Raw genomic sequence first — 144,179 nt, forward strand, 5'->3', positions numbered from 1 at the left:
ACTAACTCCATCACCAGCCACCTCAGTGTGCTCACTGTGCTCACTCTGCTCTACCTGACACTCATTCGCTGCTCCCTCCTGCTGTGCTGCGACGGGCCCTCCAGCGGATCCGCCGGCCCCTCTCGAATCTGCTGGCTGCGAATCCGCCGGGTCGGAGCGGTTCGGACAAGCTCTAATAATGTGCCCTTCCTCCCCACAGCCAAAACATTTCAATACGGAGGACGTGGCAAAAAGTTGATTATCGAACCCGTCCACCCGCGCAATGAAACGATAGTCGAACTCCTCAGTTCTGTTGTTCAGGATCATAAACACTTGTCTGCGATGGGACACAACGTGCTTCAGTCAAGGCGATTTACACCCAGACAGAACTTTCTTCATCGGGGAGACCACTTTCCCATGACGAGAGAGCTTGTTGTTTAGAAACTCGTCGCTGATGAATGGCAGCACGTTAGACAACATGATTTTTGTTGCGGGCTGCGTGAGTGGCAGCACCGGCTCAAACAGCCCGTTAACAGTGATCCCCGTCTCCAACAGCCTGTTCACCTGCTCCACTTTGTCCACTTTTGTCCAGCACCACTGCCTTATTCATACGGGCGGTGGATTTAATAGCCTTATTGCCAACTATCTCCCCCACAGCCAGCGCTACCTCCTCCATGCTGCAAAGGGAGCCAGCGCCCAGTTTGACGCTGTGCTTCCGCGACAGCTTGGCGAGGCTGTCGTCGCCATTACGGCTCCCGCAACAGTGCCCCAGCCGGCTAAGGCCCGGCCGGCAAAACCCACAAAAACCCCCACCAATTAAGCCCAAAAACCACCAAGACAAGCACCAACACCTACAAAAGCCACCACCGAGAAAACGTGATGAGAAAAAGTACAGAAAACTGAAAAAAGAAGCCAAAACCCTCGCTATCTCTCTGCTCTTCCACTCACACTCCTCCCACACGAAGAAGAAGAGAAGGAGGAAGGATAGTGAAGATGTTTGACAGCAACAGTGCCACCTGGAGGAGTTTGGACAAACTCACTTAGCAAGCTCACATCTCCTATAAAGGTCATTCAAAGTCAAAGTGTGTGTGTGTGTGTGTGGCAGGCTGTAAATCTCATTAGGGGTGTGAGGATGATAGTCCACTGCCTCAGGACACACACACACTAATCTTGGCTGCTGCAGTACAACATCCCACAATAACAGTCAGTCTCATTGATGACTGTCAATCAGGGTTTCCATGGTGACCGATAGCCTGCCAGTTGAAATGAAGGCTAAGAGAACAATCTCGAAGCAGCTCTCTCTTATTGATTTGTGTGAGTGTGTGTTTGTGTGTGTTTGTGTGTGAGACCACTTTGTGTCACTTTTGGTGGAGGCTGACAAGTCAACAGCAAAAACACTTCAATACATAAACACACACACAAACAGGGATTGGGGGTTAAGCAGGGTCACACAAAGTGACACAGTACAAAGTCTTTGTCACGTTGATCAATGATTCACACACACACACACACACAAACAGTGCATAGTAATTATAAAGCAAGGCGGCCATGTTGTTGACTGGAAGACAATGAGGACCCCATGGGGCCACACAGGCATGGTTGTCTTTGAAAGCAGCCGGGTGCAGTGAGGACGCAAAGAAAGGATGACTTAGCTGACTCACACACACAGACAAACACACGCACTTCAAGTGGTCTTGAAGGCATCATTGTGTGTTTAAAAAAACCCTCCAATCAGTCTCAAAGTGTACCTGTGAGCATGTGAAACTGACGCATTCCAGCTGGAGCTTTACGAGCCAAATGCTCGCCTTTGGCGCTGCACTGCATCTGCTTGATCGTTTTGATACTTTTTACGCCTTTGATTGTTTCTTGATGGTCTTCATGGCCTCCTCTGGGACCAAGCAATCACATCGCACACTTTCATTCCAGCTGCAATGACTTCTAACCTCTTTATGTCTGCCTGTGTGTGTGTGTCAGCCTGATGCCTGCATGCAGCAACCTCTGACCTTCCTCTGCACGCTGAACGACTGCATGTTGCACGGGCACGCCCTCTAAAGGAGCACCGCAGTGCAGCTCGTTTTTATGTTTCCGATAACATGCACATGCTTTAGGAGGCTGGTCGCCATGGTTACTCATCGATCATGGTATCCTCGATCGATCCAGATCGCATTGAATGACAATGCGCGCAGTCAGTAACTCAAATGAGCAGCTACTTCCTGTTTGTTGTTGTCACGGCAACTCAAACATCCCGCACACCCGGCTGTCGACTTGCACAGCTGGTTGCCATGGCAACAGCAGCAGGCTTTGGGGGTTCACAATGAGACGAGTGTTCTGCTGCAAGGGACAGCACAAGCCCAGCCAGCTCCAGATGCACTGTGGGTACCATGGGGGCAATTTGGTTCAAGTGGTTCTGTCTCCACGACACACACACACACACAAAGCTGAGTTACAATGCAATTTGCAGAGCAAGAGCTTCACTGATGACCTGGTGCCCACCGGCCTTTTTATTTATTATCTGGCAACTGGAGTCACATTTACTTCATCTCTTATTTCTACCTTTATGTATTTAGTATTTGGCAAACACTTAGCTTAGCGTGTCTTGTTAGCTTAGAGCTTCTTATTAAAGAGGTGTTGTTACACACTAGCAGAGATGTTAAAGTGTTTTGAAGAAGAACAATTTGCAAAGTGACTCATGTCTGACTGCGTCCCCTGCTGGTCCCTACAAACACTGCAGGTCTGTGCTTCACTTGCTGGAAGCTACAGTGCGTCCACTTCATGCAACTAACTTACACCTGTCTTGATGCCTTTTTTCCAAGCAGGTCCACTTCCTACCAGCAAGAGGCGCCATTCTACCAGCTGCTAATGAATGGACTCCATTGATTTCTCCAACAGACCCACAAGCAGAACCTTATTGTTGATTTCAACAAGGACTCCCATGAGAACAACTGAACACACACACAAACACTACAAGCTCGTTCATCATGTGCAACTTGTCATCAACACTCACACACACATGCACACACAGTGAAATGTTGCTTTGTTAGTGCAGCACTCTGTGTATGCTAATAATTCCAGCAGCAAGTGTAGAAGCAATCAAAAAGCTCTCACTTTTAATCAGCGTCACACTGAGCTAAACACACACGCACACGGAATAGTAATGTAGTAGTTCACACGGCTGTCACAGGATCAACTACATGAACGCACAATCAGACACGGGAATGAAAGAATACGCTTTTAAACGCGCACACAAAAGATAAACGGTCATGTGAGACGTCACATGACCACATCAGCTAGCCATGACAGGAATGAGCTTTCGCTTTCTTTTGTCCTCCGACTCCTCCTCCACCTTATTGCCTACCTGTCAACCCTGTTTCGTCTTTCTTTCCTGTTTTACAGTCGATTTGGCTCACGGTTTGAGCACGACACGCCCTCACACATCACCACACTCTTCATTCATGCTTCAAGGCTAAATCCTTTAAAAATAGTCACAATGCCACCAAAAAGGCTCATTCCCTGAGACTTTCTCAACACTCTTGGTTCTATTAGCAAAAAAAAAACGGAATGGTTCAGCTCAACACCCCCATGGTTCAATGGCAAAAAGCTCATATCCCAAAAACACTTCACTCATCTGTCACTTGCACTGCAAGTGAAAATGTTTGGATGTTTTGGCACTACGGCAAGGGACCATCCAAATATCACCATGACCACCTCTCTTCTGAGCCCAGTCCTTCACTCGCTATGCTTAGTGCAGTGTTTTTCAACCTTTTTTGAGCCACGGCACGTTTTTACGTTTGAAAAATTTTGCGGCACACCACCAACCAACATTATTTGCTTCTTTCAGCTTTTTCCTGATTACGGACTCGCCACAGCAGATCCTTTTGATCCGCATACTGATTTAACTAACAATGTTACAAAATGTCACCACTACCTCTCACGTGCATCACTAAGTCTATTAGAGGAATGAGGCAATCAGCTGTGTGTTGCCACACGGACAAATATTACATATATTACATATATATTGCTCTGCCAGTCTTTACACCACTGACACGCGACAATGACATATTTCAGAAAATTATTATTCATTCATTCATTTTCTACCGCTTTTCCTCACAAGGGTCGCGGTGGGTGCTGGAGTCTATCTCAGCTGTCTTTGGGCGAGAGGCGGGGTACACCCTGAACTGGTCGCCAGCCAATTACAGGGCACATATAGACAAACAACCATTCACACTCACATTCATACCTATGGACAATTTGGAGTCGCCAATTAACCTAGCATGTTTTTGGAATGTGGGAGGAAACTCGAGTACCCCGGAGTGCACGGGGAAAACATGCAAACTCCACACAGAGATGGCCGAGGGTGGAATTGAACCCTGTTCTCCTAGCTGTGAGGTCTGTGCGCTAACCACTCGACCGCCGTGCCGCCAGAAAATTATTAATACTTGTTAATTAAAAAAAGTGATATTGAATAATTCCTCACGGCCCACCTGACGATTTCTCAACAAGTGTGCCGCGGCACGGTTGTTGAAAATCACTGGCTTAGTGTACTCCATTTGAAGAAAATGTCTTCACAGGAAACATACTGTTGTTGCCCTCAGCCTACTGGGCGTACCCACACTGCTATCAAATGAGACATCATCACTATAAAAGCAACATGGTGGAGTTTGACCAAAAGCACTTTTCAAAAAAAATAGACTGTTTCAGCTGATCAAAAGTTTAAGACCATTGCGGCAAAAATGAGAAAAAAACTCTCCAAAGCGGAGGAACACAAATATCTGAGTAGGACTCAGTAATGAGTAGCTCCACCGTTCTTGGTCATCACTCCGAAAATGTCTTTGGGCATGCTTGATGCGAGAGTTTCCAGGAGGCTATTGGGAACAATGGTCCAAGTGGTGAAGATGGCTTCACTGTACATTAACTGTATTGAACTGTTGTATAATCTGTTTTATAATCTTCTCTTGCCATCCATACACAAATGTTCTCTATGGGATGTCAATCAGGGGAAGATGCGGATTAGTCCAAAAGATGGATGTTCTTCTCCCTGAAGAAGTCCTTGGTCAAGCCAGCATTGGGAACTGTAGCGTTGTCCTCTTGAAGAACCCAGTCAGTTACCACACAGACCAGGGTCCTCGCTCATGTCACGATCGCCGTTTGATGACCCTGTACCACCTGTTCCACTGAATGAAAAAGATGGACCCCCTCCATCGTGCTGGGTAGAAAACATCTCAGGTGGATCTCCTTGTCGTGCCAGTAACATCTGAAGCCATCTGAACTGTCAAGATTCCATTTTTCCTCATCAGAGAATAAAACTTGTTTCCACCTTCCAATGTCCCATGTTTCTACACAGGCAGTTTTGTGGCGTTGAAGGAGACCAGGTCTTTGGATTCCTTTTCCCACAGATGGCGTCTGACGGTTATTGTGCTGCAGTGGGCACCAGTAAGGGCCTTCATGTGGGTCCAGGACCGCCCCGTGTCTTGACGGACAGCCCATTGGATCCTCCGGCTCAACGCAGGTGTCATTTTTGGGGGTCTAACGCTTGACTCTTTAGTTCCGTAATGCTGAGAATCTTCCCTAAAAATGTAGGATGACCATCTTACTGTGTCCAACCTCAGCATCAATGGCACGCTGCCAGAGGCCTGGCTTATGGAGCTCCACCATCCCACCACCTTGAAGAAGAAAAAGCTTCTTAGCTTTAGCCATCAGGAGGGCATGACCGTGTCAATGCCTGACAGAAAATAAGAATTTGGAACAGATTTTGGCTTTTATAGCCTGTGGTCTTAAACTTTTGATCAGGTGAAAAACATCCTATTTCACTTTATTATTTTTGTTTGAAGTTCCAAATGTTTCAGTAAGTCCCAGTCCCGGGGTACATATAGGCAAACAGCCATTCACACTTGCATTCATAGAGAGGCTGATGAACGAAAACATGTTTTAGCTACCTGTACTTAGCTAGCTGTACATCATTTACAGAGATGGACCTACACATTGAGACATTCATGTCATGTCATTTGATGAATTGAATGAGAAATGAGGTTTGTACATTTTATTCTAAGAATGTCATTCTTGTTTCAAGAAACGAGCCAAACCAATGTTTTTCCCCGCTCCACGTATTTTTAATGCAAATGCTGACAGGCATGCTTCGTTGTTCACACGCACACAAATATATCATAATGGCAATGTGAGTGAGTCTTCCACCTTAATCCACTTGGCTCAAACACACCGCTAATTGGCAGTTGTATGTGTATGCGTACGTGCGTTGTGCCGTGAGGCCCTCTAGAGGCCGCATTGGGCACTACAGCCTTCTTGCTCGTTAGCAGTTAGCCAAGACGACCACTTTGTGACAGCTGGGAATCAAACAACAACCCCGTGACCAAAACATGACCTTCATTCTAGCACCATATGTGTACGTGTGCATGTGGATGTGTATGTGCGTGTACGTGTGTCATCAGTCAATAGATGTTTCCGGCGGGCGTCACGTGTCTGTGTCTCTGATTGGACGTTGCACCTCTCCAACACCAGGTGGCCACGCCTATATAAGTATAAGTGACTGATCGGTGAGCACCACGTGACTTGTTTTATTTTTTAAAAGTCTAATCGCGTGATTAGTGTGGTTCAATTCAGCCGTAGCACGTTGAAACCTTTTTTTTCTTTCGAGCACGAGCTCAATCAGTGGGCTGTGTGTGCACGAGACCTCCTCCTCCTCTCTTCATCATCTTGTCCTCCTCCTCCCTCCGCGTGCACGGAGGCTGAAAGCAGCGAGGAGCAGCACTCAGAAAGGTTCCTAAGGTTCCTCTGGTTCTGCAACAGACTTTGTCGTGCGTGGAAACGGACCTGCTGGATCTGCTGGAGCTCGAACGGAGCACCGACAGCTCGGCGGCGCCGAAACCCATAGCCGCTTTATCTCTCCGGGCTCACTTTGGTGTGTTCGGGATGTTCTGGTGGTGTCGGCTCGGTGGATCCGTATTACCGCGTTGGTTCGGCCTTTTCTGCGGAAATGAGAGTGGACTTTAGCGTGACGAAGGTTCTGTTGGACTTGTGGACGGAAGCCATCAGCGGCCGATCATGGATGGACAACTCCACGTGAGGGAAACGCTCACTTAAGTTAATGTTAATGTTAGTGTTAATTGCCTCCTATCAATTAAAATGTAGTACAATTTATTACAGCTTCATCAATTAATCAATTTAATGTGTATCATAAATCTTACTGACATATATTAATATATTTTTATATTTATATTCAAAGCAGACAAAAGCAGCTTTGATCCTTTGAGCTAAGACCGCCTCCTGGCGTCTGATTGGTCCTTTGAGTGCCCTCCAATGCGAGAGGGCCCTCCCCCAGTGAGAGCAGGTCAGAGGTCAAGTTGCCCATCTCCATGGGACTGAACGACAGCAGCCCGGGCGCCATGCGCAACGGCCGTGGCCTCTCAGAGCAGTGGGCGGAGTCGGTAGCGGTGCGGCCTCGGACCAGCGAGCGTCACATGACCGTGCACAAGCGCCTGGTGCTCGCCTTCGCCCTGTCCATCCTCACCCTCATTGTGGTCACTGTGGTCGCTGTGGTGCTTGGCGTGCGCTTCGAGGAGTGCGTGGGCCCAGATGAGGCGCCGGTGGGAGCGGGGGATTCGGGTTCCCGGGGCCCGGGGGTGTCGCCCAAGTCGAACGGCAGCAGAGGGGAGAGGGTGTGGGACAGGGGGGAGGAGGAGGCGGGGCAACCATGGCGGAGGTCGCGTCTGCCGGGCTCACTGAGGCCACGTCACTACGACATTGTCCTCGCCATTTGCATGGACAACTTCACCTTCTCTGGCGAGGTCAGCATCGACATCGAGTGCCTCAATACCACCAGAGTCATCGTGCTGCATGCGGACCGTCTCCAGGTACCCACCATAAGCCATGTTTGCTCATCACTTTCGGTTTGGTCACATGGACAAAAATATTTATGGGGGTGTGGTCTCTGCACAGGCCTACCCCCTTCCACTGTTATCCTGTGTTATAGCATGTTGCTGCTATGGTTATTTTTGAGCTTCCTGGGGGGCGAATGATGCTGAAACATCCTAATTAGACCCCCAGGAGCGTCTGGCTAATGTGACAGCAGCTTCGGTGAGGTCAAAGGTCAATTTCAGTAAGAGTAACACGCCCTCTGGCTGTGAAGGTCTTGTTTTGTTGGTTAGCATTAGCGTTAGCAGTCACCGGTCACTTCCTGTTTCACCCAGGTGGAGCGTGTGTCTGTGACGACGGAGGGCGTGGCCGGCGGCCGTGCCGCCAGCAGGCCTGGGGGTGGAGCCATCCGCATCCACCGCCACTTCCCCTTCCCGGCCAATCAAATGTACGTGGTGGTCCTGCACCGAGAGCTAAAAGCTAACAGGAGCTACCGACTCAACATCACCTTCGACGCCGCTATCGAGGACGAGCTTCTGGGATTCTTCAGGAGCTCGTACATGCTGCAGGGCGAGAGGCAGTATGTGCACGTACACACACAGACACACACACACACACAGTGGAGCTGCAGCAGGTGGTTGCTGTGGAAAAGGTCACACTTCACATCCACATCATTGATTACCTCTCACACACACACGCACACCCTATGTATTTATATATAAGTCTGCTGAAGCCTGGCAAAACACACTGATACATTTTTAGACTTGAAGGAAATCTTCTGATTAGTCAGGGCAGTAGCATCACGCCCATAAAAGGGCAACACTTCCTTGGTTGTAGTTTGGAATGAAGGATGTTGTTAGCATTAGCTGCTGCTGAATGCTAAGTGATGTATGTATAATAAATGTGCAGAGGAGAAGATTGAAGGTGCTTTATGTTCTCCTGCTGTGATGTTCCGCATTAGTTCAGATCCTCAGTGGTCCTCGCTTCACTGCTGACTGCTCTCGTTTCGATACTGGATCAATACACACACACACACACACATATATATATATAGTCCACACTGTCATTAGCTACAAACACCATTCTTATCAAGCGTGTTCACACATGTGGTGTGTGTGTGTTTTAGCTTGAGGATTAGCAGCGATGCAGCAGAAGCACAGCTTTTTTCACTACTTTAGGTGACAAAATGAATCCTTGCCCACACAAACACACGCACACACACACACTTGATGACGGAAGTGATCGCATGACACCAGAGCCTCAAATGAAATCAAATCTGATACTTTTAGCTACTTTGTTCTGAATGGAACCTTCTCGGAGTCGTGATCCACCACTATGATGTTATTGATGCCCCTCCTCCGAAACATGAGCCATGAAGCCCCACCCCTTTCTTGGCCGAGTCAGCAGCTTCCTCGTAAAGCTATAGCACGCACACACATTAGGATTCAAAGATTATCTTTTCTGTGTGATTTCCTCTCACCAAAGTCTCGTTCTTTCTTCCCCACTCCTTGTTTGACCTCCACTTCCTGTTTATGCCCACCCCAGCTACCTGGCCGTGACCCAGTTCAGCCCGACGCATGCCAGGAAGGCCTTCCCATGCTTCGACGAGCCCATCTACAAGGCCACCTTCTCGCTGAGCCTGCGTCATGACGCTCAGTACACGTCTTTGTCAAACATGCCTGTGGAGAGCAGCAGGCCGGCGGAGGACGGCCTGCTGACGCGGCGTTTCGCCCGCACGCCGCGCATGTCCACGTACTACCTGGCCTGGGCCCTGTGCAATTTCACCTACAGGGAGACACACAGCGACAGCGGCGTGACGGTGAGTCGCCATCTTAGCGTCGTGTGATGCGAAGCTGATGCGGGGAAGGCGAGTGTGGGTTCTTCACGGGTGAGGCTGAGCTTTGTTGTTGTTGTTGTTTTGGGGCCGTCTTGAGAGATGAGCTCATCAAGTTCCTCCACGCGTGTGACTTCCTCCTCGGTCACAGCTGCGCTGCGTTAGCACTCGCCAAGCCACGCCAGCTGCGGCTCGTTGGTGGCGCTCCAAGGCGCTGATGTTTTTCTGCTGATTGTGTAGCGTCAGCGTCCATTTGCACTCTGACTTGCAACACACAACTTGTATCAATGACCCCCCCCCCCGCCCACAATACACACACACACAGACATATAATTTTATTGTAATACCAGGACAAGGACGTGCTCGACCTTGTTTCTCCTATGATTGTTTCTGTCAGTGTAATGACACCTCATCCATCTTCCCTCACACACACAAACCTGCCCTGGTGGTTGGAGCCTTGCCTTGGTGGAGGTCATGTTGCTACCAGAGCATGAATAGGGTCATGTGACCATTTCACTAAATGTTTGCAGGGAGTGAGTGTGTTTGAGGAGGAAGTCTTCTCAGTAGCAGTATCACTCTCATATGCAATGTCTTGTTAGCGCCTGCAGGCAACCCTGTGTGTGTGTGTGTGTGTGTGTGCAGCATCAACAGAAGCAAAGCTGTGAGAGACAAACGACTTCATTATGTGACAAATGAATTGAATGATAAATCTCTTTTGTTCTCCTTTGTCAAGCTCTCGCTTTCTCTCTCACACACACACACAAACGTGCACTGTAGGAGGCAGGTTGGAGTACACAGGGGTGTCTAAATTTTTTCCAGTGAGGCTGACATGGTTTAAAATGAAAGGCCGCAAGGGCTGCTTTTGATATTATTATTATATATTTGATATTATTTACAAGCTATGCTAAGACGTTTTGTAGTTTAAAAAAATTATATACTCATAAATCATCTCTGTTTCGTGGTGGGCAATGGCCATTTACAAGTCAAGAAATATTGAAAAAGTTATATGTTGTCTTGTGGTCACTGGGCATCATGACATTAGATGACTTTAACGTCCACACTGCATGGAGATATGCCAACATGCCGTGAAAAAAGGCTTCTCCTCTTGTTTCCGTGTGGAAGTGGTAAGTGCTCCTAACTACACACCATAATCCGCACAGAAAACTTTCTAGGAACTTCCAGAATCTGCACATATTCCAGCTGTATTTCCAAAACGGAATTTATTCCACCCACAGCCCGCCTCCGAGCATGCACTGGTCACACTCCCAAGTATGTACTTCTGAACCACCGCAGAACCTCACTTTGTAATATGGTGGGTATAGGAGTGGATAATAAATGAATTAAGCTTTTGGAGAGCTACTTGAGAAGTGTTTAGGAGCTACTGGCAGCTCATGGTCTATTTGTAGGAGACCCCTGACTTATCGTGTATGAATCTAGGTCTGCATTTAATAAGTGTGGGCATCGTGTGTTCGACATGAATGCACCTTTCCCGGCAAGAGGGCGCTGCTTCTGGCTTCAGCAACAGTTTGGCAGATATTTCACGTTCATGTTTACAAAAACAATCCCGTGTGAAATGTTGTTAACAGATGAAAATGTTTTTCTCTTGCCGGGAATCACCAACTTCAACCACTTTTGCTTTAGCTTTCCTCTTAGAAAGATTTCCTGGGAGCCATAGCTAAGAACCGTAAACAGCGAAGTAGAGCAGTGGGGTGGGCAGTCCTAGAGAGTATCTGACCTACATGCCCATATATGGAAGCCCGGCTCCTTGTGATTTCACAGAGAGCCTGTGTCATAAAAAGCCATTCAGAGCCATCCCAAACTTCTTTCAGGGCTCACTTCCAAATGCGCAACCCTCATGATCTGAAACTTTGGCATGGTTTAACACTAGAATACAACATTGTAACTCCATTTATAGGTCAGAAAAATGGTAAAGCATCATAGGTCCCCTTGAAGTTTGGAGTGTAAAAGTAAAAGACTGTTGGGGTGTTATTTCATGTCTGCAGAGCTCTAATAATGTTAAAACCTGTGTTTGGAAAGTCATAAACAGCTTTCCTATGCTCAAACTGCCAAAATATTAAATGTATTAATATTGACTCACTTATCACTGATTGCTCTGGAAGCAACTTGCTCCCCCCCCCACATATTTAAACTTTATTCTTAAATAATCTTCCTAAATGATGCTTTTATTCCATATTTGGACTTTATTGCCAACCCAATTTTCCCCAAACTTTATAGAGATTTGTTTGTTTATCAAACTATTTTTTTCTCTCAATGTTTTGACTTTATTCTCGCAAAATTACTGATAATTATTATTTATAATAATTATTACTTATATAATAATAATAATATAATATATATAATTATTTTTTGGCTGTGATTGTTGTTTTTTTATTATGTTTTTAAATAAAAAATATATATATAAATAAAAAAAACAGTGCGCCACAAATGGTCCCAGGGCTGCACTTTGGATACTCCTGATACATCACAGTATATTATAGCAATACGGTGGATCCCTATATATTTGCTTTTCAGCATTCATATCCTCTCAAATTTGCAAATTTTTGGTCAAAAAATATTTTTTGGGGGGGGTGGGAAAACCCCCATTTGTGTGTTTTCTCTCTGAAATGTTGATCCAAAATGGTTGGATGTCAATGCCGGCGACGCAGGATGGCTTTGAGGGGGAGGAGTGAGCTGGTGTAGTGTCATGCAGGCTTTATTAGAGTGTGAAAAGCAGGTGTTTTTATGGCCGTTTCCACTTCCTGGAATCGACTTCCTAGTGTCAGCGTTTTCCATTGTAATTGTGGGCGTTGTGTGTTTACTGGTTAGTTGTTGACTTCTGACCCCTGTGAGTGGCATGTTGATGCTCTTGTCGGCTCTTTTCCTGGCTGTCGCAACGTAGACGTCCGATGCGGACACGTTGCCGCTATCAGTCACTAAACTGTCCATCAAAGCCAACGGCGCCAGGCGAGCGAGGGGAGATAAGTAAACGGGGTGCTTCGGCTTGACCTCTTGGCTTTAGTTGTGAAAATAAATCTCTAGGAGACACTGGTTGAGGGGCTTCTAAAAGGGCGGGGCTGGACGCAGTTCCATGTGTTTATTGGTGGACAGAGAATGCTCATTTCCTCAATGGCTACTGCTCTCGTCATCCTCACCGGAGCAATTGTCTCGAAGACAATCTCTGCTTAAGTGGAACGTCTCTTCACAACTCAGGAAAGACAGAGACATCTTGTTGCCATGGCGACGATAAGTGACCTTTTAGTTTGCGATGAAGGCTTTCGATGTTGCGTTTCTCTCAATTTGCGCGCTTCCATCCGGACACTTAGCATTTTGCGTGCATACTTGTGCACTTATGCACACAAAATGACAAGTGCTCAGTATAATATGCACGTGTAAGTGTGGAAGTCCATACTTATGCATACTTCTGCACTCCAAGTGCTCAGTGTAAGATAGAAAATGCTAAATGTAAGTATGCACTTATGCACATTTTCTTATGCACTCAAAATGTTATGTGTAAGTTTGGAAGTCAAGTCTGTACTTGACTTGACTTGTAGCACTCAAAGTGCTACAGTATGTGCTAAGTGTAAAATGCTAAATGTAAAATGATAACTAAGTATGCACTACACACCTACCCTTACGTACATATGTACTCAAAATGTTATGTGTAAGTATATACTTAAGTCTATACTTACCGCTCTTATGCATATTGATCCATTCGAAACGCTCAGTGCAAAATGCAAAGTGTAAGTATGTGTGCATGTATGCACTTGTGCACTCAGAATGCTAAGTGGTTGTATGGAAGTCCATACTTGTGCACTTATGCATACTCATGCACTCTAAATGCTAACTATACGTTTGCAAATCCATACTTGTAAACTTATGCACTCAAAATGCTAAGTGTAAGTAGACACTTCCACAAATTATATGTGCACTCAAACTGTTACATGTAAGTATGGAAGTCCATACTAATGCATGTTATGCACACTGATGCATTCACAATGCTGAATATAAGTATGCATCGTACGTGTACTGTATATAGTACTTATACGCTCAAAATGTTAAGTGGATGTATGGAAGTGCATACAATCATGCTAAATGCTCGGTGTAAGTATGCACTGCACTCACTGCAATGTCAAGTCTAAGAATGGATGTCCATACTTAGGCATGTATACTAAATGTAAATATATGCATCCATGTACTTCTGCATACTTGTGCAGTCAAATACTTCAGCACTTCTGCATGATAGTATAAAGTATGGAAGTGCATGAATTGAGGCAGTTCTGTGGTTCATGTTCCATCACGGCAACAATGAGGCCAGTCACGTGACCAGGAAGTATGGATTATTGATCACCATGTGTGTTGCACATGTGGGCCACACATCTGCTCACATGATGCTCGCTGAGCGGAAGGCAGCGATGAGTCACATGGTGCTCGTCGACCTCGTAGCTTCCACATCTGGCTGCATTGTTGACGATCTGTCTTTATTGATGCCAGAGAAAGTTCACTCCTCTTCTCTTCCCTCAGATCCGTTTGTACGCACGTCCGGACGCCATTGCCAGCGGGGCGGGGGACTATGCGCTGCACATCACCAAGAGGCTGCTGGGATTCTACCAGGACTACTTCAAGGTCCAGTACTCACTGCCTAAGCTAGGTAAGCAGCCTGGACACGTCCTCAGCTGGGCGTCACAGCAAAGTGGGCCCGCCTCTGTTGTGTGTGGTGGGTGGAGCCAAAGTGAGGACTGTGAGTCCAGACCGGGACGGTCTGTCCTGTTAGTCTGACGGGGGGGTGACATTTATTTTCTGACCTTTAGGAGCGTCAGCTGTCAATCAGATCAGTCATGAGAGCAGTGGCCTGTTAGCATAGCTACATGCTAACAGCGCGGCTGTCTTCGTTTGCCTCCTCAGACTTGACATCAGCAGATGTTAGCAGGTGTTGATGCTCTCCTCCATCTGTGTGCACGCACTTGCGCCCGCGTCGGCCCACGTCCGCACGAGCGAGCGCACTGATGTTGACATGCGGCCTTGGCCTGGCTCCTTTCTCGCTTGATGTGTGCGAGGTCCCAGAGCCGCCGGGCGCCATCTGTTGTCAGTCCGGCCGGCCTTCTCCCCCGAGGAGCACAGAGGGACCACATGGACTCCACTGTAGCGGCAACACAAACCGTAGGAGTCAGCAAAGTCTCGTTGATGGTAAACACCATGGAAACACGTTAGCATTCATAAACGCTCCAAATCAGACGGATACAATCATCATAACCATCAGGAATGTTGGCTGGGCGTCGGTGTCGTAACGAGCGAGCAGCTCAGCGGAGCGTGGCAGCTCAGGTGATCCGCCTGCCTGCACAATAGGAGTCAGTGTGTGTGAGAGCACGCCAAGTGGACTGATGTGTTCTGTAGAGTTCTGGCTCCATCTGGGATCCGCAGAGAAGCACAGACAGCGGCGCCCGAGGAGTGGCGTGCACGCACGCGCACACACCTACATGCCGCCTTTACTCTTGTTGTCTGTCCGCCTTGGGCTGACACGCAACAACAGATGGACTTAAGCAAAACACACACACACTCAGAGCTGCGGGCCAGTCAGCTGTTTGCCTTTCTTAACCACATCAAAGATGGATCCGAACCAAAGCAAAGATGTTCTACTGCTACAAGTAGTACAACACATTTGGACGTTCTCATGTTGCTACTTTGCATAAAAGCTGGTGAAGACTCCTCCTCCACAGTGACACCTGTAGGTGGACATCGGTAGCACCTCACACACTCAAGAGTTCAGATCTGGTTGACCTGTCTTGGCTCAGCATCTGTTGCCATGGCAACGTCTCTGGTGACTGCCCATCTGCTGTCAAAGGCAATCAAAGTCAGCAAAGTGTGGAAGGTTCTACATAAAGTCTCCAACATGTCTTCAACTTGTCCAAATGAGGTCCCTGTTCAAGTCCACGTCCAAAAGAGTCGTCTTCAACACAGACGTGATGCGGAACAAGACGTGCCTGCGCCAATCGATCCTGCGGCGCTGGTTCGTGTCCTCCTGCACGGCTGAATGGACACATTAGGACACGTGCGCTGATCCAATTAGGATGTGTCAGAAAAACGTCCACTGTGGTCAGCCTGGACAATTAGAACCGCTTCTGCAGTCTTTTGTCATGTGATTCCTCCATGCTGATCCACACACATAAAGCAGGGTGTGTGCGGGGGTAAGCACGTCTCTGCGGGTTGTTCTCTTGGGATCGTCTGTGCGAGTTGAAAAAGGAAAGAAGGCAGCAGTAGAAGGAAACAAAGAAGTAAAAGTGCGTCCATTAGTTACACATCGGAGGAAAACAAAGACAAACCCATCAAACACCACTTTCACGCTAATCTTCCCAAAGTCACCAAACCACGCAGACATTGCACATTCAACGTATATGCTAACCACTACATGCTAATCATGCATGTTAACCACTACACGCTATCTACGCGAGCTAACAATTACACTGTAATCATGCATGCTAACCTTCATGGAAACTACCACATGCTACTCGTGGTGGATAACCACCACATGCTAACAATATTGCCAGCCTTACATTTTAACCACTACATGCTAACCATGGTTGTGAACCACAACATGCAAACCACTACATGCCAACCATGCATGCAAGTGACCACATGCCAGCAACATTGCTAACCACAGAAGCGAACATTCATGCTACATCTTAACTATAGATGCCAACAATATATCTTAACCACACATGCTAACCACTACAAGCTAACCATGCATAACGGTAACTACAACATGCTAGAATGTTACTAACTATACTCTTACTATGCTTGCTAACCACTACATTTCAACCATACATGCTAACCACCACATACTAACATTGATGGAATCCACCATATGCTAACCAGTATATGCTAAAAATACATGGTAATCACTATATCTTAACGATGCATGCTAATCATCACAAGGTAACCATGCATAAGGCTAACTACAACATGCTAGCAGTATCGCTAACCACTGTATTGTACCCATGCATGCTAATCACTGAATACTAACCATGCATGCTAACCACCACAAACTAATCATGCATGCTAACAACCACATCCCAGCAACATTGCTCACCACGTCATTCTAACCACTACATGCTGACAATATTGCTAACTACAACATTCTAACCAAGAATGCTAACCACTGCATGCTAACAATGTGTGCTAACCAGTACATCCTAACTATAGATAACCACAACCTCTTAAGCATAGCTGCTAAGCACCACAAGCTAACCATTTATACGACTAACTACAACATGTCAACTATTATATTCTAACCTTACATGTTAGCCATCGCATGCTAATATTGGTGGAAACCAGCACATGCTAACCATGCATGCTAACCCCAACATGCTACACTCCAGCATTATCCCCCAGGCAGCTGTCAGGTGTGTGCGCTCTTCTCCCGTCCTAAAATAAGAGCTAATTGATGAGAGTGTGGTCTTTGTGTTGTGTCTGCAGGCTGCAGTCACACTTTCAGCTCACTTAAGATTATTAGAGACAGAAGTGGTTCAGCCTGGAGCCCCATGGACGCCACCGGACAGTACTTCAGCACACATCTTGGTAATGAGCCCCCTCGCAGGCCCCCAAGGACAAACCAGCATGAACTCCATCTCCTCTCTTCCACGGTCAAGTCCAATACGACTCTTACACCTTGCACACGGGGGTCAAAGCACACCCGGCTTGCAGACTTCGCAGCAGCGGAGAGGCTGTTGACAAAGCTATCTGCAGTCGTCGCAGCAACTGGGAGGCAAACACTTGAGCGAGACAGAAGGTGCGACGCCAGGAAGCAGATGGAGGGAACAATTTGTGGAAAAAGAATAGACACACAACAGCAACTTGATGACAACTCTCATTATGCATCATCAAACAGCTCCTTGCACCGCCCCCTGGTGGCTCCTCCTGGCAACACGTGTGACTCATGTTGGTCACGGTCCTCTGACTGTCCTTCACACACATGACAAAAATAGACCTTTCAGCTATTTTCAGCAACATGCCATTGTCACCTTGTGTGTGTGTGTGTGTGTGTGTGTGAGTGAGGTAGCTGGCTGTCTTTGTCTCCGTCACAAAGACTCAGAGAATGTGTGCACTTGTCTTCTTGTGCAGACAAGACGCCTCAGGCACCATTCAGGTGAATCACATGAGACCAAGCACGCTCTGAAAGTGTGTGTGTGTGTGTGTGTGTGTGTGCGTGTCACTGCAGTAAGATTGGTTTCACTTCAGTTCAGTCTTCAACGTCTAATTCCTTTAATGTCTCATTTGCATATTCCACCTTAAACCTCATTTGCATGTGCACCGCAAGTGAATGAGTTTCATTAGCATATCCCGCCCGCTAGCCAATCAGCTGTCAGCGCCGGCTCAGTCGTGCGGGAAATTAACCAATCACACGTCTCCTCAGAGGCAAACGCCAGCTTGTGGTTGGCTGCGTGACAGAACTTTGTTTCCGTGGTAACTGAACTCTTGTTTGCTTTTTGTCACGCAGCGTTAGTGGTTAGTTCTACCGCTGGTTAGTCGCCGACGCCGCTGATTGACAGCTGGCGAAAGCGCTGCGGTAAAAAGTCGCTGGTGGAAATGTCATCATGACTTGGCTGAAAGATGGCGGTCGTGAAATCATTTTTACCTTTATTGCTTCATTTTGCATTTTGGTCACGGTGGCTTTTTCATGACGCTTTAGCTGCTACATCCACTTCCTTCTCTGACGGGTGTCCACATCCTGGTTGACGGCCTGTCTTTTTGCCCTCAGACCTGCTGGCGGTGCCCAAGCATCCGTACGCCGCCATGGAGAACTGGGGCCTTAGCGTCTTTGTGGAGCAGAAGATCCTGCTGGACGCCGACGTGTCATCCTCGTCCTACCGCATGGAGCTGACCATGGTGGTCATCCATGAGATCTGCCATCAGGTGAGGCCAAGACCCTTTGGCCCCGTCCAATATCCGGAAGTGAGGGGGGGATGGGAACAGGAAGCAGAGGAGTGAGGGAGAACACCGTCATGGCGGAGGAAGACAGAAGCGGACAAGACAGAAAGAGAGCACAGTGCGCTAAAAAAGGGCAACACGATCTCCAACAAACCGATGGGGGTCATGGAAGTTGAAGGGAGGAGTCTCGTTGCCGCGGGGAGAAGGCGACGCCATCAGCATCAATTCTGAGGCCCCAATCAGTCGGGACGTTGTTTGAGTCCACGCTTGTTCAGCTTGTTAACGAGCGTCTTTGCTGTCAACACATGCTGCCGTCTTTCTTGTCCTCCTGCCTGCCGTCTTTAATAAGACAGACAATCTGTTCCTCTTTCCTCTTCCCGTGTTTGCTTCTTTCCATCCTTTCTTCCCTTTCCTCCCTTTGTTCCCTTTCTTCCACCTGACCACGTTTGCTAGACTTCACAGTCTCCTTTCTTTCTTTCTTTCTTTCTTTCTTTCTTTCTTTTTTTCTTTTTTTCTTTCTTTCTTTTTTTCTTTCTTTCTTTCTTTCTTTCTTTCTTTCGTCTATTCACATTTCCTTCTTCCTAGTCGTATTTCTTCTTTCCTTTTCCTCTTTCTAGTTTTTCATTTTTAATTCTTTTCTTCATGTTCTTTCTTTCTTCTGTTTCTTTTTCCTTTGTTTATTTATTTCCTTAGCTCATTTTTGTTATTTTCCCAATTTAGATTTGTTTTCCATTCTTCTCTTCCATTTTATTCTTCCTCCTTTTTCTTTTATTTTTCATTCCTCATCTTCATCTTTTCTTTCTTCCCCATTGTTCTTTTTTCTTTATTTCCCTTTATTTCTTTTCCTATTCTTTTATTTTTTCTTTTTTTTGTCCTTCTTATTTTGTCTTTAGTGTTTTCTTGTCTTCATGTTTCCTTACTTCTCTCCTTGGTTACCTTCTACCTTCACTTTTCTCTTCCAACTTCCTTCCCAGATGTTATCAGTTTGTGACAAAGTGAAAGTGGACGTTAGCCACCGGGTGTGCTGACCATGCAGCTCGGGAGTGCAAAGCGGAAGCGGCTCGGCTTAGCCACCGCTTCCGTGCGTCAGTGGCATCTTTCATCCACGAGAAATCATCTGGTGTCCCGAAATAGAAACGTTTCCTCCACGTACGGCTGTGATTGGTCGGCCGGCCAAAAGTAACTCAAAGTGTTTAAATGCCAAGTGGCAAGCCGCATCGTTAAAAATAATCATCTTGCTGTTGCTGCAATCAGCTGGAGGTGGGTCTTTAAGTGCATGTGCACACCCACTCTGTTTGCAGGCACCCTCATTATAAGCTGGCAGCACACCGTGCTCATGAATATTAATGAGCTCAGATGAGGAAGTGATGATGATGATGTAGCCCTTTATTCTTGTCACTTATACAGAAGTACGAGCGAAATAGTGCAATCATCCGTCCATACATATACAACATACTATGCAGTGAGACAAGGGGTGACGGGATGGGATGATTGGGCGATGAAGGGGGGGAAGACACTAGGAGAGGGGAGGGGAAAAAAACAACAATTCCAAACTAGACTAGACTTAAATGAAGGAGTACAGTGTGGGACTGTTAAAAAACCCCGGCATACAAATTGGCATACAAGTAAAAACATTGTTCACACACATAGACACAAGACCAGCGCCAGGGAAAATAGCCGATACGAGCAGCGGCCGGCCCGGGCCATGGGGGGGGGGGGGGTGCCTGCAACGCTTCCCCCGCCCAACATGGAGCTCAGTTCGCAGGGTGTTATTGCGATATATAGCAGTTGCCATGGAGAAGTCTGTGGTGGGCCAAGAGAAGAGAAACAACAGGTGTCCGTGAAGAAATAAACGAGGGTCAGAGTGTCCCGCTGCAGTTTTGGGAGAAGTTGTTTTCACAACACAACCTTGGTTAGCCGTGGTGGGGACGCTGAAATCCAGATTAAGAATATTGTTTGGGTTAGTTCGGGCAGCCACATTCCAATAGACCGGACCACCCTATTGTCCATTCTGGCCTCCCAACTTGTGCAAAGCCGAAATCTTCACCAAGATGGCATCCTTGTTGTGATTGGCAGTAACAGTCAGTTTATACTTGTCAGAGACCAACTAGTTGTTTGCGGCATTCTTAGTTAGTTAGGCAACGGTCAAAGACACACTAGTGAGGACCTACGACCTTGTACTGGCTACGCTAAGGTCAACCAAAAATAGAAGGTCACGGAAATATCCGTAGCAGAGGAGCAGGGACTCTGTCATCACTTCCTGGTTGTAACGTGTTCCACATGTGTGTGTACCAGTGGTTTGGTGACCTGGTGACCCCCATGTGGTGGGAGGACGTGTGGCTAAAGGAAGGCTTCGCCCACTTCTTCGAGTACGTCGGCACCGACTTCCTCTACCCCAAGTGGAACATGGTAAGCACGCCTCCTCAAGCCACTTCATTAGGTACACCCACCACTCCAGACTAGTACTATTCTATAGCATATGTATTACTAATATACCAATAGTATGTATTGATAATAAACCTACAGGAGGTATTGATAATATACCTAGAGTAGGTATTGATAATATACCTAGAGTAGGTATTGATAATGTACCTACAGTAGGTATTGATAATATACGTACAGTAGGAATTGATAATATACCTACAGTATGTATTGATAATATACCTACAGTATGGATTAATAATGTACCTACATATGGATTGATAATATACCTACAATATGTATTGATAATATACCTAGAGTATGTATTGATAATGTACCTACAGTATGTAGTGATAATATACCTACAGTAGATATTGATAATATACCCACAGTAGGTATTGATAGTATACCCACAATATGTATTGATAGTATACCTACAGTATGTCTTGATAATACACTACCTACAGTATGTATTGATAATATACTACCTACAGTATGTATTGATAATATACCTACAGTAGGTATTGATCATATGCCTACATTATGTATTGATCATATACCTACTATATGTATTGATAATATACCTACAGTATTTATTGATAATATACCTACAATATGTATCGTTAATATACCCACAATATATAGTATTGATAATATACCTACAGTATGTATGGATAATATACTTACAATATGTATCGATAATATACCCCCAATTTGTAGTATTGATAATATACCTACAGTATGTCTTGATTATCAAGACATACTGTAGGTATATTATGAACATATCATACCTACAGTATGTATTGATAATGTACCTACAGTAGGTATTGATAATGTACCTACAGTATGTATTGATAATATACTTAGAGTAGGTATTGATAATGTACCTACAGTATGTATTTATAATGTACCTACAGTATGTATTTATAATATTCCTACAATATGTAGTATTGACAATATACCAACAGTATGTATTGATAATGTACCTGCAGTAGGTATTGATAATGTACCTACAGTGTGTATTGATAGTATACCCACAGTATGTATTACTAATGTACCTACAGTATGTATTGATAATGTACCTACATTATATTGAAAATGTACCTACAGTATGTATCACAATGCAATAGTTTCCCTCCTTTCTCTTACTGCCCCAAATGCATCACAGACAAAACAAATGACACAAACACTCAGCCAGCAAGTTTCACTCACTGACTCACGGGTGCTTGACAAGGACTCTCGTTTAGACTTTCGACTCATGAGTACTCAACCAAGACTCGAGTTTAACTGGCTCACAAATGCTTGATGAAGACTCAAGTTTCACTGACTCACAGGTGCTGGCGAAGACTCGAGCATCACTGATTCACCGTTCCTTGATGAAGACTGGTTTCACTGACTGACCTGCTTTGCAAAGACTAGAATTTTTCTAATTCACGGATACTTTAGGAAGACTCGAGTTTCACTAACTCACCGATGCTTGACAAAGACTCTACTTTCACTGACTCAACGGACGCTTATCCAAGGCTCAGGCTTCACTGGCACAGTTAATTGATGAAGACTGGAGTTTCACTGATTCACCCTTGCTTGATGAGGACTATAGCTTCACTGACTCATGTACTTTACAAAGACTTTAATTTCTCCAGGAAGACTTGTTTTACTGACTTACTGATATTTGAGGAAGACTGGAGTTCCACTGACTCACGGGCGCTTATCCCAGACTCGGGTTGGATTCTTAATGAAGACTCGAGTGTCTTTGAGTTTAATTGACTCTTGGGTGATTGACAAAGACTCTGGTTTCACTGACTCACGAGTGCTTATGAAAGACTCACAGTGACTCACAGGTACTCAAGGAAGACTCAAGTTTGACTGATTCTGTGGCGCTCTGTGATGGGTGAATTCGAATAACTGATTCACCTCAGTGAGTGAGTCATAGGAAGTGGAGTCGGTAAACGGAGTGTAATTTCCCATCACTACAATAAAAGTTTGATGTGAATAAAGAATATTAAAAAAGGATACTCAAGTGGAGCACTTTGTCACGCACCACAAGCTTCAATTAAAACACAGTTAATGTTTTTTTCCTATGCCGTGAGTGAGAGAAACTATTTCACCTTCACACACATGCACGCACAAGAATAGAGTTTTTGCCCTTTTTAAATTCCACTCAGTGTATATTGTGTTGACACACAAAGACAAGTAGAACAATGATAAAGTGGCCGCCTGCCTGCTGATCATTTCCGTTATTTGCTGCTTTTCAACTTTCACAGTTTCAGCTGTTTCTGCAACCTCCCCACCCCCACCCACATGCTGAGATTGAAATTCTGTTTTACATTAATCAACATTAATCCATTTATTAAAAAAGTGTCTAGGTTGATTAAAATATAAATTAATAATTTAAATAATTTGTAATAATTGAAAAACTACATGGGGCGGCATGGCTGTCTAGTGGTTAGCGCGCAGACCTCACAGCTAGGAGACCGGGGTTCAATTCCACCCTGGGCCATCTCTGTGTGGAGTTTGCATGTTCTCCCCGTGCATGCGTGGGTTTTTTTCCGGGTACTCTGGTTTCCTGCCACATTCCAAAAACATGCTAGGTTAATTGGCGACTCCAAATTGTCCCAAGGTATGAATGTGAGTGTGAATGGTTGTTTGTCTATATGTGCCCTGTGATTGGCTGGCGACCAGTCCAGGGTGTACCCCGCCTCTCGCCTGAAGACAGCTGGGATAGGCTCCAGCATCTCCCCACACCCCTCGTGAGGAAAAGCGGGAGAAAATGAATGAATGAATGAAAAACTACATGGACTAAAGCACTTTAATCCTGGAATTAGACTGATCCCAGCTGTTGCTGCTAATTAAAAGCAGCAACATTGATCAGAGGGACTTTCATTAAAAGTGGAATCTCTACTGTCAACACTGTCACCACCAATTAGCCACGGCCACACGGTCCAGGATGTAGCCCAGTGAGGCAGCGCTGGTTGGAGCTCTTCGGCCATGCAGACAAGAGAGCAGTTTGGAGGGTGGCTAATGCTAACACTCGCTAAAAAGAGGTTTTTGCGTTTGCAGGAGAAGCAACGCTTTCTGACCGACGTTCTCCATGAAGTCATGCTCCTGGATGGCCTCAGTTCCTCCCACCCCATCTCACAGGAGGTCCAGCAGGCCACAGACATCGACCGCGTCTTCGACTGGATCGCGTACAAGAAAGTAGGTATTCAGTGGATTTGTCATCTACGTAAATGGGAAAAACATTTCTACTTGTCTTGGTCTTGTACAGAAAGTAGTCATAGGCAAGCGTCAGCTACCTTGAGGAGGTGTTCTCATGTTTCAACCAAAAATAACACAACAAGTAACACACATAGGACACACAATGTAACTTTACCACACTGGCTACTCGGGTATGAAGCCCATGTGCATACTTCCCTAACAGGAGGTTACCCGGCATACCTTGTGGGTACCTTGTGACCCCTGACTGTCCAAACTGAATCACGGTCTTGATAAAACAAAGGGTTCACTCATTCAGCCGCGAGTTTTACTAACTCACAGGTGGTCGATGAAGACTAACCTGTGGGTATCATCTCCCTCAACAAGATGTAACCATGTAATCAAGGCAACCAATCGTCCTCTACAATGTAGACCCTTTGTTATTTATTATTTATTCTTCTAATTCTTCTATTTATTCTTTATTTATTCTTCTAATTTCTATATTTTGTATAGACTCACTGGGACTTGATGAATACTCGACTTACACTGACTCATGGGTACTCAAATTAGACTCGAGTTTTACTGACTCACTGGTACTCAACATAGACTCGAGTCAATGACTCACAGGTACTCAATGAAGACTGTAGTTTCACTGACTCTCTGGAACTTGATGAATACTTGACTTACACTGACTCATGGGTACTCAAATTAGACTCGAGTTTTACTGACTCACAGGTACTCAACATAGACTCGAGTCAGTGACTCATGGGTACTCAAATTAGACTTGAGTTTTACTGACTCACAGGTACACAACAAAGACTCGAGTCAGTGTCTCACGGGGTGCTTCACAAAGACTGGAGTTTCACTGACATGTGGTGGGGCTGTTACATTGCCCTCTGAGTGACTACCTTCATTTTGTTTGTGTCAAACTTGTCATTTTCATGGCCGTCTCAATTACTTGAACGTGTTGATGTTTGTGCGGCCCACAGGGAGCGGCGCTGATTCGAATGCTGGCCAATGTCATGGGACAGAGACTGTTCCGGAAAGGACTTAACGTAAGGAGACGTGTTTGCATGTCGTGTGAAGTGATGCAGAGAAAGATCTAGAAGCAGCAGTCATGATGTGACGAGAGGGAGTGAAAGCCGTTGTCAATTTGGGGACGACCTCTCAGCAAAGACAATGTTTAGGATTTGGGAAACAGAGCATGACTTTGTCTTGGGAAAGTGACACGAGCAGCGGCGCTAGCACGCTGCATTATTCATGCCAGCATGGCGCTCTGACGATTAGCGGTAAGGTCTCCCAAACGTCAGACAGAAGACAAAAATAATACACGGTTACATTTAGCGTGCCTCATGAGGACACGTCTGCAGTCTTCATGAGAGCCACTAGCGGGCGTGGCATTGCTTTGGTAAGCTGTTGGTAACCATTTTGAAAAGCAACTTATGTACGTATTTATGCCAAGATATTTACAGATTATTTTTCCTCTTAATATTATGCAAATTTGCGACTTTATTCCCCTTAAATACTAATAATATTTCACTTGTAAAATGACAGCTGTTTTTAAATTCCAACTATTTTAACTTGCAATTATGACTTTATTTCCATAATATTATCTCTTTATTCTCGTAACATTACTACATACACCTGTAAATTAAATAAGTCTCACCGAGTGTAAGCCGCATCCTCTAAATTCAGAGGAAAAAAATGATTTGTACGAGTTGGTGAGGACCAGGCAGGTCTTTGACAGGAGTCGATCAACCCATCGGAAATGACTCAATATAACAGTCAATAGAACACTAAACTCGTGACACAGCAACCCAACACTATTTAAGTACCCACGAAGAAATATAATGCATCACGTATGAGCAAGGCATTTCAGTAAACATTCAGCATAAAAAATGAATGGATGGCACTGCAATGCTGCCTTTGTTCACCAGAGAGCGCCAAAGAGGGAGGCCGATGTCATTGCAGTTCCTGAATCAATACATTGCTCAGATGCAATACATTATGGGAAAAAGTTTGTTCTGAGTTTAGTGTTATTTGTAAAATGACACCATAGTAAGTACCGTATTTTCCGGATTAACTTTTTTTCATAGGTTAGCTGTTCCTGCGACTTATACTCCAGAGCGACTTATAAATGAAAAAAGTGTTCATGTTACATAAACACAAGACACCTTTTGTGTTCATGTTTATTTTTTGTGTAGCTGAATAACCATTGTGTTAGCATATCTTACATCTATTTAACCTGTTCTCTATTCTTTTATTGTTAGAACTTGCCTTCCAAGAGGACGTAATGTCTGTTTTGGTCAAGTAGTTTGTAAAATAAATTACCCGCAAAAAATGCGACTTATACTCCAGTGCAACTTATGTATGTTTTTTTCTACCTAATTATGCATTTTTGGCCTTGTGCAACTTATACTCCCGAGCGACTTATAGTCCAGAAAATACGGTAGTTCTAAAAGAGATTTCACAAGATTGCAACTTAGCTATAGACTGGCCGGGGTCAAAGTTAAACAAAAAAGCAGTGACCGAATTTACTTCAAATCCATGGCAGTAGAATGACATATTTTTTTCCTCAACATATCATCATTCTTGACCAAAGACATATTTGTATGTCTTTTCAACCCGAACGCCCGATCCCAAAGACGTATTCATATGTCTTTTATGTTTTTTTGCACGGGAGGCAAAAAGGGGTGATGATGTAACTGCACAATAGAAGATATCATGTTTAGTGCAGTTTTAAGCCATAAAAACAGCACCAAATGAGTGAAATTATCATTTTAGAGTTAACATGTTTGCTGTGTTCAACATGTAGGATGAAGACAGAGACTTGGTGTAATCCGACCCCCATCAATCTCTTTGTTATCCATTTCTATTTCAGCTGTCATTCTGTGGTTGTAAACTCTTATTTGCGCTTTGTGTTCCAGCGCTAGCTTCTTCACGATGCTGTGATATTGCAATTCCCTCACACTCGGCTCCTTGTGAGTCATCCCACACCTCAATTGTATTTTCTCTCGATTTTCCTGGCTAGCAGAATGTTGCTTTTCTTGCGTGGTGTGGCACTGTTGCTCGGCAACCGCGCTGAGCCTTTTCGCTCGTCTTTGATTCAATTCATCCGCACTTCAGGGCGATGATGTCAGTTGAAAAAGGGTTGAGACAGTTTGCCTGGAGCGTCCTTTCCGGTGGACAGGAAGTGGCATCACAGTGGGCGGTCTGATGGAATTTCATTGATAATTGGTTATTAAATACAAAATAAATGGCATAATTATTAAAAAAACAATTACAAATTGTATTTTTAATGAAAATATATAAAAATATTGTGGAAAAAGTGAATATACACAGACAAATCGTATGTATATCTGTGATATACAGTATACTGTACATGATCTGATCTGTATGCAGTGCTTCCATGTCCAGTAGAACAGAAGACAAACAGAATCCAACGTCTTCATTGTGTGATTGCAGGATTATCTTCTCAGTCATATGTACGGCAACGCAGCACGAGATGACCTTTGGAAGAAACTGTCTCAGGTACCACCTCCATGTTCTCGCTGCCACAATCCCCCCCCCCCCCCCCAGGGTTTCTCCCCGGCACGGCAAAGCAGAGCGATTGAATTATTTAAGGAAGTAGTCCTAATGAAGGCCAGGCTTCTTCAGAGGATGGACTGCTTGTTACTGTGGCAACGTGACTGCATTGTCGTCTCTCACTCACTTTGCTTGCTTGTTAGCTGTTAATGTCGTTGATTATCGATTCATGCTGTGTGCAGGCCATGCAGTCAGAGGGGCGGGACATCGACATTGGTGCTGTGATGGACAGGTGGACTCTGCAGATGGGCTACCCTGTCCTGACTATCAGCAAGAACCAATCAGAGCAGCTGTCCACTCATTACATCACCGTCAGCCAGGAGCACTTCCTGTACGGACAGGAAGGGAGGGGCAACCACAGGTATCCTGTCAGATGGCCGCTTGCTGGCAGGCAGGCAGGCGATGACATCATTTATATTTGATTGTCACATGTTTTATTCACGCCTACGCCGCTTTTCTTGGCTCTCTTTTACATCTGCTTTGCTTCCTCGCTCTTTCTTCCAACCTGCCACCAACTTTCTCTTCTTTTTTAAACATTGCACACTTCCTCCTCCTTTTATGCGTCCCTCGGGGCGACGCCGACACTTGTTGTTGACAGCTTCACCGGTGGAATATGCACCGCTTTCCCAAGCAGCGTTCACGCGTGTTACACGCTGTCGACTTGCACTCGGGTAGCGCTAGCCGAGCCACGCTTGCCTTTTCCTCACTCTTGTGTCGGCTCTGCAGAGCACAGCGTGCAGCAGGCAACAAGGAAAGTCCAAACAGGTAAAACAGAGAAGTGTTGCATTTAATGAGCTTAAATGCTAAAGAGGCGCACGGCCTGCTGAATTATTGATGAGGCGGCCGACACGCAGCTGAGAGGAAGTCAAGTAGATTCACATGCAAACGAGGTAAATAAAGACGCACCGTGATGCTAGTGGCCAGCAGGCAACCTGAACCCCCCCACACACACACACACGCACATCCCCTCCCCCCATCTATAGCTTATACTGTACCCGTCCTCCCTCTATATGAGCCAGCATGCCGTGTGTGATCGTTGTAAGACAATCGTGTTTTAGTGGTGATCGATACGACTGCCTGGCAACCACCTATTTCATCCCAAGATATTTATATCAACATGATTGACAGCTGACAGCGCACACTCCAGGATGTCTCCTTTCAGGACGAAAGCACCTTGACATGATGGTCTCATAATCATCATAATGCCAAGTCATAAAAATATGATGAATTGGCACGAATGTCTAATAATTCACGATAATTTATTTAATCATTTAAAATAAGGGTTAGAATGTTAAAAAAATATTGGGATAATTAAGATAACAATAATAATAGTTTTAACCAATAATAAAATTATTGAAAATTATAATAATAACAATAGATACAAAGGGTGTGGAAAATAATCGATACATCGATGTGCATGTTCGCGATGCGAGTGCATTGGCTCATTCACTGGTTATGGATGCAATTGACGAGTGAAATCTAGATTCATTGCGATGCGTTTGTGGGTATCTGTAAAATCCGGTGCAAGCGGTGTTTTATTAATGTTCAACTTCACCCCATATGCTGTTCCCCAGGCGCCATGAATGCACCATCATTATTTGGCGTTTTGTATTGAATACGGATGGAAGCCATGAGGCAAGCAGCAGCAAGGAAGTTTCTATATTTAACCCCCCGCAACGTTTAAATGGTATGTTTGGAAACACTACGGATTCTCAATGAATGGCGAAAAGCTCGACAAAACACGGACAGGTCTACCGCCGTCGGACACTGGGGAAGAACCAAGCAAATCAGGTCAGTGGTTCTTCCGATGCTTTCCAAATTGTCCAGGAGCTATTTGTCCGTCCCTACAACAAGTGTCCCGTGTACTGTATTTTTTACAGCAGTAATTATTGTTGAATTGTTTTACTTCACCACTGAACCGCTACTATTGTAATTGCGTAGCCGATGGGAAAGTGGGAGGAAAGTTGTTTTTGAAAAGTTGTTCTGTTTTAAGTTGGCAAAAAGAATGATCAAGAAGTGGTGCATAGTAAAAAAAAAAGACAAACAGCACTTTAGTTGAATTTACTGCCAAGTGCCTAGAAGGAATAAAGCCAAATCCTTTTTGTAGGACCATACTGAATTCCATTTTTTTCCTTTACTTATGCATCATGTTGAATTGCATCATATCGCAAGAAATTGCACCAGATCTTATTGGATTGCATTGATTTGAACTAAATGATTATCGCATCGTATTGTGAAGAGGGTGAATCGTATCTCATCATATTGCATCGTATCGCATCGCATCGCCAGAAAATTCCATGTATTGTTAAAGTATCGTATCGCTGGCAGTGCATCGAGATGTGTATCGAATCGTCCTCAGTGCTGAGATTCGCACCCCTAATAGATATAATGTATAGATACAAAAAGAATTATGCAAACAATAATAAAGAGATTCACAAAAATAATACTAATAATGATTGTGTAAAATTGTGTAATCATTAAAATTGTGCTAATAATAAATCATAATAATTATTATCAAGAAATATAATTACAAGAAAATAAGACTAAGAATAATGATGAAATTATTTAAAAAATAATGATCACTGGCTGCACGGCAGGCAAGTGGTTAGCACGCAGGCCTCACAGCTCGGACTCCAAATTGTCCGTAGGTATGAATGTGGGTGGGAATGGTTGTTTGTCTATATGTGCCCTGTGGTTGGCTGGTTCGCAGGAAGAATGGTTGTTTGTCTATTAGGGGTGTGTATCTCAGCACTACACATCTCGATGCACTGCCAGCGATACGATACATGGAATTTTCTGGTGATGCGATGCGATATGATTCACCCTCTTCATGATGCGATACCATCTTAAAACAGCAACCACTTTTCAAAAACACTTTCACATCAGCTATGCAATTACAATAGCAGTGGTTCAGCGGTGGAGTAAAACAATTAAACAATAATTCCTACTGTAAAAAGTACAGCAACAACAAAGTTAAAGTGACACTTTCCACAGTGCAATCAATTTTTGTTTATATTCCTGTCTGCAAAACATACTGCTAATATGAATGCACTAGAAGGTAGGCTAATACAGTAGTGGGGAGGTAGACTTGTCCGTGTTGTGGTGTCCCCTTTTTAGGGGGGTCTGCATGTTTGTAGTGCTGCCGTTGTACGGCTTCTTAAGGCTGCATTTTTTGCAAATGACAGACGTTTTGTCGAGCTTTCCGCCGTTCTTTGAGAATCCGTAGTGTTTCCAAACATACCATTTAAACCTTGGGGGGGCTATATATAGAAACTAATGTCCATGCTGTTTTGCTAGTAGTTGTATGTGCCTCATGGCTTCCATCCGTATTCAATACAAAACGCCAAATAATGATGGTGCATTCATTGCGCCTTGGGAACAGCATATGGGGTGAAGTTAATAATAAATATATTAAATAAATATTAATAAAACGGTGGTTGCATCGGATTTTAGCGATACCCACAAACGCATTGCGATGAATCTAGATTTCACCCGTCAATTGCATCCATACCCAGTGAATGAGCCGATGCACTCGCATCGCGCGCATGCGCATCAATGTATCAATGAATATCGATTATTCTCCACACCCTTATTGTTTATATGTGCCCTGTGATTGGCTGGCCACCAGTCCAGGGTGTACCCCGCCTCTCGCCCCAAGACAGCTGGGATAGGCTCTAGCACCCCCGTGACCCTCGTGAGGATAAGCGTTAGAAAATGAATAATGATGATGACGATGACACACAGCTGTCTCATTAGTTTACAGTGGCAGGTCCCGCTGACAGTTGCCGTGGGAAACGAGTCCTGGGTCTGTTCAGAGACGCTCATCTGGATCCACAACAAGACCGGTACATCCACATGGCGTCAGAAGGACGTTTCATTGGTCACTCAGCCTTTCACTGACGGATTGACCAGGCGATGTTGTTCTTCTAGAACGTCATTGGCTGGTGGAGATGGACGACAAGTCCTGGTTGCTAGGCAACATCAACCAAACAGGCTACTTCCGGGTCAACTACGACCTCCAGAACTGGAAGTTGCTGATCCAGCAGCTTCACACCAGACCTCAGGTAGGCTTCCTCGGCCTCCGATTGGCTTCCGATGGGTGACCACGCCTCCTCTTGTCTCTGTCAGCTCATCTCCGTGGGCAACCGGGCGGGACTCATCGACGACGCCTTCAACCTGGCCAGGTGAGCACAACTCTGACCTTTCCGAGAAACCCGTTCTAGGATGGAACACGGCGCCAATTAGCTGCTCCGGGCTGTAAACTTGTTAGCGCTTGGATGCGGTTGCCGTGGCGGCGCTTTATCTCTCCCACCTGGCGAGTGGATTATGCTAATACGTGTCAGACCAGGTGCATGATGGGAATGATGATGAAGGCGAGGGGGGGATCGGATGAGGGAGATTATGGAAATATGATGAGATCCTTTTGATTGACAGGCCGGCTAGCTTTCAAAGTACCATGTCTGGCTCATTCATATTCATGAGGTGTGGGCGGGGCTACTGGCAGGTAACGAAATGTTAATCAATGCAAAGAGGCCAAATCACTCTGCTGGCATTTACACACACGCACGAACACGCGCACACTTGCAGCTTGCAGTGAGGACAAAAAAACACCAAGAACACACACACATAATGTCACCAGAACAAGAAATACATCACAGCATATCATAGCAATCTCATGCAAATATGCCCACTCTGGAGGAGTGATGCCAACTTCCTTAGCTAACTCCTCCTCATACATAGCAGCTGCCAGGAGTCTTCCTCGAGGACTCGTGAGTTCACTGAGCATCTGTGAGTCATTGAATCCTGAGTCTTCATGGAGCACCCGTAAGTAGCTCAAACTCCAGTCATTGTCCATCTTGAGGCAGTGAAACTTGAGTATTGGTCGAGGATCCATGAGTAATCGGAAAATCGAGTCTTTGTCAACTAGTGTCGAGTACCGTAAGTCTGTGAAACTTGAGTCATTGAGATGCGAGTCTTTGTCAAGGACCCTGAGTAATGGGAAACTAGCACCTGTGAGACAGTGAAACTTGAGTCTTTGTCGAGCACTCATGAGTAATTGAACCTCGAGTCCTCTCAATCACTTTTGAGCAACCCGAATACTCAGCGATACCCAAGTCTTTGTCGAGCAGCCGTGAGTTAGTGAAACATGAGTCTTGATGGAGCTCCCATGAGTGAATAAAACTTGAGTCTTCATCCAGCACCTGTGAGTCAGTGAAACTTGAGTCTTGATGGAGCTCCCATGAGTGACTAAAACTCGAGTCTTCATCCAGCGCCTGTGAGTCAGTGACACTCGAGTCTTCATCAAGGACCCATGAGTCATGGGAGACTCAAGTATTTGTCAAGTACCCGTGAGTCAGTAAAACTTGAATCTTCATCAAGAACCCATGAGTAATGGGAAACTTGGGTCTTTGTCGAGCACTTGTGAGTCATTGAACCTCGAGTCCTCTCAATCACCTTTGAGCAACCCGAATACTCAGCTATACTCAAGTCTTTGTCGAGTGCGTGTGAGTCAGTCCAACTCACGTCTTCATTGAGCATCCATGAGTCATTGAAACGTGGGTCTTCATGGAGCTCCCATGAGTGTGTGAAATTCGAGTCTTTGTCGAGTACCGTACCCGTGAATCAGTGAAACTCTGGTCCACAGCGAGCACCTGTGAGACAGTGAAACTTGAGTCTTTGTCGAGCACCTGTGAATTAGTGACGTGAGTTAGCATGTTTGGTGTCTCCCCCACCCCTCCTCCCTCCTGCAGGGCGGGGTACCTCCCCCAGGGAATTCCTCTGCAGCTGATTGGCTACCTGCCCGAGGAGACTTCCTTCCTGCCGTGGCACGCCGCCAGCCGGGCACTCTACCAGCTGGACAAACTGCTGGACCGCACCGACGACTACAGCCTGTTTAGTGTAAACCTGCACTTGCCCCTTGCCCCTCCCTCCTGTAACCTGTCAATCCATCCTTCAATCATCTGATGTGTGTGTGTGTGTGTGTGTGTGTGTGTGAAGGACTATGTGCTGAAGCTGGTGGCGTCTCGCTACCATCACATGGGCTGGCCGAGCAACGTGGCGAACGGCGAGGGCGACGTCCTGCTGCCATCCTACCATACAGAGTAACGCTCACACGCACGTGCACTGCCTCACACACATACACACTGACGGTGTTTGTGTGCACAGGGAGCTACAGCGGGAGCTCATCATGCTAGCTTGTAGCTTTGGAAACAAACAATGCCACCGCCAGGCCGTGGCTTATATCTCTGACTGGATCTCCAGCAACAAGAACAGGTACACACGCCGCCACGCACACACACACACACAGTGTTACTACATTAAAGTGTGTGCACGTGCAGGATCCCCCCCAACATCCGTGACGTGGTGTACTGCACGGGGGTCAGCCTGATGGATGAGGACGTGTGGGAGTTCATCTGGATGAAGTTCCACTCCTCAAAGGCCGTCTCTGAGAAGAAAATCCTGCTGGAGGCGCTCACGTGCTCCGACAACGCCTTCCTCCTCAACAGGTGTGCATGTGCACGTGAGCTGTAAACAGGCAGTGGGACGCCTTGTGCATGTGTGTGTGTGTGGCAGGTTGCTGAACCTGTCTCTGACCTCTGAACTGGTGGCCGAGCAGGACGCCATCGACGTCATCATCCACGTGGGCAGGAACCCTCAAGGACGCCGCCTAGCCTGGAGCTTTTTCAGGGACAAGTGGGACGTCCTCAATGCACGGTGAGCTGTCATCTTGTGTGTGTGCGTGTGTGTGTCACTAACGGCCTCTGGTCACTCAGGTACGGCGAGGCGTTGTTCATGAACTCCAAGCTGATCAGCGGCGTGACCGAGTTCCTGACCACGGAGGAGGAGCTGGACGAGGTAACCACGACCACACGCGTCACACCAAATCACCCTCGTTGATGGCCGTTTTGTCTCCGCAGCTCAACCACTTCATCCAGTCCAGTGGTGTGGGGGCGGGGCCTGCCCTGCCGCGAGCACTGGAGATTGTGGAGGGCAACGTGCGCTGGCACCGCCTCCATCGCCGCCATTTCTACCAGTGGCTGCGCAAAGTTCCGAGCCTCACCTACGCTACCTGGAGCTAGCCTCTGTGCTAACTACAACAAGCTAGCAGTAAATTAAGCTGAAAAAAACAGGATCAGCGCTGCCCTCCAAAATAAAAGCATGCATTTCAGCCCCCCCACCTGTCTGCCTGCCAATGGGAGGCCTCCACACAAACACAACATAACCACGACAACATAGCCCATCATGAAACTGATTCAGGACTGCTTTGAATCCGGTTCAGAATTGTTTAGGAGTGCTTGTGAGGTGGACTGACTGGAGCGCAGCAAAGCATTGTGGGAAGGACATGAGGACAACGTCTCATACATGGAACGTTTACTTTCATCCGGAAGAACAAGGAATGTGATGAAAACTATTGAGCCATAAATGATATCATGACTTTGCCTGCTTCTCAACCCTGCGTGTATGTGTGTGTGTGTGTGTGTGTGTGTGTGTAAAAAAGCTAATTCGCATTGTTTATTATTTTGCTAATAAATCAACATCCTCTCAAGGATTTACAGAATAAAAGCACAGAGTAAAGTATTTGTATAATTAAGTGTACATAGCACACATGGTGATTTTTAACGAAGATGAAATAAAGATAATGGAAGGTGAACAGGAAGTCCAGATCCTCAACTTCCTGCTTCCTCTCTCATTGGACAATAAAATTATGTCAAAAGTTGACTTTCTTTTCATCAACAACTGAGAGCATGACAGCCTCGGACAATTTAGTACCTTCATGTGTGTAACTCCGTATACATACTATATATATGTCATTAATAAGAATATATAGAGCCACTTTAATAGATGGCTAATTAGATACTATGATACTATATAAATACTATAGCAGCTATACTATAGCAGCTAGCTATAGCTATATCTGCTATAGCTGCTATACTATAGCAGATAGCAGCCCCCATGCTAGCAGGATAACAGCTAAGGGGTTACAATGTCAGACATTCTGACATTATAAGGCCACATGCTAAGATGCTAGCAGGCTTACAGGCCTCATGCTAGCAGGCTAACAGCAAAGAGATGACAATCTCATAGGCATTTTGTTATTGTCCACATGCTACATGGCTAGCAGGATAACAGCTAAGAGGTTACAATCTCAGACATTCTGCTATTAGGCCACATGCTAAGAGGCTAGCGGGCTAACAGCTAAGAGGTTACAATCTCATAGGCTTTCTATTATTAGTCCACATGCTAAGAGGCAATCAGGCTAACAGGCCCCATGCTAACAGGCTAACAGCAAAGAGGTTAAAATCTCATAAGCTTTCTGTTATTAAGTTGCATGCTAAGAGGCGAGCAGGCCTCATACTTGTTAGCTAACAGGTCACATGGTATTCATTAGTGATTCATTAGTGGAACCTGATTCCTTTTACTGACACAATTTCGTAGAAGTCAGTCAGTGATGTGAAGATACTGTGAAGATTACTGTAGACTAGCACCCATTAAACCTGAGTTTTTACAGTTGCACTTTTAAGTCTTTTAAGTACCTGTGATTCAGTGAAACTCCAGTCTTGGAGGAAGACCTGGGAGAAAGGGAAACTTGAGTCTTTGTCGGCACATGTGAGTCACTGAAACTCGAGTCTTCGATGATTACCTGTGAGTCAGTGAAACTCAAATCTTTGTTGAGGACTCATGAATAATGGGAAACTCTAATCTTTGTTTAGCACCCATGAGTCAGTTAAAAACTATTCTTCTTTGAGTAACCGTGAGTCGGTGAAATTGAGTCTTTTTGAGCACCCAAGTCAGTGAAACTCGAGTCTTTGTCAAGCAACCGTTAAACTCCAGTCTTTGTTGAGTACCAGTGATTCAGTGACACAAATCCATGACTCAGTGAAACCCAAGTCTTCATGAAGGACCCATGAGCCCATGAAATTCTAGTTTTCATCAAGCACCTGTGAGACAGTGAAACTTGAGTCTGTCAAGCACCCTGAGTCGCTAAAACCCGAGTCCTCTCAAACACCTTTGAGCAACCTTGATACTCTTTGTCGAGCACCTGTGAGTTTTTGTTGACATCCGTGAATCCCGAGTCTTTGTCAAGTACCCGCGAGTCAGTGACACTGAAGTCATCAATGTTTGCCAGTGAGTCAGCAAAACTCAATTCTTTGTTGAGGATTCATGAACCTTGAGCACCCGTGAGTCTTTTTTGAGTCCCGGTGATCAGTGAAACTTGAGGGTTTTTTTTAGCACCTGTGAGTCAGTGACACTAGAGTCTTCACCGAGCACCCATGACTCAGTGAAACTTGAGTTTTTATCAAGTACCCATGTGACAGTGAAACTGGAGTCTTTGCCGAGGACCCATAAGAACCCATGAGTCAGTGATACGTCTTTATTGAGCGTCCGTGAGTTAATGAGATTTGAGTCTCTGTTGTGCGCCCATGAGTCGCTAAAACTCGAGTCCTCTCAAACACCTTTGAGCAACCCTGATACTCTGCGATACTCGAGTCTATGTCGAGCACTCTTGAGCCAATAGAACTCGAATCTTTGACGAGCACTCATGAGTTAGTGAAACTATGGGTGCCCGTGAAAGACGCGCCGCCGGGAATTCTGGGAAATCCTCATTCATTCATTCATTCTTTTTTCTACCGCTTTTTCCTCACAAAGGTGAATTCTGGGAAATCATCTTGAAAATAGGACAGGTTTTGAACGACTCATTCTCCGGTATCTGTTCATTTTCCTGGTCAAGGTGCTGAGACGGCGTATGCTGATCAGGAGGTAAGCTGGCTGGCAGTCATCCTCCCGTCATTCTCCTCCATGATGCACGGCGGATGCTTCCTCGAGGGTGGAGGAAACAGGAAGGTCAACAGGTAAGAGGAGGTGAGACAAGATAGCCAACCTGAGGAAGGTCAGCGAGAAAGAGATGGATGCACATGGTCTGCACATTCTTGATAACACATGCGCAACAGGGAACAAAGTCAAACTGTAAGTGTAATCCTGGTTGTCATGGCAACGCAAGGTCAACATGTGGTATAGGTTGAATAGCAGGTCAGGCTCCTGGTTATGATGGCGCTTTGAGCGTTTGAAATGACTGTGCTAATGCTAGCAAGTTAGCACAGGAGATTGAGAGTGACTTCCAAGTCTGCGAGTGCGTGTTTGTGTGCCGTGAACGGAGAGCTGCAGATTCTTTTCTTGATGTTTTTAGGCCGCCGCCATCCATCAAAGGCATAGGCTAATGGAGGTCAACTTTCTTATTCCTCCTCCTCCTCCTCCTCCACACGCTTTGACCTCACACACTCATGAAGTGGAGCAAGTGTGTGTGTGTGGACACATTCTAACAAAATGAAAATAAATGGAATCATTTGTGATGACCCATGATGAGAAACTCCAGCAGAGCCTCCTTCTCCTTGTGGAGGGATGGGGATGATGACAAGAGGAGGAGGAGGAGGAGGAGAAGGAGGAGAGACATCCATTCATCTTGATGCAAGCCAAGGAAATTAAGGACACAAATGAGGAAGTAGGAGCGAGGTTAATTAGTGAGACGGATGAGCTCTCTGATTGGCCACGACAAGCTGATGGGAGGAGTCACCAGCCTATTGGCTGATTGATGATCATGAGGCCGCCATGTCACGTCGTTAGAGGCTCCTCGTTACTCTCACGCCCCAGATAACAGGGAGGGCGGGGCAAATGGATGTTTAATCACCTGACAAACGCCTAATGGCGCAGAAAATGTCAGCACTAATGCTAACATGTGCTTTGTTCCAACCTTCATCACCAGGAAAATTTGCATCTTGAGTTTCGGCGAGCCTCATTAGCATTCCATGCTAGGCTAGCTGCTAGCTTGGCTGTCCCAACAAGTACAGTGGTGTGACTTCTTTTTTTGCAGCCCTGGTGGTCTAGTGGCTAGGATTCTGTGCTTTCACCGCAGCGGCCCGGGTTCCAAGAAAAAAGTTGTAATATTATAAGAAAGTATTAAAGTTTGTAATATTGCGCGAACAAAGTCGTACATTTCCAAGAATAAAGTCATAAATTTACTGGAAAAAAAGCTGTAATATTGCTAGAACAAAGTTGTACATTTCCAAGAATAAAGTTGTAAAGTAGCACAAAAAAGTTATACATTTACTGGAAAAAAAACTTGTAATATTGCGCGAAAAAAGTTGTAAATTTCCTAGAATAAAGTCATAAATTGACTGGGGAAAAAAATCTGAATATTCCGAGAATAAAGTTGTAAATTTACGGGAATAAAGTCAAAAATTTACTGGGAAAAAATTATTAATATTGCATGAACAAAGTTGTACATTTCCAAGAATAAAGTCATAAATTTACTGGGGGGAAAAAAATCAGAATATTTTGACAATAAAGTCGTAAATTTCCAAGAATAAAGTCATTCATTTACTGGGAAAAAAATCGGAATATTCCAAGAATAAAGTTGTAAATTTCTGAGAATAAAGTCATAAATTTACTGGAAAAAAAAAGTTGTAATATTGCGAGAACAAAGTTGTAAATTTCCAAGAATAAAGTCGTACATTTCCAAGAAAAAAGTTGTAATATTATGAGAATAAAGTCGTAAATTACCACGATAAAAGTCATAAATTTACTGGGGAAAAAACTTGTAATATTGCGTGAACAAAGTTGTACATTTCCAAGAATAAAGTCATAAATTTAATGGGGAAAAAATTCAGAATATTATGAGAATACATTCGTAAATTTCCACGAATAAAGTCATAAATTTACTAGGAAAAAAAGTTGTCGAAGCAACAGGTCGGTTTACTTCTCACTTAAGAAATGTGTCTACTCTGCAGTCGATGACATAACGAGTCTGCCTCTGCTGTGAATTCAATTTGGTTCTGCTCCCGGATTATCTCCCGCCTTGGAGACTGGCGCGTGCGCAGACCGCCGACTCCACTCGCCGCACATATTATGTATATGCAGAACTAGTTTAACATCCAGGTATGATAATCCAACTTTTAAAAAGACCAACACGATTGAATTATGGTGTTTACATGTTCGTTTAAAGTTGGTTTTACGACAATTTAGGTAGTAAATTCTTTTTCAGTGCGCGTTCATGTAAATGAAGTCACGTCTTTTGTGTTTAGTCGCCCCAGTGTTGACTTTGTTGTTGTGTGAGTCGAGGGCGCCCTCTGCTGGCTTTTGTGAGTCTTCATAACAACATGAAATAGACGACGGGCAAAAAAGACGAAGTAGAAAACTAAAAGACAAGTGTAGACAACACAGGTGTCAAACTCAAGGCCAAGGGGCCGGATTCGGCCCCTCAAATGATTTTTTGTGGCCCACAAAATCCTGGAAATAATACATGTCACTTATTTGATTTTATGTCATTGATTCAATGTTATTTGTGTATGTATTTTAATGTTATTTTATTTATTTCATTTTTAAAATAAACTTATGTTATTAAAAAAAACAGATTATTATTTGTAATATTGTTGCTTTATTTGTTTTATTACCATTAATTTATTATTTTTGCAATATTTTTTACTTATTTTAATATTTTAAATGTTTTGTTGATATATTTGAATGTTATTAACTTCTAAAATATAATTATCTTATATTTGTTTTTATTTTTATTCATATTATACAAATACTTGTATACATTTATATCATATTAAGTAAAAAAAACATTTTTTAAAATAAAAAAGAAACTTCTTTTTCCTTGCTAAATGTAGTTGTCAAGTTTGACAGAAAAGTGTTTGTTGCCAAATACAAATTAAAATTATTATTGAGCATTATTATTGAGCATTATATATCAAATAATGATGCACGGCTCGCTGAAAATGGAAAACATCTGCAAATCATATTGGATGCCAGCAATGATACAGGAAAAAAACACGGAATGAATGCAAAAAAGAAAACCATGGACATTAAAAGGAAGAACATGTCCAGTGAATATAAAAATAGAAAATACCGAACAAGTTGAAGACTTTAAACCGAAGGGTTAGAATCTTTCAGCGCGATTGCTGTGATGTTTGTGATGTGTGCTGTTTTGTGGTTGACTATAGCTTATTAGTTCCAAAAATATTTAAGAATATCGAGCATATTTCTTTGGCTTTATCGCAGCTTTAAATAAACTCACAACAGGCACAATAATAATAATATCATAATTAGCCATCATAAGTAATGAACTCGTGCCACCAGAGACTTATTTATATGCCTTTTACATGTGATGATGCAACTCCACACAAGAAAGCACATTTAGTGCAGTTTAAAAGGGGAAGTGCACTTTGTGGGGGAATTTTGCCCATCATTCTCAATCCTCAGACCTGAAAGAAACATTTGAAAGACTCGCTCGGTAGATTACATTTTGGAAAACACGGATTAGGAAAAAAACGCAAAATTTTACTCAAGAGGCAAGGGTTGTTCCGTGGTGTATTTGCCATGTTATTACACATTAGTGCCCCTATAGATGGCACTAATGTGTTATGCGTCCGAGGAGTATACGTATGTTGTGTTGAGGAGCTGTTAGTTGTGCTGTCGCTCTTCATATATATATATATATATATATATATATATATATATATATATAAAAGTTAATATATGAGGATATGAAAAAACAATTGGTATCAAACAGGAAATACATTTATAATAAGTATTTTACGTTGTAATTATTCGTTTTTTTTATTCTGATCATGACAGGTGAGGCTCCTTACTTTCCTCTCAAGACTGCACGTCAATGCCTATTTCTAGATTTTGTACACTATTGTTCTTGTATAAAGTATTAGTGTTGTATTCGGCCCTTCATTGTACTACACGAGCAAGTCTAACATTTATGACGTCAGCTTGAAACTAAATCAAAACAGGAAATAATACATAATAGAGCGTCCCACTGTGAGCAAGGAGGTCGGTCGTTAGGACCCTGCAGGAAAGGAAACATCGCAGCTGAGTGGCGAGTGTGTCAGCCGCTAACTAACCAGCTAGCTCGCTAGCTAGCCTGGCGCTTGTCTAGCTCGGCAGGAGATTTTCCCCACCGTATGCTTAAGTTTTAATTACCAGGCGTTGATATTTTATTCTATTTTCTGTTGACCGCCTGGGCTGCTTAACTATGCCGAGTAAAAAGAAGAAATACAACGCCAGGTTCCCCCCGGTGAGTGCTGAACTTTGCCGAGCCGGCGTCCCGGAGAGCTAACAGCGGCTAATATGTTTTTATGCTAACTGTTGTTGTCAATGTAGGTTGTTGGCGATATTCCTCATTCATCGGGGCTAATTGAGGGTGTTAATTGTATCATTTCACGTTTGATTTTGTTACATTCACACCGTGCAAAAACAAAGGGGAATAACAATGCAAAATAGGTGATTAGCATTGTTTTTAGCACGGCGAGCTAACACGAATGCTGCCGTAACGCCCCGATGTTTCCTCTTCAGGCAAGAATTAAGAAGATTATGCAGACGGACGAAGAAATCGGCAAAGTGGCTGCAGCGGTACCCGTTATCATTTGTATCCTTTTTGTCGAAGGGCTTCGCTTTCTTTTTTGCTAATGTTGACGGTGAATGAAGCTCCGCCTGAGTAATGCCAATAATGCAGTGTTTGGATATCGTTATGCTGAAGTTGCACTTGAAAGCCGTGTTGGATCATATCAAAGTTCCTTTACGGTGCCATTAGCAAGAGCACTGGAGCTTTTCCTGGAGTCGCTGCTGACAAAGGCTTGTCATGTCACCCAGTCCAAGAACGCAAAGACGATGACGACGTCTCACTTGTAAGCCCATTTGCTTCTTGAAGTCACGTTTGCAGGACTGAAGAACACCATGTCTTCTCTGTCGATAGGAAGCAGTGCATCGAACTCGAGCAGCAGTTTGATTTCCTGAAAGACCTGGTGGCAACCGTGCCCGACATGCAGGGCGAAGGGGACGACAATCATGCCGAGGCAGCTGGCGAGAAAGTTCCACGCCGGTAGTGACGACTAAATTGCGTTAATCCATCCGTTTGTGTTTCCAACCTGGCAATTTTTCTTCCTCAGCGGTCGAAAGGCGGCGTCTGGGCACAAAAACGGCGGGCCAGGCTCTAAAGGCAAGGACAAGAAGATGTCCGGCACCGAGTCTGAGCAGGAGGTGTGTTGTGGGAGGTCACCGCGCCATCTCTTCAAATCTCTATAAACATTTTTCATTCTTAAGGAGGACTCTGAGGACAGCGAGACAGACGGAGACGGAGACGAAGAGGACGGCTCTCAATCAAGCACAAACCTGCAGGCTGCATCCAGGTTCCACAGGTATGGTCTCCCCCAACACATAACTAGTACAACTTGTGTCCAAAGTGGGACTAAAAGTAATACTGGTCAGACCCTAATTTGGCCCTGCTTTCTGCCATTTTTTTTTTTACACGTTTGTCACACCTAAATGTCTCCAATCATCAAGCTGATTGAAATAATTGATTGTCTGATCACCGTAGATGGGCATGTCCTGCAACTTCATGTCAAAAAACCTGAACTGGCCCTTTAAGAAGGTGCTTCACATGCTTGTAAACCCTTTCAATGTGACTTAATTGAAACAAGGAAAATCATAATTTCATGATGCTCTTTTTGTATAATTTAAGTCTGTTAAATCTGAAACATTGTGACAAACAAATGGAAGAAATTGGGGAGTGTGCAAATACCTTTTCGCAGCAGCATATATGGACTAGGGGTGTGAATCTCAGCACTGAGGATGATTCGGTACACATCTCGATGCACTGCCAGCAATATGATACTTTAACGATACATGGAATTTTCTGGTGATACGATTCACCCTTTTCACGATGCGATACGATGCAACAATCATTTACTTAAAATGATTGCAATACGATATGATATGGTACAATTTCTTGTGATATGATGCAAATAAGCAAAGGGAAAAAAATGGAATTCAATATGGTCCTACAAAAAGGATTTGGCTTTATTCCTTCTAGGCACTTGGCAGTAAATTCAACTAAAGTGCTGTTTGTCTTTTTTACTATGCACCACTTCTTCATCATTCTTTTTGCCATCTTGGGGGGCACTTGTTGCAGGGATGGACAAATAGCTCCTGGACAGTTTGGAAAGCAGAGTAAGATCCACTTGTTCTGACCTAATTTGCTTGGTTTTTCCCCGATGTCTGACGAGGAACTAGACGGGGAGGCGGCAGTAGACTTGTCCGTGTTGTTGTGGTGTCCACTTTTTAAGGGGGTCTGCATGTTTGTCGTGCTGCCGTTGTACGGCTTCTTAACACGGCATTCTTTGCAAATGACGGACTTTTGTCGAGTTTTCCGCCGTTCTTTGAGAATCCGTAGTGTTTCCAAACATACCATTTAAACGTTGCGGTGGGTTAAAGATAGAAACTTCCTCGCTGCTGCTTGTTTGCGAACGTCCATGCTGTTTTACTAGTAGTTGTATGTGCCTCACAACTTCCGTCCATATTCCGTCCATTGGTGCATTCATTGCGCCTGGGGAACAGCATATGGGGTGAAGTTGAACATTAATGAAATGGCGGTTGCATTGGATTTTACCGATGCCCACAAATGCATCGCGATTCATCTAGATTTCACCCCTCAATTGCATTTGTACCCGGTGAACGAGTTGATGCAATCACTTCGCGCGCATGCGCATTGATGTATTGATTAATATCAATTATTTTCCACACCCTTAATATGGACCTACATTGGGTGTACAAAATGTTCCTCTTTTTTTTTTTCTTGGTCAGGTCATCAAACAAATGTAGACACAACTCAGAACAAAATGCAGTTATGAGACAAAAATGCAAAGCTACATGGCCCTGTGTGAAAAGGTGACCCCCCCCCCCTCCTCTTTAAAACTTAATTGAAATTTATCAGTGTGGAAAAGGTTATAAAAGAATTTCTAAAGCTTTGGGACTCCAGTGAGGGCCACAGTGAACCTTCCCAGGAGTGGCTGGCCAACCAAAATGACCCAAAGAGGGCAGCCACAACTCATCTGAGAGTTGGCGATGGTGTGATGGTCTGGCATGCTGTGGCATGACCTTCAAAAGGCATCATGCTGGAAAAGCCTCCAACAATTCCTCCACAGAGCTGGATGAGACTCATTGCAAGTTAAGTGTTGAGTTGTGTTGTCATTGGTTAATATTTACATTTGTTTGATGATATGAAACATTTAAATGTGACAAACATGCAACGTTAAGAAGTCAGGAAGGGGCAAACACTTTCCATTAACTTTTAGCTATTAAGTATACAACCACTTAGCATATCTACATGGGTACACTACAAAGTGTACAATGTCAAAATGACCCCACCACGAGGTACCACCAGATGGCGCACGTGTACCACAAGCGGTCGTAGCCCCTCAGTTTGAAAAGCACTGAACTACGTTGACTGTGTCTGCCCCCACCCTAACAGCGCCAACACCCAGCACATGCACACGGCCAGCATGGCGGCCGGCCAGCCCCGCAGCCCCGTGGCCTTTGCCCCCCACGCCTCCATGGTGAGCGCTGCTTCGCCCCCGCCGCCCTCTGCACCGCCCAAAAGCGAGGACTATGACGACGAGGACTATGACTCTTAGCCAACTTCTACACCTATATTACTGCCTCCTCCCATTTTAGTTTAGTGGAGAAAAAGACTCTTCATCAGGAGGCAGGAAGGAAACTAACTGGTTGTATATTGGCTTTTTGTTCCTTTTAAATACAGCTTTTATTTCATTCTAGAGGAGAATCTTTTTAAGAAGTTGAGTTGAGATTATCAGACAGGATAGGCGTGGTTTGTGTTGCTCTCTAGCTTTTTTCCTTTGCCATGCCGTATTCCTTTCCGTAGGTGATGGCGATAAATCCACCTCTGTCTTTGTCTCTCCTTTTAAACGGCTTTTAAACCAAAGCAAAGCCGCTCGGCCCTCGCAGAAGCCGCGCCGTTTGCTTTTAAAGTCGTTACGTTCTGCCCTCATTTTTTCTTTCTCCTTTTCTTCTGTTGTGCTTTTGAACCCCACCCCCCATTCCATCCCCGCTCCCCATTTTAAGATTCTTTTTAATGTATGAACTGAAAGCGGACTTGAAATATTTCCAGATAGGAAGTGGAAGCTGCATTGTAAAGTTTTTAACATTCTTTTTATTTTGTATGAGTGAAATAAATAAAAGAAAATCCTGTTTCAATGTCTTTTGTATTTTGTATATTCTGAGTGTGCTGTTGTACTGTTGTACCCACAAGCAAATGCATAATTAGTTATTCCCAGAAATGCCATTCTTGTACATTTATACTCGTAATTTAAGACTTTTCAAGTAATCACGCAACATTTTATCTGGCAAATTTATTTTTGTTATTCTCAAATATACAACTTTATTCTCGTAATATTATTTTTTTTTCTCATAAATTCACATCTTAACTCATGTAAATTCACGACTTCTTGTGATTGTAAGATTTTTTTTCTCAAGACATTCTCATAAATGTAAGACTTTATTGCATTTTTCTAAAATCTTGTAGATTTACGACTTTATTCTCGTTCTGAACATGCATACAAGCGTTTCTGCTATAGACAGGACGTTTTCTGCTTTAAAAAAATATATTAAGAATACAGAGGGACTCACAACACAACTAGACCACGGACGTGAATAGATACTTTATTAATCTCCAAGAGAAATCACATTTCCAGCAGCTTTGCAAAAATTTCATAATCAATTTCAGCACTTAAAAATACAACAAGGCAAGATAGGAGCGATAAGAAAATAGAATCAATAAATGTGGATCAACTGCATAATAAGGTACGTGTGTGGAGCAGGACATTGATAATAATCTGCCAGTTTTTCATTGGAGCAGGACGGTGAGAGTAATCTGCCAGTTTTTGAGTGGAGCATGACAGTGGGAGTGATCTGACAGTTTTACAGTGGAGCAGGTTGGTGATAATAATCTGCCACTTAAACTGTTTTTCTGTCAGGAGATGCAGTGCATTGGATGATGCTGGTAACATATGTGTACGCTAACTGAAGATTGCACGCAAACTGAGGCAAAATTTGCGTGTAAAAATACCCCAAAAAGATGCAAACCGGTTCGGATGCTGACTGAGGTTCCACTGTAAATGTTTTCATCTTTTCCCACATTCCTAAATACTTCCAGATTCCACATTTTCTCAGACAAAATTCCCACCAAGAATGGGTTCTCACATTCCTCGTAATTTGACATTTTTCTATAGGCTTACAGTATTTCAGTTCAGTGTCATCACGCCAGCGTTCACCTACAATTGTCTTGAGTATGGTTTTGCATGACTTGGCGTACTTGTGGAGGTTATGCAACTTTTTCCTTTTTTTTTTAATATCAGGACCGTCAAGGTTCCATTTTTTCTCATGAGAATAAAACCGTTCAATTTCCGCCCACTGACTCCTGACCCCACCAGCAGCCTGCTGCTGGTCTTCTAGATAAGAGCGAGGCAGCACAGGCGCAGGTTTAAAGGTGATTGTTACCGTGGACATACTCCACTCGGGAGTCTTGTGTCCGGTCCCTTACCTCTTCCTCTTTTTTTTTTATTTGTCCAAACAGTCCATTCTGTCGGGTAAATGCCTCTTTATGAAGCTTGGACATGCCCACACAGCTAAAGCAAGCAACACGGTGCTGGGGACGCAAAAACAACTGCATCCTTCCTGCACAAGCGTTGACTCAGCGGACCTTGATGCGGGGTGGGGTTTGGTGAATGTATGTGAATGTCGGGAGGGGGGTTGGCTTTAGCGTCCAAACAAACGTCGTCCATGGAGCGAGGAAGGAGGGAAGGGAAAGGGAGCCGTCAAATTGGAGGAAGCACACTGTTTCCACACAGCAGCTTACCCGGGCCAAAGGTGCTCCTCTTATTTTCCTTTCTGCCTGCTTTTTGCTGCACTCTGAAACCAAACATGTCACTACCTTTTCAAATTGAGACAGAAATATAATATAAATAATACTGTACAGTCCATTGAAAATGTTCGGAAAGTTTTGCCTCAATTTTGTACACAAAATTGTACAAAATTGTACACTGTACTCTGTTTTCATACAGTATTGTTAGCCAATTTGTTTTGTGCTATAATAGAGCGCCCTACACTTAAATGACTCCCTGACTGTGCAATATTTTTATTGAATCTGTCAGCTAAATAACCCGCTGGGGCCAAAGAGAATCATCTCCGGGTCGGGAGATGAGATCCTACCTCAAGTACCTTGCATGGAGAAATTGGTGTGGAGTCGGCAGTGATGTGGACTCTGCATCCGTCCGTTGTGCTGAAGAGGGAGCTGAGCCGGGAGGCAAAGCTCTCAATTTCCTGGTCGATGTAGTCTGATATAGCTTTGGGTAGTGACCGAAAGGACAAGGTCGAGGGTATAAGTGGTCTTGCTAATGTTAAAACGAAAGCCATCAGACCAGAGAATTTTGTTTCTCATGGTCTGAGAGTCATTCAGGTGCTTTTTGGCAAATTCCAGACGGGCTGCCATGTTCCTTTTACTAAGGAGTGGCTTTCGTCTGGCCACTCTACCATACAGGCCTGATTGGTGGATTGCTGCAGAGATGGTTGTCCTTCTGGAAGGCTCTCCTCTCTCCACAGAGGAACGCTGGAGCTCTGACAGAGTGACCATCGGGGCCTTGGTCACCTCCCTGACTAAGGCCCTTCTTCCCCGATCGCTCAGTTTAGAAGGCCGGCCAGCTCTAGGAAGAGTCCTGGTGGTTCCAAACGTCTTCCATTTACGAATAATGGAGGCCACTGTGCTCATTGGGACCTTCAAAGCAGCAGAAATTTTTCTGTATCCTTCCCCAGATTTGTGCCTCAAGACAATCCTGTCTCGCAGGTCTACAGACAGTTCTTTTGACTTCATGCTTGGTGTTTGTGCTCTGACATGCACAGTCAACTGTGGGACCTTATATAGACAGTTATTATATTTCCAAATCATGTCCAATCAACTGAATTTACTGCAGGTGGACTCCAATTAAGCTGTAGAAAGATCTCAAGGATGATCAGTGGAAAAAAGATGCACCTGAGCTAAATTTTGAGCTTCATGGCAAAGGCTGTGAATACTTATGTAAATGTGATTGTTTTGTTTTCTATTTTTAATAAATTCAAAACATGTCAAAAAAAAACCTTTTTTCACATTGTCATAATGGAGTATTTTGTGTAGAATTTTGAGGTAAGAGATTCAGTTTGGAATGAGGCTGTAACATGACAAAATGTAGAAAAAGTGAAGCGCTGTGAATACTTTCCGGATGCACTGTAGTTTGCCAATATTGGTGGTCTCTCCCACCTCCCACCTTTTTTTAGCAGTGTATATATGTGTTTGTGTCATAAAAATATGTGATAAACAACATAATGGAAAAAAAACTTCGTTTAGACAAGGGACAAATTGTGAGTGTTGGCAGCAGAATAAAAGGCACGCCAGCCCATTGCTGGCCAAAATAATCCAATACATTAGGACATTTAATCTTTATCGTACTGTTTTGCAGCTGTAGCGTCACTTTCTGTCACAACGGAACCCTGAAATGCCCTACAAATTAAAGCATAGTCTTAAAGTGTGTGTCAATCTCCCTCGTGTACAGTAGTGTACAGCAGATGATGGAGGCCATATTTAAGCGTCGACACGGACTAACATTCTGAGTCAGCTTCGCCGATTTTTTTCTCGCTGGGACAGTACTGCTCACGTTATTTTGCTTTTATTTTGACGGCACTACCCGGACGTGCGCTTGGAATAGAGCGTCGTGCGTGAAGAGTCCCCTGTCATGTGACTTCCTGTTGGAGAAGCTAAAGTTGTGAAGCCACACCCTCTCGCTGGCTGTTAGCAAACACGTAGAAGCGCTCCGGACTCCTCCGAAGGGAATATTTCACTAAACCCTATATGTGTTTTTTTAATCAGTTTTATCCGTTTCGTGACAAGAAGGGCACGGACGCTTACGACTCCTCACAGGACCCCCCTCCAACTACCACCGTGATGATGATGATGATGCTCCACTAGATGTGCTTTGAAAAGATAAGGACAGACATGTTTGGGCTACAACGTTTATTGTTGTTGTTTACTGTGGAAAAACGGATGGCTGAAGGTGGGATTTCCGTTAAGTTTTGATCACTTTGGGGAAAAAAAGAAAAATGGTCACCTCTAAAAGTTATCGTCAAAGACTGGACTGAATGCTCCCTTTCCTGCCATTCTTCTCTCCACTTCCGGTCTGTGGTGGCCACTGCTCTTAATGGCTAAAAATACTTTTTAAAAAAAGTTTCCAGTGAGCTAGCAAAGGCTAGATGAACTTTTGTCGCTTTGGTTCGTAATTGTGTTCAGCAGGTGCCAATTGGCAGAGCTAATGCCCTCATGATGAGGTTATTCAACAGTCTGCAAAGTACAGGCTGCTGAGATTACATTGTGCTCTAACCATGCGTTGGGAAACCACACGCTGCATGACTGTAAACCACAGCAATCGGAATCTGTCCTAATCCATACTGCCCCAAATCTGCACCAGCGCCCCCCCTCCCCACCCCCATCCCACCATGCTGCATCAATTGAATCCATTAACCCTGCTGCAGATCGTCCCGTCGCCTGCGAACCGGTGAACATTTCATTCATCCCTGATGAGCCAACAAGGCGGGCAGGAAAGGGAGCTCGGCGCAATAAAGTACTCCTTTGTACTTTATTTTCAAACCCGTGGGCCGCAGACTCAGATCCAGTCAAAGCAACCGCCATGGAGCCGCTGAAGAACATATTCAGCCGAGGCCCGTTGTCCAGCTGGAAGAACTTGGATCAGTCGCAGAAAGGCAGCTTTGCCAACCCTGTGTGGACAGCCTTGTTTGATTACGAGGCATCCTGCAAGGATGAGCTCACCCTGCGCAAGGGCGACCTGGTGGAGGTGCTGTCATTAGACTCGGAGATATCCGGGGATGAAGGTTGGTGGGCGGGTAAGGTGAACAACAAGGTGGGCATCTTCCCCTCCAACTACGGCTCCTTCAAACCCAGCGGCTACGGGAAGCTGCCAGGCAGTGGTGTGGTCGGGGAGCTGGGCGAGTTGGAGCCGGAGGTGGTGAACTTTCACGAGCTCAGCCTGGAGGAGGTTATTGGGGTGGGCGGTTTCGGGAAAGTGTACCGTGGCACGTGGCGAGGCGGGCTGGTGGCGGTTAAGGCCGCCCGACAGGACCCGGACGAGGACATCAGCGTGACGGCACAGAACGTCAGACAGGAGGCGCGTCTCTTCGCCATGCTCACCCACCCCAATATCATCACCCTGAAGGGAGTCTGCCTGCAGGAGCCCAACCTGTGCCTCATCATGGAGTACGCCTCCGGCGGGCCGCTGAGCCGGGCGCTGGCCGGCCGACTCATCCCCCCTCACGTCCTCGTCAACTGGGCCGTGCAGATTGCTCGGGGGATGCTGTACTTGCACAGTGAGGCCATCGTCCCCGTCATTCACCGAGACCTCAAGTCCAACAACAGTAAGTCTCAATCCCCACATATTGGGGAACTTGCTGGAACTTTCCCCTTGTCATGTTGTCATCAACTGTCATGCCAGCGGTGTCCACATATTGCTGCATATACATACGTGTGTGTGGAGTCAAAATGATAATTCATATAATAGTACTGGTACTAATAATAATACTATATACAATTTTCACATATGCAACTCAACTATGTGTGTGCACATGTGCGCGTTAAAATGACCCTGCGATATGCAACCTACACGCTACACTCCTCCACTTCTGCCCCCTTGTGTCCATTATTATGGCTTCAAATTGCTCTTGAAGTGAAATCCTTTAGTGGGCAGTTGCATCATCACCTCTTTTAGCTTCTTGCTAAAGGTAAAATACATTGTTGGGATGGGGCGTTTGGGTCTATGAAAACATAGAAATACGTCTTTGGTACTGAATGACATCGTAGTAAAAAACAAACAAACCAAGAGTTGTCAACTTCAGAGCATAAATAATGCCATTTTAGTAGCATAAAGTTGAAATATTACAGAAAGTTGCAAAAATAGAAACAAAATAACAAAGTTGTCATTTTTGAAAAATTAGGTTGCAGAAAAAACCTGAAGAATAAAGTCATAATTATGAGAAGAAAATTCCACGAATAAAGAGAAAAACCGGAGAGTTGGAAAATACATGTAACATAATCAGGAGAAATATTATGTATAATATAATTATATTAATATATATATATAATATAATCATATTAATATAATTGGAATTGTAATTATATATATATATTATAATATGATTTTATATATATATAGTGTATATATAATCAGGAGTTAATATTTTATGAGAACAAACTGGTCATTTCAGTGGCATAAAGTTGGACTATTACGGCATGAAGACGTCCTTTTTTTATAGTCGTAAAATGATGACCAATAAGCAGTACACTGAATCAAGTCATTTGGGGAAAATTAGGTTGTGAAAAAGTGATTTTTGGAAACAAAATTTCTAAAAAAAAACGAACATTGAAATAGTTGGGAAAGTATAAAAATAACCAGTAAAAACGTGTAACAAAATGAGGAAAATGTCATTTTTGTAGCATTATTTTTTTGTAGCATTATTTCATTCATTCATTTTCTACCGCTTTTCCTCATGAGGGTCGCGGGGGTACTGGAGCCTATCCCAGCTGTTTTCGGGCAAGAGGCGGGGTACACCCTGGACTGGTCGCCAGCCAATCACAGGGCACATATAGACAAACAACCATTCACACTCACATTCATACCTATGGACAATTTGGAGTCGCCAATTAACCTACATTTTTGGAATGTGGGAGGAAACCGGAGTACCCGGAGAAAACCCACGCATGCACGGGGAGAACATGCAAACTTCACACAGAGATGGCCGAGGGTGGGAATTGAACCCTGGTCTCCTAGCTGTGAGGTCTGCGCGCTAACCACTATACCGCTGTGCCGCCCTAGCATTATTTTAAAAAATTTATTTTAAAAAAAATTATTAAAAAAAAGAACAAAACAAAAAATGATGTTGTAATTTGTGGAAAATTGGGTTGCAGAAATACTTGCAATGTTGAGAATAAAGTCAAAACATTTTGGCAATAAAGTCGTAATCATAAGAAGACAGTTTCCAAGAAGAAAGTTGAAGTGTTTGGGGGGAAAAAAAAAACAAGAATAAATGGGGGGTAAAAAGGACAAAAGTCACAATTTTATGGCAAATATGTGGTAATATTACGAGGAAAAAAACTGCTGTCATTTCACGAGAATAAAGTCAAAATATTAAGCGAAAAGAGTTGCAATTGTATGAGAATGACGTCCTAGCATTGTGACAATGACATTTTTGTAGCATAATGTTGAATAATTACTGAGATAAAACTACTAAACATTGTCATAATATTATAAGAAACAGCTATGAGTAAAGTTGTCATTTTTTTTCATATTTTGTATTTCATATTTTTTATTTTTCATTCTTTTTTAATAGATGTGTATGCACCTACTATACCAAAACAAATTCCTAGTATGTGTTTGATCATACATGGCAATAAACCTTTTCTGATTCTGATTTGGTTGCAGAAAAGCTTATAATGTTACGAGAACAAAGTGTAATTATTATGGGAATAAAATAGGGATGTCTGGCTTTTTTTAATGAAAAGCGATACCGATACGTGTAACATGACATACTACATATGTCCTGTGGTAGAATGAACATGTATGTGTTGTATGTAGCAACTTTTAAAATATTGGTTTTCATGATTGGGAAAAAATTTATATTGCATTATTATTATTATTATTATTAGACATCCTTAGAATAAAGTCATAATTAGGAGTACAATTCATTCATTCATTTTCTACTGCTTATCCGCACAAGGGTCGTGGGGATGCTGGAGCCTATCCCAGCTGACTTCAGGCCAAAACAGTTGCAAACAGCTTTTACCAGAATAAAAAATATTAAGACCAAAAAATGAGAATATAATATTATGACGAATAAAGGTTATTTGATAAGAGCTCGGCAGGCATCATGAAGAGGGAAGAATCCCGCATGACAGGAAGGAGGAAGTGATAGAGCGTGGAGGAGTGTAGCATGCACAATTGTAGCCGCCTTTTAACACAGGGGTGGGCAAACTACGGCCCGGGGGCCACATCCGGCTCGCCAAGTGTTTGAATATGGCCCACTCGTTCTTTTCTTGGCTATCCTGCCATGAAGTTCAGCATCCTGAAGTCGTCGCTTCACTAATTGATACTGACACTGGTGTTTGACGGCAACTATTTAGTGCAGCTGCCAGGTGACGACCTGTGAGGCGTCTTTGTCTTAAACTACACACTCAGATATTTGTCTTCTTGCACAGTTGTGCATTGTTTTTCTGTCCTTGTTAGACCCAGTTTGTGCTGCTCTCTGAAGGGAGTATTAACAGCATGGTAAGAGATTTTAGTTTTAGTTTAGATTTTTTGATGGGTTTTCTAATAATCTATTAGCCTTATAAAATGATGAACTTGGATTAGCAGCCATACCAGGAGATTGATGCAGAGGACTGACAGTTGTTGATAGTTGGCCTCTATGCAAAAATGTAGAGCATTCTTTGAAAATCATGATTAATTTAAATTGTTTGTGAAATGGATAAAAATGTTTTTGAAATGGACAAAATTGTTGAATTGGTGAAATGCATGAAAATGTGTTTTTCTATGGAAAACAGACATTTGCAAGTGATCCCAAACTTTTGAGCGGTAGTCTCGGCTGGGCCCCTGTCAATTTTGTTAAATCAATGCGGCCCACAAGTCAAAAAGTTTGCCCACCACGTTTTAATACACGCACACAAGTGCACACACATACAATTGGAAGTAGTTCATGGTGTTATATTCGTAAATGAATTTAAATCTTTTTTGTGGAGATGTCACACAAGTACAAAATATTTGTGTCAAAGTCATGTAATATATCTTGTATATATCATATACAAGATGTAATATATCATGTTTTACGAGTTTCTCTTGTTTTTAGTCGGGAACTGATATTTTCCTTAAACTTACCTATGTTCTACTGCTGATTACTAAAGAATGCAAAAAGGTTTTCTGATGAAAGACAGGAGTCTAATCTTTCTTTTGTTAGCTTCCATGTTTATATAAGCAGAAATATCAATATTCTGTGTGACTTGAAAATCGGACAAAATGGTGTAAAATGGTCGCTACTGAAGGGTTGTCCTTTTAAAAAAAATGGCTGGGATTGAAAGAGTTAATTCAATACTGCTTTAAAGGAACCTGCGGTGGTCTCCATGCCGTTCTTCTTGGGAGGTACCCAGACAGTAGAAAATAATCCAACAAGTCAAAAACATGGCGTACTGGCTGACCGGACAGTACATTTATCCACGTAATAAAGACAAGTCAGAAGAAAATTCAGTTGATTAATGAGATGGCGCCTCCCGTAAGATGATGCAAGACAGCTGGGGGGGGCGCAAGGAGGAAGTGTCCGCTGTCACGTGCAGCACGAGTCCTTGAACAAAATAGCGTTTTTTGTTTGTGCAGGTAGTCGGCCATTGGTTTGCAGGTGCCATTTTTGTTTGGGGACAAGGGTAATTTCCATTTTTTAGGCAGATTTTCTTTCATTTTGTGTGTATAACATGTTGTTGTTGGCCATTAAAAAATATAGTCGCAGGCCAGACATGGCCGCTATGAGACCTCCCTGCTATACAGTGCATCCGGAAAGATTGCTTTTATAGTTTTTTGCCCATGTTTCCACACAAAGTTAGACATGGTAGAACCAGACAGCAATAAATAGTGTGGAGTGATTTCTGATTGAGAACAAATATACAGTGCATCCGGAAAGTATTCACAGCGCTTCACTTTTTCTACATTTTGTCATGTTACAGCCTCATTCCAAACTGAATCAAATTAATCTCTTACCTCAAAATTCTACACAAAATACTCCATTATGACAATGTGAAAAAAGGTTTTTTTGACATGTTTTGAATTTATTAAAAATAGAAAACAAAAAAATCACATTTACATAAGTATTCACAGCCATTGCTTAATACTTTGTTGATCCACCTTTGGCAGCAATTACAGCCTCAAGTCTTTTTGAATATGATCCCACAAGTTTAGCACACCTATCTTTAGGCAGTTTTGCCCATTCTTCTTTGCAATAAGTCTCAAGCTCCATCAGGTTGGATGGGAGACGTCTGTGCACAGCCATTTTCAGATCTCTCCAGAGATGTTCGATCGGATTCAAGTCTGGACTCTGGCTGGGCCACTCCAGGACATTCACGGAGTGGTTCTGAAGCCAATCTTTTGAGATCTTGGCTGTGTGCTAATGTCTACTGTGTATATGGTCAAGGTACATGACCAGTCTACTGAGGTCAAGAGCGCTCTGGAGCAGGTTTTCATCTAGGATATCTCTATATATTGCTGCATTCATTTTCTTTCTATCTGACTAGTCTGCCAGTTCCTGCTGCTGAAAAACATCCCCACAGCATGATGCTGCCACCACCATGCTTCACTGTAGGGATGGTATTGGCCTGGTGATGAGCAGTGCCTGGTTTCCTCCAAACATGGCGCCTGGCATTCACACCAAAGAGTTCAATCTTTGTCTTATCAGACCAGAGAATTTTGTTTCTCATGGTCTGAGAGTCACTCAGGTGCTTTTTGGCAAATTCCAGACGGGCTGCCATGTTCCTTTTACTAAGGAGTGGCTTTCGTCTGGCCACTCTACCATACAGGCCTGATTGGTGGATTGCTGCAGAGATGGTTGTCCTTCTGGAAGGCTCTCCTCTCTCCACAGAGGAACGCTGGAGCTCTGACAGAGTGACCATCGGGGCCCTGGTCACCTCCCTGACTAAGGCCCTTCTTCCCCGATCGCTCAGTTTAGAAGGCCGGCCAGCTCTAGGAAGAGTCCTGGTGGTTCCAAACGTCTTCCATTTACAAATAATGGAGGCCACTGTGCTCATTGGGACCTTCAAAGCAGCAGAAATGTTTCTGTATCCTTCCCCAGATTTGTGCCTCAAGACAATCCTGTCTCGCAGGTCTACAGACAGTTCTTTTGACTTCATGCTTGGTGTTTGTGCTCTGACATGCACAGTCAACTGTGGGACCTTGTATAGACAGTTATTATATTTCCAAATCATGTCCAATCAACTGAATTTACTGCAGGTGGAGTCCAATTAAGCTGTAGAAAGATCTCAAGGATGATCAGTGGAAAAAAGATGCACCTGAGCTCAATTTTGAGCTTCATGGCAAAGGCTGTGAATACTTATGTAAATGTGATTTCTTAGTTTTCTATTTTTAATAAATTAAAAAAAAGTAAAAAAAACCTTTTTCACATTGTCATAATGGAGTATTTTGTGTAGAATTTTGAGGTAAGAGATTAATTTAATTCAGTTTGGAATGAGGCTGTAACATGTCAAAATGTAGAAAAAGTGAAGCGCTGTGAATACTTTCCGGATGCACTGTATGTTGTGTAACGTAGCAGCGTTGACTAGGTCATACTTGGCACAACTGGACATCATATATACTTCTGATCGAGGCGGATCAAGGTTTCAGAAGCCCCAGGCGGCACTGTGAGGGTTGTTTGAGAGCAGTTCCTGATTGGACTTTGATGCCATGCAGGGGATTTGGACCTTGTCATTTAAAGCTGCAGGCAGATGTATCGCTGATAAGGCCTTGTATCTAACTAGCGGCTGTCATCCAAGCCAACCTTAATGCAATCACTGGCAGCTCTGTGATTGCATCTGCCTCCTCCGGTAACGCTGCGTTGAACCACAGATCTTACCACACTGGAAAAAAAAAAACAGAACTGTCCCCATCCCGGGCTCGGAACTGACTCTGCAAAACATTGCTGGCTTGCTGTCGAGTTCTGGGAATATGACCTTGGCACCATGTTGTTCTTCAGCGCCTAGCGTGGGCTCTTCTTTCAACTTCACCCTTCGCTGTGTTTGGACACGAGCACAATCCCCGTCCTGTGCTCCCAGGAGATCCTATCACCCACCCACCCCCCCCCCCACCCCTGCCCTGTGTGTTTTCATTCTTTTCCACGGCACGTCTGCGCTGCTACTACCCTGTTATGACACTTGGCCATATCCTGTTGACGTTGCCCTGGTGGTGATGGTGGCTTATTTCATCACACTGACCGTTTGGCAATAAGCGTCTTCAGTACACTAAAAGCAAAACTCGATCAATATGAAAATTGACAAACACCAAACACCATTTGCAGAATTATTAGTTCCCCTAGTAGTGTACTTCTTCTTTTGTGGAGTTGCCATTTTGAAAAACGGGTCATACTTCAGTAAGTGTACTGTGGCTCACTGAGGCTCCAGTGGAATATTTCCATCAGTACGCCTGCTAAATATGTGTACTGGGTACACTGCATACTCACTTCCTGAGGGGGCACATTTTCACAGTGTCACTAATTCACTAATTAATCTTAGGAGCACAAGCAGAAAAGGTTGTGGCGCACTCTGAAACCGACATTTTGACTGTATTACTACTTGAACAATAAAATACCCTGTGTTGTTTCTCTAGCATCTGGAAGGCCTCTTGGCTTACAACAATTATTTCTCTCAATGCTGACCGTTTCATTTCAACCACCGGGCTGTGTGGAGATCCTTGGGTAGTACGCCCTGGTTATCAGGTTTTTTTAGTTAACGTCAAAGGCTTTATGCCACAATTGTGCCTTGTTTTGCATTGATTCTCTGGTTAGTGTACAATATGGCACATGTCTTCTTGTGTTATTAGTACACCGCATCTGTATTCTTTATTAGGGCTGCAATGTTTATTCCGATAATTCCAGCACCTCCTATTACAAAGAATATCGGATGATCTTTCGTGGTTGCTAAACTGGAGGCTAACCAGTAGGCGAACATGTACGATGTAAAATGGATGTTACGTCGTCTGGTTGAAATGCTATTGAATCGATGGACAGAAATATGAATGACTTGGTAATTGTAATAGTTTGATTTCATTTCACATGTATCAGATTACAATTGAGTGCATCACATAATCAGTTCACAGTTCCACATGTCCAAAAGGAGTAGGAAGAAGCAAAGCTTATTAAATCCTACCCCTCCATCTGGTACTTTTACAATCTGTAACTGTTAAATTTGTTCACTTCCTGCTGCCCTTTACTTTATTTTATTAATTTGTATTTTTAAATTTTTTAAAAATGTTTTTTTTTTTTTGTCACGTACCGAAGTACAAGGTGATATGACCATACAATGACATATGGGTACCATAATAACTGTCAAGATAGTGATATGTACAGTGCATCCGGAAAGTATTCACAGCGCTTCACTTTTTCTACATTTTGTCATGTTACAGCCTCATTCCAAACTGTATTAAATGAATCTCTTACCTCAAAATTCTACACAAAATACTCCATTATGACAATGTGAAAAAAGGTTTTTTTTTGACATGTTTTGAATTTATTAAAAATAGAAAACAAAAAAATCACATTTACATAAGTATTCACAGCCTTTGCCATGAAGCTCAAAATTGAGCTCAGGTGCATCTTTTTTCCACTGATCATCCTTGAGATCTTTCTACAGATTAATTGGAGTCCACCTGCAGTAAATTCAGTTGATTGGACATGATTTGGAAATATAATAACTGTCTATATAAGGTCCCACAGTTGACTGTGCATGTCAGAGCACAAACACCAAGCATGAAGTCAAAAGAACTGTCTGTAGACCTGCGAGACAGGATTGTCTTGAGGCACAAATCTGGGGAAGGATACAGAAAAATTTCTGCTGCTTTGAAGGTCCCAATGAGCACAGTGGCCTCCATTATTTGTAAATGGAAGACGTTTGGAACCACCAGGACTCTTCCTAGAGCTGGCCGGCCTTCTAAACTGAGCGATCGGGGAAGAAGGGCCTTAGTCAGGGAGGTGACCAGGGCCCCGATGGTCACTCTGTCAGAGCTCCAGCGTTCCTCTGTGGAGAGAGGAGAGCCTTCCAGAAGGACAACCATCTCTGCAGCAATCCACCAATCAGGCCTGTATGGTAGAGTGGCCAGACGAAAGCCACTCCTTAGTAAAAGGAACATGGCAGCCCATCTGGAATTTGCCAAAAAGCACCTGAATGACTCTCAGACCATGAGAAACAAAATTCTCTGGTCTGATGGCTTTCGTCTGGCCACTCTACCATACAGGCCTGATTGGTGGATTGCTGCAGAGATGGTTGTCCTTCTGGAAGGCTCTCCTCTCTCCACAGAGGAACGCTGGAGCTCTGACAGAGTGACCATCGGGGCCTTGGTCACCTCCCTGACTAAGGCCCTTCTTCCCCGATCGCTCAGTTTAGAAGGCCGGCCAGCTCTAGGAAGAGTCCTGGTGGTTCCAAACGTCTTCCATTTACAAATAATGGAGGCCACTGTGCTCATTGGGACCTTCAAAGCAGCAGAAATTTTTCTGTATCCTTCCCCAGATTTGTGCCTCAAGACAATCCTATCTCGCAGGTCTACAGACAGTTCTTTTGACTTCATGCTTGGTGTTTGTGCTCTGACATGCACAGTCAACTGTGGGACCTTGTATAGACAGTTATTATATTTCCAAATCATGTCCAATCAACTGAATTTACTGCAGGTGGATTCCAATTAAGCTGTAGAAAGATCTCAAGGATGATCAGTGGAAAAAAGATGCACCTGAGCTCAATTTTGAGCTTCATGGCAAAGGCTGTGAATACTTATGTAAATCTGATTTTTTTGTTTTCTATTTTTAATAAATTCAAAACATGTCAAAAAAACCTTTTTTCACATTGTCATAATGGAGTATTTTGTGTAGAATTTTGAGGTAAGAGATTAATTTAATTCAGTTTGGAATGAGGCTGTAACATGACAAAATGTAGAAAAAGTGAAGCGCTGTGAATACTTTCCGGATGCACTGTAGCTTTGTTCAATATTGAAATGTTTCTTGCCACCTTATGGTGAATATTTGTAATATGAGGCTTCCAGCTCATATTTCCATCTATTGTTATCACCAGAAATTTATTTTCCTTGTGGAATGATCTTTATACAGCTGAAGTGTGAATTATTCTAAACTCGTTTACCTGTAAACTTTTTCACAATATGAAATATTGTTGCATATTTTCTGGCTTGGCTTTTTTCACAGCTTCATTTTGCACCCAAAATGAGTATAATTTTGTTTCCTTTTTCCCCCCAAAACCTTATCCCCATCAACTTACGTAACAGTAGTATTGCTCGTCTATGCCGTCATTAGCATGTGACTCTCCAAACACATTTTTATAGTTTTACATGCATATAGCAATGGCATATAATACATATCAATGATGAAAAAAGGGATTAAGTTTACTTGTACCTTCATTGACGACGTGACAGTGTCGCACATTTTAGCCTGGAGCCCTTCCATTAGTGTCCTTACTGAAAACGATGATTGCGATATTTTGCAGCTTTCTCTTCTTCATCTCTTGCTTTTTCATTGCGAGTTGCAGCCGCTTGAGGTATCGAATAAATCGATAAGATTTGATGGGAGAAATATTAGAATTGTAGTTGTAAAAGTCGTTAGGCCAACAGAGAAGGCTTTGCTGGCCCTGACTGCACACCACTGCTGAAGGTGTTAGGAGGTTACCTACAGCCACAGCTGGTCATGTTTTTTGAGCTATGTTAATTTGAGACCTTGCTAATTAATTTGCTGTATATGTTGTTTGATGGCAGAGCATTGTAGCGTTCTTTTCTGATCGGCTTGGTGACATCACACAGTCCATCGGGACTCCACGTGGCATCTCGTCCATTCCATCTTTCGCCGTGTATGGATTGTGTGTCACGAACAAACGAGCGTTGTCCGTCGGAAGAGTGGATGTCAGTGCAATCAAATTTTATTTTAAGCCCGGCTTGAATTAAATTGCATGTTTGTTCCCGCTGCAGGCTCCTCCGCTTTCCAAATGATATGTTATTTTCAAGCTTTGGACCAAAAAAATAGTAGAGAAATCTTTGAAATGCATACATCCTTCCCTACCTTTAGTGTATTATTATTATTATTATTATTATTATTATTATTAACAAATGAAGTAAGAAATACTTGGACTCTGACACCACACACCCCCAGCATGGACTGTTTTCTCGCCTGGCGTCGGGGAGAAGGCTCTGCAGCATCCCTTGTAGAACAACCAGGTTTAGAGACAGCAGTCGGATTTTAACAGTACACTTACAACACGCTGTTCACAGTGCGTGACTATTTACATTTAGTCAGACACTCCCCCCTTTCTCTTCTTCCTTATCCGGCTATAATTCTACCCACAGCTCCTCCTGCAGGCCACAGCGTTCACTGCACCCTGCTACTGCTTGCTCTACTTTTCAGCCTGTTCTTTCACCTACAAACAAGATCCCATCCCACTGGTCATACCGCCCGACTGGACTCCGCTATTACAACAATAAACATGCTAATCTGATAAATCTCCGCCCACTCTCCCGCAGCCAAGATCAAATGATGAACTCTCATAACCTCAAATTATCCCTCCTAAATGTCCGCTCTCTCAACAACAAGGCTCTCATCCTAAATGAATACATCACTGAAAATAACCTGGACTTCCTCTGTTTGACTGAAACCTGGCACAAACCTTTGGACTATTTCTCCCTAAACCAAACAACACCTCCTGGATTTACTTACCTTGAAAACGCCTGTCCTGACGGACGTGGCGGTGGCACAGCAGTTATATATAAAAAGGACATCAAAGTCACTCCAGTCTCCCTCCAAAATGTTCACTCCTTCGAATTCACTGCCTTCAAACTGTCCGGTCCATCCCCCCTTGTCACTGCTGTCATCTATCGCCCCCAAAACCAAATTCTTCTTTCCTATCAGATTTTACGGACCTCATCACCCAATTAAATGCCATCATCCATCCTTCTGCTCGATGATTTCAACCTTCATATTGACAATTCCAACTCCAAACCTGCGACAGAATTCCTTGATCTTCTGAGCTGTTTCTCCATCACTCAACAAGTTAACTTCCCCACCCACACCAGAGGACACATCCTGGATCTTGTCTGCACTACTGGTATCAATATTTACAACTTCACTAGCCATAACCTGCACATATCAGACCATCTGGCCATCACATTTGATTTACACACATCTCTTAGTGTCTCAAAAATCAAACGTGAAATAACCTTCAGGAATCTCAAATCCATCAACCCTCATGCCCTTACCTCACTTCTAACTGCAAAATTTGCTATCTCCCCTCCCCCGCTGTCCGAGGACCCCTCTGAACTTGTCTCCTACTACAACAATACCCTTTCCTCCTGTCTTGATGAACTGGCCCCTAAAAAAACCAAATTGGTCTCCTTCTCCCACACTGCCCCCTGGTACACCCCTCAGCTCCATAATATGAAGACCCGTAAACGCCAGCTTGAGAGACTGTACAAGAAATCTCCAAGCTTACACAGATTTTCTACAGCTCACTCGCTTCCCCCTGACCCTCTGCTATCTGGCTCCACCCAACAACTCTCCAAATTCACACCTATCTCACCCATGCAACTCACTGAAATACTAACCGGTATAAAGACTCCAACATGCTCACTGGATCCTATCCCTTCTTCATTCATTAAACCCTGCCTCCACATCATCTCCCCGCTGATCACAAGTATCATTAACTCCTCCCTTATCACTGGATCCGTCCCACAGTCTCTCAAGCTGGCGGCAATCACCCCCACACTCAAAAAGTCTGGTCTCGATCCCAATAACCTCTCCAATTTCCGTCCCATATCCAACCTCTCTTTCCTGTCCAAAATCCTTGAACGTGTCATAGCTGCTCAACTTCAATCTCACCTCAACTCCAACAGCCTGTTTGAATCCTTCCAGTCCGGTTTCCGTCCCAAACACAGTACTGAAACAGCTCTTCTTAAAATCACCAATGATCTTCTTCTCTCCTCCGATTCCGGCCATCTTACCATCCTCATCCTCCTAGACCTCACCGCAGCCTTTGACACCATTAGCCACTCTATCCTCCTAACCAGCCTCAATATCACCGATTCTGCTCTGTCCTGGCTCCAATCATACCTCACCAATCGTCAACAGTTTGTGCACATAAATAGCTGCTCCTCCTCCATAGCCCCTTTACCTCAAGGTGTTCCCCAAGGTTCGGTGCTTGGTCCTCTTCTCTTCATCCTCTACATCCTTCCACTTGGCAATATCATCCGTCGACATGGCCTCAATTTCCACAGCTACGCCGATGATATTCAATTATACATTTCTACCACCTCCATCACCTCCAACATTTACTCCACCCTCACCAACTGCTTAGCTGATATAAAAACTTGGATGGAACAAAATTTTCTCAAACTTAATAGTGACAAAACAGATATTATCATCATCTGTCCCAAAAACACCACAGCGCCCACCCATAATTTCCATCTTCAATTTGACAGCGCCACCCTCACTCTATCCCCGCTCATCCGCAACCTTGGTATCCTCCTAGACCCCACCCTTTCATTTGAACCCCACATCAAACAGTTAACCCGGACTGCATTCTTCCATCTTAAGAACATAGCCCCATAGTCCATCACTTACATTCTCTGCCGCTGAATCCCTAATCCATGCATTCATCACCTCCAGAATCGACTACTGCAACAGCATTCTCTACGGTACACCATCCAAAACCCTCAACAAACTACAATATATTCAGAACTCCGCTGCCCGCCTCCTCACCTCCACCCGCTCCCGAGAACACATTACCCCTGTCCTCCAAAACCTCCACTGGCTTCCCGTCCCCCAACGCATTCACTTCAAAATTCTTCTCATCACCTACAAAGCCCTCCATGATCTGACCCCCCCCCATATCTCACAGACCTCCTCAATCCACATAATCCCCCGCGTCCCCTTCGCTCCTCAGACTCAAACCTCCTGGCACTCCCCTGTAAGACCAAGCTCCGAACCTGGGGAGACAGAGCCTTCTCCATCGCTGCCCCCACCCTCTGGAACTCTTTGCCCCATTCACTCCGTGCTTGCCCTGACCTTCCCACCTTTAAAAAACAACTCAAAACCCACCTCTTTAAATCTGTTTTTAATGTCTAACCTTTTATATCTGACTGCTGTGCCCCGCCCCGCTTTTACTCATGTTTTAACTGTACTCATGTTTTTACTCATGTATTAACCAATGAATGTTGTATTTTGGTGTGTCTTTTATTCTGTTTACTTGTTTTATTCAACTTCATTCTTTTGTAAAGTGTCTTTGAGTATCTTGAAAAGCGCTATACCAATAAAATGTATTATTATTATTATTATTATTACTTCCCCCTGGCCATCAGACTGCTGAATGCCAAATAAGTCCACACACAGATGCAAAACTTTAAATTATTATTATTTATTTTAAATTATTTGTACAAATTACTGTTTACACTGTACATTGTCCATATTTGATGTGATCTATTTATTCTCCACATTATTATTTATTATTATACGGGAGCCAGGCAATGACATTTCGTTGGCAATTTCACTGCTGTGTTATTGTGCAATGACAAAGAAAGTCTAGCTCTCTAGCTCTCTCTAAATAAAGTGAGCTGTCACTGCACCCAGTGTTGGTAAAATGATGGCACTTCAAATGTATCATAAATGTCCATGTTGCTGTTCGCACCCATGTTACAATATCTTTACAAAGCTTCCTAAGGCCTAAAATAGCTCATCGCTACATGCTATAAAGGTCTGTGGTGGTAAATCCGCTAAGCAACTTGCTGACCTTGTTTTTCTTTCTTCAGGAAGAAGTCTGTTAGATTTAGGATCAGCAGGTCCTCCTTTTTTTGGGACATGCCTCGACCAGCATGTTTTCATTCACACACTCGAAACATCCCCAGCATATACTGTGTGTGTGTGTTTGTATGGTTGGTAGGGGTGTCACTCAGAGGCTATCCAGATGGAAGTGTTGTTTCAGCTAGGCCTGTCAAATTTTGCTGAACAATAATTGTCCCACAAGTTATTGTCGAAAATCGATATTATTGGCAACATTTTTTGAGACAATTTTTAAAATTAGTTACTGTATTTTCCGGACTATAAGTGACACTTTTTTTTTCATAGGTTTGTTTATACTCTAGAGTATTTTTTATAAATGAAAAAACTGTTTGTGTTACATAAACACTGGACACCTTTTCTGTTTGTGTTTATTTTTTGTTTAACTCAATAACCATTGTGTTAGCATATCTTACACCTATTCAGCTTTTATTGTTAGAACTAGCCTTCCAAGAGGACATGATGTCTGTTTTCGTCAAGTAGTTTGTAAAATAAATTACCCGCAAAAAATGCGACTTATGTATGTTTTTTTTTTCTATGTATGTTTATGTCTTGTGCGACTTATACTCCGGAGGGACTTATAGTCCAGAAAATACGGTATATGGCATAATAAGTTGTAACAATGCGAGTACACTCTCAAGAGTGATGATTTAGAATATATTGCTTTTTTTTTTTTTTTTAAACAAACTCTTTTCAATGCAATAGTCATTTATCGACAGTCTCTAGTATAAACAAACATTCAAGCTCTAATGTGAAATTAACGCCAAAGGAGACGAATAGGTGGGATACACTGTGGACAACATTCTGTCATTGTTGTAATGATGTCATATAATTTCTGTACAGTACCATTTAAAGTAGTTTGGCACCTCTGGACTTGATGTTGTCCAGTGTATTCTACCTTTTGGTCAAAGCCTACTGCAGTAGGCTCCTTCATACGTGGTGCTAACAGACAGTACACAGCGTGGACCAAGTACTGAAGTGTATGCTAATCACACGTCGAGCAGAAGGTAATGATGTCATATAATTTCTGAACAGTACCATTTAAAGTAGTTTGCCACCTCTGGACTTGATTATTGTTATAAAATGAATCAACCAATTAATTATGTTTATCATATCAAGTTAATTAAAATAAGTGTGTAAATGGCTTCAGTTGAAATGTCTGAAGAGCCTCTGTAAAAAGTTTGGGAACCACTCATGTAGCCTACAAGAAGATTAGCAACTGCAGCACGTTAGCCAAGACCATACGGCGCTTGAACGGGACCATTTCCAGTTGCTCACTGTCGTAACTAGCTTTAGTTTTGTAAAATTGGTTGAGTATACGGCTGTGCTAGAAAATACTAATATAATAGTAATAATATAAAATACTAAAACTGCAAATTTCCCCACTGAGGGACTGAGGGAAGGCATATCTTACTAACTAGCGGGTTTTGCATTCCGGGTTGCATATATTGATATGACATTGTTTAAAAAGGTAATCAATGAAAAACTGCATACATAAAGACATTGACTGTATCGTTCTAAAGGAACCAATCATCGTCCTTGAATCGTATCGTTAATGAAATCAATGGTTCCATCGCTACGACTTAAGGTATGTCTTAGTCCAGTCTGATGTTGGGTCAGATTTCAGCTTCACTTTTTGTGTCCACTCACGATGGCTATGGTTTAAGTCTGCTTATTGACTCAATAACAAATTGAAGGTGAAAGTTTAACAGTCATGCTAATGCAGTATGCCTACTACAAAAACACTGTGCGGGGATTGGAACAATAAAAATGAAATCGTTCAGGTGAAACACTCTTAATGCACAAAATAATCATTAAACGTCTGTAATCATATGATGCATGCAGAGCAATGAACGATGAAGGTCTGAAAGCTGTAAAAATCCCTCCACAATGCAAGCAGAGGGCATAATGGGGTGCACATCAGAATCCACTTGATAGAAATATTCACATTTCCTCTCATGTTCACTGTAAATACTATTAACTCCAATACCGCTCTCTTTCCACACACATCGGCCTGCCTTGTTTCCTTGGGCTTTGTCTCCCTTCTTCCTCTTTAGGAGTTCATCACAATCAGAATCAGAAATTGTTTATTGCCAGGTATGATCAAACACAGGAATTTGTTTTGGTGATGTCGGTGCAGACAAATCTATTAAAAATTAAAATACAAAATATACAGAATAAACACTATAAAGTCTGTTTTGTTTTTTTTAAACAGTCTGTTTTTTGTTTTTTATTCCGGAAACACAGTCTGATAGTTATTTCAAAAGAGTCCAAACTGAGCGTTAATGTAACGCATAGAGTGAGTGTCAAAGTGGCAGGATGAGGCAGAGGTGGGGTGTGAGGAGTGTCAGGGGGGTTTCCGGGCCTTGTTGATAAGCCTGACATACAGGAAAAAACTGTTCTTGTGGCGTGAGGTTTTGGTCCTGATGGACCGCAGCCTCCTGCCAGAGGGGAGCGTCTCGAAGAGTCTGTGTCCGGGGTGAGAGGCATCGGCCACAATCTTTTCTGCACGCCTCAGGGTCCTGGAGGCGTACAGATCTTGGAGGGACGGGAGATTGCAGCCAATCACCTTCTCTGCAGACCGAATGACACGCTGCAGCCTGCCCTTGTCCTTAGCAGTGGCAGCAGCGTACCAGATGGTGATGGAGGAGGTGAGGATGGACTCAATGATGGAGGTGTAGAAGTGCACCATCATTGTCTTTGGCAGCCTGAATTTCTTCAGCTGCCGTAGGAAGTACATCCTCTGCTGTGCTTTCTTGATGAGGGAGCTGATGTTCGGCTCCCACTTGAGGTCCTGGGAGATGATGTTACCCAGGAAGCGGAAGGACTCCACAATGTCAATCGTAGAGTCACAGAGGGTAATGGGGACAGGAGAGGCTGAGTTCTTCCTGTTGTCCACAGCTATCTCCACTGTTTTTAGAGCGTTGAGCTCCAGGTTGTTCAGGTTGCACCAAGTTGCCAGATGGTCAACCTCCCACCTGTAGGCGGACTCGTCGCCGTCAGAGATGAGACTGATGAGGGTGGTGTCGTCCGCAAACATCAGGAGCTTGACAGACTGGTGACTGGAGGTGCAACTGTTTGTGTACAGGGAGAAGACCAGAGGAGAAACAACGCGGCCCTGGGATTTGGTGCTGATGGTTTTTGTATCAGAGACGTGTTTCCCCAGCTTCACGCACTGTTTCCTGTCAGACAGGAAGTCTGTAATCCACCTGCAGGTGGAGTCAGGCACGCTCAGCTGGGAGAGCTTCTCCTGGAGCAGAGTTGGGAAGATGGTATTGAAGGCAGAGCTGAAATCCACAAACAGGATCCTAGCGTAAGTTCCTGCGGAGTCCAGGTGCTGGAGGATGAAGTGGAGGGCGTCTACAGACCTGTTGGCTCTGTAGGCAAACTGCAGGGGGTCTAGGAGAGGGTCAGTGATGACTTTCAGGTGTGAGAGCACAAGGCGCTCAAAGGACCATGACCACGGAGGTCAGGGCGACGGGTCTGAAGTCATTAAGTCCTGTGGTCCTTGGCTTTTTGGGAACAGGGATGATGGTTGAGGTCTTGAAGCAGGCAGGCCCGTGGCATGTCTCCAGTGAGGTGTTGCAGATATCTGTGAACACTTGAGACAGCTGATCAGCGCAGTGCTTCAAGGCGAACAGAGACACAGAGTCCGGTCCAGCTGCTTTCCGGGGGTTCTGTCTCCTGAAGAGTTTTCTCTCTCATGGATGGAAAGAGTCGTCACTGAGGTGGGTGAAGAGGGAGAGGGGAGGGCCTTTAAGGCGGGTCTTGGTGGACGTGACTGGAGGTGGTGGTGTTGAGGGGGATGGTTGCTTGGCTGTCCTTTCAAAGCGGCAGTAGAACTTGTTCAGGACGTTGGATAGGCGTCGATCGTTGATGGAGTGGGGGGCTTTAGGCTTGTAGTTGGTGATCTGCCTGAGCCCTTTCCAGACAGACGCATAGTCGTTAGCTGAGAATTGGTGTTGCAACTTCTCAGAGTACAGTCGTTTAGCCTCTATCACCGCCTTGCTAAACTTGTACTTCGACTCTTTGTTTTTGTCCCCACTCCTGAAGGCCTCGTCCTTTGCTAACCTTAACTGTCTGAGTTTGGCTGTGAAACAGGGTTTGTCGTTGTTGTAGCTCACCCTGTTGCGTGATGGAACGCAGCAGTCCTCACAGAAGCTGATGTAGGACATCACAGCCTCTGTGTACTCATCCAGACTGTTGGTAGCAGTTCTGAACACATCCCAGTCAGTGAGTCCAAACACGCCTGGAGATCCTCCACAGCCTCCCTGGTCCACTTCCTTGATGTCCTCACTACAGGTTTGCAGAGCTTTAGTTTCTGCCTTTTACGCAGGAATCAAGTGAACCATGATGTGGTCAAAATGTCCCAGTGTAGCACGGGGGACGGCGTGATAAACATCCCTGACTGTAGTGTAAAAGTGATCCAGCATATTTTCTTCTCTGGTCGGGCATTTGATGAACTGTCTGTATTTAGGGAGTTCGTGGGTAAGGTTGCTTTTGTCACCAAGGAACTAAGTTGTTGCACCAACCACTGTTGATTTAGAAACAGATTCCTCCACCTTTAGTTTTGCCGGAAAGTTCCTTGTCCCTGTCCGCGCGATGGAGTTGGAAGCCAGCCAGCTGCAGCTGTTCAGTATTAATCCACAGAGCCACGTCTCGATAAAGCACAAAACCGCAGATGAAAAAAACTTCATTTTTTTTCCCAACAGCAGTTGTAGTTCCTCTAGTTTGTTGCGAAGTGAACGCACATTAGAGAGAAATATTCCCGGTGGCGACGTGCGTAATCCCCGCTGACAAAGGCGCATGCGCCGGCCCGCTTTCCTCTCCTCCGGTGTTTCACTGCATGTGCAAGGGTGAGCACACCTTTGACCAGTATGTCTAAAATTTCCACTGTTGGAAGCAGAAATTCAGGAAATAAATCCTCTGGCATTGCTCCCCTGATGTGCGTCAGCACCTAACTTCCACGTTACTGTCAACTACCGGGCTGAAGTCAGTAACAAAAATTATTCACTAACTGGTAGAGTTAAAAAAAAAAGGGGGGGGGGTGCCTTGTTGGCAGTTTTGTTGTTTTTTGCCTTTAACTGTTTTAATTGAAATTGAATTTTAATTGAAACAAACATACTATTTGACGCAAACCTGAATTTAATTTGATGCCTGTCTTAGGGTAATGCAGAGCTTTTCTGCCTGTACGCAGGAATCAAGTGGACCATGATGTGGTCAGAGTGTCATGGGAAATTCACAGTTCCATAATATGTACTGTTTTGTTAGAATTACACAATTAAGAGACCTCACAGCTAGGAGACAAGGGCTCAATTCTACTCACGGCCATCTCTGTGTGGACGTGCATGCGTGGGTTTTCTCCGGGTACTCCGGTTTCCTCCCCCATTCCAAAAACATGCTACGTTAATTGGCAACTCCAACTTGTCCATAGGTATGAATGTGAGTGGGAATGGTTGTTTGTCTATATGTGCCCTGTGATTGGCTGGCTCGCCCGAAGAATGGTTGTTTGTCTATATGTGCCCTGTGATTGGCTGGCCACCAGTCCAGGGTGTACCCCACCTCTCGCCCGAAGACAGCTGGGATAGGCTCCAACACTCCCTGTGACCCTTGTGAGGATAAGTGGTAGAAAATGAATGAATGAATGAGAATGAAATAGCCACTATAATATCTTTTTTTCATAGAAATCTCTACTGCTTAGACAGGACAGTATAAAAGAGTAGAAGAAAATGGTTTATGCAGATGCAGCCAACTTTCAGCACTATTAAAGCTACTTTGACAGAAAGTCAAGGTGAGTTATTTGTGTTTTATGTGACTGCCAACATTTCAATATGACTTTATGTACCACACAAACAGTAGCCAGTTTTTTGTTCGTTCCAGTCTTGAAATTTTGTTTGGATCAAAAACAAACTTTCCGCAGCAGTGCCGATCGCTCGCCTCCATTTTTAAAACTGAAGAACGTCTTGAGCTGCGTGTTACGTCATATTTGAACATGCGCTGAAAGAACGCACCCGGGATCAATTTAAACAGGAAAAGATCAAATTGCTAATATTTTATAATTAAACTCAGGACATGTTTTATATAGATATATATTTTCTTTTTTAATAAAACTGGACTTGTGAATAAAGTATAGAAGGGTTTAGATTCTGTTCCACGGATGGTAATGCACACCGGAAGCTGCTTGCCAACCGCCAATAAACAACAGAAGAAGAAAAACATAACGAAGAAGAACCTGACACCTTTTCGTTTGAGCGCGTACAAGATACCTCAATCGGATTGGGGAAAGAAATATTCCACCCCTGTGAATCCGATTATATGTTCATTCGGACTGGCACTTTTCTTTCGGAATGAGGTGTATACACAGGTTAAATTATTTCCGTTTGAGCAAATAAACCGAATGCAATTGGAATATTTGGGTCCATGTATATGTGGCTAGTGGCTCATTTGTCATTAAATACAGACATCATGTTTAAATTGAAGAGTTATAAAAATACTATAGTATAAGCAAATATTATTTGTTGAGCTATTCAAAATCAGATATTTTAATAAAGTAAGTTTGCATATACCCCATGAACGTGACAGCCACTTGTAGCTTCCTTCTGGGACAAAAGCCTGCGCCAAATGAACCCTTGTTGTTTGTTTGCTTTAAACACAAAATGAAAAAATAAAAATAAAAAATGTCACATTTTCACATTTGGAGTCCATGGACCAGAGGCTATAACTATAGCAAGCTAGCTGCCACCAGAGAGACAGAAGAAATGAGTGCCAGGCAAAATGTATAAAGAAAGATGGTAGGAAAGTCAATCAAATCGAATGCTAGCAACGCTACCATGCTACCACCAACATTAGCATGCTAACACCTAGCATGATAGTACAGTGTAACAGGAAGGCTAATTGTAAATAAATCGACACAAATAGTGAAAATGGTCCAATCTCGCAATGCTAAAGAATCCTTTAAAAAAAACAAAGAAAATCCAGGCGGTGATCCGGTTGCCCCCAAAATGTAATCAATTCTTCCTTATCCTGTTTTTGACAATTCCAGAAAATTTCATCCAAATCCAATTAGATCTTGTCAAGTTATTTGAAAGATAATTTAATTAATCTTAATTAAAAGTTGATGAATCATGTCAGGCACCCTTTAAGAGCTTGTTGGAAGGTCAGGTGGCTGCGTGGGGTCATCAAGGCCGCCCGTTTTATTTGTGTACCGTCGGGAAATGTCACACAAATGGATGTTTTCATGTTTTTATCACGCTGCATTCAGCTGACTCCATAATGGCTGGGCTGTGCAGGCCTTTAAATACAGACAGACGCTTGTTGAACCTTAAGGAGACAACCTGTGTTACATTACTTACACAGCTTTTAGTTTTATTTATGTTCCATCCAGGACTGTACCCGTTTATGTCGTTCCTTCAAAATAAGACCCTGAAGTGCGCAGGGAGAGATTTACTTACTGACCTACTTCCTCAGTCTTGTCAGTGTTTAACCTCATTCTCTTTGCACAGATCACAAGATGTGTCAGCAAAAATGTGAAAGAAAAAGGTAATAGGCCACATTTTTGTTTTGTTGTTTCTTTCAGGGTGTGCGAGGCAGCGTCTTCCTGACATGTTTGGTTCCGTCCTTTCCTGCCTAAGAAATATACCATTTCCAAGAAACTTTAGGGAGGTCACAATTTTATGACCGTAAACAACTAAGTGATAGCTGGAGAACGCTGTGCATGTGTGTGTGTTGCCCTTTTGCTTCTTGTGATGTGGCGTCAAGGCAAACAAGATTGCTCAAAAGGGACTTTCCTAGTTTCCAGCTGCTATAAATCCTGTTGTTTCCAGGTTGAGTGTTCAATTTAGATTTTTTTCATTTTGGTACTGAATATTTAAAGGGGACCCTTTGTATTGAGTTGTGGACTCCTGTAGAGCAGCTACACCAAATAACCCGCACAGAAAACTTTTCTAGATCTTCCAGAATCTGTGCCTATTCCAGCTGCATTTCCTTGAATTTGTGCTTCCTCCAAAACGGTCTGTTTTGCAAGTAATATTTTGAAGACAAGCCATAGGTATTATAAGGATAGCACTTTAAAAAAGTAAATTAACATGTACCCCATGAACATCTAGTCACTTGTAGCTTGCCCGTGGGGCCCTAATGGACCCCAGGGCCACATTTTAGACACCCAAAGTCCATCTTGATTGAGAAAGTCACCCCCTGTGGTGCGGTGGGTAGATTCTGGTCTTGGGTTTCAGCCCACTAGCGTTGTTAATAAGTCAGTATTTTGACCTGCCGCAAGCAGGCAGTCGCGGGCGCAGAAATTGAAACGAAATCTACAGGTAAATTGTCTAAACAAAATAAGGGTGTCGTAATGTGTCGTACTTTAATAATGCAATTGGAATGGCACTGGCGACTACGTCTTCCTTCACCACAAGCACGGGCATTACAGATTTAGGTGTGTGCTTTTTGGGTTAGTGAATCAATTATACATTAATTAAATGCAAAAATCCTTACATTTATTGATGCAATACATTGCTGGCCAATTTTGCCTAGTAAGTGAGAACTTGATGTAGCCTGGCTAACTTATCTAATGGGATGTCAGCTTGTGCACACATTGAAAAGCCAAGCTACATCAGTTTCTCAGATTTTTGCATTTAAGTAGCAGACATTTTTATTTTTCAGTATTAAAGTACATACTCAATACTGGTAACACAAGTGTAAAAGGTAAAAACAAAAGTTATTTGTAAAATGTGTTCAGTGGCATCACAGGAAAGGAAGTATAATGTGTTCATGTTCATTAGACAAGAACTGCTGTCTATATCGGTATCGGAAATTAAATGCCGGACGGTCTTGGTAATGCGACTTTACTTGTTTTTAATATTGTTGATCTAGCCAGAATATTTCAGGTGGCATGAGCACGAATGATATCATTCAGGCATGCTCACACTTTTTCAGCTGACGAGCAACTTTTAATATGATCAAGTCCAGGAGGGAACTGGAGGATCTCGGAGGGCGCTGACGTCATTGCAGTACCACAATTAATGCGTTGCTGAGATATGATTAATTATTTTACTTTTTTTATCTTGTATTGGTACATGTTTGTACATTGCTCAGGTACAGCCTTATAGTGTTAAGTTGCTGTGTGATGATTTTGTGTTATACTATGTAAGATGACACTGAGTCAGACTGTTGTGTTGTTACACTGGTATATATAATGATGCCCTGCGATCTCCAACTGGTTGACAAGCTCATTATGAGTGCATTGATACTAGCTCATGATAGCTCGTGAGCTACTGGCTCAAGTAAAGGAGATGTCACAAGATTGGAATTTATCCATAAATTAGCCACACTGCTGTATAAGCCGCAGGTTTCACATTTTACGAAAAAAGTAGCGGCTTATACAGCAGAATTTACATACCATACATTCTTACTATAAAATCTATCCAGTAAACTTTGGGAGTACTATACTAATACTAATGTTTCATAGATTACAGGTAGTCAAATAAGTGGATGTCATTGAATAATTCACAATTCAATTCAGTATGGCAATAAAGATAATTCTGCTTCGTTCTTCAATAGTTCTGTACATAACCAAAATGTCACCCAAAATAGCTACTGTACATACACACCCTTCATGTATTACGTCCATCGCATCTTCTATCAGATCTCCGTGTGGGGCTTTAGACGTCTGTTCGCCACATCATTTTTGCCACGGGGGAGCAACAGCCAATCAGGAGGAGAGCTTAATGTCAGCTGACCGATGTCGTATGACGTCTACAAAGTGATCGACCAGTAGCTTGTGATCGACAGAATGGGCAGCCTCGATATTGTCAGTTCACTGGTAACATCTTCCACCTGTGGGAGGAGCCTCGGAGCAAATATTCTTTTTTTGGCTGGTTGTTCTTTTGTTATGGTGATTTTTTTGTTTGTTTTTTTCCTGAAATACAGGGGCGTCCACGCTTTTTTCTAGCGAATAATGTTGGTATTGTTCACCATTTGATTACATAACACACACAAACAAGTCCAATATACAGGGTAAGCCATTTAAATGAATACAGTTGTAATACATTCCTAACGATGCAATAAAAGGAAGACATTTTCAAGTATTTTTAAGCACCCAGTATGTCAAGATACTGTGACGCAGTTAAATCAATCAAAAACAGCGTACATCTCAGCCTTGTGATATCATGCAACTGGGGCTGTTGGTTAATCACGATCAATCACACTTGCCCACAGTTAACCGCAGCTTGAAACAAGGTTTTATTTGTAATAATTAGGGATGGACTGTCAATATCTTTGTGCTAAACGATTTAATATGCATCTAAGGATGATTAAAAAATTATCTATTTTGAAAAAGAATGATTCAATACATATATGTACATACAATATGCTTCAATGGTTGTATAGATGGATGTTACATTATCAAACAAGGAAGCCAGTTGTTCAAGAAAGTATTTTCTGATATGTAAAAGAACACATCATATCTCCAAGCATGCTGGAAGGCTGGAAGGCTAACCACCTGGCCATGGGAAACAAGCGCAATGATTAAAAAAAACCAAGCAAACATGGAAATGTTGACCATGAAATTATACATAGGACACCTAACAAGAAAAAGCAGAGTCCAAATAATCTGGCAAGCTGCTCATTGAGCCTTATCTGTCTCACTGGCCTGTTCAGAGGTTGCAACTCCAGGCCGCCTGTCGTCCCATGGCCTCGTCCCTCCCTCGATGGGGACAAAGCTCCCGTTCTTCCCGGGAAAGCCCCCGCCCTGGCCGAATTCTCCACTCGCCTACGGGTCCAAGGGAGGGCGGAGTGGCCGGAGTGGTTGAAGGTTTTAAAAAGGAGCACAGACAGGACGGGGAAGAGAGGGGGTCCTCGGTGGAGCTTCATTTTGGGGAGGTGCAGAGTGAGGAGTGCTCAGTCTGCCGTCCGACCATTTAAAGGATGATGATGCACATTCTCATGATTGACAGCCACCACTACTGTGGGAAGCCTTTCATATCGACACCCCACAGACCAGGGGGGTTCAGACTTTTTCTCGTTGAAAAGTGAAAGGATGCAACTTGGCCACTTTGGTATGTTGTAAAGCAGTGCATGTAGGGTAGACATACACATTTCATCAACTGCATCTCAGCTTTGGGATCTATTAGAGGAGAAAAAGCCTACTATTACTACCATCCACGCTTTTACCCATTTTTGATGCCATTTTAAAATAATTTCCCTTATATTTCAACTTAAATCATCTTGATAAATGTTCTTTTCATAAAACAATGACTATATTGTAACTTTTTCCCCAGCCTGATTTTCCAAACATCTCATATTACGACTTCATAAAAACATTTATATTTTTTAATGTTTCAACTTTATGCTCCTAAAATATTATTTTATTATTTTTTATATTATATTATTATAATATATATTATTATCTGTATATATTATTATTATTATATATTTGTTTAAATACGTTTTTTCTCTTGATATATATATATATATATATATATTCATTTGTCCTATTGACAAAATCAATGGCGGTAAATGGGACATGTTCACATGGCCTTACCCTGAATTTTATGTAGCAGTGATGGATATTTGACATACATATAAAGTTTACACTTTAAAGTTACACTTTGTTTTTTATTTTATTTGTATTTTATTGTAAATATTGTAAACACAAGGGGCAATAGTATCACATTTAAATAACAAACTCTCTCTGCTGGCAACTCACTAGAAACTCACAGGGATAAGAACATTAACTAAATTTCAAACTTAATTGCTCAGTCTATTGCGCCAGAGTCCTCTCCACTGAGGAACATCACAAGGGAGAGATGAAATCTGAACTGAACCTCACCAGTGCATCTAACCCCAGATTTGTCATCCCACCTGCCACCCAGGAGTAACCCTCCTATTCAGGGATCAGCTTGTGTTTGCAGTGACGAAGGTTTGGCTGTTGGCTGTGGTCATGTTCAACTGCCTGCAGCACATTCTGCTCCTTCCTGGTCATTGCGACAAAGTCGGATGTGAGTTTGACGCCACGCTCGGCAAAGTCATTCACCACATTCATCGCACAGTCATTGACCGGACTTATTTTGAACGCAGCATTGATAGGCAGCCTGTTGCATTGGTGACATCTTCAACCTTGCAGCCAGTGACACAACACTTGGTCGGCTAAGGATATCAGGCGGAATGAAGATTAAAATAATAAATGGACAAGTGTATATCAGATGATGTGGGACTACAGTACTACTCTCAATAAATATGAAGCATCAGTAATACTGTCTACTCTATATTACTGTTGTTGATGTTAGGCTTGCTCAGCTATTAGCTAACTGTCATTACCAAACTGTAGCTAGCTACTGTTAGCTACAGTAGAGGCAATGAGCACTAAATACCTATAAATATGACTGCAAATCATTCAAATTACAAAGAGAAAACCACAAATTTGCTAGTAATATGTAATAGTAGTATAAATACCAACAAAAACATAAAGATCACATGAGAGTTCTTGAGCTGACCTCAAATCTCCATGAGACAAAAACAGATGTACAGTGCATCCGGAAAGTATTCACAGCGCTTCACTTTTTCCACATTTTGTCATGTTTCAGCCTCATTCCAAATTGTATTAATTTAATCTCTTGCCTCAAAATTCTACACAAAATACTCCATTATGACAATGTGAAAAAGTTTTTTTTTTTACTTTTTTTGAATTTATTAAAAATAGAAAACAAAAAAATCACATTTACATAAGTATTCACAGCCTTTGCTTAATACTTTGTTGATCCACCTTTGGCAGCAATTACAGCCTCAAGTCTTTTTGAATATGATCCCACAAGTTTAGCACACCTATCTTTAGGCAGTTTTGCCCATTCTTCTTTGCAATAAGTCTCAAGCTCCATCAGGTTGGATGGGAGACGTCTGTGCACAGCCATTTTCAGATCTCTCCAGAGATGTTCGATCGGATTCAAGTCTGGACTCTGGCTGGGCCACTCCAGGACATTCACGGAGTGGTTCTGAAGCCAATCTTTTGAGATCTTGGCTGTGTGCTAATGTCTACTGTCTATATGGTCAAAGTACATGACCAGTCTACTGAGGTCAAGAGCGCTCTGGAGCAGGTTTTCATCCAGGATATCTCTATATATTGCTGCATTCATTTTTCCTTCAATCCTGACTAGTCTGCCAGTTCCTGCTGCTGAAAAACATCCCCACAGCATGAACCTGCAATAAATGCCCGTGCTGGGCGATCTGGTGCTTGTCTGACCAAACAATTACTGACACCCAGTGGTCAATGGAGAACACTACATTCACAATTAGAACGCGTCTTTGTCCTGATAAAATGAGTTGAGATCACATCTGCAACACCACCAATTTCCAAGTTTAGTTCATTAACTCGTTCAATACCAGACATTGTCCAATGGCGACCCCATCAGTAGTGGACCATTTTGACTGATCTTCCAAGTCACACAATATTGTGTTCTATAGCTGTATAAACATGGAACCGACCAGAAGAAAGTTTGTTTCTACGTTTTTGCGTTCCTTAGTAATCAGCAGTAGAACATACGTATGTAATTTTCAGGAAAATATCAGTTCCCGACTAAAGAAAAGAGAAAAGCAGCTTTTTGTGAAAAGACACATTTCACTTTGACACACATATACGTAGCGTATTTTCATGGCGATAAGTCGCACTTTTTTCGTAGGTTGGCTGTTCTTGCGACTTATACTCCAGAGCGACTTATAAATGAAACAATTGTGTATGTTACGTAAACACTGGACACCTTTTCTGTGCATGTTTATTTTTTGTGTAGCTGAATAACCATTGTGTTAGCATATCTTACACCTATTCAGCCTGTTCTCTATTCTTTTATTGTTAGAACTTGCCTTCCAAGAGGATGTAATGTCTGTTTTGGTCAAGTAGTTTGTAAAATAAATTACCCGCAAAAAATGCGACTTATACTCCAGTGCGACTTATGTATGTTATTTTTCTACCTAATTATGCATTTTTGGCCTTGTGCGACTTATACTCCAGAGCGACTTGGTCCAGAAAATACAGTATCTTTTGCTTTTGTGACAACTCAAATATCTAAACAAGTCTACCAACATAAACACAAAAATGGCTTGTTTTACATCAAAATCATTTATTTACAAATATAACTCCATGAACTATTTACAATGTTCACATGTGCCACTAACTATGTGTGTACACTAGGGGTGTGAATCTCACGATTCGATACACATCTCGATGCACTGCCAGCGATACGATACTTGAACGATATATGGAATTTTCTGGCAAAACGATGCGATACGCTTCATCCTCTTCACGATGCAATACGATGCGATAATCATTTAGTTCACATCAATGCAATCTGATATGATATGGTGCAATTTCTTGAGATATGATGCAATTCAACATGATGCAAATAAGCAAAGGGAAAAAAATTGAATTCATTTGGCTTTGTTCCTTATAGGCATTTTACAACTAAAGTGCCGTTTGTCTTTTTTACTATGCACCACTTCTTGATCATTCTTTTTGCCGTCTTAAAACAGCAACCACATCGGCTATGCAATTACAATAGCAGTGGTTCAGTGGTTGTTGACACCGGGCGTCAAGCGTGTGGAGAAATCCCTGACTGCTGATTTTGTTGAGACAGTCCCCAGGGCCAAACTTCTACAGCGGACACACTCGCTTGTGTTCAACGCAGCAAACAAACAATAGCAAACACAGCCTGTTGCCACGGTGATATGTCACGCTTGTCGTCTGCGGCAACATTGTTGGTCCGGCCTCGCTATCAGGCCATCGGCTATCGTGTTCGGGCAAGACCGGTGCTCGCTGGTGCCCTCTTATACTGCGGCATAACAATGTATGGGATCAACCCACATTTAGGCAGTGGAAGCCTGATCTGTGGACGCACTCGGCCTCCACTCAGGAAGCAGGAGAAGTGCCTTTGTGTGCTGAGGCTGCTAAAATTGCTTTTGTCATATGGATGTGACTACGCTAGCTGGCGTTGTGAACCTGCCTTGTGTACTGAGTGTGTGTGTGTGTGAATGTGTGTGTGTGCAAATTGGGCATTCTTTGCCTGGTCTGAAACTTTTGGTGGTTGGCTGTTTTTTTTTTTGGTCTGGTGTTTGAGGCTGACCCTGCCCTTTCACTTCCTGGAAGTGGTCTCGCCAGGCCGTGCCTCCATAAAGGCCTCCGTTGCTTGCTTCCTCTAAAGACGTTTTTTTTCACACAGGCGCTGCACAGAGGACAACAAAAGCTCTTGTGATGCATTCTTTTCTGACGTCAAATGCTCTGCCTCCGGGCAGTGACGCGCAGTGCAGGATGTCCGACAAAAACGCAGGGACTCACTCATAAGTTGAAAGATTGCATTAAAGTGTGTGTTAATGTGTCACTCTTCTGGAGCAAGAATGGGTTAGGGCTGTATGAAATCCAGGGGCGTCACTAGGTCTTGAGGACGCGGGGGGCTTGGCCCCATGGAGATGCACAGGATATGAATTAATGTAGTAGACATAGGGAAATCCAAAAAATAACCCTAACCCTAACGAACAAGAACCGGGATATATATATTCTAAATAATATACGTATATATTATTATTCATTCATTCATTTTCTACCGCCTATCCTCACGAGGGTCGCGGGGGTGCTGGAGCCTATCCCAGCTGTCTTCAGGCGAGAGGCAGGGTACACCCTGGACTGGTCACCAGCCAATCACAGGGCACATATAGACAAACAACCATTCCCACCCACATTCATACCTATGGACAATTTGGAGTCAGCAATTAACCTAGCATGTTTTTTGAATGTGGGAGGAAACCAGAGTCCCGGAGAAAACCCACGCATGCACGGGGAGAACATGCAAACTCCACACAGAGCTGGCTGAGGGTGAAATTGAACCCGGGTCTCCTAGCTGTGAGGTCTGCGCGCTAACCACTCGAATGCCGTGCAGCCCTATTATATTATATAATAATCATTATTAGTCTATAATATATATATATATATATATATATATATATATATATATATATATATATAATTAGCCTATTATTACTATAATCTTTATTATTTTTCTGTTCATTACTACTACGACTACTAGCAGTAGTCGTAGCAGTAGTAGTAGTATTAGCATGCTGCTCAACTCAGTAACCCGCAGTGTGCTTCCATAATGTGAGAGAAACACAACTGATGCTGTGCCCCCAAAGGTTGAGAGCGCAGGGCACACTTCGCACCACAATCAGGACCAATGATCATAGCATATGCAGTGTTCCTTTATAGCTGGAATCTAGCTCTTGGCCGCAAATCAACAGAGGTGTAAGACTTGAGCCGAGATCGCCTGTACGCCTGTTTTTTCATTATATTTATTTAGATTTTTTCTTTTTTGTAAAATGGGAAATGCTTGGTTCATGGTTCAATCTGCTGTTAATTAACTGTGGACTGGAGCTAACTAATTGCTACTGCAGGGAAAACATGGACTGGATTGTCAGTGATGTGGGCGCACTTTACATGGCCAAGTGGAATGGACTGGGTAATGGCGCAGTGAAGGGGCTCTTACACCATGAAATAAAGGGAAATGGACACATTTATGTTTAACTCCTATTCTTGCCCTATTATATAACATTTGTCAGAGATTTAATGAAAAAATCTAATTATTTAGGGCTGAAGACCTCCTAAAATAGGCCTAGTGATGCCACTGATGAAATTCATTAGATTTTTTTTCTAAATTCACTTTTTTTTGCAAACCATTTTCTGTATTAGCACAGCGCTCTTATTCTGAAGAAGTGTGTTTTGTGTTTCTCGGAACTTGCACGACATCAGCAAGCATCCCACAACACTTACTTACATTGACAAGCTGGTCGATAATTGTATGACAAATTATCGTTGATCATTGGCCGAGTTGCAAGATCAGCCACATTGTTGTTCATGTTTCACAGAAACATCATAATTACATAATTACATAACATTTATGCCATACGACCGTTTAGAATAGTGGCATTTCTTTTGCAATGTAGCGAGCGACACTCTCTGTGAGCGCGCACCATTTTGCACGGTTTTACTGATCAAACGTCTCGGGAAGCGTTGGCTGTCAGGACAACGCACTCAAGTCCTAGTCCTACTTTTGCCAAATGATTTGTGACAGTGTGTAAATTTGTGGCGCCCCCTTTGGGTCATGGTCAAGATGCTTTGGAAGATATGTTAGCATACATTTAATCCATGTTATACCATTGTTAGACCAATGGGACAAGACGTATGGACATTAGTTGTTAAGCCCTGCCCTTGTCTATGTTAGAAATTTCAAGACCAATTGGGGTTTAATTTCAAGTAGCGGTTAGTCTAGTTAGCTTTTTTCTTTTGGTTAATGTCGAAAACCAATGTCACAATTGTGCCTCGGTTTGTGTGCATTGGCCGCATACGATATAGCATACGTCTTGTCGTGTTATTGATCCACTGTATTGTTCATACTACTGTATTTTCCAGACAATAAGTCACACTTTTTTTATAGGTTGGCTGTCCTGCGACTTATACTCCAGAGCGACTTATAGTCCAGAAAATACGATAATTGACTTCACATCACCATTAGCCATTAAAATAAATTACCTTACTTATTCTCTAGAGCGATTTATAAATGAAAAAACTGTTTATGTTACATAAACTGTTATATAAAACTGTTTATGTTACATAAACTGTAACATAAATCTATTTTTTTATGTGTTATTTTGTGTAGTTGCACCATTCTGTTAGTATATCTTACACTTATTCAGCCCGTTCTCTATTATTTTATTGTTAGAACTTGCCTTCCAAGAGGTCGTAATGTTTTGGTCAAGTAGTTTATGAAATAAATTACAGTAAAGTCTCGTTATATCGATATTCTCGGGAGTCGGAAAAAATATAACCGGACTATCCATATATCCGATCCTGCGCCGAACTGCATTAAAAGTGGGCAATAATGCACTCAACATTGTTCTATAGTATAGAACGGCTGCTTCCAGTCAACTTTATTTTTCACACTTCCACCACCAGAGCACAGCACACACACCGATTCCCGCACTTCCTGGTTCACAGGTCATGCTCAACCCGCCCCACATAGCTGGCCAAACACATGCCTGTATAGAATCTATACACACGAGAGAAACCACGAACGCCAGCATGTACATATGAAAAACAGTGATTATTGCAAGCGATAAAAAGATATCTGAATACAACACAATTAAATACATGTATTTGTACGCTTGTGTCTTCGTTGGAATAGGTGTGTATGCTGTGTCAGTTGGTTCTTCTGTTGCAGGCATGTGTTTGGCCAGCTATGTGGGGCGGGTTGAGCATGACCTGTGAACCAGGAAGTGCGGGAATCGGTGTGTGTGCTGTGCTCTGGTGGTGGAAGTGTGAAAAATAAAGTTGACTGGAAGCAGCCGTTCGCCGTGTTCTTTTTTGGTATTGAAATCCTTAAGCAAAGATTGATTTTAGCTGCTTTTGTATCGATATAAGCAGACCAAATTGGCTGGCGGGAGATGAAAAGGGCATCGTAGTAACCGGATTATCATAATAACCGGGTATAGTACTAACGGAACTAATTATATCATAAAAGACTAGAAATTTGCCAGGAAATGAAAATAGTATCGTAATAAGTAGTAATTCGTTATAACCGATATCGATATAACGAGACTTTACTGTACCTGCAAAAAATACGACTTATACTCCAGAGCGACTTATGTACGTATGTTTTTTTCTACCTAATTATGCATGTTTTGCCTTGTGCGACTCATACTCCGGGGCAATTATAGTCCAGAAAATATGGTTAACAAGTTGATACATTTGCGCCCTTGATGAATTAGCATGTGCAAATATTCCTCATGTGTTCACTCTGCTTGTGTCTGTGTGCATTGGTTCTACATTGGAATGAATGGAGAGTGAATCCTCCTGTTAGCCGCTTTGGCTACTAGCGAGTGGAGTGCTAGCAGTTAGCAAGCAAACACTAATATAAATGAAGACACAAAAGCCATGGATTCTAATCCAAATATCCAGTTGTGTGGAGGTGCAGCAGAGCCTTGGTCCTGACAGTCAACGCTTCCTGAGGTTTTTGATGGGCAAGTCCACCCAATCCATCCATCCATCCATTTTCCTCCACTTATCCGGGTCCGGGTCGCGGGGGCAGCAGTCTCAGCAGGGAAGCCCAGACTTCCCGGTCCCCGGCCACCCCCCCAGCTCCACCGGGAGGACACCAAGGCGTTTCCAGGCCAGCGGGCCTTTTCTCGGCTGGGCATGCCCGGAACCCCTCTCCAGGGAGGTGTCCGGGAGGCATCCGGACTCGATGCCCGAGCCACCTCAACTGACTCCTCTCGATGTGAAGGAGGAGCGGCTCTACTCTGAGCCCCTCTCAGCCGCCTGTATCCGCGATCTCATTCTTTCAGTCATGACCCAAAGCTCATGGCCATAGGTGAGGGTGGGAACCTAGATCGACCGGTAAATTGAGAGCTTTGCCTTCTGGCTCAGCTCCGGACGGACGGTTTGCCAGAACCTCTTTGAGGCCGACCGAAAGTTGTGCTCCATGGCCTCACCAAATTCCTCCCACACCTGAGTTTTTGCCTCGACAGCCGCAGAAGCCGTGTGCCGTTTGGCCTGACGGTACCTGTCAGCTGCTTCCGGAGTCCCACAAGCCATCAATGCTCGATAGGACTCCTTCAGCTTGACAGTGGCCCTGACCTCTGGTGTCCACCATCGGGTTCAGGGCCTGCCGCCACGACCGCCTTGCTGCCTCAGCAATGGAGGCACGGAATATGGCCCATTCGGACTCAATATACCAGTCCTCCCCCGGGATGCAGGTGAAGCTCTACTGGAGGTGAGAGTTGAAGACTCGACGAACGGGAGACTCTGCCAGACGTTCCCAGCACACCCTCACTACTCGTTTGGGTCTTCCAGGCCTGTCCAGCATCCTCCCCTGCCATCTAATCCAACTCCTCACCAGGTGGTGATCAGTTAACAGCTCAGCCCCTCTCTTCACCTGTGTATGCAGAACATGCGGGCGCAGGTCTGATGATACGACTACAAAGTCAATCATAGACCTGCGGCCTAGGGTGTCCTGGTGCCAAGTGCACTTATGGACATCCCTATGTTCCAACATGGTGTTAGTTATGGACAAACTGTGGTTCGCACAGAAGTCCAATAACATCACACGGGTTCACATCAGGGAGGCCGTTCCTCCCAATCACGCCCCTCCATGTCACACTGTCACTGCCCACATGGCCATTGAAGTCTCCCAGTAGAATGACGAGTCACCAGTCTCCAGCACCCCCCTGATGGACTCCAAGAAGGCCGGGTACTCCGAACTGCCGTTTGGCGCGTACGCACAAATGACAGTCAGGACCTTTTCCCCAGCCCAAAGGCGTAGGGAAATGACCCTCTCGTTCACCAGGGCTGACTCCAACACAGAGGCACCAAACTGGGGGCTATTAATAAGCCCACACCAGCTTGCCGCCTCTCCCCTGCAGCAACTCCAGAGTAGAACAAGGTCCAGCCCCTCTGGAGGAGTTTGGTTCCAGAACCCAAACTATTGGTTGAGGTGAGTCTGACTATGTCTAGTCGGAATATCTCAACCGCTCGCACAAGTTCAGGTTCTTTCGCCACCAGAGAAGTGACATTCCATGTCCCAAGAACCAGATTTGGCCGCCGAAGACCATGTCGCCCAGGCACCCGCCCTTGACCGCCACCTAACACACAATACACCAGACCCTTATGCTTGCTCCCATAGGTGGTTGGTCTACGAGGGGGAGATCCCATGTGGCTTCTTCGGGCTGGGCCCGGCCGGGAGTTTTTTTTAAATGGCTTCCAGAGCAAGAACGAGAGGAGACAACGTACCTCGCCCGGATGTGGGATACCGGGGCCTCACCCTGGAGCCAGGCCCGGGGGAGGGGCTCGCAGGCGAGCGCCTGGTGGTCGGGCCTTCACCCGTGGAGCCCGGCCGGGCCCAGCCTGAAGAAGCCACATGGGATCTCCCCCTCGTAGACCCACCACCTACGGGGGCAAGCATAAGGGTCCGGTGCAATGTGTGTTGGGTGGAGGTCAAGGGCGGGTGCGTAGGCGACCTTGTCTTTGGCGGCCAAATCTGGTTCTTGGGACATGGAATGTCACTTCGCTGGTGGGGAAGGAACCTGAACTTGTGCGAGAGGTTGAGACATGCCGACTAGACATAGTCGGACTCACCTCGACCCACAGTTTGGGTTCCGGAACCAAACTCCTCGAGAGGGGCTGGACCTTGTTCTACTCTGGAGTTGCTGCAGGGGAGAGGCGGCGAGCTGGTGTGGGCTTATTAATAGCCCCCCGGCTTGGTGCCTCTGTGTTGGAGTCAGCCCCGGTGAACAAGAGGGTCATTTCCCTACACCTTCGGGCTGGGGAAAGGGTCCTGACTGTCATTTGTGCGTACGCACCAAATGGCAGTTCGGAGTACCCGGCCTTCTTGGAGTCCATCAGAGGGGTGCTGGAGAGCACCCCAGCTGGTGACTCCGTCGTTCTACTGGGAGACTTCAACGCCCATGTGGGCAATGACAATGTGACCTGGAGGGGCGTGATTGGGAGGAACGGCCTCCCTGATCTGAACCCGTGCGGTGTGATGTTATTGAACTTCTGTGCGAACCACAGTTTGTCCATAACTAACACCATGTTCGAACATAGGGATGTCCATAGGTGCACTTGGCACCAGGACACCCTAGGCCGTAGGTCTATGATCGACTTTGTAGTCGTATCATCAGACCTGCGTCCGCATGTTCTGGACACACAGGTGAAGAGAGGGGCTGAGCTATCAACTGATCACCACCTGGTGATGAGTTGGATTAGATGGCGGGGGAGGATGCTGGACAGACCTGGTAGACCCAAACGAGCAGTGAGGGTGTGCTGGGAACGTCTGGCAGAGTCTTCCGTTCGTCGAGTCTTCAACTCTCACCTCCGGCAGAGCTTCACCTGCATCCCGGGAAAGGACCGGGATATTGAGTCCGAATGGGCCATATTCCGTGCCTCCATTGCTGAGGCAGCTGACTGGAGCTGCGGCCGCAAGGCGGTCGGTGCCAGTCGCAGCGGCAGGCCCCAAACCCGATGGTGGACACCAGAGGTCAGGGCTGCCGTCAAGCTGAAGAAGGAGTCCTATCAAGCCTTGATGGCTTGCGGGACTCCGGAAGCAGCTGACAGGTACCGTCAGGCCAAACGGTTTGCGGCTTCGGCGGCGGTCGAGGCAAAAACTCGGGTGTGGGAGGAATTTGGTGAGGCCATGGAGCACGACTTTCGGTCGGCCTCGAAGAGGTTCTGGCAAACCATCCGGCGCCTCAGAAAAGGGAAGCAGTGCCCAGTACACAGTACATGTGCTTTGTGGACCTGGAAAAGGCATTCGACCGTGTCCCTCGTGGCGTCCTTTGGGGGGTGCTCCGGGAGTACGGGATTGGTGGCGCGTTACTACGTGCTATCCGGTCCTTGTACAAACGGGGCAGGAGTCTGGTTCGCATTGCCAGTAGTAAGTCGAGCCTGTTTCCGGTAAACGTTGGCCTCCGCCAAGGCTGCCCTTTGTCACTGATTCTGTTCACAATTTTCATGGACAGAATTTCTAGGCGCAGCCAAGGTGTTGAGGGAGTCCAGTTCGGGGGCCTTAGAATCTCATCTCTGCTATTTGCAGATGATGTGGTTCTTATGGCTTTTTCGGGCTGCGACCTTCAGCGTTTACTGGGACGGTTTGCATCTGAGTGTGAAGCTTCTGGGATGAGACTCAGTACCTCCAAATCAGAGGCCATGGTTCTCAGTCGGAAAAGGGTGGAGTGCTCCCTCCGGGTTGGGAGTGAGGTCCTGCCCCAGGTGGAGGAGTTTAAGTATCTCGGGGTCTTGTTCACGAGTGAGGGAAAGTGGGAGCGTGAGGTCGACAGATCGGTGCAGCCTCGGCAGTAATGCGGTCGCTGTACCGGACCGTCGTGGTGAAAAGTGAGCTGAGCCGGAGGGCAAAGCTCTCAATTTACCGGTGATCTATGTTCCCACCCTCACCTTTGGTCATGTGCTTTGGGTCATGACCGAAAGAATGAGATCGCGGATACAGGCGGCTGAAATGTGTTTCCTCCGTAGGGTAGCTGGACTCACCCTAAGAGATAGGGTGAGGAGCTCAGCCATCCGTGAGGGGCTCAGAGTAGAGCCACTTCTCCTTCACATTGAGAGGAGTCAGTTGAGGTGGCTCGGGCATCTAGTCCGGATGCCTCCCGGACGCCTCCCTGGTGAGGTGTTCCGGGCATGCCCAGCCCGGAAAAGGCCCCGGGGCAGACCTAGGACACGCTGGAGGGACTATGTCTTACAGCTGGCCTGGGAACGCCTTGGTGTCCTCCCGGTGGAGCTGGAGGAGGTGGCCGGGGACCGGGAAGTCTGGGCTTCCCTTCTAAGACTGCTGCCCCCGCGACCCGGACCCGGATAAGCGGAGGAAAATGGATGGATTCCAGAGTGTGAATTGTCACCCGTTGGTGTGTGACGGTTGAAGAGGAGAAGAGTCAGTTTCCATAAACAGGCATTGGTCACATGACTGTAACTGCACTTTACGATGTGGGCCTAAAAGTAGTGTTTCTCTTGCCTCCCATGCAGTCCTTCTGGCCCAGCCTATCGAGAACGAATGCATGGAGGGACTGACACTGAAGATTACCGACTTCGGCCTGGCCAGGGAGTGGCACAAAACCACCAAGATGAGCACGGCCGGCACCTACGCCTGGATGGCCCCCGAGGTCATCAAGTCCTCCACTTTCTCCAAGGGCAGCGACGTCTGGAGGTGAGGTTTTCTTTTGTATGGGTGAACTTTTTTTCCCACACCACCACCTGCTGATTTGTCATTTGGCCTGAAAAGGGAGGTGGCGTTCATGGCCGTCACTCACTATAGTGTACGCTCACATCCACGTCGTCTCAGAGAAGCTACGGACAATTGGCAGCCATGGCTGTGCAGGAAGAGGGCTGGATATAGTACGTTTGACCATGACAGCACATTTGATAGAGCAGAACCCGTTTATGTCCCTGCTTCTCAGAGTGGTTGTTGACTGAAACCGAAAGCAAAACCGGCTACTGCTTGTATATTTACTAGTGACTTTGGCCAGAGACGTGAGCGGGAGTCCCTCTACCGCTCTTGACTAATATGTACCATGAAATAAACTGGCATGTTATGCAAGACTCCATGACGGATGGCGGTTTTGCTGTGTCTCTGCAGGGAGCTGCACTGTGCTTTGTTGCAGGACATGCGGACGGTAACACTGCACCATTGTCTCTGTATTGACCCGGAGGGAGGCCTCACACCAGCCCTTTATCTGCAAATGTGTGTGTGTGTGCTTCGTGGGAGCAGTGGAAGCGACTTCTACTATTTTTTGGGGGGGGGGCACATGGACTGTATTTAACTAGCTAAAGTGGCTTGAACGTCAGCTTTCTGACTGTGCGTGTCCTTGCAGCTAGCTATGGTGAATGAGTGAGTGTCGGGCAAGCGTCGTCATTGTTCCACCATTCCTTCTCATCTGGGGCCAGGTTGCCTCCTCTGAGACCATCACAAGGGGGCGAGCCGTGGTGTTTGCATCTCTGCATACTGCCACAAGTTGGAATTAAGTCCTGCACAGTGTTGGGACCAGAGTGTTGTTTGTGTTTCTCATTCGCACGTCATGTAGGTTTACTGTAAGTTTAAGGTGTGTAGCCACACGCCCGTTTCGGGGGCCACCACGCACATGAGTAAAATTTGAGCAAGATTGGTTGGAAAAACATGGCCTCCATCAAGCAAAGTGACAGGCGGTGCATTTGATACCTTCAGAGGCCAGAATGTGTCTTTTCACACTGTAAGGGCCAGTTAATGATACTGTATATATTACCACTTACCCTGACTGGGATTCAAACCTTAGGCCCCTGTGCTAAGTGCTGGCATCGTTAACCACGCTGCCAATCAGATGCTTAAAAAAATTTCTTTCCTAATTGGCTGAAAACACTAATGTTAACATGCTAGCCGGTTGTGCAAAGAAGAATAAAAATAGGAGTACCATTTCTATTCGTCATACTGTACCTGGAAGTCTTCATTGTGGGCCAAACGTCCCCAAGTTACCCAACGTGAGCTGCACAAATGTTGCATACAGCCAGGTGGAGAAAATTCGGACACCACCATGGCGAATTGCTCACTGTCATGTTTTACAGTTACGGTGTTCTGCTGTGGGAGCTGCTGACAGGTGAGGCGCCCTACAGAGGCATCGACGGGCTTGCCGTGGCCTACGGCGTCGCCGTCAACAAACTCACCCTGCCCATTCCCTCCACGTGCCCTGAACCCTTCGCTCAGCTCATGTCAGGTGGGTCGCCAGAGGTGCTACTTGGTTGTACAGTAAAGGCCTTCTGAAGAAACCTCAATATTAGCACCTCTTTCTTTTTTACCGTTTTTCACTTCTCAAAGAGTTATATTTTGTACGTATATTGTCGTTTTGCAATATTGGGACTTTATTCCCATAAGATTAGATTTTTATTCCCATAATATGATGACTTTATTCCCATAATATTAAAACATTATTCCCATAAGCCTACAGCCGGCCTCTTCCTGATAGTGGCACCAAAACACAGCATATACAGTATAACATGTGGAACACGTACACCGGGCATCCGCAAAGTGCAGCCTGCGGGCCATTTATGGACTGCATTTTTCATGGGCCCTCAAATGGCACATTGTTTGCAAAAATACATGTCTTTTTGTGGTAGACTTATGCAAAAGTAAAACACAAACTGATCTATTTTATCGACATATTTACAGTAGATTCCTTGACCGTGGAATAATGTTAAGACGTAGCATAATAGCACAGTGTTTGTGTAAGTGCCTAGCTCTGAAAATGCTAAAAATTGTATAATTGTTACTATTCTAACATGCTAACATTAGAATGCTAACACCTTGCATGGTAGCGCAAGTGTCTGCTTAAGTTCATGTCCATGAAAATCATGAAAAAAATCTTATGCTCATGTTAGCATGCTCGCAATGCTAATAATAGCATGGTAACATCTAGCATGATGGTGCCTACCTGTGAAAATGGATCAAAGTGCTATTATGCTCATGTTAACATGCTAACACGCAGCATAATAGTGTCTACCTGTGAAAACTGATAAAAATGCTATTATGCTCATTTTAGCATGCTAACGCCCAGCATGATAGTGTTATGTATTCATATAATTGCCTACACCCAGGTGTTCATATAATTGCCTATATTGTCTATATGGCTATGATAACATTAGCATGCTAGTAATGCTAACATCCATCCATTAACATGCCAACACCCAGCATGCTAATATTAGCATGATAACACCTAGCATAGTAGCGTAATACAGTATCGGGATGGCTAAGTGTCTCGAACAAGTCCTCTGACCATTTTTTTGTGGAGTTTTGTGCACAAATGCCAAAAATTGCAAGTGATAAAGAATCCTTTTTAAAATGTAATCAATTCTTTCATATCCCATATCCGATTTCCTATCCGAGTTGCCTGTGGGTGCAGTGAATCCAGGCCATAGATGTCCAGATAAGCAGATAACGTTTGTGATGGTGTTTAGTATGAATGAATGAAGTTTGAAGTCGAGAGTGTCGGTGTATGGTGTCAACAAACGTTCTCTCTTTGGACATGGTGGGATTGTTGAGCTGCATAAGCTAGGCCTGCATAAACACCTGTGCCAAAATAAAGCACAGCAAACCTCTAGCAAACCTTTAGCATCTCTTTTGGTTGTTTAATGCAGAGTGCTGGGACCAGGACCCCCATCACAGACCCAACTTTGGCTCCATCCTGGCCCAGCTGACGGCCTTGGAGCAGCAGGTGATGGAGGAGATGCCGCAGGACTCCTTCCACTCCCTGCAGGAGGACTGGAAGCTGGAGATTCAGGACATGTTTGATGAGCTACGTGCTAAGGAAAAGGTGGCTCGTCGTTGTTTTGAGTTGGCTTAGGCTCAGCATATTTTGGCCAAAAATGGTCAGTCGGGTCCAAAATAAAGGGTGGGTGCAGGAATTGTGGGTAAAACTATATTGGTGCTGAAGTTCAGCATAATTTCATAATTTCGTTTTTTACATTTGTAGCATGTGTGAGAACAAATGAAATGTTATGAGAAATTAGCAAATTTGGATTAAATCCTATCGAAGAAACAATCAGAGTTGATACATCCCACCATTTTGTCGTCTAGGAGCTGCGCTGCCGCGAGGAGGAACTGAAGCGGGCGGCACTGGAGCAGAAGTCCCACGAGGAGTTCCTGCGCCAGCGTGAGCAGCAGCTGGCCCAGTGGGAACAGGACGTGTTCGAGCGCGAGCTCAGCCTCCTCATCCTGCACCTCAACCAGAACCAGGAGAAACCCAACGTCAAGAAGCGCAAGGGCACCTTCAAGAAGCACAAGCTCAAATGCAAGAATGGCGAGAAGATCAGCATGCCCCAAGGTGTGTGTTCTGTTGACACAAAACTTTTTATTATGAAGGGAGGAAAAAAGTCCATGGCTGTGTTTGAAACCTCATACTAACTACTACATACATCCATGCCCATACTATCCACACTCCATACTGCATACCCCACTACAGCATACTACATGATTTATTTGTCCAAATACCAACCGTTTACAATTTTGTTCGGACGAATTTGGCAAACTTTAAGCTAACTAGTGAGCAATGCACTTCCGGTTATTTTCATAAAATAAAACTCCCCCTTAGGGCCACCCTTAGCAGCAACAACTGCAATCAAGCGTTTGTGATAATTTGCAATGATTCTTTTCCAGCGCTGTGGAGGAATTGTTGTCATTCAGCCACATTGAAGGCTTTTCCAGCATGAAGTCTTTTGAAGGTCATGCCACAGCATCTCAATAGGATTCAGCTCAGGACTTGGACTAGGCCGCTCCAAAGTCTTCATTTGGTTTTCTTCAGCCATTCAGAGGTGGACTTGCTGGTGTGTTTTGGATCATTGTCCTGCTGCACAACCCAAGTTGCTTTCAGCTTGAGGTCACCAACAGATGGCCGGACATTCTCCTTGAGCAGAATTCAAAAACAGCCCCAGACCATCACACTACCACCACCATATTTTACTCTTGCTATCATGTTCTTTTAATGACTTGTATGCCAGATGTAATGGGACACACACCTTCCAAAATGTTCAACTTTTGTCTGGTCAGACCACAGAGTATTTTCCCAAAGGTCTTGGGGATCATCAAGATGTCTGGCAAAATGGAGACCAGTCTTAATGTTCTTTTTGTTCAGCTGTGGTTTTGGTCTTGGAACTCTGCCATGCAGGCCCAGTGTCTTTCTTATGGTGAAGTCAAATCCACTTTTTTGGATGTTGTTTAGCGGGGTCTTTTGTGACCTCTTGGATGAGTCGTGGCTGCGCTCTTGGGGTCATTTTGGTTGACCGGCAACTCCTGGGAAGGTCGACCACTGTTCCATGTATTGGCCATTTGTGTATACCGACTCTCACTGTGGTTGGCTGGAGTCCCAAAGCTTTAGAAATGACTTTACAATCTTTTCCACACTGATAGATCTCAATTAATCTTTCAGATCTCCGGAGCAGTCACTTTTTCACCCAGGGCTATGTTACTTGTAATGTGTTATTTGTTTTTTTTTCTAGCTTTTAGGTATTTTATGTATTTTTAGGTATTTTATGTATTTTTGTGTGTTATGCATTTAAATGTTGAACTGTGCATCTTTTCGGCATTGTGTTTGAAAGTCATGTATGTTTTTACGTATAAAATATAAATATATTATAAAATATTTCAGTTTTTGTGTGTTTTCAGTATTTATGATTGACGTTTTTGTTTGTTTTGCAGATTTCATCCACAAAATCACAGTGCAGGCATCACCAGGCCTGGAGAAGAGGCGAAACTCACCCGACTTGGGCTCAGGCTCGTCGTCCTCCTTTGGCCCACGTTTCCGTGCAATCCAACGTGAGTGCAGTGCTCACATCCTCACACTCAGTGGTTTGCTTTAGGGCACATATGATAGTTATCATCAAACGCTCCATCTCAGTACTAGTACATCTCAACTGAACATGAGTTGCCATGAGGACATTTACACGCTGATGCTCATGTTTCCCCACAGTTAGTCCCTGTGACAGCAACAGGACGTTCGGTCTGAGCTCCGTGTGGCCCCTTGAGGCGCCCTCTCACAAGCAGGCCAACGGAGATCTGAGGCTGAGTCCCCACTGGAGGCCCCAGAGCCCCAAAAGCCCCAAGAGCCCCAAAGTCCTGCGCCTGAGCCCTCAGGAGAGCAGGTATACATGTCACACGCGTGATCCTCTGTTAATGAATGCATGGTTTCCATGTCCTCTGCTCTCTGTTACAAGTCTGTCCATGAGAGCCAAGCTGCTGGTGTCTGACAGCAATGAGAATGGAGAATCCAAGGACGACTTTGAGGAATACAGACCCCCTTCCCCGGCTCACAATGGTGCCTAACTGGCGGTGGTTAACTCAGTGTGAATTCTTAGAATATAAGTGATAGATTTTTATGTATTCACAGGCTCCTCAGGGAAGGACAGCCTGCGTCTTCCTCTTCCACAAGGAGACTCAGGCAGTGAGGAGGTGTGTGCCTCTCCAGCCAGCTCTCCCGATTGGGGTCCTCCTTGCCTGATTAAGAGCACCCACCGGGCCCTGCTCAGCAGCGGCTCTCTCTTAGCCTCCATTGGCTTGGGTCGCTGCTTGGATGTCTCTCCGAAAGTCCCCCCTCGGACTAATCCACCCTCCCTGGAGGAGTGCGAGCCCTCCGATGTGGAGAGCTCGCCTACAAAGCCCCTCATTCCGGAACCCCCCGTCGTGGATGACCTTATCACCTTCTCCACCTCTGATCCACTTCCCAAACCACTTTTGGATTTAGCCCTGCGCTGTCAAGAACTGAGGCCGCTGCCCCCACCTAACCCCCGCGAGAGGGGTGACCACAGGACGCAGCACGCGCCCCCCGCACCCCAGGGTGTTGTCAGGGACGCGAGCCCCATGGAGCAGAACTGCAGCGTCCAGTCGAGCAATGGGGATGTGGGATGTGATGGCTTGGAGCACAGAGGCGACCGGAGGAGGAGGTCCTGTGAAGGTCTGCATGGCACTCAGCTTGGTGGGTCTGCTTTTTATACGTCAATATTCAAGAAACAACAAATTCAAGCTTACTTTGTTGAACTCCAGATTTTTAATCTCTAACTTTGTTATGTGTTCTTTCCAGTTCTGGATCTGCCCCTTTGTCAAGACATTCAGGACAAAAAACCCTCGATGCCCTATTCTCTGCACCCTAACCCCGCCCTCTGGAGTCCCAAAACCCGCCGCCTGGAGGTGAGCGTTATCCCCCGCCCTCGCCCCTCACCCATACGGCACCGCATCGACCCGTGGAGTTTCATCTCAGCTGGTGGCGGGGGTTCCACTGTCAGTCGTTCGGACAGCGTACCTCTAGGGTACCAGCCCTCCCCAACCAACCCCTTCACCAATTGCCACCCCTTCCCCTCGCCGGACTGCGACCCCTTCACCCTCCGTGCCGACCCTTCTGGCACCTTGGACAGAGCATCGCTCTTTGACCCATTCTCAACGCCGTTCCCCACCTCGCGCTCGGCACCGTGCTCTGCTAACGGTTCCCCCACGCTGCCATCGTTCCGCATTGCGCCGCTCAACCCGGCCGACTCGCCGCTCCTCGACCTGGGCTGGGTGGCATGCAGCAAGCCCCTGGATGGAACCAAAGAGAGAGCCCACCCTCGAAAGACTCTAGGGCTCAAACCTTTCAAGTCCCCAACACAGCTCAGAGACGACAGGTTCTAAGGTCCACAAGGAGCCTTTTATCGAAGGTCTCCAACATTTTAACATGGAATCCTTCATCCATCCCGCTGAGGCCTGCTGCTTTGGAACGCTAAATCTTTCCATGGTATAGTGGCATAGCCGGCTGTGAAGCAAGAACTCATTCCCTCTTTTTGTGTTTCTTTTGGACACCCATCAGTCTTCCCGTCTCTGCCAGCAAAAATACAGAGGTGGATCAGGCCACCCCTGACCTACCTCTGTGCTGACCGAAAGCAATCAGGACATTTTGGAGTGCCTTGTTTTGTCACGTGTACATTTGCATCCATGTGGTGCGCAGGGAAGACGCTTGGAATTTCTCTCTGAAGCACAAAACACGTCCAGCTTCAGCTTCCACCAGCTGTGTTGTGGGAGAAAGAAAAAGGAAATAACATTCCGGCACAATGCCCAGGATTGGACATTGAATGTGTCATAATACGCCCGACGAGGTGAAATCACACTTCCTATGCCAAAGAGAGCCTCTGTGACAAGTCTTATGTCTTAAACCACTCAACATACGTTAATCATTGATTAATAGGCACCTCTAGGGATGGGCACGAAAGCAGCATTTTAAAACTGCAGGACCTCACTCAATATCGCAATACGACCCATTTCCATGTAATGTAAGCCACGACCCCTTAAATGACACCACCCATCTATTTTCTATGCCGCTTACCCTCATTAGGGTTGCAGAGTATGCTGGAGCCTATCCCAAGTATCATTAGTTAAAAGAATTGCAAAGTTATATAGTTATATGTAGTATTCTGGTCACTAGGTGTCAGTAATGTTACTTTGAGGAGACATGACGTTATAGTACATTACCTTCACACTCCATGCAGTCAGCCATGCTGTGTCCAACATGATAGAGTGGGGAAAAGGTTATCCTCCAGTACCGTGTGGAAGTGGTACAATTTTGTCCTTCTTCAACGCCTCTTTTTGAAACACTTCCTTAAAGGGGAACTGCACTTTTTTTTTAATTTTGGTCATTATTTACTGTCCTTGTGTGAAACATGAACATGCATTTATTTCACTTTCACCAGAAAACAAGTTAATATGATCTAGCTAACAATGCACGTCACACCTTTAGACTACAGAGCCTTTTAATAAAACCCTCTATCAACGTTTTATCGTATATATATTCATGCTGTGATCATGTGTTATTCCACCAGAAATGTACTCCGCATTAGGTCCTACAATATCGCTGTAGCTATAATCAAAATACAGGCCAGTTATGGAAATTTAGTTTCTTAGAAAGATTTTTGTTAGGACTTGAGTGTCAAAGTGTCCCAATAAGTGCATTTTAGCTAGCTCATATTAACTTGTTTTCTGGTGTTATGATGTGCAGAAAAAGGAAATTAATATGTGTTCATGTCTCTCACAATGATTGTGAATAATAGGCAAAATTCCCAAAAGTGCACTTCCCCTTTAGCTTGGTGGCTTGCTATATGCTGTGAGAGGTTATGTTCTTGCAGTGATCAGGTAGTGTAAACAAAGAGTAATAGGCACATAAAGGTGACAACAGGGTTGTTGTTTCATACCTACAGGGCTCTAATACTGTTTAAAACTGCCATAAACAGGTTTTCTACACTACGAAAACATTCCGTATTAATATCGAATTCTACTTTGCTGAAATGTACTTACCGCAGTCAGGTTTGGAACCAATTAACCGCAATAAATGAGGGACGATTATTGGTCGGGGAAAAATTCTTTGAATAATTGGTTATTTTTGATGGTTAAAAATGAGTTTCCTCATTTATTCCAAGAGTTGTTTTAACCATTAGTTCGTTCCTCTGCTTGTAGCGGCTAACTCATACGCTTCACTTGCTTTCAGACACGATTAATAATCGATTCCTCAATTCCACTGGATTAATAATGATGGCCATTCCTAGTTCGAGGTGGGCAAGTGAAGTCGTCTGGATTTGCATGGCAGGAATAAATGCATTCCGTTCTGGAAGGAGGTGGTATTCTCATGAAAATATCGCTTTGTACACCAAAGAGAGCTTCTGTGACAATGAAAGTCTTCAATCTTTAATAGAAATTTTGTGCGTACACTTTCCGCCATTTTGTTTTTGGCAAATGTTGGTGCAAAAGCTTTAACGCGAAAGTAAATACTAAGTTGGCATTCTGCTAATTACATGCTCGCACTGTCAAATGACCAGCTACTTCCCAAACTTCTTCCCACTTATGCAATTCAGGCAGTTAGCGTTGCATTAATCTTAATCGTTAAGCACATTCTGGAATCAACCATGTGGAAAAAATGTATTTTCTCCAACTTGAATTTGAATAATAAGACTTTAACACGGTGTCAACAGCAGCGTTGCACTTGGTTGCTTTAGGATGTGATGAATGAAATCAACTGGACTAATGGATCTTCGTGCCCATCCCTAGTTGAAAGTGGTGTCTGGTTTAGAAAGGCCTGAGTCGTCTTACTAGTTGTTGGGAGATTCCATTTGCAATGATGACACGTCATGCCTCATCTTTTCCAGTAATGAGTACAGGTCGAGCAGCTGAAAGAGACCCTCTAAATCAACCAAAAACAACAACATGAATGGCGACATACTGCGTCACTGGAGGACATTGGTCTTTGTTGAGCTTTGTTCCAATGAAGAGCGAAAAACTGCTGGGATTTGCTACCATTATTGTCATTGTTTTTATTTCAATCCAGTTTCTGCTCGTTGTCTCAATATGCAGTGCATTTTTGGGGAATGGACGCAAAGATCTACCGCAAGATTTTGGGACAAGCCAACCCTGAAGGTTGTACTTGGGTTAGGGTTTCGAGCTAGGGCTACAAGTTAGGGTCGGAGTTTCAAATTAGGGTTACTGTGAAGTGCGTAGGAGGGGTGGTGTTTCAAACCTGGGTTTTTAAACTAATGTTGGGGCTTCAAAGAAGGGAGCCACCCCTCCAAAATTGTTGGCGCCCCTCAGTTCCTCTGTCATTGAAGCTGGCATGAAGGTTAAATCAGGTTTTGGGTCAAATAAATGGGGCAGACAGGCTAGTACATTTTGTTTTGGGTATCGGCAGTTGAAGATGAAACCAAGTTCTACCCCCCGTGTGTAGACAAGCTTTACCAACAATCCAGCTCTCAAGTCTGGGTGAAAAAAGTTATTTTTGGTGTATCAAGATGACTCTTTATGGCAGTTCGAATTGACTGCGACAGAGTCCACCCACAATGATTTCGTACTTTCAGTTCCTGGTTTATAAAGTCTCAAGGGTTCCCAGTGAAAATGAATGGGGAGGACAGGTGTTTTGTTTTGGGCACTGGGAGTCTGAAGGTATTGAAGATGAATCCAACCTATACACCCCCCTGACCTTTGGAAAATCTCATTGTTTTTGTTGTATCTAGACTAGCCTTCATTTTAGTGACTTTGAAATGTTTGGGACAGAGCCCGCCACAAAAGCTGTTGGACCTTCAGGTTCTTGAGGTACTTTGTGCCGAGAGTGTGGATTTAATGGCTTTAGAAGTTTTGGACGCTGAGGATGAAACCAATCCCTTTTCCTGCCTCAAATGCCGTCCCACCAGGGCAGTACAGTTCTGGCTCATGTTCAGTAGAGGCTAGTGGAAGACGGACAAAGCTCCTGTACGAGTGGCGAGATGATTAGCGATTGAAACGAAGACCTCTGTCGGAATGGTGGTTTCTGCTTTTGTAGCAAGTTAATGACACAGTGGTTTAGCGAAGGTGTTGACGTGCCTTAAAGGGCAAGTGCAGGCTTTTCCAGGGAGGAAATGGCAGTTTGGATCCAGATCATACCAGCCTGATTGGATGAGATGGGAATTGTAGGTCTTATCAAACTGATCCGAGAACCCCTCACATCACAAAGCCTAAATAGCATAAATGTCAGCAGCAGCAGCAGTTTATGTAAAACATGCAGATACAAATCCTCATTTTTTTTTGCATGTTTAAGATCACGTTCTGCTCAGATTGTCGCCATTCTACAGGGTGTCCTCAGAGGGTATCATTGACACATGTGAAATTGTTATATTTTATTGCATAGCAAATACCTAGGTTTTATGTATGCCAATATTACCAGACATATGTAAATTATATCCAAATGAAGAAAATATATCATTTATACTCCAGTCTCCATTCAAAAATTGGATATAATTGCACATTGGCCCATGTGTCCAGACTTTAGGGATACCGTGTATCCCTACACTAATTTGTCCACTTGGATCAACGACAGACATGCCGAAAAGTAGCAGGACTCTTTCAGGTGCTTGTTGACGAAGCCTCCACAGGTCAATGGTGCTCTCCCAGATTTCTTGTACTTGGTTCTTACTTTTACCTGCAAGCCAGTCAAAGGACATTTTTATATATAAATATACTGTAAATCACTAGAAATACCTTCATATCTGGATTGTACACACACAATTGACAGTGGAACCTTAGTTAGCATCACCCATCACTTCATTCCAGAGGGTCAAACTCTAACAGAGACAGATGCTAACCAAGTCAATGATGAATGAAAGGGATCAGTGAACATTTCAGGTGACTCTTACCTTCCCTGAAGGTAACTTCCCTGTGTTCAGCCAGGTCGACCACCACCACCACCTTCCTGTTTTGACATAAGTTGTTTCTTGAATTTGCTGGTGTTTCTCACCTCAATGCTGAAACCCAAACTGGAGCCAAAGAAAGTTGCAAGTGGCAGCCTTTTCATAAAGAAGGTGGGAAACACAAGTCATAGCAAAACAGGAAGGTGGCGTCCGGGTTGCATCTTTGGGAACAGTCACGTCTTCAGTAACGGTAACCAGAAGTGTTTGTTTATTTCTTTCATTCCTCATTCACGTCCATTTCCAATTGCTTTATGCTCGTAAAATGATAAAACGATAAAAAGGTGTTTTGCGAGTCAACTGCTGACGACACAGACATGCAATGTAACTTCCTGTTCTGGTTGCCATTTTGTTTGGTTAGCTAATAAGCTAATAAGGAAGGACGTTTCGTGATTCAGATGGAGTCACGCAGTTAGCAAACACAGAATGCTAACCATGGCGGATGCTAACCAGGGTTCCACTGTGTATACATATATTTCTATGGGGGGATCTTTATAAATGGCCGAGTTTGTCACACACTGGATTGAAATGGTTGATTGTAGATGGCCTCGGGAGTGAAGTAAAGGTTGAACAGGTGTTCCACTGGACTATTTAAACATGTTGTGATGGGTGCTTCTCCAAGCTAATCCCTCAATGAGTGTTTTTTTTATACGCTAGCCAAAATAAGAGAAAGCATTGTCGTCGTGTTTTTTTTTTTATTATTATTATTCTTGTAGGGTTTTATTTGCAGTTGACTTAAAAAGAAAAGAAACACTTTGAGAATTTCTCACTGGGCTGGGCCTAATCATCGTTTTACCACATGGAGAGGATTATTCCCCCACCGGATGTGAACATGTATGTGTCTTGTCTATTACCATGGCTGTGGAAAGACAAAAAAAAGGAACAAAGACCAAATAAAATGTAACTCTTTGCCTTTTATGTTATTGTTTACGACTGCTCAATACTAAGTAATACAAGTACATCCTCCTGCGTCACATCATGGTTCCACGGCTTTACAAGCATTTACTAAATATATAGTCGTATCATGCAGTTTGGTGGTTAAATACAGCCTAGTCTAGTCAAAATATATCCATAAATATTTACATTTTCTGGATATATTAACCATTTTCATGTATAAAAATTGCTAAATTAACTTAAATGTGTTTGCCCCCTTGATGATGTTTTTTGCTGTTTTCAATTGAAACTTATTATTAAGGAGGGACAAAATCCAAAGCTACAAGGCCCTGTGTGAACAATCGATTGCCCCCCTTGTTAAAACATAACTGAGATGAATTGAGATCTATCAGTGTGGAAAATATTATAAAGCCATTTCTAAAGCTTTGGGATTCCATCCAACCACAGTGAGAGCCATTATCCACAAATGGCCAAAACATGGACCAGTGGTGAACCTTCCCAGGAGTGGCCGGCCAACCAAAATGACCCCAAGAGCGTAGCCACGACTCATCCGAGAGGTCACAAAAGACACCACAACAACATCCAAAGAAGTGCAGGTCTCACTTGCCTCAGTTAAGGTCAGTGTTTATGACTCCACCATAAGAAAGATACTGGGCAAAAACGAGTTCCAAGACCAAAACCACTGCTGAACAAAAAGAACATTAAGGCTGATCTCCATTTTGCCAGAAAACATCTTGATGATCCCCAAGATCTGTGGGAAAATACTCTGTGGTCTGACCAGGCAAAAGTTGAATTTCCCATTACATCTGGCGTAAAAGTCATTAAAAGAACAATAGCAAAAGTAGAATATGGTGGTCCACCTCTGAATGGCTGAAGAAAAAACAAATGAGACATTGGAGCGGCCTAGTCCAAGTCCTGAGCTGAATCCTATTGAGATGCTGTGACATGACCTTCAAAAGGCTTCATGCTGGAAAAGCTTCCAATGTGGCTGAATGACAATTCCTCCACAGCGCTAGAAGAGACTCATTGCAAGTTATCGCAAATGCTTGATAGCAGTTGTTGCTGCTAAGGGTGGCCCAACCACTTTTTAGCTTTGGGTGGGGGGGTATCACTTTTTCACACAAGGATGTGGAGATATGGGCTTTTTCATTTCAAAATTGCATTTAGTGTTGAATTGTGTTGTCATGGACTCATATTTACATTTCTTTGATGGTCTGAAACATCGCAGTGCAAAAAAAAAACAGGAGTCAGAATCAGAAAATCAGAAATCCGGAAGGGGGCAACCACTTTTTCACACCCTAGGATGTGTAGCCCAGATCCTACATTGCTACAGTATTTTTTTAAATGCAAGATATTTGTTTAGATATTTGTGCTATATTTGTCTTGTCCACTTTCCCATGTAACCCAGAAGGAAAACAAAGTTATATAAATAATAATATAAATATTAATTAAATTTACCGTGCGTGCAATATCTCAGGGTGTAACGTCATCAGGTCACGTGACGGTCTCATCAGGTCACGTGACGGTCTCACCAAGTCACGTGATGGCGCGCCGCCAATCAGTGCCGTATATATAGTCCGGAAGGGATTACTCACAGGTAGCGTTGAGGGCGCATGGGAAGAGGCGCAGCAGGTAAGTTGTCTTTGTTGAAGTTTACGAATGTAAAAGCCTAAACATTATACATACGTGGTCAGAGTATAGGGGCCGTCCACCGGCACAATGCTGCATTGAAAGGAGCAGTGTTGATTACAACTGCGGAATTGGTGAGTATTTGGCATCTCGTTACTAATAGCGTTAGCATCATTTCATTAGTACCTTTTTGATATCTGCCTGTTCTCTCAATGTTCCATGGAAGTATTTAAAACGTATTGTGATCTAAGGCATTGTAAAGCCATCTTTTCTATAATAGTTGGTACCATTTTACGGATGCACTGAACGCACTTTAAGTTGATTTATTGAATTGTAAGGTTAAGACTACTTTTGATTATAATGAATAATACCATAGTGCAATTATTTATTATAAATGATAACAGATTGTGCAATATTGAAGTTATGATACGACTTGTATTATGTGTATATGTATAGTGTATGTATGTATGTATGTATATACAGTGCATCCGGAAAGTATTCACAGCGCTTCACTTTTTCTTTTTTTTGTCATGTTACAGCCTCATTCCAAACTGAATTAAATTCATCTCTTACCTCAAAATTCTACACAAAATACTCCATTATGACAATGTGAAAAAAGGTTTTTTTGACATGTTTTGAATTTATTAAAAATAGAAAACAAAAAAATCACATTTACATAAGTATTCACAGCCTTTGCTTAATACTTTGTTGATCCACCTTTGGCAGCAATTACAGCCTCAAGTCTTTTTGAATATGATCCCACAAGTTTAGCACACCTATCTTTAGGCAGTTTTGCCCATTCTTCTTTGCAATAAGTCTCAAGCTCCATCAGGTTGGATGGGAGACGTCTGTGCACAGCCATTTTCAGATCTCTCCAGAGATGTTCGATCAGATTCAAGTCTGGACTCTGGCTGGACCACTCCAGGACATTCACGGAGTGGTTCTGAAGCCAATCTTTTGAGATCTTGGCTGTGTGCTAATGTCTACTGAGTATATGGTCAAGGTACATGACCAGTCTACTGAGGTCAAGAGCGCTCTGGAGCAGGTTTTCATCCAGGATATCTCTATATATTGCTGCATTCATTTTCCTTCTATCCTGACTAGTCTGCCAGTTCCTGCTGCTGAAAAACATCCCCACAGCATGATGCTGCCACCACCATGCTTCACTGTAGGGATGGTATTGGCCTGGTGATGAGCAGTGCCTGGTTTCCTCCAAACATGGCGCCTGGCATTCACACCAAAGAGTTCAATCTTTGTCTCATCAGACCAGAGAATTTTGTTTCTCATGGTCTGAGAGTCATTCAGGTGCTTTTTGGCAAATTCCAGACGGGCTGCCATGTTCCTTTTACTAAGGAGTGGCTTTCATCTGGCCACTCTACCATACAGGCCTGATTGGTGGATTGCTGCAGAGATGGTTGTCCTTCTGGAAGGCTCTCCTCTCTCCACAGAGGAACGCTGGAGCTCTGACAGAGTGACCATCGGGGCCATGGTCACCTCCCTGACTAAGGCCCTTCTTCCCCGATCGCTCAGTTTAGAAGGCCGGCCAGCTCTAGGAAGAGTCCTGGTGGTTCCAAACGTCTTCCATTTACGAATAATGGAGGCCACTGTGCTCATTGGGACCTTCAAAGCAGCAGAAATTTTTCTGTATCCTTCCCCAGATTTGTGCCTCAAGACAATCCTGTCTCGCAGGTCTACAGACAGTTCTTTTGACTTCATGCTTGGTGTTTGTGCTCTGACATGCACAGTCAACTGTGGGACCTTATATAGACAGTTATTATATTTCCAAATCATGTCCAATCAACTGAATTTACTGCAGGTGGACTCCAATTAAGCTGTAGAAAGATCTCAAGGATGATCAGAGGAAAAAAGATGCACCTGAGCTCAATTTTGAGCTTCATGGCAAAGGCTGTGAATACTTATGTAAATGTGATTTCTTAGTTTTCTATTTTTAATAAATTCAAAAAAAGGAAAAAAAAGGTTTTCACATTGTCATAATGGAGTATTTTGTGTAGAATTTTTGAGGTAAGAGATTAATTTAATTCAGTTTGGAATGAGGCTGTAACATGACAAAATGTAGAAAAAGTGAAGCACTGTGAATACCTTCCGGATGCACTGTATATGTATGTATATATATATATATATGTATGTATGTACGTATATATGTATGTATGTATATATATATATATATATATATATATATATATATATATATATATATATGTAATTTAGAACGTTTGTGTGTGTAACGGCCATTGTTAGGTTTCTGATGGACAAAAGAATGAAAATAAACTTCTTTTTCCTCCACATCTGCACCCCTCATCAATGCCAACCACGTTGTGTGGCAAAGAGAGGAAGTACTTGTTTTATTGGTAAACAAAACACAGATTTTATATTTACTGTTCACAACACTGCCGACTAGTGGCCAACATAAGTAACGGAGTGGGGGAGAGAAGGGGAAGGAGCGATTACAAAAATGAAAAACACATACCTGATGGACAAAAGAATGAAAATAAACTTCTTTTTCCTCCACTTCTGCACCCTACACAGACGGGACATAAATTACACATTGTAACAAAAACCACCTAATGTAACACAAATCCCGCCAGAAATGTAAATGAAAAGAAGCCCTTTTAACTAAAACCAACGATCAAAATAACATAAAACCACTTGAAATGACAAATACATCGACATAAAAACAATATACACAACACAGATGACCAAATCTTAAACTAAACAACACATTTTGTCTGCAGCTCTTTGACTGAACTTACCCTCATCAATGCCAACCACGTTGTGTGGCAAAGAGAGGAAGAGCTACCAGAGCTGGGGCCAACTACGGAAGCCCGGGAGGAGCAGAAGTGAAAGGATAAAATAAACACACATACAAAGAAAGCAATGGAAATAGAGTAAAAAAGATAAGAAAAATAAATAACTAATTGAGATAAAATTCACACAATAACTAAATAATAATATTCACGCATTTAGAAAATAGAAAAAGTGCATTTTTAACTCCGTTACACCCACCCCCACTGAATTTTACCGAACATGAGCACCGCTACACAGCATACAACCACAGAGACACGACTCAGTTACAAATTACACAGGGGTCACAAACGTGAAAGCCAACAGTCTGTATCCCATAGGGATGAAGTGGAAGGAGAGCAGCGCTCATCTCTCCATCCAGCTTCTGGCAATAGGATGCCATCTACACCCCACAAAACCCCAAAAACGTAGTGCGAGGAAGGCCCATGACTTGGCAGGTTACCAAAACCATACATACGGTGATATCACAAAAACAAAACTCAATCCGTTAAGGCCTGCAATGCAGACTTACAGATGGCCTTTACATTAAACCTGTCCTGGACAACGTCCTGCCTAGACATGGTCTGTAACTGGTCTAATGATGCGACCAAACTTAGACCTGACCTGAGAACGCGTACTAGTACATGGTGCAATTGGGGACTGGTCAGTCCTAGTCATGGTACTGACAGCAAAGTCACGCTGCCTCACGTCAGCAGGAATGTCAACAGTCACCGGGGCAGAGTCACAAGTCATAGACGGACACGTCAAATGGTCAACCGTTGAGGCTGAGCATGCTTGGGGGTCAGAGGTCACTTTCTTCAGGTCATCATCTGCCTCAGATGGACTAGGGGTTGATATTTGAGTTATCCACTCGATGGTTCTCCTCTCAGTGTCCACTGGCTCTGGGTCAGTCATAGGATTCAGTTCCTCCTCTCCGGGTGCGGGGCCACCTCCATCATGTCCATCAGCAGGGAGTGAAGTGGTTGCACCAGGAACATCATCCTCTTCCTCAGCGGCCTCTCCATCCTTATCCATATCATCAGAGCTTGGGGCCACTGTAGCAGGAGTGGATGTGGTAACGTCAGACGGTGCACACGCATCTTCCACAGGAAGGAAGTTTGCCAGCATCAGCAAGTTCCTATGGACCACCCTGTCTTGGCCAGAGATTGTGTTCCGGATCTTGTACACGTGCGTAACTGGGTTCCTGTCCACCACCGTGTATACAACTGACTCCTACCGATCAGCAAGTTTCTTCTTGCCCCTTTCTTTCCTGTTGGCCAGGAGCACCCTGTCACCAACATCAATGTGGACTCCCTTTATATTCCTGTTGTACCACATTGCATGTCTCCTCTGTTCTTTGACAGCATGGTCCTGAGCAATCAACATTGCTTCCTTAAGATCGGTGGCAAGTTGTGCCACATATCTGTCATAGCTGGTCACAGCACAGTCATGAAGGACGGAACGGAAGAGCACATCAACAGGTAAGCGAGGAACACGGCCAAACATGAGGTAGAAGGGGGGGGGGGTAGCCCGTTGTCTCGTGGGCTGTACAGTTGTACATGAATGTCAACGTCTGCAAACAGCGCGGCCAGTCAACTTTCTCGGCGGGGGACAAAGCACGAATCATACCACCCAAGGTACGATTGAATCGTTCCACACTTCCATTTCCCATCGGGTGATAGGGAGTGGTATGTGTCTTTCTGACTCCCGAGACTCTGAGGAGCTCACTTATCAGCTGACTCTCAAAGTTAGCACCTTGGTCACTGTGGAGTCGTTCAGGAAATCCAAAGACGCAGAAATACCTGTCCCAGAGAACTCTTGCTCCTTGTTTAGCTGTCTGGTCTTGACATGGGAATGCTTGAGCCATCCTTGTAAAATGGTCCGTTATCACCAAGACATCAACAGACCTGTTCTTGGAGTCTTCAGCTGACCAGAAGTCAATGCAGACCAGCTCAAGCGGTCTTGTTGATGTTATGGACTCCAGAGGGGCCCTTCCATCAGGTTCAACAGTCTTGCTGACAATGCATCGCTGACAACGACGAACATAGTCTCTCACATCTCAGTCGAGGTCAATCTCTGTCTTGTCAAGCGGAGGCTCCTGAACTGAGCTTGATGTCCTGTTCCATCATGGACTCCTTGTAATAAGACATCATCCTTGAGAGATTCAGGGACAACATATTGGAAGCGCTTTGCCTTGGTCTTCTGGTCCCTTGAAATCCTATATAGCACGCCATTGCTCACAGTCGGCTTGTCCCAGTGCTTCACATACTTGATGACAGATGCAGGTTCCTTAAATCTCTCCCTTCTAAAAGGTCTCCTGTGCCTCTCAACATAATGCAGAACATGAGACAAAGTTCTGTCCTGTAGCTGCCTATCACGGAGATCTTTTTCTGTGTAGGTAGGTAAGGTGTCTTGACCAGGTGGAACTAGCTGTGGTAGGTACTGCAACGCTTCAACAGCACGGGATCTTGGACCTGCGTCCCATTCCATGATCGAGTGCAACACAGCAGATACCTCCTCCGATCCAACAGATTGCACATGCATATGCAGTGGACTGGGCACAGATTGGGCAGTGAGAAGGTCTCGCATGACCACTCGACATCCGCAAGGCATTTTGGACAATGGAATGTGACACGTCTTGACTTGATGTCAAAATCATAACTTGCCAACTTCGCCACCCAGCGTTGTTCACAACAGTCAAGTTTCGGCTTCATCAGGATATGCGTCAACGGATTGTTATCAGTCCAGACAGTGAATTTATGGCCTTTCAGCCAGTGGCTGAACTTATTACATACTGACCATTTCAGGGCCAGAAACTCCAAGTGGTGGGCTGGGTAGTTCTTTTGGGACTGAGACAATGACTTGCTGGCAAAAGCAATGGGCCTGGCACGTGCTTCGCCCTCCTGTACCTGAGATAACACAGCACTGATGCCATCAAGGGATGCATCGGTTGACAGCATGAAGGGGCGGTTGAAATCAGGATGAGCCAAAACAACACTGCCAATCAGCGAGGCCTTCAAGTCACAAAAGGCTTGCTTCTGCTCTGGACCCCAATCGGATCTACACAACTTTCTACTCGACCGGTTGTTTCCGAGCTTGCCTTTGTTCCTTTCACCTTTAAGGAGAGCAAAGAGTGGCTTAGCAATGGCAGAGTACTTCGGCACAAAGTGTTGATAGTAATTCACCATTCCCAAAAAGGACCTTATACGCTTCAGAGATGGGGTAACACCATCAGGCTCCATGAGGTCAAAAGTTGTCATGTTTGTGATATTCTCAATCTCAGCAAACTGAAATTTAACAGACTTTCTGAGGAAGAAGCACTTTTTGGGAGCCAGCTTCAGGTTATGGCCACGAAGCCTTACAAAGACCATCTCTAGCCGCTGCAAAGCAGTCTCTTTGTCAGGCGCGAACACCAACAGATCATCCAGGTAGCACAGAAGACTTAGATAGTTTTGTTCTCCAAATATGCTGGTCATCATGCGCATGAAGCTTCCCGGACTGTTGCAGAGACCCTGTGGCAGGCGGTTGTATTCATACAAGCCCATGGGAGTCGTGAAGGCCGAATACTTCCTGTCATCCTCATGAAGTGGCATTAGTAGAACCCTGAGGTTAAATCCATAGTGCTAAACAGGCAGTTCCCACCCAGTGCTGCCAAACAATCCGCTTGGTGAGGGAGGGGATGAGCATCCTTCAGAGTTCTTTTGTTCAGCCAGCGAAAGTCTGTACAGATGCATAAATCGCCATTCTTCTTCCATACGAGCACCAAAGGCGATGCATATTCACTGGTTGATTTTCTAATGATCTCCTTCTCCTCCATCTCACTCAACACTTGCCGTAGTTTCTGGTACTGGCCAGGGGGAACCCGTCTGTATGGGAGTCTGAACGGTCTGTTGTCTGACAGGTGTATACGGTGCACAAACCCCTTTGCTTCTCCACAGTCAAGATGGTGGCGTGATAAGACATCCTCCTACTGCAAAACAAGGTCAGACAATTTCCTCTTACAGTTCTCAGACACTTCACACGACTCTATGTCAAGACCACTAAGCCCAACCAAGGCAAGCTTGTCTTTAGAAGAGGCTGCACCCATAGCAGACAGTGCGGCTAACTGACTGCAGCTTTTCAGGGAGACCCCCGAGCGTTCAGCAACTTCCATATCCTCCAGTGCCACAACAGGGTAAACATCAGCCAACTTTGCATTGCGTCTCAACAGGACAGGCCTCTCTGATGTATTGATGAGCTTAATCGGAACCCATCTGTTTCCCCACAGTGTAGTTATGATCTTCGCCACTAGAACACCTCTGGGAGCCGACCGGCATAACGTGGGCTCTGTCATGACCGCACTACCTGGGGAGAGAGCAGTGTCTTCGGGAAGTATTCGGGAAGTATAGTACCCCAAATAAGGTATTCACGGCCAGGCTCGAGACAGGTGGCTGAGTTACACCTAACTGTACCAACCCTATCAGGCATGCCTCCACCCTTCCAAGGCCTCAAGCCAGAGAGCATGGACAGGAATTGTTCGGATTCTGGGTCTCCAGATGGACAGGGGCTTGACACAGTAGGACCGACAAAGTTTGGACTCATGAAGGATGTGCTTTATAACATTGGTCCCCAATATCAACTCATCGTGTTGACCTGGAACAACAAGTGTGGGGACCAGCATCCTACAACCATACACCTCCATCTCAATATCAAAAGCACATTTTGGTTTTACTCGGAGTCCGGAATGAATCGGAATGAAGACCACATTCACATTAATGAGTTCGAGATCAGCACACCAGCCTCTCTCAGCTTCATCTCGGCAGTCTCACTGATGCTGCAGGCCATGGAACCACTGTCCAGCAACCCGCCCATTTTGACCTTTCCACCTATGTCAGCGGTAGTGTAAAACAGACTGCTGCTGCTGCCAACTTTGTGAATGTTCTGGTAAACAACAGAATCACTACCAGAGTCTTTCACTGAAGCATAAACAGTCTCAGCATCATACATGTCGTCAATCTGGGAGTCTGAGGTGTGACCTGTACTACCTCCCTCCAAATACAGGTCAGCTAGTTTCCCTGAGACTGCAAGGAAGCATTAGCAGGGCACGTCAGTTTGGTGTGGCCAGGGCTGTAGCAGGCAAAACACAGTCTTTCAGACATACAATGTGATATGTTGGTGTGGCTTGAGTCATTACACACTTTACAAGCAGCCTCCCTGCTACGGCGGTCACGAGGTATGCGTTGGAACCTCCCACCTCGGAATTGACTAAACGTGTTACGCTTTTGCATTTTCTCCATCATCACTTGAAACATGTCGCCTATACGAGTGAGAAGGTCCTCTTCTGACTGTTGAAGGTTCTGTACCACAGCTGGTACAGAGGCCTGACACTGAGCATGCTGTGGAATACTCTGAGCAGAGACAGATGTTGCAGGAGGGTAAAGAGGCTGGCACACAAGTTGGTTATGGGAAGGTAAAGGTGGGGAATTCAGAGAGTGGCCACAAGCCCTCAAATGTACCTGCATTGTGGATTCACGTAATAGCAAAGTGATTAAAGAAGTAAGGTGGCTTGCAACATGTACAATATCAATATATCGAAGAGGAATCCCACTTCTTGAGTGCGTGTGTGGACCAGGTTCTGTATCAGTCCTTCAAAAACCTGACCAGAAAACAAGATAAGTAAAATAAATACCTCATTGAGATAAAATTCACACAATAACTAATTAATAATAAATTCACGCATTTAGAAAATAAATAATAAAGTGCATTTTTAACTCTGTTACATGTGCACATGGATTTGATTTATGCTGGTCCTATTTTCATAGGCCAGGTTTAGATGGTGAGCTAGGAGAACCCTGCATTAAGGCAACCCGCCTGAAAACTTGATGCCCGGCTTGTTACCTGATGAGCTGGCATCCACCTGCTCTGGTCGGGCCGGTAGGAGGCTTTGCAGCTGTCCCTTTTCTTTTGTCCCTCGCAGTGCTCATTGGCCTTCATCCAAACTCCACTCCCTTCCTTCACCCCTGACCCTCTGGACACAATTACTGGGCCATCGGACAGTTGTATGCCTTGATTACATGACTTAGTCGGACTGTCAGGCTCTGTCCTAGCTTGGTTCTCTTCTTATTTATCAGACAGGAGTTTTAGTGTCTCAGTTAACCAGATCCGATCTGACTCTGCTGATCTGTTGTTTGGAGTACCTCAGGGCTCTGTTTTGGGTCCGATTTTGTTTTTGTTATATGTTCTCCCTCTAGGAAAGATTATCCAGGATTTTGATGATGTCTCCTACCATCTGTTTGCTGACGACATTCAGCTGTACTGTTCTTTTAAGGCTTCGGAGATACAAAAATTGAACTCTTTAATGAATTGTTTAGTGCAAATAAAACAATGGCTCGGCGCTAATTCCCTTCAACTAAATTCAGATAAAACTGAGGTGCTGGTGATTGCCCCTGATGAAGTTATTCCAGGGATCAAACAGTATTTGAGTGCTCACAGCCTGTCTTGTAAGTCAAGCCTCAGAAATCTTGGAGTAATTTTTGACAAGGAAATGTCATTACAGCACCACTCAAAGCAGCTCACTCGGAATTGTTTCTTTCAGCTAAGAAAAATCTCGAAACTTCGAACGATTGTATCTAAAGGTGAGCTCGAGATGATAATCCATGCCTTTGTGTCTTCTCGTTTAGACTACTGTAATAGTTTGTTTTCTTGCCTAAACAAAAAAGAGTTGTCTCGTCTGCAACAGGTTCAAAATTCTGCTGCGCGGTTATTGACCCGATGCAACAGAAGGGCTCACATCAGACCGATTCTGAAAGCTCTCCATTGGCTCCCAGTCTCATTCCGTGTGAATTTTAAAATCCTGGTGCTCACTTTTAGAGCCTTGCACGGCCAGGCCCCTGTCTACATACGAGACTTGTTGCGTCCCTATACCCCCTCTCGGAGGCTGAGATCGTCAGATCAAAATTTACTCATGGTCCCTCGTAGTCGTTTTAGGACCCGAGGAGACCTATCTTTTCAGGTTGTTGCGCCGAGGCTCTGGAATGACCTTCCACCCTCCCTACGTTCGCTTGACTCTGTCGATGCATTTAAGAGTAACCTTAAAACTCACTTGTTTTTGCAGGCATACCCAGCTCAGTAGATTTAGGGTATTATGACCATCATATATTTATTTAGTCTATTTTATTGTATACTGTTTTTATGTACTGTTTTATGTCTATTTTTATTGTACATTGTTTTATTGTTTTATTGTATTTTTTATGTGTATTTTAACCCTGTGTTCTGCCTTTTGTGAAGCACTTTGTGACTTTTGTCTGAGAAAGGTGCTATATAAATAAAACTTACTTACTTACTTACTTACTTGATCTCATTGAAATGTGTTATTGTAAATTAATGTTGTGAATGGCCATTCCTATTTAAATATGTTTGTATTGTTCTATGTTTTTATAATATAAAATATATATTTTTTTTAATAATATATGGTACCGCCACAGCTTCAAAGTGTGTGCCTTGCTTCTTTTTCTCTCACTCCCAGAGCCGAAATCTGGATTTTCTGATTCTAGCCTATATCTTGCAATTACTCTTGGGTTGTGCCTAAAGCTAATGCTAAATGTAATACTGCATTGTACTTGCTACAATGTATATGTGTGTGTGTGTATATGTATGCAGGGTGGCTGCAAAACGCAATGCAATGGTAAGGCCGGCGCTAGCTGCTTTCGTCAAGCCAGCACCCACCCAGGGAGTTGCCATCCTGAGACCAGGCAAGGAGTGCTGGTGTTCCCGAGAGATCATAACAACTAGTACTCTCAGACCAGATATTGTCATGTGGTCTGCAGTGGAGAGATCAGTCCACTTGATTGAGCTAACATCCCCTGGGAAGAGGGCATGACAGTAGCCCACGAGAGGAAACACCTCAAATACTGAGTTGGCGGCGGAGTGCCGAGAGGCTGGCTGGAAAGACCGGTTATACCCTGTGGAGTTCGGATGCAGGGGCTTTGTTGGCAAGACGGCAGTCCAACTGCTCCACAGTGCTGGGATAAAGCGGTGAAGGAGCTGGGAGAGGAGGTTGAGAAAGCGAGCTACTGGCTGTGGCTCGGGAGGAAGGAAAAAGGATGGGGGCTAACACCCTTTGAGAGCAGCTGAGAGAGTGGCGGGGAGACGTCCCCATACGCCACTGCCCCCCCATCGGGAGATGTACTGGCATAGGGGGCGAAACATCTGAACAGTGGCCTCCAGCTGATCACCCTGGAGCTGCTGCATCGGCATCGGAGGAGGTGCGACAGGACGGAAGGTCGAAGCAGGAACCAAGTGTGTGTGTGTGTGTGTGTGTGTGTGTGTGAGAGAGAGAGATATTGATACATCGGCCGGCGGATATATGGGGCCGATATTTGCGTACTTTACTTAAATCGGTATGCGCCGATATATTTTTCCGCCGCATGATTTACAGACAGGCATCCACCAGGCAGCTTTGAGTTGCCAGCAACACAGGACCGCGCAACAAATGCAGGAGTTTGGTACCGCTACCCCACCCCCACTGGTAAATCATAACAAGGGCGTGTTTTCACAAGTAAGAGAATAAGCTTGCTTTTGACACCATGCAAAGCCCATCACATTTCACTGGGTGACCGCTAGGCATAACAGTTTAAGTCATGGTGGGACAACAAGAAATCCCAATAACATCACATACCAACGCAACAGACAAAATAAACGCACTCTCACTAGTTGAGCAGTCCAAGAATGAACAACTATGCAACTTTAACTACAAACTGATCCCTAGTATACGTATGTATATGTATTTATGTATGTATGTGTGTGTGTGTATATATATATATATATATATATATATATATATATATATATATATATATATATATATATATATATATATGTATGTATATTGTAGGAGCTATTTAGTAGTGTGTTCCTAGGTTTCTAATATCTGTTGATTTATTTTTTTGTTGTTTTGTTTGGATTACTTGATATTTTCTTATTTATTTGTTTATCATATTTTAAGATTAAGATTAAGATATGCCTTTATTCGTCCCTCAGTGGGGAAATTTGTATTGCACAGCAGCAAGAGTACAGAGTCAGTTAAGCAGTACAAAATACACAATATAGAAAAATAAACAATATAAACAACCCAGTTTTTCCCAGAGTTATATACAATACAGTATGTAGAAAATATGAAATGAGATGAGATATATGACCAGTCTATACACTGAAATGTTGTTAGAGAGTTAATGTGAGGCATTATGGAAATACAGTAAAGTCTCGTTATATCGATATTCTCGGGAGTCGGAAAAAAATACCGATATAACCGGACTATCCATATATCCGATCCTGCGCCGAACTGCATTAAAAGTGGGCAATAATGCACTCGACATTGTTCTATAGTATAGAACAATGTCGAGCAGCTTAAATCAATCTTTGCTTAAGGATTTCAATACTAAAAAAGAACACGGCGAACGGCTGCTTCCAGTCAATTTTATTTTTCACACTTCCACCACCAGAGCACAGCACACACACCGATTCCCGCACTTCCTGGTTCACAGGTCATGCTCAACCCGCCCCACATAGCTGGCCAAACACATGCCTAAAACAGAAGAACCAACTGCGTTCGTGGTTTCTCTCCTGTGCATAGATTCTATACAGGCAGGTGTGTGTGCTGTGCTCTGGTGGTGGAAGTGTGAAAAATAAAGTTGATTGGAAGCAGCCGTTCGCCGTGTTCTTTTTTGGTATTGAAATCCTTAAGCAAAGATTGATTTAAGCTGCTTTTGTATCGATATAAGCAGACCAAATTGGCTGGCGGGAGATGAAAAGGGCATCGTGGTAACCGGATCATCATCATAACCGGGTATTGTACTAACGGAACTATCATAAACTATCATATCATAAAAGACTAGAAATTTGCCGGGAAATGAAAATAGTATCGTAATAAGTAGTAATCCGTTATAACCGATATCGATATAACGAGACTTTACTGTACTTCACATAGAACTTAGTATATTGCATTTAGAGCCCTAGTATTGCACATGGAGGTTGATCAGATATTGCACAGTGAATGGGGTCTGGAGTAACTATACTGAGTATAAAAACAAAGTATTACACAGATGTACATAGTGGTGTAGAAGTCTATTGGGAGCGGTGCTGGTTGTACAGCCTGACAGCTGCAGGAAGAAAGGACCTACGATATCGCTCCTTCACACACTTGGGGTGAAGCAGTCTATCGCTGAAGGAGCTCTCTAGTGCTGTCAAAGTGTCCTGCAGGGGGTGGGAGTCGGGAGTCGGGGTTAATTAGTAATTTATTTGTGGGTTTATTTCATTGGATAACACCCTGGGCACCTGCAATCTATTTATGTAGGCAGTGCTCACAGGACCAGCATGCCGGTGCAACATAGCAAGAGAGGCAACAGGAGACAATGCCTTTGTTCCTTTTTTGTTTGCTTGCTTGGTAATAAAAAGAAATACAAAGAAACGGAACAAGATTGTATGGACAATGACTCTTTTGCCTGCGTAAAACCCAACCCGTGGTGCATCAGTGGCCTTTTGATTATAGCAGTGATTTTCAACCACTGTGCCGCGGCACACTAGTGTACCTTGAGAAACAGTCAGGTGTGCCGTGAGGAATTATCCAATATCACTTTTTATAATTAACATTTATTAATCATCATTTGCAAATATTATGTCAATAGCCATTATGTCAATAGTATACATGGGCCCAAATATTCCAATTGCATTTGGTTTATTTGCTCAAACGGAAAGAATTGAACAGGGGTGGAATATTCCTTTCCCCAATCTGATTGAGGTATCTTGTGCCCGCTCAAACGGAAAGTTGTCAGGGTGCCTTCTTCTTCGTGGTGTTTTTCTTCTTCTGTTGTTTATTGGCGGTTGGTAAACAGGTTTCGTATGCATTACTGCCATCTGTGAAACAGAATCTAAACCCTTCTATACTTTATTCACAAGTGCAGTTTTATTAAAAAAGAAAATATATATGTATATTATACATGTCCTGAGTTTAATTATAAAATATTAGCAAGATTGAATTTGATCTTTTGCGTTTTGTGTTCTTTCAGCGCATGCTCAGATATGATGTAACACACAGTTCTAGACATTCTTCAGTTTTAAAAATGGAGGCCAGCAATCGGCACTGGACTAAGCAAAGTTTGTTTTTGATTCAAACTAAATTTCAAGACTGGACAGACGAAAAACTGGCATTACAGAGTTATTCCAACAAGTGAAAGAAAAACTTGGGGAAGCCGGTATCACGTGATGTTGATGTTTACGTTTTACTGCGCATGCCCCATTGACTATTCTGTTTGATTTCCATGGCGCATGTAAACAAGAGATTGGAATATTCCTTTCTATGGATACCATTGTTTCCCGAAAGGTCACTCGGAAAGAGAAAAACTCGTCATGTAAAAATGTGGCTACTGTCGAGTGTCTGTGGTGGCAGACTGGCAGAGCAATATAATATTGGTCCGTGTGGCAACACCTACCTTGTTCCTTTGATAGACTTATTGATGCACGTGTGAGGTTGTGGTGACATTTTGTAACATTTTGGTTAGTGGTGTGCCACAAGATTTTTCCAATGTAAAAAACGTGCCGTGGCTCAAAAAAGGTTGAAAAACACTGGATTATAGTTTATGTTAAGTTTTTTTTTTCCCATGTATGTTTATTGTTTTGCTTTTTTTTATAACACAAATATACAAAATACAAACTCAGAACACAAAACACGATATACAAACATAACATCAATACAACAAAGCAGGTTGCCAGCCCACCCACCCCCTATCCCCGTTGAGGACCCATATAAAACCTCACTTGAATCTTGCAGTGCATGTTACATTCATCATTGAGCTTGATTTGTATTTACCAGATATTGAACAAAAGGTTGCCACGATGTTTCAAAATGTTGAAGTCTGTCTTTCAAGATATATCTTATTCTTTCCAGATGGAGTGTGTTCGTCAACTCCTCTAGCCACATCTTAGTTGATGGTACACTTACACTTTTCCATAGCATTAAAATCAGTTTTTTCGCTATAATGTGACCATATGAAATGAAACATTGTTGTGCCTTATTTAACATTTGGAAGGATTCAGAAACCCCAAGATGATGAGCAGAGGCTCTGGCTTTAACACAATCCCCAAAACCTTGGACATTATATCAAAAACACCAGACCAAAAAGAGTATATTCTGGGGCAAAGTGCATAACTATGAAGATGAGTTGCCTTCGAAGATTTGCACTTGTCACAGATAGGTGAGACATCTGGGTAAATATTATGTAGTTTTACCTTTGAGAAATGGAGCATGTATATAATTTTAAATTGAATAAGGCAATGTCTGGCACTATGCGAGCATGTATTAATTTTTTCAAGTGCACTATCCCAGAGATCATCTGTAATCGATTCGCCAAGTTCTTTCTCCCATTTATGCTTATGTATATGAGCTGGAGAGGGAGTCATTGACAGGAGGGCTTTGTAGATGCGTGTTATCAGTTTTGGTTCGTCTATTGTCAATTTCAGGCAATCATTTATTAATGTTTTTGACTCATTCCGAAAGTCCTCCATATGTTTACGTATATAATCCCTAATTTGCAGATATTGAAAGAAAGAATTATTTTCCAATCCAAATCTATGCTGTAGTTGAGAGAATGAGGCAAAGATACCCTGTATATATAGATCTCCAACACATTTTATACCTTTCTGACTCCATTTGGCAAAGCTTCCTCCCAGACCAGATGGGGCAAAAGTGGGATTTCTATCTATGGGTAGAGCAGGGGATATAGAATTGAGGTTATAACTGGCTTTAATTTGTTTCCAAATGCGAATCATGCTGTGGATAAGAGGGTTATTGTTGTATAATGATCTACTGATCGGAGTTGGTGCTAACAGAATTGCGGCTAGTGAATGTGGATGGCAGTCTTCCTATTCCATCATTAGCCAATTGGGTGGGGACTCTGGTGTTTAGACAAACAATAAAATTCTTGAGTGCTGAGGCCCAGTAATAAAACAGAAAATTTGGGAGAGCTAATCCTCCTTCAGATTTTAGTCTGTAGAGATATTTCCTACCGATTCTAGGGGATTTATGTCCCCACAAAAAGGGTGTAATTATGGAGTCTAGTTGTTTAAAAAAAATATTTTTTAAGGAATATTGGAATGTTTTGGAACAGGTATAGTATTTGTGGGAGAAAGACCATCTGATTGCATTTATTCTTCCGATCATTGAAATTGGAAGTGCGTCCCAAAACAGCAATCTAGAGCGCAGACTTTCAATTAAGGGCGGAAAGTTCTCTTGGAAGAGAGAGGTGTATTCTCTTGTCACTTCTATCCCTAAGTAGGTGAATTTATCTAGGGAGATTTTGAATGGAAGATTAGACAGGGACATCAGAACATCTGTACGAGCCGGCATTAAAACACTTTTTGTCCAGTTGATCCGATATCCTGCAAAAGTACCAAACAGATTAATTTTATCTAGGAGTATTGGAATAGATTCCTGAGGATGAGTTAAGTAAAGAAGGATATCGTCCGCATATAGTGATATTTTACTAGTTGTTTCTTTAACTGTGTATCCATGTATCCGAGCATCAAGCCTAATGCTTAGCGCTAGTGGTTCAATAGCAAGGGCGAAGATTTTGTCTTTGTCTTTGTCTCACCAAATGAGACAAAGTGATGGAAAGCTTTGGTACATCCCCCTTCACGGTGTCCACCATCCAAGAAAAGGTAAACTGAGAGTTGTGTTTGACTGTGGAGCTGTGTATTAAGGAACATCTTTGAACAGCCAGCTCTTGCAGGGACCTGATCTTACAAGCTCTCTCATTGGAGTGCTCCTTTGATTTCGGCAAGAACCTGTGTCAATAATGGCAGACATCCAAGCCATGTTTCATCAAGTTTGTGTCTCAGTTAAACAGGTTGACTTTCTCCGCTTTCTCGGGTGGAGATACTGCACAGTTTCCAGTAGAACATAGAATGAAAGTACATCTTTGGAGCTGTATCATCACCAAGTTGTGCAAATTATGCTTTGCGGAGAACAGCAGATGATGAAGCACAACATTTCTCTTCTGATGTGGTGAACACAGTCAAATGCAACTTTGATGTGGATGATTGCGTGAAATCCATGGCATCGGAAGGCTGCGCTTTGTCAGACAGAAGGATTCAATCTTTCTAAGTGGATCAGCAACAGCCGCAAAGTGCTGATGTCAATTACAGAGGACAGCATAGCAAAGGAGATCATGTAATTGGACTTGGTTACAGACTTCCAGTAGAGGGAGCACTGGGACTACAGTGGTGCATTGAATCTGACAAGTTCAAATTCAGGACGTCTGCACAAGAACAGCCACAGACCAGAAGAGGTATTCTGTATGACCCTTTGGGATTTTTAGCTCCATTCATTTTGCCAACCAAGTTGCTTCTCCAGGAACTTTGTCGGAGAAACCTGGGCTGGGATGAAGCCATAATGGAGTTCTATGGTAAGAAATGGTCCAATTGGCTTGAAGATCTCTAAAAGGTAGCAGAGTTTGAGGTGGATCGCTGTTTGAAGCCCAGAGAATTTGGAGACCATGTTGTTGCACAGCTTCATCACTTTTCTGATGCAAGTAAGGTTGGATATGGAACAGCATCTTACTTGGGACTAGAAACTAATGCTAAAGGTTATGTTTAATTTCTGTTGGGAAAAAGTAGAGTTGCTCCACTCTAGCAGACAACAATTCCTCGCTTGGAACTCGTCGCTGCAGTTCTTGCTGTTAGGGTTGCTAAGATGCTGCAAAAGGAGTTGCAGCTTCAACTAAAAGAATCTGTTTTCTGGACTGACAGCACAACAGTCTTTAAATACATCCGCAATAAAACCAGCCAATTCCAACTGATGTGGATCAGTGGAGGTATGTGAGCTCTAAAGAGAATCCGGCGGATGAAGCCTCTAGAGGAATGAGAGCTGAGGATTTCCTAAAAAACATGGCATATACACTGGATACGAATTCTTGTATCAATGCAGTTCGCAGGTTCATCTGTAGATGAGGCCCTGTCTTAACTCTCAGGTCTGATAATGGCACAAACTTTGTTGGAGCTAACCGGGAGCTGAAAGAGAGTTTGGATGCTATGAATCAAGGCACAATTCAAAAGGTTCTGTTCCAGGATGGCATAGAATGGAGGTTTAATATACCCTCCGCTTCTCATCAAGGGGGCATTTGGGAAAACTTGATCGGTTTTCACCTCAGTTTTGCAACAGCAAAGCCTGGATGATGAAGGGCTCCAAACTATTTTTTGTGAGGTTGAGGCAATATTAAATAGCAGACCCATCACAAAGGTTTCAGACGACCCAGATGACCTTGAAGCCCTCACTCCCAATCACATCCTGATGTTGAAAGGCAAACCTATCATGCCACCAGGACTATTTGACTCAAATGATCTGTACGTCAGAAAAAGGTGGAAACAAGTACAGTATATGGCAGAGCTCTTTTGGAAAAGGTGGCTTTCTGAGTACTTACCTTTGATGCAGGAGAGACAAAAGTGGACAAGGCCAAGAAGGAGACATCCTCCTTGTGGCAGATGCTACGGCTCCAACAGGATCATGGATGATGAAGAAAGTTTTGGATGTCAAATCAGATGTTAAGGGACTGTGCGCTCTGTGCGCCTTCAAACAAAGACCAGTATCTTGGAGAGGCCAGTGACGAAGCTCTGTCTGCCTTACCTTGTCTTATTTTTGAAGGACAAATAGCCATTACATATATATATATATATATATATGTGTGTGTGTGTGTGTATGTTTATACATATATATATATATATGTATATAATTATATTAAAAAATAAAATAAAGAAAAAAATGTGTGTGTGTGTATATATGTGTGTATATATATGTATGTATATATATATATAAAATATAGATTCGAAAAATAAATAAAATATATATGTGTATATATATGTATGTATATATGTATAAAATATAGATTCAAAAAATAAATTATATATATATATATACATATATGTATATTCAGCATATATACATATACATAACAATCAGAATGACAACAAGCTTCCTCTTTATGTAAATACACAAGATGACGTGCATTTGTTTTACGCACCATCCTCTTGAAAAGAGCTAGCGTTTTTTCATGACCTGTTAGAACCTGTTAGGCACGCTGCATGCCGCCATCAGCACCTATAAACATTAATTCGCCTGTGACTTTTTATTTTATTCAATTTTTCCAAACTTCATCCTCCAAGAAGCTCCAGCTCACAACTTGGGTACGTTTTCTTTTCTGACACTTTTCGACTTCTGGAAGTCTTTGTATTGGTTGGATCGGTTCATGATTCACACACGTTGTCATGTTCATTGAATGATCGTTGGAATAGTGTTTTACATAAGTCGATGGATCTATTTAGGGAAGGATCTGCAAGCCGCCTTGCTGACTGTACTGTCTTTGCCACAGGAAACCAACAAGGTCTGCAAACTCGCTTCACTTCCTGTACAAGCATGCACACAAAGTGCTCAAAAAGTACTCATACTCTCTACAGTGGTAATGTAGCATATTCTTAAGACTTCATACTTCAATAAAAGTTGGAATTATTCATTATAAGAATATTTAAAAAAATCAAAGTATTCCATTTTATATTGAAAACATCATACATCATTTATACTTTATATAAGTATAATATAGTAGAATATTTTTGCTGAATCTTATGAGAATAAAAGTCGAATTTAAACAAAGAAATAATTTTTGGACAAAAAAGCTGACAAGAATGCATTTATGTTTTTCACAAATATTTTGAAAAAAGTCAATTCCCAGAAAATAATGTTGAGATTTGACATGAAAAATAAATAATAAATAAAATCAAAAGAAATAATGGGAATAATGTTATTCTCCTATGGAATAAATTTTGACTTTTCCTCCACAAACATAATAAAATTATAACCATAAAGTCCCATTTTGATAAGAAAAGTAATTTGTCAAAAAGAAGGACATACACTTGTTACTCTAATTTCTCAGAAAGAAGTAGTTGGTTTGTTTTTCATAATATTGTAACTTAAAAATATATATTTTTAAAATATTTTTGCTCTATGCTACTATTTTTTCCTCATAATGTTACATTATTATTGTAAAATTATGACTTTCCAGCTTTTTTCTTGTAATATTTTCACTTCATTCTGGTAAAGTTGCTGCTGATTTTTATATATTTTTATATATATATATATTTTTTTTTATGTGCGTGCCATTAAAAAAATTGCGGGGTGAAAATGGCCCCCAGGCCACACTTTGGACATACCTGTGATTGGGAACTCTTCTCTGATTTTGTCGAACTTTTTCCGTCTTCAGGAATGTCCGACTCAACCACCACCATCCTCATCCTCTTCCTGCTTGTCCTTGTCTTCTTCCTGGTCATCCTGTACAAAAAACTCAACCACGACACAGACGGCGAATACACGCTCCAGCGTATCGTCTACAAGGAAGGAGGCTTCCGGGACCGGCTCAGAGGCACCGTGACGGTCCTGGAGTCCCGCCTGAGAGACCGACCGTGTTCTCACAGCGCCGATCCCGACGAGGACGGTCAGGAAATGCAGGATTTTCAAGCGGTGCAAAGGCAGGAAGCGGAGAACGGGAGCGACGATATCCAACGAGACTGAGAGGACGAAGAATCAGTGTCGGAAAAATTGAGTCGTTCGTTAATTTGAATCACTTCTGCAGGCATCTGGTACGGGGAGGACCAGATAGATCAATTGTAGCCTATTTTCATCAGAAATACTGGATTTTCTCAAATAAAATGTGTTTTTAATGCACATAAATAAATGAAACACCTCAAATGAATGCCTTGTTTACTACACTGAAAAAAATAACTAATTGGACTAACAAAATTAAATTTCCATCTAAATTTCCATTAAGTTTCCATCTAATTAAAATGTTTAGCCCTAAGTCAAAAAAGTATGTTCGTACATCGTAATATATTTGTGTTAGTTGATCTTGTTCTTTTCGTATTAATCCAACTCAAATTAATCTAAATGAGGTAACAAAATATAATTGAGATGGGTCTCTACAACTCTACGCCAACGCCAACTCAACAGGTAACACAAAATAATTTCATTAAACCCTCCAAAAAATAACTAATTGGACTAACTCAATTAAATAGTAGGCAGAATTTCCATCCAATAAATATGTTTAGACCCAACTCAAAAAAACTTTGTTTGCCCACACTGTAAAACCTAATAGCACATCTTTTTAAATCACTTAAGTTAATTAGACTTGATTCTTGAAAAAAATTACACTCACTTACTTAAAATGAATTGAATATACTTAAATGATATCAATTGTTTTAATAACTCTTTCATTTTTAGTTAATTTAAAGTTACAGAAGGTTTCAAGTAGATGTTAACAAACCTATTTAGTTAGATAAACTCATCTTCTCTGATTTTATTTAAATTTTTGAGAGAGTTCCGTGAAACCTGCTGGAACCTGTTTGCACCTGTTCAACCTCACATTTTCAGCAGCACGGTACCCACACGGGGAGCACAGCTGAATTATTTCAGTTTTATCAAGAAATCAGAAGGCTATCAGAAACAACCTCTTCACTTTTGCTGAGGCCAGCGGCGAATGGACCTTGATGTCTTGTCTATGGTAAGAAAAATTTTTTATGCCCCGGCAGTTTAAAGAGTGAAGTTGTTGGCCGCTATCGATAGCAAACTTTTGTCGCAGCTAAAATTAGTAACTTAAATCGAGGCTTTCCACAGAATTATATTTTTCGGCAGCTTAAAACATGAAGTTGATGACTAGCTTGGTGTCTATAGTTAACGTTCGTCGTGCCAAACTTAACTTAAATAAACCGGGGTTTTCACAAGAGTATATTTTCGGATTTTGTTTCCTTAACCTGTGTAACAGATGTAATTGTTAGCAACCAGTTTACTGTTCAAAACAAGCAAACATTGAGGGCATGCATTCAGGAACTTATTGGAAGTGAGATGTTGTTTTTGCTGAAAAGCTATAAGACATGGTACATTGAGCATCTACGATCTTATAAGCTAACCGATGATGAAAGCAAGGGCCATACAGTGAAGTCTGGGTGCCAGATAACTGACCAGATACCTTTGTTTGCCTACAAAGTTTAAGGCCAACTCATTCTCATTTCATTTCAGAGTTGAAGTAAAAGAGCAACGTTTCATCCAGCAGCTGTCCTGTCTTCTGACCTAAAGGACACACATTTCTAAGAACTGTCTTGGTTATTCCTGACAATACACTTAAGGGTAATTTCATTTTCCAATTTTGACCTCTCAAGATTTGTAACAAAGCGAGAGGAAAGCTATTAGACAATGTGCTTGCCTCTGGAATGTTTTTTTTTATTTGCTTTTGAAGAAAACTATACTAATTTTGTTTTTTCCCTTTTTGTATTGCAGATTTTTTTAAAACAGTGCTAATGGAAACAAATGAGAGTTTGAAACTCGGTCATTCTTGATTATGTAAATGCAGAGAGGCTTATTTTGCCGTCTCGTCCTGAGAGCGTAAATGCCCTAATATATGACGTTAAATACATGTTGAACTTGACCTATGACTTGGGTCTTCAACTTTCTTCCAAATTACCCTCAAGGACAGACTAAGGACACACTGGAGACACAGAGACTCGAGATGGTGGAGCAGTTTAAGAAGATGTCCATGGAGAAAGTTACGGTTCTCATTCATCAACTTATGCAGCAGACCTTCACACTGAGACGGGAAGAAATAGTACATTCAGTCCCTCCCATGGTTGATGTTGTTGCAAGATGGCCTGCACTCTTCTGTGAAGCCCAGGTGAGTAAAAATATAAGAGCACATGTTATGTAAAAATAACTGTCTATGTTGTCGACATAAGTCCATCATAAGTTTAAAATTGAGATGCAGGACTTTTTCATTGTGTAAATGGGTACTCTGTAAAAAAAAAAAAGCCTGTCTCTTTTTGTAATCCACTACTGTGAATTCCATCACATCACCAATCGCAGTCTTCGCTACTCCTTCTTTGCTGCACTCGACAAGCACACACCTCAGCTTTTAAAGCTCTACCAAATGAAGAAAATCTGAAGTTTCGGTGAAAGGTTACAAGCTCTTATATGGCGACCAGGTACAACTACTCCCATACAATAAATCAATGATAAAATCTGATTATTGCATTCAGTCTAACTTCACATGTTCACATCTTGTCCTTTTTGTGTACTTTAGGACAAGAACAACATTACTGCAGCAAGGACAGCAGCCCTGGCCGGCCTCCCGCTGTACCTAAAGGAGGATTCTTCTGGTGTCTTCAAAACTTGACAGGTATTTTTCTCATATAAATTTGGGATTTCTTTAATCAAAGTTGATCACATGTCATTGGTAATCACATATTGTAAGAAATAAAGTCCTTACAGAAATCCTGTCTTGAAGCAGATGTAAGTTTCAAGGGATAATTGGGATTTTTTTTATTACATGAAATTGTATGACATCATCAGCAGTGTAGTGCATCAACAGTGACCTACCCCCCACGTGGTCCCTTGAGCAGAGTTCTGGTCAGATTTCGGTGAGGCAGACTGTAGTTCCGGTTAGTTGGTGGGGCAACTTAAGTAAAGAGTTTGGCTTTTCAAAGCAATATGGTTTCAAAAGAGTAATACCGTTGCTCACAGAAACGTCAGACCTCTCAGTCTCTCTGTTATTTTCTCTCCATTTGTATCACTACGAGTATTTGCCTGTCCATCTTGCTTCGTTGCGTCTTCATCCACTGTGGAACCATACTCAACAATGGACAGGCTGTGCCTGGCAAGGTACAGGACTGGGTTTCTGAACATCAGGCTATAGGCTTCAAGTGGCATTTGAGGGAGTTCGAGAGCGACTGATGGCTGCAGCTGACAGACGGAAGGTGAGGCATGACCAGCGAGTCAAAGTTGCACCTCTTCCTGTGGGTCAGCTTGTGTACTTGAGGGACCATGGCGCCAGAGGGGCAACACAAGATTCGAGACTTCTGGAGCTCAGTGGTCCAGCAGGTTGTGAGGGCCCCTGCCAGTGGTGGAGCAGTTTAGACCGTGGCCCCGGTGGGTGAGTTACATAAGGCCAGGAATGTGCATCGGGACATGCTTAAGGCTGTAGTCTCGTCTGAGGCTGTAGCTCTTTCTAGTCCAGCGTCACCCTCTCATCACCCTTCCATGGCAGCCTCACCAGATGACTCCACTGACAGTGAGTTCTGGTTTTTGGTGTCGAAGACCCCTGCACCACCACATTCTGTGACTTCTGAAACCTGCATCCTTCACCTGTCCCAGTTACGTCATCTGCAGGGGCCGGACCCAGTGCAGTGATTCCTTCGGCTTATGGGGGTTCCTCCTCTCCAGGTTCCTTGCTGCCCCACCACGACCAGCCGAGTACTAGTCAGCAGTCCCTGCAACGAACTGTTCGTGCTACTGCTGGCCGTCACCAAAATGTCCATCATCTTCCTCGGCCAGCTGGTTCTTCACACCATGCGACGGACAGACTACAAGACCCTGTCTCTAGCTCCCAAACAGCAGTTTTTAGACCTTGTTGTTAGCTGCCGGTTTTCTGTTTATCGTCGATACAAAGAGCGGGGGTAGATGTGGCAGAAGGGCTGTGAGCGCCCTCCGACTGTGGGCACAGCACCTGTTTTTCTGATTAGTCTGATTGATGGGCGGCACTGCGCGGCTATATAGTGGGGCTCGATCTCAGGCACCTGCCCTCTTTCTCTCCTTCTGGATCCGCAACTCCTCGTGGTGGCTGTGCTGTGGCATGGCGTGTGCCGGTGTGGACGAGCCGGTGCCGTGGTTGGCGATAGTGCCGTTGGCATGCTTTACCAGTGAGGTGTGCGTTCTGGCAACAGCGTGGGACTGTGGTGTGGGATCAGGCTTTGGCGCTAGAACTTTGGCTGGCATCACAGCGCAGAGTGAGGTTCTGGTTCTGTGGGTTCAGGTTGCCCTGCTGAGGGACGTTCTGAGTGTGGTAGTGTTTCCCGTAGCCTTTCTCCATTGGCTTCTGTGGTGCTGCGCTGGTCGTGGCCCAAGTTGCAATGTCTCCACCGCTATAGCTCCTGAACTGCGCTGCTGTTTTGGCTCTGCCTCCCTTATTAAAATTGGGTTTTGTTTTACTTATTTCCTGGTTTGGGTTCACCCGTTGTCGTTATCTTCTTTAATTGTAGGTTTAATTCGTTGTGACTAAATCCTTTCTTTATTATCTGTTTTTGTGCATTATATTTTTGGTGTACTATATTTCAATTGTGTTCTGTTACTACTGTTCATTTTGTTTATTTTCTTATTATTTGATCATGTGCCTGCGTGTGGGGGTGTTTTTATAGACTGCTGTATGAAGCATTGTGGCCTGTTTTTAAGCATTCTTTTCTTTTGTGGACAGGTGCTGCGGGCCCAAGGTGGCGACCCAATCCTGGTGGTGGGTTTTTCCTCACAGACCTGCGTGTATGTGGTGTCACGGGTGTTTCAGTTTCTCCCTCCCTTTTGATTTTGAGTTTGGGCCGCCACGGTAAGTCCCAGCTCTGTTCCCCTTTAGTGCCACCCACGGGTCAAAGAATATGATCCACAGCTGATGGTTCTTAATGTAATAAAGAATTGTTATATTTTTCTATACCTCGTCTCTTGCCCTGTGGTAATTTCGAGCCTGTGTGTCCTGATCTAAACTGAAATATTTCCTTGGGCGAAATACCCCAGGTGGTGTTGTTGGTATTGTTTTTCAATAAAAAATTTGTGTTTCCATCTCCCACTTGCCACACATGGTTATTATATACATGGTTTTTTAGTGTGTGTGTAACCCATGCCACCACCCAAATGAGCAGCAGTCATATGACGGGGTCAGCTGACGGTAGGTCCCCTCCTGATTCGCTGTCTGTCCTGAAAGGCAGCACTAAAGGGCCAGCAGGTGCAGGTAATCAGCGGGTCCTGCAGTGGCTGGTCAACAAGCGGCATGCTCACAACCCTCTTTGATATCAATACCTACAGAAAACAACTTTGCGGTAAGCCTTTTCCATTTCACTGGCCACGTCTGCGGCCGCTACATGTGTATGTGTATATTTCAACTGCTAAACTTATTGCTAGACAATAAAGTGGGATGAATGCTACGAGTGAACTTTTACTGAGATTATGAAGGATGGCCATCTTGAGTACGTTTGGAGTATTTACCGGTAAATTTGGTGAAGTTGACATGTTAATACCTGTTTGTTTCTGGCCGGTGCAGGTCAGGTTTTTTTTTTAAGATGGCTTTGGTCCTACCCTAGGCAAAGGAAGCCTTGGCAGCGAACGGGTAGGACTGTCTTTCTTTTTGACTCTGGATATTGGACTAAAGGATTGAGAACCATTCCTCCAGAGTGGAGGCCTCCACTCCCCGTTACCCCAGAGACTCATTGAACTGTTATAACAGCCACTTGTAATCCTCTGTTTTGTGAAAATTTACTTTTGTTTGTCATTTTGTTCCCTAGTTTACAATACATAATTTCACTGCAAAGCACCTGTTTCTGTGTCTCATTTACACCAGTTCAGACTCCCAAGAACTACTCTTCTGCGTTATTTAGTCAGATAGCCCTAAAATCACCCCGTGCTACGTGTGTGTGTTAAATGTACAAGGGCAATTGGTATAGGGACATGGATATCGATAACTAACTCAAAGATGCCCATGTGACTGCCTAAACACCAAGTACCTGGTATCCACTTCCAAACTGCACTCTTTGCAAGTCCACATTTATTAACCGTAAAACAAAAACAACCAATCACACACAGTAAATTAATAGTGTAGATAAATTTAAAAAATACAATACTTACAAACTGTGACAGGCTGCAAAAGAGAGTTTGCTAACAGCAAATCAGAAGAGCTTGGTGTGACTGGAAAAAAAACTAAATGGATACATTAGTGGCGTAGGTTGAAAAGCTATGCTTTCCAATGAATGAGCCATTTGAAAAACTGTTTACCTGACGATCTATGTGCAAACCACAATGTTGTAAAAATCCTGTAGTGGTGTTTAGCAGCGCAGGAACTACTGACAAAACAACATACCACAATGAGCTTTAGAGCTTTCAAATGAAAAAATACTAAATTAACATTTAAGGTGTACACAGAAACATAAGCCATATTTTTCCTGCCTCACACTGCAGTGCAACCGCATGCTGCATATTAATTTTTACCCCAAAATGACCACAAGAAATACCTATCGCTATCATCCATAACAGCAATGTGTACATTCCAGCAAGCACCCCTATTTCAGAAAATGTGTATTTTTAGCATGACTTTGTTATATGTAAATTATCCATATTTTACTTGCTTTTAAATTTACAATCAAGGCATCCATATTGACATGACAATGAAATAGTGACATCCAGGTCAAAAAACATTTTGCACCATCAGATTTTACTGAAATTTCATCTGCAGATAGATATTGACGTGAATTTATATCCTATACACCAGGGGTGCTCACTTTTTCAGCACGCAAGCTACTTTTAAAATGACCGAGTCAAAATGATCTACCCACTACAAAAATGCAAAACATCTATTTATTTTCAAATGTATTGAGGATTATTTGTACGTACAATGTATGTTGAGGTACCTTACATAACCAAATGAGCCAATATTGCAAAACACACATAATTAACTATTAACATTTTTTGTAATTACCTGAGTTTACTTTGATGACTTGCACTGAATTGAATCAGCCAGAGATGCATAGTCCGGACAGTAGCTGCTGATAGCCAGGTTAGCCAGGCAAACGCACTTCGAAAAAGACATTGTGAAAAAAAAGTCCACCTCCCATTCCGTATGGAAGTGATATGTTTTGCCTTTTTACTTGGTCCAGCTACTTCACTCATTTTAGTGACCATAAACTTTAGCGAGGGCTTAAAATCTGACACAATTCGCCGACTAGCTTAGCACTTTGCATCGTTGTTTACGCATGAGCGGTGACCTAAAGGTCAAAATTCAGTTGTCATCTGACTGGTTGTCCTGTATGTCAATCAAGTAACGGGGATGGATGATAGGCTGACATCGTAAGTTCTGCTGCACTTAGAGACGTTGTTTGATTTGATTGGTCACCCGAAGGGCAACATTCAGTTGTCATCTGAATGGCTGCCCTGTATATCAATCAAGTGACGGCATTGATGCTAGGATGATATTTTTTTAATGTCACGCCGCGATCGACCAGCGATCGACCAGTACCACCTCCGCGATCGACCGGTAGATCGCGATCGACTTAATGAGCACCCCTGCTATACACCTTTTAATCTTGTCCTGAAGCTCTGATTTATTAGTTTGAAAGGCCAAATGTTGGACTTAACATTCAAAGTATTCTTTTCAGATGATGTGGTCCAACACACAGTATATTTAAAATGTAAGCTCTACCAAAAGAACATCTATATATCTTTTCTTGTGAAGGAAATGCATTTTTAACAACGATTTTAGCATCGCTACACTCTTGTCAGCTCAGGCTAAATATGCCTGGGTAAGTTCACACCAAGCCTGTAAACAATGACATGCACACGACATGCATGAATGCCCGTAGTCTTCTAGCGGACTATGTCCGCTAATAAGAAACTGCCACGCCATGTTGTTTGAGTATACACAACCCGTCAGGCTATAAGCTATACCCACCCTGCTGTAGCTTGTCGCCGTGGCGTGAAAGCGAGAGGTGTGCTTGCAGCAAAGTAGCAATGCTAGTGTTAAAATGAGGGGATAATAATATATTACAATGATAATGACACCAATGTAACAATAAAATATTTATTAAAATTCAACATTTCCAGAACATACAAATATAACAACTCACAACATTTCCTTCACATATGAACAAATTATGTCAAAAAAAATAACATTTTAAGAACGGGTGAGGGGGACAGCTATGAGAGAGTGATATATACATAGAACAAGAGACTCTGTGAGCAGCAGCACAAATGGGTAGGCAATTCTGCCTGCTGCAAGTATTCCACCATGTTAGCTCCGACCTATGATGAGAAAAGAAAGAAAGGTAAGTATTTCTAGCAGTGCAGAGCAATTGTCATCAGCTCTCTACTGAAGCTATTTCAATATATATTCTACAGGGAGAAGTGTGACACCTGTAAAGTCAATGGCGTGTTCAACAATTTATTCAGGGGGTTTGGCCAGTCTTATGTTTGGTCTGTGGTTTATACGTCACACATCACTATGGAGTAACAACTTACACCAAGTTACAACTTGTAAGAATAGTGCTTCATGAAATGAGAAACAGCCAAATGTTACGCTGTCACACATTCCACGAAATACAATCTTTTCAAGTCGCTCCTCATAAAAAGAGTTTAAAACTGCTTTAAAACTGTGTAAAAGAACAACTGGAGTCATTTCACAATTCATTTACATTTTAATTTCTGTTGAAAGGTAAATTACTTACCAGCTTAACATCGATGAAGGCTCTCTTCACCTCCTGAATACTCGCCGGGGCCAATTTCCTGCCCTTTTTAAACACAGGCGGAGGGAGCAGGATGGGCAGCAGCGTCAGGGCAACTTCTCCCCTGGCATCTGTAGGACAATTATGGGTGTCATTACCAGATTGTTGAGAACATGAGTTTTAAATATTATAATATATTACAATTTTAGATAAAACGGTCTTGTTTTCAATATGTTCCACTACTGTGCAGTGTTGTCGTATTGCAATCAACCCTAAAATAATATTGAGAAAATGTCTTGATTATGTTTACTTGGTCTATATTAAAACACAAAAACACACTCCAAACATTTTTTTTACCAATTGGGATCATAATGTGTACCATAGAGGGTTTGTCATCATTGTCTCGAGCAGTGGTGAGCAAACTTTGACTCGCAAGCTGATATAACAGCAATATATATTGGAATCACAAGATGGCTCACCCTGTTAAAAATTTGGGTATTGGTACAAGCAACAGTGACTGACCCACCACCATTTCTTATGTCTATAACATATAGCAGGCACAGTAGCTACTGTAAAACAATACCCATAAAATGAAGGCATGAAGATGACTTACCTTTCAATCAGCCCCGGTAGCTGCCACTCAGTCAATTTGGAACTGACAAACTCATCCATAGATGCTTTTCAGCAAACTGAAACATCACAAAGAGGGTGCATAAGAACAAACATACCATGAAATGAAATAAGATTCAGTAGTCCAAACGTATTCTCGACATTTATATGCGACTTACAAAACTGTCGTCGAATTCGCGCCCAAACTAGTTCAAACTGATTAGTATACAGTGGACTATCGGTGGCTAACGGAAGCCCGCTAGCATGCAGCAGTCTAGCTTAAAAAAACACCGGTTCATCAGCACGCTCGTATTAATTCACGAGATTCTTTAACTTGATATCACATAAAATGGACGAGATAACTGACGTTGTCCTCATAACTATCACACATAGTGCATGTCTCTTGTAATTTCAACAACATAGTTTGGTTCCTACATAGCTCGGCAGCGAATGTGTTTGCTTGCCACTTTTGGAGGGAATGGAAGTTTGCTAAGGTGACCGATCGATTCCTGAAGCTAGTACTCAACAGTGCTTCACGAACTTACATTTTAACAAGTTTATGAAGCTTTATATAATAATATAAAGTCAATTCTACGGTAAAACACTAGTGGGCATGTAACAAACCTTGCTCCGTGCTGAAATTCGTCTCCTCAGATGAAATGTGCGGTCAGAACGAAGTAAGTTTGTGGGCGGGGCTTTGTTGCGCGTGTCCAAAATTCTACCCAACGCTCTGGGTTGTCCAAAATAACCCAGCACAATATAATGGAAATCACAACCCAGCAGCAAATAACTCAGCACCCAACAGAGATAACCCAGCGAATTGGGTTCTCAGAATACCCAATTCTATCAAAATTACCCAATTAAATGACCCAACAGGCTCAACCCAGCGATTGGGTCAAAAAAATAACCCAGCATTTTTGCTGGGCATTTTAAGAGTGTACACTCTTAAAATGCTAGGTTAAAAGCAACCCAATCTGGTTTGTTTCCCAACCCAACGCTGGTTAAATATTGGACCAACCTCACGTTGGGTTATTTTAACCCAACAAGTTGGGTGGGTTCTTAACCCAACAATTGGGTTGTACATTGGGTTGTTCATATGACCCAACGCTGGGTTCATATTTACTACACGGCTGGGTTATTTCAACCCAGCAAGTTGGGTTGCCAATATACCATATACGTATATATATATATATTTTTTTTTTATTGTATGCTAATACTATTAATAATATATTACAATGATAATGACACCAATGTAACAATAAAATATTTATTAAAATTCAACATTTCCAGAACATAAAAATATAACAACTCACAACATTTCCTTCACATATGAACAAATTATGTACAAAAATATAACCTTTTAAGAACGGGTGAGGGGGACAGCGATGAGAGAGTGATATATACATAGAACAAGAGGCTCTGTGAGCAGCAGCACAAATGGGTAGGCGATTCCACCATGTTAGCTCCGACCTACGATGAGAAAAGAAAAACACATAAGTATTTTGTAAGTATTTCTAGCAGTGCAGCTCAATTGTCATGATCCACTGAAGCTATTTCAATATATATTCTACAGGGAGAAGTATGACACCCGTAAATTCAACGGCGTGTTGTTCAACAATTTATTCAGGGGGTTTGGCCAGTCTTATGTTTGGTCTGTGGTTTATACGTCACACATCACTATGGAGTAACAACTTACACCAAGTTACAACTTGTAAGAATAGTACTTCATGAAATGAGAAACACAGCCAAATGTTACGCTGTCACACATTCCACGAAATACAATCTTTTCAAGTAGCTCTTCATAAAGAGTCCTGCTTTACAACTGTGTAAAAGAACAACTGGAGTAATTTCACAATTCAATTACATATTAATTTATGTTGAAAGGTAAATTACTTACCGGCTTAACATCGATGAAAGCTCTCTTTGACTCCTGAATACTAGCCCAGACCAATTTCCTGCCCTTTTTAAACACAGGCGGAGGCAGCAAGATGGGCAGCAGCGTCAGGGCGACTTCTCCCCTGGCATCTGTAGGACAATTATGGGTGTCATTACCAGATTGTTGAGAACATAAGTTTTAAATAATATAATATTACAATTTTAGATAAAACTGTCTTGTTTTCATTACTTTCCACTACAAGGCCCGGAACCCCACCTGACACTCTTCACACCCCACCTCTGCCTCATCCTGCCACTTTGACACTTTCACTATATGCGTTACATAAACGCCCAGTTTGGACTTTTAGGAAAAACAATCAGACTGCACTTCCGGAATAACAAACAAAAAACAGACTGTGTACATATATTTATACTGTTATTCTGTATATTTTGTATTTTTCATTCTTTTTTAATAGATGTGTCTGCACCAATTACACCAAAACAAATTCCTAGTATGCCTTTGATCATACCTGGCAATAAACCCTTTTCTGATTCTGATTCTGTCGTATTGCAATCAACCCTAACAAAATATTAAGAAAATGTCTTGATTATGTTTACTTGGTCTATTTTAAAACACACCCCAAACATTTTTTTACCAACTGGGATCATAATGTGTACCATAGAGGGTTTGTCATCATTGTCTAGAGCAGAGGTGAGCAAACTTATTGCCTCGCAGGCTGATATAACAGCAATATATATTGGAATCACAAGATGGATCACTCTGTTAAAAATTTGGGTATTGGTACAAGCTGCAGTGACTGACCACCATTTCTTATGTATAGAGCATGTAGTAGGCACAGTAGCTACTGTAAAACAATACCCATAAAATGAAGGCATGAAGATGACTTACCTTTCAATCAGCCCCGGTAGTTGCCACTCAGTCAATTTGGAACTGACAAACTATAGATGCTTTCCAGCGAACTGAAACATCACACAGAGAATCCATAAGAAAAAACATACAATGAAACGAAATAAGATTCAGTAGTCCAAACGTATTCTCCACATTTTTATGCGACTCACAAAACTGACGTCAAATTCACGCCCAAACTATTTCAAACTGATTAGTATACAGTGGACTATCGGTGGCTAACGGAAGCCCGCTAGCATGCAGCGGTCTAGAGAAAAGTACATACGCAAAGAGAGAGACAAATGTCTAAACTCTTTCTGAATTCTCTTTGGGGAAAACTCGGACAGAGGGATAATTTAGTTCAAACCCAACTCATCAGAAACTCGGATTAATTTTTCAAACTCATGTTTTCGGGTAAATATGAGCTCAAGTACTTTTCCTTCCTCAACGATGACATGGTGATGAGTATAATTACAATCTAATTTACATCAAACCCTCCGGTAAATCCTCCAACATCTTTTACGCTTGTTTTACAACGAGCCAGACTGTTCATGTCCAAGTACCTGGAGCAGCTACAAACGCACGTTGTCAAGTCAAACCATTGTCCAAAATAATTTAGATGAGACAAACATGAGAAAAAATAAATAAAAATAAAAAATACTTTTCATAGCCCTCATTAAGGAAGTAATAACTTTTCGTTATCATGTTATTTTCTAAATTAAACACGGAAGAGCAGGTGGGAAAAATCTAAACCAGAAGTGGGAATCAGCTTTAGGGCACTTCCTTTTTTAGCAGGTAAGGCTGCAGACAGGTGGGATCGAAAAGGTAGTCAGAACTGCACCCCAAACCTTGTGCGAACTGGAGCTACAAAGCTGAAGAGGCAGCCGGTAAGAATTTCCCTTTTTAATATTAGCGCTTGTAGCCAAATTTAATTTTTAAATAGTGGTCTTTGAGCTAGGGTAGATAAGTATCAGGTCAAGCTGTGACCTGTACCAGTAAAGGGTCAGTTAACAGATGTCAGGGCACAATACCCTGTGGTTCTTGTTGTCTTTTTCAGAGGTCATTGGGGGAGAAACAAAAGGCCAGAAGGGTCCTAGGTATTTACGATCATTTACCCAGGAGGCAACAAAGATAACGGGATCGAAGAGGAAGCATCTGGTCCGGGAATGTGATCCTGATCCATTCCCCATACATCCCCTGACTCCACCCCATCTGAGGAGATCAACAAAAAGCCCTGGGATGCAAGAATCGGGGCTGACTTTCCTTCTTATCGTCGGGAGGCTGCAGGCGGACATTGGAAGAGAAACTCAGCCCAGGATCCTGTGTTTTTGTGAAATTATTCTGTCTGATCTTGTTATACAATACATAGTGTTAACTTGTACTAGTGTGTGAGTTTTATTCCTTCTCATAAGTGGAGATTAACGAATACGCTTGGGTAGATGAAATTTACTTAAACAAGTGGTCTTGGAGGCCTCAATTACGTTGCGGAAAATTTCTTCTACAACAGTTTTGGTGACCCCGACGTGATCTCCAGAGAAGGAAAAAAAAAACCTTTTTGGGTGGACGGAAAGTGTTTGGAATATCAGGGCCGGCCCATGTAAAAGGTAAGAAGAGACCTGTTTATTCAAACTCTTCATATTGGCTGTTACTTCATGAAGATATTCCTGGACTTTTCTGAATCCATAGTTTGCCAACTATTAAGACGAGACAGAATAAATTGACAAATGGGGTACTTTCCCAGGAGAATTTCAAAAATTCTTCTAAAAAAAACCAAAGGAGGTTTCGGACCTGTGGTATAAAATAAATCGGGTTAATGGCCCTGAAGAACCTCATCAATTCTTCTAAACAGACCAAAGGAGGTTTCGGACCTGTGGTATAACATAAATTGGGTTAGCGTCCCTGAGGAATTTGAACAATTCCTCTAAAAAGCACCAAAGGAGGTTTCGGACCTGTGGTATAAAATAAATCCTAGATGGGTTGGAGGCCCAGAAGAATTTAGTAATTCTTCTAAAGTACCAAGGGAAGGTTTTGAACCTGTGGTGAAACCCCACTGAAGCATGAGTGTAAGACGTCGTGTGTGAATGTGTATAGAAAATAACAAAAAAATCGCAAAACTTGGAAGGTAAGTAGGGGAAAGATGACGGAGTTTATGTATAAGAATGAACTTATTAAGGTTAACATGGATAAAGTAAATGCACACACAAAGATGTGGAGATCACAGTTGGAAAAAGTGTGGCCTTATTATAAGGCCACCTTTAGCGGTTTGGAGTCAGATAAGGAGAAAAAGGAAGCCTGGGTAAGATAGAAGATTAAACAACTACAAGAAAGTGGTATACTGCCCAGAGATTATGATGTGAAAAACCTGTATCAATCAGTGATACAAGCGAGAGAAGGCCTGATGAACAAAATAGAGGATCTGGAAAAGCAACATGAATCAGTTGGGTTGGTTAAGAAAGGGGCCTTAAAAAAGAGTGGCTAAATTAGAAGAGTTGCAAGTATTGTTATACACCATAGGGAGTGCTGTAAATATGTCGAGAACAGTAAAAAAAAGACATCACCTTCTGAGTGTGATCAGAACTCACCACCATACTCGACTGAAGACAGCACATTACATGTGCAAGCTCCAATAGCGACCATCATACGCGGACAAGTAATGTATGAAAATGATGGGGAAACGATGGGAAGGGGTGAAAATAACAGAATGTCCAGTGTATCTTCCCTCACAGGTCCGGAGGGCGTGAAAGAGGTGGACAGACCCCTCACTAAAAGTGATAGCGACTGCATTAACGAGTGGTCAGATAGGAGTTTAAGACATGCCAAGCAGACACAGGATTTCTACAAAGAAGCTCGTGATATGTTAACTGACCTGAAGGAACAGGCCAAACATCCAGAACTGGCTGAGGCCAAGGAAAAGTGCCTCTACAGGGGGTCATTAACAATAAGGGAGGAACAATTAATGAAGGAAATTGAACAGCTGAAATTGCTAACACAGTATCAACATGAGGAGATAAGGAAGGTTAAAGATAAGTTGTGGATCGGTCAGAAGAAGGTTGAAGAGGAAGGTGGTTCAGATGGGGAGTTAAAGAGAGATTGGAGTACAGGAAGTATCCAGACGGGCAGTAAGAAGACAATAAAGCGGAGGACTCTGCGTCATGCAAGTAGGACAGCTAAGATGTTGCCGTGTGTGTCAGAAGTATCAGAGATGAATGTACAGATACCCCTTCTTGCATCACCACACAGCCCTCACCCTGTTTATGTGCCTTTTTCTATCATAGATCGTACATGTATTGCTGAAGAACTACCCTCCCCATCTTCCGGGGGTGCACTTTTTATGCAGTGCTTTACAGAGGCAACACATGGTTTTACAACCGCAATTGGCGACCTTCGAGCCATCCTGGGGGTAAAATTGACCCTCAGTGAGTTGAGGGATGTGCAACAACAGGCTGGTATAGATGACATAGCAGACAATGAACCTGTCACAGGTGGTATAATGGGCAATTTGGGCCAAGTATTGCGACGTATTTATCCTCCCTCCACTTCTCTCCTGGCTCAATGTACTTTTTCTATGATTTCTGGTGAAACTGGTATGACTTATCTTGTCAGGTGTCTTCGCGAGTGGGTTGAAATGACTGGAGCTGATCCAAACACAACAGACATGATGCGTAACCTTTTTAAACAAGCAGTGTTGGCGGGAGCACCAGACCCCGTCGCAGTGGCAATGAAAGATGACCCCAATATGTTTGATGCAACACATAACGAGTGGAAAAAACATTTTTTGCATCATTTGCTTAAACATACTGAAAAGCAAACGGAACAAGAGAAAAATGAATCTTTATTAAAATCAGAATTGTTGCAATTGCAGGTGCAGGGAGCGAAGCGAGACAATTCAAGGGCCACCAAGGCTGAAAAACAAATGGTGTCTAAACAACAGGCATCATACCAAAAGTCTGATTGGGCTCCTCTACCACCAGAACTTCCCATATGGGGACCTGTCGACAGGATTCAAGCCCCACAGGGATTTGCACAAGTTTCTGGCTCAGCGTGGTCATGGTAGAGAGGTGGGGGTGCAGTGGGACTTGGTTGAGAAAGTTGTTATTTCTGTGGCTCCATGGCTCACCGGGTGAGAGAATGCCCAGTGATACCACCTTATTCCCTCCATGTGGATGCCATGACCTGCCCACGACAGACTATAATGTCTACTAAGACTTTAGCTTTTAACAAATCTTCTATTGCTGTTTTTTATTCATTCATATGTATTTAGTTTTATTTGGTGTACTTGTACTTATACTATTGGTTCATCATTTGGTTCTGGTTGTATTTGTTAAGACAAGCCTAGTCGTGCTGAATACAGCTTTTGGTTCCTTTTGTACTGGCCTTTGACACAATCACGGGCGAAGTGACCTTCTTCACAGCAATTCCAACATCCAACCTTGTTGGGATAGTTTTGTATATTCTGTCTACCTGTTCCTCTACCTCTTCCTCCAAATCTTCTCCGAGTTGGCATAACCCTTCTTTCGTTACCTTCCTTTTGTGTATAAAATGTGTCTGAGTCTTTCTCCTTCATTACTTTTTCTTCATCTTTCTGATACTCATGAAGTAAAATTTCCCTTACTATCTTATAACTCTTCTTTTTTACAACCTTCACTTTCTGCTCTTTCTGCTGTCTCTCCTTCTCCTGCTTTTTCTTTTCTTCTCTTTCCTGCCTTGCCCTTCTTTCACCTTCCTCTCGCTGTCCTGCTATTTTCATCCAGACTTGTGTCTGCTCATAGCCTTCTTTTTTCATTTTCTTCTCGTTTTGCTTACATTTCTTTTTTATGTTTTGTTGTAACTCCCTAATACATGCCGTAGATAATTTTCAGTTGAATTTGTGCTGTTTTATCCAATAATATAGGGGGTCTACTGCTAGACTATCCTCTTTTTCAACTACCTTCCAGTCCTTGCAGGAGAGTTCTTCAAGGACTTTTTGTTTTTCTTTACTTTGTCCCTTCCCCATTTTGAACTAAATTTGGACCCAGTGGTTCTTAACACCTGTCGTGTTCTAACACTGGGGTTATTTTCAACAAGATGGTGATCAACAACCTTTTGTGGTAAAATTCTCTTCAACCTTTTCAGGTGGAATTTTCTTGCCTACAAGCATCCACAAAGGCTCACCATTTGCTTCTTGTTGGTTTGGTATAAAACACAGTTACCTAGTGGTAATTGTATTTTCATTCATACATTCACATTCACACTTCGCGTGTCTTTATTTTCCCAGAGGACTCCGCATATCCTATGTAGAATTTAACTAGTCTGTTTCAACTAGGGGGGTCTACGCCGCCAACGGAATTTAACTGACCTGATAGAGTCTAGAATTGTCAGGGTTTGTAACACTTTTGCTTTAGGACTCCGCTTATCCTATGTAGAATTTAACTAGTCTGTTTCAACTAGGGGGTCTACTCCGCCAACGGATTTTAACTGTTTTTTACTTTTTCTTCTATTTTACTTTTTCTCTTCTTCTTCGATTTTACTCTTCTTACATTCATTTCTTTTAAACAAAATTTGTACTCACAGTCTCTGCGTCTCTGGATTTCCTTCAACCTTCGGATCCCAGCCCGCAAGTGAGGGACCAGTCCCGGAAAGGGTCTTAATGCTGTGGCCACAGTCTTGCCTGGATCTCGCTTGCCCGCTGGGATCGTCAGGTGTCTTGGAATCCGGCTCGAAGGACCAATAAAATGTCAGGTTCAAAACCCCGACACTTGTAAAAAACACTGCCTGTACAAAGGAAGACACAGAGAGGTGAGTTTCTTTTTACTTGCAAGGAGAGTGATCAGGAACCGTTCAGTAACAATTCAAAAACCTCACTCTGAAGCAGCTCCTGCCCTCTTGCCTTTTTATTGAAGGAAGGCCCTGGTTACAATCAGGTTTCAATGGCTGAGGGAAGGGGGGTTTAGTTATTCCAGTTGAAACCAGTTTCTTCGCACAACATGTTATCCATAATGTGTGGATATCTCATCCTTGGCATGTGATTCTCTGGGGACACACACACATTCTTCCAACATTTCCCTCCTGTTTATTCATTTTGCACTATATTCTAACCATCCTCCGTTGACCTCTTCTTTTTTTTTTATTTTAGATTTTCAGTCCTGGCAAGTCCGAAAAATGCCATGATGTTTCATCATTTATCTCTTCAGTTTCGGTGTCTTCATTGTCGCTGTCTTCTTGGGGCTCCCCTTTTGGAGTAAGGAGCGCATACATTTCTGACACCTCTTGCTTAATTGGTTGGATAGCAGTGGTGATTAGCCTGGTGCACAAAACTCTAATGCAGGGAATGCAACAACCTCCACATAAGGTGAGAATAGCTGCAAATACAGCGATTAACATTAAAACTGACATTATCAGTTGTTTATATTTGCCAAATACGTCTCCAAAACCATCCCACATTGACGTGTCAACTCCAGAATGGTCTTTCATCTTGCTGTTAAGGGACCTTAGACCTTCTAAGGCCTTGGTGAGACTCCCGTCCGCTGCCGTGTTGTTCGGAATGAACGTGCAGCACTGATCACCAAAAATGGCACATACTCCGCCCTTCTCCGCCAGGAGCATGTCAACAGCAATTCTGTTTTGGAAAGCCATGAGGGAGGTAGCTGACAGTTGTTCATGGATGGCGGAGAACCCTCTTTCAGTGTTGTTTCCTAATTTCTGCACGTTATAGTGGATGTAGTTGATTTGTCTACATTTTTGTTAATTGTGCACCACCAGCAAATTGATGATTCGAAACCTGCTGCTATCTGGTTGACTACTTTGTATTTATCAGGGACTCCTCTCGGAACTCCAATACTGTCTATGTAGGTGGGATCATTTTTATCCCACCCTGACACTGATCTCTTTGATTCTGGGTTTGAATGTTATGTCTACCATCTCTATTGATTGACACTGAGTATCATTCAATCTTCCTAATTTGATTCCAACACCTGTTCTGTTTATGCATGAGAAGTTTCCTACAGCTACCTTTTTAGAAAATACTGGTTTTTGTTTTTTAGTGGAAGTAAGAGGATAGACCTTATCCCATTGTGAACAAATTATTATTATTATTTTTTTTTCTTTCTTATTCATTACTTTGATCAAACAATCTACTCCCATAGTTGAAGGCACTACTTGTAACAGTGGTCTGGCTCCCATACATACTACATAATCTCCTTGATTTGACATATTTGCTGCCTGTTCCACTAGCAGCAGCCAGTTATTGCTTTGTTGTGAAATGCCCGTAGTGGCATGAAACCAATCATCTGTATTTCGAATTACGGCTATTTTAACTCCAGCGTGATGTGTGTAGTTATTTGTGATTGGCAGTTCAACAGGGGTCATAGTTTGATTTTTGCAAATAATTATAGGGGTCTGCCCCAGAAGAGTAGGCCCATAAAGGGAAACCCCAACACGGGGTATTTAAAATAGTGCCCAATGGTTGGTCATATGGGTTGAGCTTAGCTGAGCTAAAAGCAAATGTCATACTTAATATGGCCCCATGTTTCTTTATCATAATTTCATTATGGAAATGCCTGGCTTCTAATGTGGTACCAGGTGCCCAGTAATCACCTTCCTGTGTGGTAATCAATGTGTCCCAACTTAAATCTAACAAGTGTCCAGTAACATACCACCAATAACTAGCATATGCCTCCCCTGACACCTGACGTCTGTTTGTAAATCCTTTCAATGATGATATGGGTATTTGGTAGTCGAATTTGGGGCTATGGTCATACATATGGAGTTGTTGTATGCCCACCTAATTATCCAAGGTGTTTGTTTGATCTGCGTTTGTGATCGGTTAGGGTCCCCACCCTTCTTTTCTGCATGTTAAGATTTTTTTATTTTTTATTTTTATTTTTTCCATAGTGGCAGTGACATCACTATTATTGCTCTGATCAGTCCTCCTACTGCTGCTAATTAATTATTTTTATTTTTTATTTTTATGCGTCTGAGTGATCATCTTACCTGCAGGCTTGCAACCCCTCCTACTAACGCAACAGAGTTGTGGACAATCTTCACCGGTTTGAGACGACTGCAAACTAGAATTACAGCCCCCTTTGTAGCCGGACTTCCTCTGAAGGTTGTTGAGGAGCTACAAATCTACAGCAGATACCACAATGCTATTATCATGATGCAAATAGGTACAGTTAGGGTAAATACTAAGATGGAGATGCATAATTTAGTCATAGTTTATCACTGTAAATTTTTTCTGGAATACCATAGCGTGGAATTATGTCTTTGCATAGAGCTTTAGCTACTGTTAGTGCATCTGGATGTTTTGTAGGAAACAGTTCTATCCATTTTGAAAATGAGTCTATTATCACTAAACAGAATTTTTTCCCCTTCCCTGTTGTTGAGTTCAATGAAGTCCATGTGTATTTCTTGAAATAAGTATTGTGGTTCTTTGAAATTGGCCACGCCGAGGTCGCAAGCTGCCCTGGGCATTGTGTTTTGCACACGTTAAACACGCTCTACAAATTTTTTTTTTTTTTGAATAAGAATTCAATCCCTACGTAGTAAAGTGGGTGTTAATAGCACACTATTGTGCCACAGCACATATCCCTCCTGTTGAGACA

General features: G+C 43.3%; 4 protein-coding genes and 3 long non-coding RNA genes across 13 annotated transcripts; 5 read left to right on the plus strand and 2 right to left on the minus strand.

Moving 5' to 3' along the window:
* The first annotated feature begins 5,978 nt into the window (after positions 1-5,978).
* Positions 5,979-35,289, plus strand: LOC131125851 (thyrotropin-releasing hormone-degrading ectoenzyme-like). Of its 5 annotated transcripts, none has more exons than XM_058067775.2 (21): positions 6,540-7,053; positions 7,217-7,844; positions 8,181-8,425; positions 9,391-9,664; positions 14,201-14,327; positions 18,432-18,586; positions 20,897-21,010; positions 24,083-24,220; positions 25,207-25,272; positions 27,683-27,748; positions 27,985-28,163; positions 31,559-31,647; positions 31,733-31,866; positions 31,931-31,986; positions 33,553-33,700; positions 33,800-33,903; positions 33,968-34,075; positions 34,141-34,308; positions 34,376-34,516; positions 34,576-34,657; positions 34,720-35,289. In XM_058067775.2, exons 2-21 carry the CDS (start codon positions 7,347-7,349, stop codon positions 34,879-34,881), a joined length of 3,054 nt encoding a protein of 1,017 aa, XP_057923758.2. In that variant the 5' UTR covers positions 6,540-7,053; positions 7,217-7,346; the 3' UTR covers positions 34,882-35,289. The 5 variants fall into 5 exon arrangements, with proteins under 5 accessions (XP_057923762.2, XP_057923758.2, XP_057923759.2 ...); XM_058067776.2 differs by having other exon boundaries at positions 7,220-7,844; XM_058067779.2 differs by lacking the exons at positions 6,540-7,053; positions 7,217-7,844 and adding an exon at positions 5,979-6,005.
* A 6,081-nt stretch (positions 35,290-41,370) lies between these two features.
* drap1 (DR1-associated protein 1 (negative cofactor 2 alpha)) lies at positions 41,371-45,856 on the plus strand. 2 transcript variants are annotated; one of them, XM_078797869.1, is made up of 7 exons: positions 41,371-41,434; positions 42,161-42,233; positions 42,399-42,492; positions 42,561-42,686; positions 42,754-42,844; positions 42,908-43,002; positions 45,114-45,856. In XM_078797869.1, exons 2-7 carry the CDS (start codon positions 42,179-42,181, stop codon positions 45,274-45,276), a joined length of 624 nt encoding a protein of 207 aa, XP_078653995.1. In that variant the 5' UTR covers positions 41,371-41,434; positions 42,161-42,178; the 3' UTR covers positions 45,277-45,856. The 2 variants fall into 2 exon arrangements, with proteins under 2 accessions (XP_078653995.1, XP_057924892.2); XM_058068909.2 differs by lacking the exon at positions 41,371-41,434 and adding an exon at positions 41,632-41,882.
* A 3,580-nt stretch (positions 45,857-49,436) lies between these two features.
* Positions 49,437-101,495, plus strand: LOC131125156 (mitogen-activated protein kinase kinase kinase 11). The gene is made up of 10 exons (XM_058066399.2): positions 49,437-51,112; positions 88,863-89,043; positions 90,432-90,580; positions 91,998-92,173; positions 92,437-92,683; positions 94,054-94,170; positions 94,325-94,496; positions 94,569-94,669; positions 94,742-95,326; positions 95,432-101,495. Exons 1-10 carry the CDS (start codon positions 50,371-50,373, stop codon positions 96,013-96,015), a joined length of 3,054 nt encoding a protein of 1,017 aa, XP_057922382.2. The 5' UTR covers positions 49,437-50,370; the 3' UTR covers positions 96,016-101,495.
* Positions 101,496-122,011: 20,516 nt separating this feature from the next.
* On the plus strand, positions 122,012-123,652 carry LOC131126327 (uncharacterized). 2 transcript variants are annotated; one of them, XM_078797951.1, is made up of 3 exons: positions 122,019-122,111; positions 122,250-122,308; positions 123,182-123,652. In XM_078797951.1, the coding sequence occupies exon 3, from the start codon at positions 123,184-123,186 to the stop codon at positions 123,487-123,489; it is 306 nt and encodes a 101-aa protein (XP_078654077.1). In that variant the 5' UTR covers positions 122,019-122,111; positions 122,250-122,308; positions 123,182-123,183; the 3' UTR covers positions 123,490-123,652. The 2 variants fall into 2 exon arrangements, with proteins under 2 accessions (XP_078654076.1, XP_078654077.1); XM_078797950.1 differs by lacking the exon at positions 122,250-122,308 and having other exon boundaries at positions 122,012-122,111.
* Positions 123,653-124,310: 658 nt separating this feature from the next.
* LOC144901954 (uncharacterized) lies at positions 124,311-126,581 on the plus strand. Its single transcript, XR_013630152.1, has 3 exons — positions 124,311-124,474; positions 125,439-125,945; positions 126,044-126,581. It is a non-coding gene; the product is annotated as an uncharacterized LOC144901954 (long non-coding RNA).
* A 4,974-nt stretch (positions 126,582-131,555) lies between these two features.
* LOC131128376 (uncharacterized) lies at positions 131,556-133,675 on the minus strand. Its single transcript, XR_013630153.1, has 3 exons — positions 132,823-133,675; positions 132,213-132,340; positions 131,556-131,790 (listed from the first exon to the last, which is right to left on the minus strand). It is a non-coding gene; the product is annotated as an uncharacterized LOC131128376 (long non-coding RNA).
* A 342-nt stretch (positions 133,676-134,017) lies between these two features.
* LOC144901955 (uncharacterized) lies at positions 134,018-135,836 on the minus strand. Its single transcript, XR_013630155.1, has 3 exons — positions 135,604-135,836; positions 134,716-134,843; positions 134,018-134,288 (listed from the first exon to the last, which is right to left on the minus strand). It is a non-coding gene; the product is annotated as an uncharacterized LOC144901955 (long non-coding RNA).
* Between the last annotated feature and the right edge of the window lie 8,343 nt (positions 135,837-144,179).

Source organism: Doryrhamphus excisus, linkage group LG2, assembly GCF_037039965.1.
Source record: "Doryrhamphus excisus strain RoL-2023G ecotype Guam linkage group LG2, RoL_Dexc_Guam_v1.1, whole genome shotgun sequence".
Classification (NCBI taxonomy): domain Eukaryota; kingdom Metazoa; phylum Chordata; class Actinopteri; order Syngnathiformes; family Syngnathidae; genus Doryrhamphus; species Doryrhamphus excisus.

What these genes read in the sequence shown, in the direction of transcription:
- LOC131126327 (XM_078797950.1), top strand. Translation starts at nt 123,184, where the DNA reads ATGTCCGACTCAACCACCACCATCCTCATCCTCTTCCTGCTTGTCCTT.
- LOC131125851 (XM_058067774.2), top strand. Translation starts at nt 7,347, where the DNA reads ATGGGACTGAACGACAGCAGCCCGGGCGCCATGCGCAACGGCCGTGGC. An exon ending in GACGCCTTCAACCTGGCCAG is followed by an intron (nt 31,987 to 33,552) that starts GTGAGCACAACT and finishes TCCCTCCTGCAG; the next exon opens with GGCGGGGTACCTCCCCCAGG. An exon ending in ATCTCCAGCAACAAGAACAG is followed by an intron (nt 34,076 to 34,140) that starts GTACACACGCCG and finishes GTGCACGTGCAG; the next exon opens with GATCCCCCCCAACATCCGTG.
- LOC131125156 (XM_058066399.2), top strand. Translation starts at nt 50,371, where the DNA reads ATGGAGCCGCTGAAGAACATATTCAGCCGAGGCCCGTTGTCCAGCTGG. An exon ending in AGACCTCAAGTCCAACAACA is followed by an intron (nt 51,113 to 88,862) that starts GTAAGTCTCAAT and finishes CCTCCCATGCAG; the next exon opens with TCCTTCTGGCCCAGCCTATC. An exon ending in AGCTACGTGCTAAGGAAAAG is followed by an intron (nt 92,174 to 92,436) that starts GTGGCTCGTCGT and finishes TTTGTCGTCTAG; the next exon opens with GAGCTGCGCTGCCGCGAGGA.
- drap1 (XM_058068909.2), top strand. Translation starts at nt 41,841, where the DNA reads ATGCCGAGTAAAAAGAAGAAATACAACGCCAGGTTCCCCCCG. An exon ending in ACAACGCCAGGTTCCCCCCG is followed by an intron (nt 41,883 to 42,160) that starts GTGAGTGCTGAA and finishes TTTCCTCTTCAG; the next exon opens with GCAAGAATTAAGAAGATTAT. An exon ending in GCTGCATCCAGGTTCCACAG is followed by an intron (nt 43,003 to 45,113) that starts GTATGGTCTCCC and finishes CCACCCTAACAG; the next exon opens with CGCCAACACCCAGCACATGC.